A 133,387-nucleotide genomic window follows, 5' to 3' on the forward strand; every position below is an offset into this window, starting at 1 on the left:
GAATATAGATTGGTAAAAGTTTTTATTTTTCATTTCCTTTCGAAATTATCCCTAACTTTTGTGGTATGTAGTATTTTTGCTGCTATTTCTAGCGAGTAGATGTCCTATTATAGGCGTCTCTGCATTTCAAATGAATATATATATATATATATATATATATATATATATATATATATATACATACATATATGACGGGTTTCTTTCAGTTTCTGCCTACCAAATCCACTCACAAAGCTTTGGTCGGCCTGAGGCTATAGTAGAAGACACTTGCCCAAGGTGCCATGGAGTGAGACTGAACCCGGAACCATGTGGTTGGTAAGCAAGCTACTTACTACACAGCCACTCCTGCACCTATTATATATATATATATATATATATATATATAATGATATACACACATATATGTATATATGTATATATACATAGCTGTACATACACACACACATATATAAACATAGATGTAGTGCCCCTGGACTGGCTCATGTGCAGGCGACACATGATATCTTTCGTGCGAGATCGTTGCCAGTGCCCATGGTCTGGCTCTTGTGCGAGTGACACAGGAGGTTTTTCGAGCGAGATCGTTGCCAGTGCCCCTGGACTGGCTCATGTGCGGGTGACACATGAAATCGTTCAAGCGGGATCGTTGCCAGTGCCCCTGGACTGGCTCATGTGCGGGCGACACGTGATATCTTTCGAGCGAGACCGTTGCCAGTGCCCCTGGACTGGCTCTTGTGCGGGTGACACATGAAATGTTTCGAGCGGGATCGTTGCTAGTGCCCATAGACTGGCTCTTGTGTGGGAGACACATGAAATCTTTCGAGCGCGATCGTTTGGCAGTGCCCCCGGACTGGCTCATGTGCGGGCGACACATGATATCTTTCGTGCGAGATCGTTGCCAGTGCCCATGGACTGGCTTGTGCGGGTGGCACATAAAAGACACCATTTCGAGCGTGGCCGTTTTCGTGTGGGTGACACGTAAAAGCACCCACTACACTCTCTGAGTGGTTGGCGTTAGGAAGGGCATCCAGCTGTAGAAACTCTGCCAAATTAGATTGGAGCCTGGTGTTGCCATCCGGTTTCACCAGTCCTCAGTCAAATCGTCCAACCCATGCTAGCATGGAAGGCGGACGTTAAACGATGATGATGATGATATATACATATATAGTTGTGTATATATGTAAATGTATGCATATATCGATGTATATAGAATGCGTATATAGATGTATATATCTATATATATAAAAATGAGAATGTGTGTCTGTCTGTCTGTGTGAATCCCTAAAACTCGAGAACTACGCAACCAATTTCATTCAAATTTTACACATGCCTTACTTAGGGTTCCAGTTGTGTTTTAGTCAAAAAAAATTATTAACTTCTTGCAGAGTTCGAGCACACGGCAACATAATATCTCCTCCACTATTTAAGTATTACGTGTCAAAAGTGAAACAAAAACACTCATGTCAAATACTTTCACTTTAAAAATGAAACAATCACATTTCGATACTGTAGTGACAGATACTTTCAAAGAGAGAGAAAGAGAGAGAGAGAGATGTATATGTATACATATACATGTACACCATTTCGATACTGTAATGACAGATACTTCCAGAGAGAAAGAGAGAGATGTATATGTATACATATATATAGATCTATACATACATGTATATGTATACATATGTGTAGATGTATATATATATATATATATATATATATATATATGTACACGTATATGTATAGATCTATACATACATGTATATATATACATATGTATAGATGTATATATATATATATATATATATATATATATATAGATGTACATGTAATATGTACACATATATACATATATACATGCATACAGATATCTATACATATATACACCCATCACGCACACAAACACACGCATTAGTCATTTGTTTTCTTATCCAAAACTACGTCAAAAGTACTGAATGGATCTTTATGAAATTTGGAAATTATATTCTTTGCATAACTTCCATGAAAATTCATATATTTTTGATGTTGATGAAATTTTAACCCGAACTTAACAGATGAGCATTATTTAGAAAATGATGTCACACGTTATCGAGGCTACCATTCTTTCTGGATGTGCAAAAGGGGATGACGTCTTTATTCCAAGAATTCCTCTTACTCCATCAGGAGCAGACATTCCTTTTACATTCAGAAGACTACAATTCCCCCTTCGTGTGACTTTTGCCATGTCCATAAACAAATCTCAGGGTCAAACACTGTCTGTAGCTGGTCTTCTCTTGGAAGAGCCCTGCTTCTCACATGGACAACTGTATGTTGGCTGCTCAAGAGTGGGCAGCAAAAAAAAACCTATTTGTATATGCTCCACAAGGGAAAACAAGGAACATAGTTTAAAACGAGGTGTTATAATCACAACAGCAAGAAAGTATGTACATGATCACCTTCTTTTACGAAACTTCATTGACTTTCATATATTTATATTGATATACATATATATACATCTCTATATATAATGATGATGCGTAGTCTAGACAGCGTTTTTAGATTTCATTATTCTCTTTAACCCGGGCAACGCCGGGTATTTCTGCTAGTATATATATATATATATATATACACACATACATCTACGTTTATATATCAATATATATATATATATATATATATATACACATACATCTATGTATATATACATACATATATATAAATACATGCATAACCTCTCTCTTTCTCTCACAGACACACCAGCACCATTGCTCTCTCTGTCGCTCACATTGTTTTCATTACAAACTTTCCTGATTACCCGCTTCATAATCTAATCCAGAAAAACATCGTGACCATTGGTTCAGTCGTCTGGTCGTGAAGAGGGAACAGACAGACATCCGGACATAACGCCCATTATCGTAAGAAGGTATATCAACTACTAAGTGTATTAATCTACTCCTACTTTGAGTTATCTCCCTTGTAAACAATACAACTTGAGTCTTGTTTATTTCATTTCGTCTTTAAGATCTTGTTTTTCATGTGGATGGCGTCTTTGAATCATATTTTCTTAATAGGTAGTTATTTTTCTATACCGACCAATTTACAATCTGGAATATCTAATTAATGCTTTTTTCCTCATTGCATAATTATTCCTAATTAACTTTTCATTTTTTCCTGCATTTAATATATGAACATTTACTTAACCATTAGTTTCATATGGATGGCATCTGAATTATTCTATTTCAGCAATTTTGTAGCTTATTTTAACCACTTGAAAAACTTTGCTTCGAATAGCCAACCTCTATGCAATCACTAAACCTGCCAGTAATAGAATTTAAACTGGCTGTATCCAGCCCAATATTCTATTTGTTTTATGGTCAAACTGGCTACAATGTCATTCAAAAAATGTACAACCATAGCATTGAAATCTTAATGTTACAAAACAATGCTCAAGTAATTCAAAATAATATGAATAAATAAGCATTATAGTTTATAAAGTAATCTGAATGCTAAAGGGTTAAATGTAAATTAAAATATATATATATATGTAAATAAGATACACAGTTAACAAGTCAATAAAATTTTAATTTTCTTTTAATCAATAATAAGAAAGAAATGAAAAACATTTAAACACAGTTTAATTTTTCAAATTTAATTTATAAGAAAGAAAATACAGCCAATGTTAGTGTTCAGATATGTAAATATTTCCAGAATAAATTATTTTCTGGGAGTTTTGGTTTAAAACAAACCATTGTCAACATGATTTTAGTCTTTAGAAAGAATATCAACTTGAAATGTTCAGTGAACAGTGCAGGTAGGAATGGGAAAGTGAGACTTGTGTAATCACAGTTAGATTCTCCCCAAAATGGAAGAACAGAATAGGGAGGCAGGAAATGTAGGGAGTGGAAAGTGAGGGATGTTGCTGCATAGCTACAACTGCTGCAGCTTGCATCTTTGCCACTGCTCTTAGACATAGCAGTCAATAGGCAATTGGATATAGAAGTTCAAGTTTCAAGGACACCCATTTTGAGACTGAAATGTTACCTTGAACTGAGATCATTTTTCAAGTCCATTATTAATTAATGGTCATATTTCTGAAAAAAAAAAAAAATATATACATATATATGAGAAACAAGTAAAGAGGTCTGGAAAGTGTGTGTGTGAGACAGTAAGAGAGAGAGAGAGGAAGAGAAAAATAATTTCTTATATTTTATTACTTTACATTCTAAGTAAACATAAGTTTTGTAATTTTATATATTTACAAAATACTCAGCAACTAGATGAAAATTATTTCTGGCCCTAAAGGGCATATTAATTAATTTTTTATTGAGAATATGTTTCAAGCCTTACTCTAAAGCAATTTAAAGGGCCTACAAAAATGTGCAGGTCTGATAAGTGAATGGTCAGAGTCCCAGTTGCTTGGTTGGATTATATTCAGATATAGTGTGTCAGAAACACATGTTATCACTGGTTGACTGACTGTTTATATCATGAATTTCGAGTGGTATTGATTTGGCTGTTGGTGTTTGTTTAACTCTTTCAATACCAACCCAACTGAGACTGACCTGGGACCCATGTCATCAAGCTGCATGTACCAAGGTATATCTCAGATAGAGTCATGGTCTAAATTCTATTATCCATATGAAGAATAACACAAGATTTCTATAGCTAAAAGATGTATTATAGTCTTCTGTATGAACCATTTTTGTTTAGTAGTCTTCAAAAGACAGTAAGAAAAAGAAAAAACTTAAGATGCAAAATTTGATATTATACCAAAAATTAATAAAAGTAGTGTATTCTTGTTAGAAATATTGTAATGAAAAGGCTAATATGAATTTAACTTAATACAGAGAACTTTTTAGAGTCATGTTTGAAATGATAAAATTCCTATAATTATTTTCTAAAGTTTAATTATAAAGTCAACTTGTATACATTAGAAAAATTTAGTCAATAATATGTAGAACTATATCAAATCCACTGGTAGTTTGCTTCTATTTTAAAAGTTTCAATAATCACCTCATCTCTAAACCATAGAAGTAAACTAAAAAGCAAATAGCTAAGTGTGTAGATGGCTTCTTGAATCATTTTCTAAATAATTCTATTTTGCTATGCCAATAAATGTACAACCTTGAACATTTATTTAAACATTCATTCATTGCTACTTGAGCAATTAAACAGAAAATCTACACTTTGTTGAGGTCAGAATAAGACCAAAATGTTTTCAGTTGTCTCCTATAATAAGTAGAACTTGAAGAAAGAAAAAAATATATTAGTCAGAGACTAATGTTTTTGTTTTTCTCATTGTATATTTATTACTAACATTAAATACATGATGCATTAAAGGTTTACCTATTGAAGATGACAGATCTAAACTGTAGTTAGAGCAATGTCCCAGCCACAAGCTGGTAGAAAAGCTCTGTACCCTTCAAATATGTACTAACTGACTATAGTAATCCATCCAACCCATGTTAGCTGTAAAGTATATGTAAAATAATGGTAATTATTAAATGATAACACTAATTTACCTATTGTTTTTTTGATGCTGATGGTATCTCAGAATTATTTTCTAAAAAGCAAATAGTCTAGGGGAAACTATTCAGAACGTGACTGAGAAACAAAGATTTAACAATGAAGATACTATACAAAGTTATTTAAGATTGGTTTTTAAAACCAATGACATCAGACTAAAGAAGCAACATGATATTCTCTGAGCCAAATTATCTTTTTCATTGAGGTAAACTGTGCCAAATAGAGTAATCATGATAAAAGAATATTGATATCAATGATGATTATAATGATAATGTTAGTAATGATGTTTTCATTGTTGAATAGCTTCACTCATCCTGACCTGAACATATCCATGATATGGATATAGTTTAATGATAAGTTAGGTGCAACTCATATCAAGTTATAGTTTTGTCTGGGATTCTGTACACTGTCATAGTGTTTGTATGCATGCTGTCATGCAAGCTGGACACTGTTATAAAATAAAGTGCAGCATAATAGTTTTGGCTAGATGGTAAGTACAACTACCCGGTAGCTGTACTTGCTGTCTAACCAAACCTAAAAAATTCAAGGTAATCATTGCAATAAAAGTAGGCCAGGTGGACTTAGTTAATGATTGATTATTTCATTACCTTGGCATTTATGATAATGGACTGGCAACCAAGCCATAGCTTTTATGCTTTGAGGTGATGTCAATAATTCTTTTCTAATGATGTGGCATGTTTTGTACTTATATATCTATCTAAATGCTTTAAGAAAGAGTAAATGTGAAAGTGTTGACATAATTTTCTGGAGTGTTGTTAATGTATTTTTTGTCTGTGAATGTGGTTGCCAAGAATTACACTTCTCATAAACAGTAAGAGTGGAAATAGTTTTCAATGAAGAAAACTAAGCCAAACAGAAATATGTAATTTGAATATAAAGTTTAATCCTCTAGCATTTAAACTGACCATGTCTGGCCCAAATATTCTACTACTTTTATATTAAAGCTGACAAGAGCCAGCCTTTCACACCTACCTTAAAATGTTATTCTAAAAATAAATAATCACATTTTAAAAATCTTGGAGTTATGAGATAATGCATGATTAATTCAAAACAATGTGAACAATTAAGCATTACATTTGACAGAGTAATCTGAATGCTAAAGATGTAAAGTCATGATCCTTAATCTTTACAGTTGTTCTGCATATAAACTACATTGGTTTAAAATTTTGGCGTAAGGCTACCAATTTTAGGGGAGGGGGTAAGTTGATTATATTGACTTCAGTGCTTCATTGGCACTTATTTTATCAACCCCGAATGGGATGAAAGATAAAGTCAAGCTTGACAAAATTTGAACTCAGAATGTAAAGATGGATAAAATGCTGCATATAAACTACATTGTTAGTTATTTTAATTTTGTTCTGTATCTAATAAAAGGGTGTTATGTGTGTTCTAACCTGTTAAATAACAATAATACCTACTCATTTTTCTGCTTCTTTGAAAGAATTTGCTTTTACAAGTTCCTGTGCTTCTTTAACTGTCTTTGCCACAATTTTCTGAGCTAATTCTTCTGTATTTTCAGTTTGTTTGCTTTTATTTATTTTCCCCATGGTAACATGTGCCTCAGCAACTGTTGTTTCTCTAATTCTGTCAGCATGTAGTTTCTGTTCTTCCTTTGTGCTAACATCTGGACTGATTGTTTCTACATTAGTCTCAACAGACTCTTCTTCAATTCTTTCTAAGACACCTAATCCTCCAGAATCAGTCAGTGAACTTGGTGACACTGATAAGGGTCGTTTCTCCTTTGAAGTATTTGAACTGCCGAAAACAATAGGTGAAACTTCATGGGAAGTTTTGTAATAGACATTCTCCATCTGAATTTGGAGTTTTTCACATAAATCATTGACATCTGTTGATTTCAGACCAGTTGTTGGGGTTGGAGGTAGGATAGTAATGATAAATTTACCTATAGTTAACAAAAGGAAAAAAAAAAGAGAGAAGAATGAAAATAACACATTGAATTTGCTCATATATTTTCAAAATGAGGGGCATATTTAAAACAGTGTGTTTAAAAAGCATGAAATATTTCAAACTATATTAGACAACCAGTATTCTCTGCCATGTTACTAGATTAAAGTTAGAGAGAGAGAGGGATAATAAGAAACAAGTATAAATAAAAGAAAAAATAGAATAGATCCCACATTAGCTAAAATATTTATGCTGTTAAAGGTTAGAGTGCATCTAATTTTCTTTTATGAAGAAAGCAAAAGCTAGAATATATTCTGATTATTAAAAAAATAACCCCATTCCAGTTAAACTTCAAACATCTATTGAAGCTTTTTATTTTCTCTCATAATTCTCACTAATTAAGAAATTAATACAAATATTCTTCAAAACCTTCATGCTTCCTAAAATTTGCCTACAGTACACTTGATGCCCCTCACTCCATTTTTTTTTAATGACTTATTTACTGTTCACTTCCTGTGCATATTCTATGTACTGTTCATGCAGTTTTGCTCACTTCTTTTTTGATGAGTTGTAGTTCATTGTATACAGTAAGCTCATTATATAATATATATATATATATATATATAAACTATTGCATCATCTATTTGTTATCATAGTTGAAGTAAACTCTAATACTTGATAGTATATTTTATTACTTTCTTATCATTGTCTTTCAGAAGAAGATTAAGTTCCATTGTAGCCAGATTTGACATAACATCAGTTATGTAACCATACTAGAAGATTTTCTTGTTGCTTTCTCCAAATGAGCTTAAAGCCTACAGTTTGTATGAAAACATCAGACATTTTCAGGAGTATAAATGAGATAAGTGAAGTGAAATGGCTAAATCTGGCAATACAAACTAAATTTCAGATTCATACGTACTTATGGCATTTATTTGTATTACTACTAGCAGCAAATCTTTGTTAACCAGTAAAATGCTCAGCAATTATAAAATTTAAGTAGCTTACACAAATGAAACAAGGTTTTTTATGACAAGCCTATGAAAGAATGCTCAAAAATTATGAAGCAACACTAAGCTAAAAATCATTTCAACTTTGAAAGAACTCAAAATATAATTACCAGGCTCCAACTTTTTTTCGTTTTTGCTATAAAATGGTTGAAATGACGAAAAGATCACTGGTACAATTGGGACCTGAAAATAAAAGTCATCCATAAGTTAACTCTTTCAACAAATTCAACTTTTTAACAATTAATTATGGAACAAAAGGGTCTGTCTTAAAAACTAAATTCTTTCTTGGATCTTTTAAATCTTGTTACCATATGCCCCAAAACCCAATAAGTACTGCAACAGGTACCGATACCTTGTGTCAGCTTTGGTATGGCTTCTGCAGCTAGATGCCCTTCCTGATGCCAACCACTTCACAGTGTGTATTATATACTTTTCATTTTATTCTTTTATTTGTTTCAATCATTTGACTGTGGCCATGCTGGAGCACTGCCTTGAAGGATCTTAGTTAAACAAGTCAGCCCCAAGACTTATTTTTAAAGCTTAGTACTTATTCTATTGGTCTCTTTGCCAAACTGTTAAGTTACGGAGACGTAAACACACCAACACCAGTTGTCAAGCAGTGATGGGGCGGGGGACAAATACAGACACACACATAGGTATATACATATGCGTGCACACACACACACACACACACACACACACATGACAGGCTTCTTTCAGTTTCCATTTACCAAATCCACTCACAAGGCTTTAGTCAGCCCAAGACTATAGTAGAAGACATTTGCCCAAGGTGCCATGCAGTGGGACTGTACCTGGAATCATGTGTTTAGGAAGCAAACTTCTTACCACACAGCCACACCTTTTTTAGATACTTTTTATTCATGCCATTGGTAGAAGGGCAGTTGCCAAGTAATTTGCAAGACAAAAGAGAACAGAGGTGAGGGATATCTGAGAGGGAGAGGTGAATTTATGCCATGTGTTGAATGGCTAAAGTATGATAGAAGGACAAGTATAGGTGTCTCACTATAGAGGGGATACGTGACTACCACACATTATATAAGGGCGAGTGGGAGTAGTTAGGAAGGAGATAAAGACAGTAGTGATGGAGTGATTAAATGAGGTTGAAGTAGGATTTGTTCTTCCTAGTAAAACCCGCACCAGCAATGACTACCTAAACACATCCATGGGCTGTAGGGTTGTTGCCTGAGTGGTGCAAAGGTGTCATCAGCCAGGAGTAGTAGGGAGTCGCCAACACATGGTGGAAATGGTATTGCACTGTTACAGCTCATTCCCCCATACTACTACTACTACTACTATTGGGAAAATTCTGCATAATGATGAAGCCTTAAAAGTCAGCATTGTCCACCAGTATCTCAACTGTCCAGATTAATAACTTCTACATTTTAATTAATTAATGTTTCAAATCTTCATTGGTTTACTCCCCCTCCCCCCGTCTCTCTTTGCTAATCACTCTCATTACTATTATTATCCACCAGCACTCTTCTACTCAGTATCAAATTAACCATACATTTTGGATTAAAAGATTTTGTTTTTAAATAGATTTGAATAATTCTATGAGGAAAAACAATGAAGCTTTGTTAATATATAAAAATCACACAATGAATATTAGCTACAATGGATTATACATTAATTTTTAATTGAATTATTATCAATAGCTCAATTTATTAATGGAGAAATTTGTATTTCAGGCATAAAGGCTAATGAATTTATTAAGAATCAGTTCCGTGCTTATGTGGTATTCCAATGTAACAGATTTTAAAAAAATGACAATTTGAGTAAAATTATGTGTGTGTGTGTGTGTGTGAGTGAGTGAAAAGAATAAAACTCTTAATGAAATGGATACATTTACAGTGAAGTAATTCATTACAGCTACTTAATTTATCTAAAGCTTTTAAAGAGAGATAATTAAAAATGTTTTTAAGTGATAATAAAAATTTAAAAATATTAACAAAAATAAAGACTCATCAAATAGATTTTTTTTTAACACTTTACAGTATGCATTAGTTCATGACTCTAAATATCAGTATTTAGCATTTAAACTGGCCATATCCGGCACAAATACTCTATCAGTTTTATGTTCAAGGCAAGACAGATCTAACCTCTTGCATCTATTTTATAATGGCCTTCTAATAATAATAAAAAAACTAAAAGAAAACTCACATCATTGAAATATATAAGCATATAAGCATTCCGTTTAATAGTTATCTGAATACAAAAGGGTTAAAATTCACTGGTGAAAATTGCTAAGCTAATGTAGTTCAACTAAATGATATTATTACAGTTTACTGAAATAGAAAGTAAATCGGTTATTACTTTTGTAATAACCGATTTACTTTCTATTTCAGTAAAAACTATATTATCATTCAAGTTCAATATACTCAGTTTGCAATTTTCTCATCATATGATTCTGATTGGAATTTAAACTTGTTACCAAGAAGTCAATTTTAACTCCATTTTAAAAATCCAATGAGGCTTCATGCTGTTTTTTTATTTTCCATGTCTTTTCATAATTTTAATATACAAAGCACTTTAAAATTCTGGGTTTTTTTTCTTGACTATGGTGGACCAATGTTTTTGCAATAGCAATTGTGCATCAGTAATACATTCATCTAATTCATGATAGCATATAATAAATGGAGGGAAAAATAATTGATATATATATATAAATTAATATAAACAGCTAGGTGCAATGTAATACCATAAAGGAAAAATTTAATCGTCACTAAGTGTGACAAAGGGTGCTGAAGCACCTACTTTGCTAGAGATAAGAGTTAAAATACTCCTAAGAAGAATGCAACATATAGACATATACTGACAGGGGAGGTAACTGCCCAATGACCGTTGCTAGGATCACCAGACTAGCCCTAGTTTTGCCTATATATATATATAAATAATATATAAATGTAAGCATATATCCATACATATATGTACATACCTACATCTATATGTATACATGCATGCATATATGGGTACAGAACATCAAAAAAACGTTAAACACAATGAGAAACGAAAACATAGAAAATAAACATTTTTCGAACAACGAAAAAAACAGAGAAACGAGACATGCAACATAAAGAGTATACCCCTTCGTCAGTTGTCCCTGTTTCATCTACTCCGCATTTCGAAGGCAAAGACAAATATATATATGTGTGTGTGTGTGTGTGTGTGTGTGTGCGTGTGATCTATATTTAACATCTGTGTTCCATGCTGGCATGGGTTGGACAGTTTTACAGATTTGACAGGTCAGAGGACTGTCAATTTCTAATACCTGTTTTGGCATGGGTGTTATAGCTGGATGCCCTTCCTAATGCCAACCAATGTACAAATTGTACTGGGTGCTCTTTCCTGCCACTGGCACTAGTGAGGTCATGAAGCAGCTCACAGACAAGACCCCATGATTGAGAGGGAGTAGTATTGAGAGAGGTGTCTTATGCCAGGTGTTGAGAGGCAAGTATGATAGAGGATAGGAACAGGTGTCTTGCTGTAGAGGAGAGACATGACTATCCCAGCTGGAAAATGAGAAAAGATGGTGGTTATACACACATATACAACTACAGGGAAAGAGAAAACTTGGAGAAAAAATTAACTACTGAGGTATTGATGCATGTGTGAGAGTGAGTTCTATCTATGCAGATTATATTCATTTTAGTTATCATAGTTTGATTATAAAGCTGATTCAATCACTACTAGATAACGGAAGATGAGACATTCACCCTTTAGCATTCAGATTACTCGGTCAAATTTAAAAGTTATTAATTCACATAGTTTTGAATTAATCATATTGTAGCTCTGAGATTTCAATGATGTGATTGTATATTTTTAGAGTGATATTTGTAAGAGGCCAGAATGTGACAGTTTGAACATAAAAACAGGTGGAATATTTGAGCCAGATATGGCTGGTTTAAATTATCAAAAAGGCAAATTACATCAGCATACCTGGGACTGAACTGCCAAATGAAAAACACCCTTTTTGAAGGGTAACATGCGTCCATCACGATTTCGAGTACCTTCTGGGAATGTGAATAAGCGAATCTGAGAAAAAACAGATGAACAAATATAAAAGTCAATGCAATATTCAACAATACCAAGATTGACAGCAAATAGAAAAAAAAAAAAATTTAGTCTTAGAAATAAAATAATGTACCTGTTTTTTTGTAATAATTTCTGCTGTATCCACCAGCGTTTTTAGTGCTTTTTCATGATTTAAACGATCAATAAAGATTGTGCCACAAAGCCAGGCAGCTACACCAAATACACCAGTATATAAGAGTTCTTTTTTGGCTAAACTAGTGCAGTAATCTGGCCATATTTCCATCATACCTAGAATAAAATAAAATAAATAAATTAAAATCTGACAGAGTTATTGCTATTTAAACTATAATTAGACAGATGAAAATATGACAATCATTTTGTAACTTTTGTAAAATAGGTAAATTTATTGTAGCCTTTATTGAAATATGTGGTTTATTTTAGGAAATCTTAAAAAACGAAAACAAGAAGTAGGAAGGAGTTCAGAGTGACAAAAAGATAAAATTTTAACTCTTTAGCATTCGGATTACCCTTTCAAATGTATTGCTTATTTATACACATTGTTTTGAATTAATCATGCACTATCTTGTAACTTTGAGATTTTGACGAGGTAACTATTTCATCATCATCATCATCATCGTCGTCGTTTAACGTCCACTTTCCATGCTAGCATGGGTTGGACGATTTGACTGAGGACTGGTGAAACTAGATGGCTACACCAGGCACCAATCTGATTTGGCAGAGTTTCTACAGCTGGATGCCCTTCCTAACGCCAACCACTCAGAGAGTGTAGTGGGTGCTTTTTACGTGCCACCGGCACGAAGGCCAGTCAAGCGGTACTGGCAACGGCCACGCTCAAAATGGTGTATTTTATGTGCCACCCGCACATAAAATACATTTATTTTTAGAATATTGTTGGTTTGGTGTGAGATGCCATACCTGGCTGGTTTGAACCTAAAACAGGTAGAATATTTTGGCCGGACATGGCCAGTTTAAATGCTAAAGGGTTAAAGTAACATAACATCTTTTAAATGGAATTGTAACAATATGCTTTATAAGAGTATTTTGTTGACAAGAACATTTTTCAAATAGCAATTTTCCATTTATTTAGTCCAAAAATCTCAAGTTTCAAAATGTCATCCCTCATATACAAATCCAGCCTCTGTTTTGAAGTTATATATGGGCACTAATAGACGTCAGTAATACTTATCTAAATTGAAACAAGCAGAACAAGCTAGAAGAGATATGCAGATATATAATCAAATCACTTAAATCTATTACTTTGTTTCTGTTCTAGTAACCTAATTGAAGTGATAAAATCTTGAAAGAATGAAGCATAACACAGATATCGATAAATGATGAACTGAAGGACTTTGCTGATTTGATCATCACCATGTCCCTAACACACTTTAATATTGATTTATTTTCGAATCAAAGGTAAAATTAAAAAAAAAATCAAAAAATTAAAATACATAAAATATTAATTTCCACATAACACTTCCTTATTTGCTTTAACAAAGTAAAAAAAAAAAAAAAAAAAAAAAAAAATCAATAATCTGATACCTTTAAATTCAATTTGTGCAAATCAAAGACATTTCACATCAAACCTAACAGCAGTACATATGCAAAAAGTAAGGTGTTTATGTTAGAAAGCAAGCATTTATAATTTTATGTCAGAAAGCAAGCATTTATAAACCAATTACAATTCCACAGGGTATTTCTATTTTCATCTATTCTACATGTTAGTGTTATGAAGAATAACAATATTTATATAATTCATTTTTGTATCTGGTTTGCGAGATTCTTTATGTGAATTCGTGTGTTGAAACAAATTTTTTTTTGTGTCTGGGGAGTCATACTGCCTTAATAGTCAATGTCCATTGACAAGGTGGCAAAAACAATGAAAATTTTGGAAAGGAAAAAATATAAATAACAAGTGGATATTGAACTGGTAAGTGTGTTAGATATTAAGGCAGTATGACTCTCCCCAGACACAACAAAATATTTATATAATAATATCATAATGCATATCAATAATGATTTCTAACATTGGCACACAATCAGAAATTTTGAGGCAGGTTACAGTCAATTAACTCAATCCCCAGTATATATTTGTGCATCAACACTGGGGAGATGAAACGTAAAGCCAAGCACTGTAGAATTTGAATTCGGAACAAAGGGATGTAACTAAATATCACAAGATATTTTAGTTGTTACTTGACTGATGTATTATCTTTTATCTTTTACTTGTTTCAGTCATTAGTGTGTGGCCATCCTGGGGCACCACCTTGAAGAATTTTTAGATGAATGAATTGATGCCAGTACTTATTTTTTTTCTTTAAGCCTGGTACTTATTCTATTGGTTTCTTTGCCAAACTGCTAAGTTACAGAGACAAACATACCAATACCAGTTGTCAAGCAGGGGTGGGAGACAAACACACACACACACACACACACATATATATATATGTATACAGAGTTGTTCAAAAAGAATGAACTGATTTTATTATGCAATATTTTAATAAGGAAAAGCAATGGAAAACTCCAGCTAAGTCACAAGTATTAACTCACAATCAGCTTTATTTCCTATCTTACAAGTGTTCAATGTGGCCACCACCTGCAGCAAGGGCAACATCAATGCGATAAGAGCATTCCTCCTAGACGTGTATCAGCATATCACCACCCCAAGTTGATTGCTGTTGTTATTCATTTTTTTCTTGTGGAAATATGTAAAAGATCGTGTTTATGTTACACTGCTACCCACTAACCTCGATGACCGTAAACATTGAATACTTGTAAATAATTGTGACTTAGCTGGAGTTTTCTATTGCTTTTCTTTATTAAAATATTGTGTAATGAAATCGGTTTATTCTTATTGAATAATTCTGTATATATATATATATATATATATATATATATATGACATACTTCTTTCAGTTTCCACCTATAATAAATCCACTCACAAGGCTTTGGTCAGCCTGAGGCTACAATAGAAGACACTTGCCCAAGGTGCTATGCAGTAGGACTGAACCTGAAACCATCTGGTTGGGAAGCAAGCTTCTTACCACACAGCCAAGCCTGCATCTATAATGTATTGATACTTGAAAGATACATTTATTTTTGTTTCCATACCAATGAAAATTTTATACATTGTTTTTTCTTGTATCTAAATGATAGGAGCCATCACTTTAAGTCCACCTAACTTGACTGTAGTAAAAGAATAGCCAAGTTACCGATCATTTTTTTACTACAAAGAATGGAGTATTTAGGCAGTTTTCAGAAAATTGGAAAATCCAGGAATCCAGATTACTTCTGGTCCTAAGCTTGCTAGATATTTGGCCCAGTATTGTACTGTTAATATTTGCTGTCAACCTCTCAAGTAGGTTCAGTTATGAGTAAGTTTTAAATGACTTCACTCATGGTGCCAATGTGCCTTACAACATGAAGAGTAGCACTACTTTCCATTTCAACCCTAATATTTCCAAGATCCTCTACTTCAGAAGAAATGGCCCTATAATTAAATGAATGTGAAGATTAAAGAAGAGATTATGGCTTTTAACAATTTGCTAACATAAAATTCTTTCGATATCTGAGAATTAAAAAAAAAAAAAACAGAAGTCACACTGTCTCTTTCACAGACATCTCTGAAATAATAACATAGTGAGCATCTATGTATACAGAGAAAGGGGTTTTCTGACAGACGAAAATATTATCTTGTCTGCCAGTTGTATCACCACCAGATAAGATTTTCTCTTCATGTAAGGTGACATCAATGTACATATATCGACTGATCTCAATATTCAACATAAGAGCTTCTACATGGTCATTTGGACTGCTGGAAATAACAGCCAAGTCTACTACAAATCACATCCTATCAACTTAAATAAAGGATACATCAGACAATGTAGTTCCTGATATACAAAAGATGGGATGGTCACAACTAGAACATCTGCTTTCATAAATTTGATTGATTAGGGTTAATCTAGAGCTGAACATCAGTAACCGAGTTTACTTTGAGAGAATGAAGAAAGGTTTCTACACATTTGCTCAACATACAAAATACAGCAGAGAAATTTTTCTCAAATTATATACTGCTGTCTTAAAATAGGAAAAGAATTGACAATGTAGCCCCGTATACACAATAAGAGGAGATAATGTATGCAATTGATAATCTTTATCTGAAATAACTGGGACTGAAAATACTTCAGAATTAGGATTTTTTTGGAATGACTGCATATTTGTATCTCTAAAATGGGAGCCTTGTCTAACCTTTTAGCATACAGATTATTCTATCAAATGTAATGCTTATTTGTTCATATTGTTTTTAATTAATCATGCATTATCTCATAGCTTCAAGATTTCATTGATGGGATTGTTTATGTTTAGAATGGCATTGCAGGGTAGTTGTGAGATGTTGGATCTGGCTGGTATGAACATTAAACAGGTAGAATATTTGGGCCAAATATGGCTGGTTTAAATGCTAAAGGCTTAACATATAATTCATTTACATTTCATAATACAACTTATACATATACCAGGAAAGTAGTTTTATATAAATTTGATGACATTAGCCCAGTTTCAAATATGTAACAGTTTAACTTTTTACTAAAACAACTCTGCCTATTACTTTCATTTCATGTAGCCAACCATGTTAAAAAAAAAAAAAAAAGCTACATGTCAATTTTCTATTTTGAACTTTCAGTTTTAGCTAATATTCTTTTATTCTTTTACTTGTTTCAGTCACTTTGACTGTGGCCATGCTGGAGCATCGCCTTAAAGGGTTTTTAGTCGAACAAATCAACCCCTAGAATTTTATCCTTTGTAAGCTTAATATTTTATTGATCTCTTAAGCTGAACCGCTAAGTGACAGGGGCGTAAACCCACCAACATCAGTTATCAAGCAATGGTTGGGAGACAAACACAGACACAAAGACATGCACACACACACACACACACACACACACACACACACATACAATGGGCTTCTTTCAGTCTCTGTTTACCAAATCCACTCACAAGGCTTTGGTCAGTCTGAGGCTATAGAAGAAAACACTTGTCCACGGTGCCACACACTGGGACTGAACCAGGAACCATGTAGTTTGGAGGCAAGATTCTTACCACACAGCCACTCTTCAACCTATATGTACTTTTTTTTTAAACTCTTTCCAAGTGCTTTCATTTTCCATTACTTCTCTCACTCCTTACAAAAATTTTGAAAATGTGTAGGGTTTCATATTTTGTAATTTCAGATAAAGGATTATCAAGTGTATTACTTAAACTAAAAGAAACACAACACTCTAGGAGAAATTATTTGTAATATGATAAGGTGACACAAAGGCAACAATACCTTTGTTCAATGTAAATGTAAAAAAGTGGGCGTATTGAAAAAGACAAAATTGTATTTGATCAACATTCCAGTAAGTTAAGTTTGGCTTTTAGAACACAAAAAAGATATCTGATTAGCTTTTTGACCTACTTTTGATAAAAAATATATATGCAGTTCTATTTTCAATGCCTATTTGAAGAATTTACTAATTAATTACTATGAAAGTACAAAATAATGGTGTCAGACATTTATTCATTATTTACTCTAGCCTACTTAATTTCTATTGATTTACCATTACAAGGTAAAATATTTGTAACATTTGGTTTATTTTTCTTTGATATATTATCAATAAAGATGTTTCAAGTTAACTTTTCAACCACACACACACATATTACATTATTGTTTTAACATCCAGTTTTTCCATACTTCCACAGATCAGATAGAACTTGTTGAGACAGATTTTCTAGGGCTGGACAGCTTTCTTGTCATCAGCTCTCTCCTATTTTCAAGTAAGGTGATATTTCTCCATGGCCAGACATGCTTTTCACAGAAGATTGGAAACAAATACCATCACTTGTTTACAAGTATCACATGATGTTAACTGAAGGACACACACACATGTTCAGTTTTCGCCTATTAAATTCAATTAAAAACCTTTAGCTGGCCCCTGGGGCTATAATAAAAGGCACATGCTAAAGTTGCAGTGGGACACACACACATATATATGTCTCAAAATTGAAGCATTGTTGATCTTTGTCCTCCAATCAACTCTCCCATCACTATTTGTATAGCACACATATCCTTTTGTTTTGTCCTTTTATTACATCCAATTTCCAAACTTCATAGTGACATTTATTGAAGAAGAACTATTTAAAATCATTATTACTATTATTATTTTTCTTGTGACTATCGTGATATGTGATATTAAGGTCTTGATAATCTTGTCATACAGTTTTCAATTTTTTGTGACTGGATCATGAATTTCATTTATGTGAGTGAAAATGATATCTATTTCTATAATCCTTTATCCTTTTTACAAATAAATACTATTCACACATATGAAAAATGAATACAAATAAATACTATTCACACATATGAAAAATATCTTTATTGTGCTAACAGCTTTATAACCAACAAGCTGTGTGCATGCATCATGCACACATAAGGTTCTAAGCAAAATGTAATTCACAATTCTTATTCTCAATTGTGACCAGTCACTAACTACCTTTTGGGAAGGTAAGAACAACTATCTTCATTATAAATATTCTCCCTACTTTCTACTATATGTATAAGACCTGAAATTTTGGATGAGGGGTCTAGTTGATTCATCAATCCCAGTGCTCAACTGGTACTTATTTTATCAATCCTGAAAAGATGAAAACAATCTTGATAGATACGACTATTTCCAACACTACTGTCAATGCCTGCCAACTGCTAAAAGGAGACAAAATAAAATCTTGAACTTATGGTTCCAGTACAAGAAGTTTATGTAGCAGATAAAGAAAAAAAATGTTATGGTACACCATAGTAAACACAAGAACAATAACAACATGAATAGTTAAAGAGCTTATACTTCAGCCAGAAAGTAAGAAGTATATCAAGTGGTAGAAACCCAGCTAAGTGGAATTGAGATCACACCTATATGAAGAATAGAACAGGTAAAGTAATATAAAAGAAATGAATGAAGAAAGGGAGTAAACTCCTTTCAAAAATGAATAACTAGTGACTGTAAAAGTTCTCATCTAGGGGTCACACACCAAACTGATCAATGGATATTATATGTTGGATATATAAAAAAGATTTGCTGCATTAGTTGACTGTATCAGTTAGAGAACTGGCACATAAACGAAATTATACATTTCTGCAGGTTTTGGGAAATTCTCAGACATCATAAAATACAGACCACAGGAAAAGTATATCTTTATTTCTTCTTTTTACATGAAAAAAAGGAATATGTGAATCTGATAATGAAGTAGAGGAGAGTACAAGGATAAGTAATGTTTACTAAGAAATTCAGTCCTTTCCTTTGTCAATAACTAAATGTTAGACTTATCCCTTTGCCAAACCTAACACATTTTCAACACTTACAAGACAACAGGAAGAAAGTTACCCAATAGATTCCAGCCTAGCATACATTTTTTATTCTCTTCACATATTTGATTTATTTATTGACAAAAACATATTCAGATAAGACTTGCCAAAAGAATCTATTCAAATTTTTCAATTACATAAGAGAAAATGAAAACCAAATGAGCTCGTGTGAAATATGGTACCAACAAATCAATGTTTGTTCATACTTCACATTAAATGAAAGACGATATCATTTCTGGCATTAAATGACTTGTCCAATTACCTATAGTTTATTAGAAAAAGAATAGAAGAATAAACATCCTGATACACACAAGTTAAATGAATGTCTTATGAGTGTAAGTAGAGAAATGATTAAATCATAAGATAAAGTAGACTTGTTTAAAAAATAACAAAAAAAAAAAAAAAAGATAAAAAAAGAAGCCTAATGTACTCTTAGTTAAAAAACAGACGTCTATTCTAGAATGGTTAAATATTATTACAGCTAAAAAAAACATATCTTAAAGTGCAAGTCTAAACTAAAAGGAAAGATCTAACATTCAACAAATGTCTCTTTAATCTCACTTATATCTTGACAAAAACATTTCAACTTGACAACCTTTATTTATTGATAGCTTTTATCATTTCAGTTAGAAAAGGCCTATTGCCCATAATAACTAGAAGCCCTTTCACACTAGTGTGGTAAACACAATTGATATTTAACTTGAATGTATGTGTAACAAAGTTGTTGTTTAGCACCAAGTCAGTCCTGATTGATCAAAGCACTCTAGCTGTGACCATCCAGTCTTTTACCCAGGCATGTTATACAAGGACTTCATTATACAAAGTGTTCTTTTGTAGCCTGGAAGGATGTAATATGAATGAGAGTGAACCGAGTAATAATTCACAGAAGCTTCCACAGCTTGTAATTCAAAATATCTCATTGGATGAAGGTAGAAAGGATGTTCAGAAAGTTGTAGTTCTAAGGAGAAAGAACTGGTTAAGCTGTTTAGTATGGAGTCTTAGTAAGGCACAATAGGATTAACAAGAAGAGAAAGAGGTGCAATGTGTGATTTTGTGAGGGAGTAGTATGAAATTAGCAAGCTCAGATGAGCAGCAATAGAGGCGACAGAGACAACACACCATGTAGTAGGCAAGCAGTTGAATATACTGGTGTGTAAAGTCTTCTCTATAAGGCAAATGACATCATTTTGGATGCATGCCAGGTTATATGCATGACTGCACTGTTCCAAATAAGTAAGCAGTGACTGTTCAGTGCTGAAAGTATGATGTAGCCCAGAAGAGGAAACCAAATTTTTGAGGTGTAGTCTAAGTTAGGTTATAAAAGAGAGATTGACATGAAAGGTCATTGAATAATTGATTATCAGTCAGAAAAATGTATGAACAGTTTTATTTCCAAATCTGCATCAATGAAACAAAGTAGTGACTTTCAGTTCTGCACTTCGTAGATCTTATCACATTTTGGCAGAGTATATAATCAGAAGGCAGTGATCATATGTTTTATGCACAACAGAACTTACAACTTGTAGATTTCTCCATTTCCCCAAGTAAGTTAACACATGCATAATATGAGCTACTGTTCTTAATTTTCTCGAATTTATGTTTTTTTCTTTTTTTCCCATAGTTAACAGAGAAATAGAAGTTTCATGGTAATACAATGCTGCATATAAAATTTCATTTTATGTGTAAAATTCAAGACACAACCCAAAAATTACATTAAAATAAGTGTTTACATAACTCATCAAGGCATTTTAACTAATAAAATATATCCCCACCCATCATACAATCCAAATTTTCAAACAGGTTCTTTTGTTTAATTACCTCTTTTTTTTTTATTATTCAAAATACATCTGGAACAGATTTGGAAAAAAAGAAAAAGAAAAATTTTGTATTTGTAGATTTTTAGTCAAACCAGAAGCGATTTAAAGTTTGGCAATTTTTTAAAGAGATTTAATACAAAAAAGAAAAAAATGTAATGTTTGCATAAAAGCAAACGTTTGACTAAAACTAAATTGAAATAATAAATGCTGCATTCTGTTTTTCATGTTTTATATACAGCATTACATATAACAAGAATAACTACAAAGGTAAGATGCCTAGCTAAATATTGCAGAATGAATGTATGAGTTTATGTGTGCATGTATATAGAATACAGAAGATGGGGAAAATAAAAGTTGTGAGAGCAACTGTGCAATTTGAACCTCATGTCTGCTGTACATAATGTAACTGTGCTAACCACAACACCAAAAGGACATCACAACTTTTGACTGTCTAAGTTTGAAGATTCAAAGTAGTTACAATGACATATTAGTGGCCTGTCAATGGGGATCTCAATCTGCACAGTATTCAAGGTGTAGCATGTATATTTAATATAGACTATAGAAATAAGTTGTTATATTGCATGCTGTGTAGTTGTGCTAACTATTACACTTAAACAAACATACATACACACTATCTATTTTGTGCACAATAGATTATTAATCTGAAAAACTGCAATAAATTTAAACATTATAAACCTCTCACAGTTGGTTAAATATGGATATATGCTATTGATGTGAAGAAAAAAAGATGGAGGGAATCTCCTGAAAGACTGTTTCATGATTTGTTGATGGCTCCTCAAAGAAGATGTACCTGGCTTCCTTCCTCAATTAATTAAATATATCAGCTGTTATATAAAGCAGTCGAAAATTAAGTTAGCACCATGGTGGATGGTGCTAATTTACATACTTGTGCTATATAGTATTGTTAAGAAGTTTGTTTTGCAATAACGAGGCTCCAGTTTCAATTCTGCTGTGTAACATCTTGGGCAAATGGAATTTTCTACAGCCTCAAGTTAACCCATATTTTGTAAGTGAAATCAGATAGACAGGAGCTATATAGAAGCCTAATATGAGGATTGTACCTGTATCTCCCCTTCAGCAACACCCCTACTCCTGTCACTATCACACTTTCACTTCCCTTAACCCTTTAGGATTTAGATTTCTTTTTCTATTGTTTATTTATTCACAGTATTTTGAATTAATCAGGCAGTATCTCGTAACTTCAATATTGCAAAGTTGTGATAGTATACTCTTAGAATGACATTGTAGGGTAAATATGAGAAGTTAGATCTGGCTGGGTTAAATGCTAAAGGGTTAATACTATACCAACATTCAGTTGAGAGGAGTTCTTGTCTTGTGAGTTACTTCAGGACCTCACTAGTGCCAGTACATGTAAAAAGGATTCAGTCGCTCAATAAAGTGGTTGCCTTTAAGGACATCCAGTATTAAAAAACATGGCAAAGCAGACATAGGAGCTCTACACAGTTCTCTGGTTCAATAGTTGCTGTTGAACCATGGTGCTAACTTCCATGCCATCACAGAAATCAGGTATTAAATGATGATGATGATGATGGCATATCTCAAACATGTATAAAGAAACTAGTGTAAGATTATGATGGATGGAATTTTCAATAAACTTTTTGAGGTTGAGACAGATTCAGCATGCTGCACTGTCTCCCCTACATTTTGTGTTAAACAATTACGTGAGGAGAAAGTTTTTTCAAGAAAGAGTTTGTGAAATACAATGGATGGATAAGACGCTTGTTAATCTAGGTTATACTGACATTCTCATGACAATTACAAGAACAGAAGAAATATGATATCGAATAGTTTAATAAGAGAAGGAAGTAAAAGTGGCCCAGTTATTAAATATTCAAAGACAGAAGTGATGAATATATATTTGGTTAATCCATACAGTTATAATACAAAAGGAAAATTAGTAGAGTCACTTAGTTTAGAGTTTTTTTTCTTTTATTTGCTGGGTCTGGATGAAGGGGCAGTGTCTATGGCCTTCGTAAGACCTCTTAGATCAGTGAGGTTGATGCTATAATGTTTTTCTTGAATTTTTTAAGTCAACAACTGTCAAAAAGCTATGAGCAGGGAAGGAATTCCAGAGGGATGAAGATTTGGGGTGGGGGAAGTGAACACAACAAAAGGAATGGGAGGTAAAGAGACAAGCTGGATGGAAGTGCCTAAGTGGAGGTTTGAGAAAAGAATTAAGTAGAATTAAGAAAGAAATTAATAAAACAGAACAAGTAATCTATATGAAAGTTCAACTGTCTCTTGACACATACCAAGGTAAAAATTTATACAACCTTGGTAAGTTTACTATATATATGGACCCCAAATTTAGCACAGTACCACCACATCTCATGCTAAATTCCTAGCTTTTGAATAGAAGCCATACTTAGGATATTAGAATCAGGAGGCAAGATAATGTAACCAATGAGAAAGTGAGAGAAATGGTTAATGTAACACTTATTGATAAATTAATAACATTTTTTGAGTTGGAGATAGCTGGTCACATCTGTAGATGAGACGGTAGCTCTTTTGTGATGTATTCAGATGGATAGAGTGGAAAACAAACGTAACACTGGTGTGATGGAAAATGAAGGAAGAATATTGAGATGAACAGAAAAGAAATGGCACAAGATTGGTGCATTTGACAAACATCCACCAAAGCTATGTGCATCATGTGGACTAGAATACACACACACACAAATTTCACTAGTGTCACACTAATATTGCTTTCAATGTTCATTTTCTCAATGTTGGCATAGGTTACTTTATTCTACTAAGTAATCACTAAAATATCATTTTACCAGTAAGTTCTTAAGTGTCCAAAAACTGCTCTAGTTTTTTTTCCTTAGCATTAATTAAGAAGAGGGCAGTATCTATGACTGCTGAAAGCCATTGCAGAAGCTGGTGTTCAGTTTGAATGTCTAAGATCATGTCAATAGGAAAAATGTTGGTAAAGAAGGAGTTCTAGGGTGGAATGAGTGGAAGAAATGCTTAGGATTGCAGAAGTGAATGCTTACTCAGACAAATGGATGGCAAGTCAAGTGCTGATCATGTAAAGTGGAGGGAAGTTGTGGAAGAGGGAGACCCAGGAAGATATAGGGCAAAGTTTTGAAGACCAATCTCAAAATGCTGAACCTTATAAAGGAGATGACAGAGGACTGAGATATGTGGCACATTGTTGTACTTGAGAAGACCCGCTCATCCATCACAACAGACTTGAGATTCTAAAACCGAGATGCCATGTAAAAAGCACTGGTGTGAATGCTGGTGCCATGTAAAAAAAAAGCACTGGTGTTGGTGCCATTTAAAAAGCATCCAGTACACTCTGTGGAGTGGTTGGCATTAGGAAGGGCATCCAGCCATAGAAACCATGGCAAAACTATGAAACCTGGTGCAGACCCTGGCCTTACCAGTTCTTGTCAAGCCATCCAACCCATACCAGCATGGAAAATGGGCGTTAAATGATGATGATGAAGAGGATTGTTAGATCGGAGGTCTTTGTAGTTGTAATAGTATTAAAAAGAAGGAGGAGAAGAAACACTATGTTTGTGAACCAGAGACTGTGGCATGCTGGTAAGAGAAGCCGATAATTTATATAGTCTAAATAAGTAGTGCTCCAATGAGAGTCTTTCTTCAGCTTTGTAAAGTGTCAATTGATCAGGGTAGAAGTATTTCCTGGTTCTGTATTTTTAAGGGTGTCTACATTAGCTTAAAGTATCCTTTCCATTTTTAGATGGTTGGGTGTTATTTGAAGTTGATTTGGCTACTATTTCTAGCAGGTTGATTGGAAAAATACTTTAGATGGAAATTTGTATGCCTGTGTATGTGTGGGAGGGGGGAATGAAACAGGCAGCAAAAGTATTGCTAAGTCACATTTTGGTTGAGAAGTGAATGGTAGGAGGATTCTACAATGTTTGCAGAGGCAAGAAGATCAGCTGCAGTTGAGGAAGCGATAAAGTTGGCAATATACAAATTGTACAGTCTGTTATAATACCAGAAGAACCTTTTTACCAAGCATCTATTGTTTCTATATATTACATGCCTATATCTGTGTACTAACTTTATTTTTTTTAGCCTATTTGCACTTAATCTTTTGTGCCCATACCTACTTTTTACTGACACATTGATATAAGTAATAGTACATAATACTAAATTCCAGTTATTTGCAAATAATATCACGAGTCTGTAGTGTCAAGTTCTGTGCACTCAAATATTCTTTTCTTAATATACATGGAATAAAAGCTTCGACTGTTTGGAAAAATTGGGACACACTTCTGTATCATATACTAAAGGCATATCTGTTGTGAAAACTAACCACTTTTATTTTAAGTTGATGGAAATACATGTATTTATATTATTTACTGATTCATGAATCCTATTATTTACATTTCTGATATGTACACTTTATAAATGATGTCAACAACACTTAATTTTCTGCTGTCTTTCTACAAACTGAACTCCGAACCCAACCATTACCTTGAGATTATTTAATGCCTTGTAAGGTCAAACAGAAATATCAAACCAAACCATTTTGGTAATCTAATTCAGTTGACATCCATAAAGACTTTCAATTCTCAGTTCATAAAAGTACTTAAACAAGCACTCTTTGCTTAAAGGTGAAAAGTCCAATAAGTTATATTTTGCTTTGAGGTCCTTCAGATTTTCTTTAAACTCTTTATTCAATCCCTTATATTATTATGAAGTTAATATTTTGTTACACTTACATTACATAGTTTATTCTTTAGAAAATGTACATGTAAATGTTTTTGGTGAATAAGACACTATTCAGTTGTACTCAAATACTTTTTTGAGTAAAGATACAAGTAAAGATACACCTACCATAGATGGTGTACCATCCATAATTAAGTTTTATGTAGGGCAAATCAAAATAATTGTTACTGATTTGACCTCAAACATCTTCACCGATGATAATCCCATGCATCAGTTTTATAACAAGTGAAATGGTGTATCAAAGCTTGTCAAGATCCCACATACAAATATAGCTAACCGAGTTGCATTTACTATATCTGTTGTATTATCAACAACTATTGAATAAAAACACACATTCTGATGCTGCTTGTTTTAAGCTTACTTGGACAATATTAGCTATCCTTTTACATAGTCAGAAACTGAAATTCACAAACAATCTGCCTGTTCTGGAGTTAAAATTCATGCAGTAGCCTTCAATGCACAATTTCACTCTCTTTCCAGTTAGCTTAAACATTTCATAACTTGCAGAAGTATTTCTGATATATGTCTTTTAAAAAATAAACTGCTGTTTGCATAAAGATCCTTCTAAAAATGAGTTTGTCTAAACTTAGGATCTCTTTCTGTTTTCTAGGTTTTTTATGTTTGGTCAAATAGTAAGATTCAAGACAGAACTTTTTATAAAGTGTAACTGAAACTTTACAAATATGATACAAATTTTACTTCTTTATAAAAATAATAAACTATCCATTTATCATTAAATAAAACAGTATTGCTAGCAACTTTTATGTGTATTAGTCATGTTAGAAGAGTTATATGCACATCAATACTGATTTAATGAATTACCAAATGCTAAATGTTAATCGGCTGCAATAAAACTGACTATTACATCTTCAATTTGTACAAATTCCAACTCATGATTAATATCACAAGACAAGTGAAACAGCTAAAAGAATATTGTCGATGCTTTATTGGTTACTAAAAGGTACTTAAATTATTGCTTTGTTTCTTAAGGTTTAAACTTTGATTTTTTATGGGTCTTTAGAGAACTTTGTCAGTGGGTAGTTTTAAATTTGAATACATGAGAAATTTTTACTTGTGGGTGGGGATCTCACCAACTCTAATATAAATGATCAAAGATTATAATTTTTCTAGAATGAAACTTTGTCTTTATCTTTCTTAAATGAGCTTTTCAGAAGATGTTATGGATAAGGAATATGTAAATACAAAATAGTATTTAAAAGACTGTCACTTACCAATGAAATCAAGGGAACTCTGGTGGTTGCATGTAATTATATAAGGCCCTTTAACCACTTCGAGATTTTTCTTTCCTCTTGTTTCAACATCTATTCCCAAAATGTACTTCACACACCAAAATGTATATTTCAGAATCCTATAAAGAGATGAAAGCAAAATTAATAATAATAAAAATCCAAACAATGGGAAAAGGTCTCTCTCTCTCTCTCTCTCTCTCTCCCTCTCCCTCTCCCTCTCTCTCTCTATATATATATATATACACATACACACAATTGAAACAATATAAAGAAGAACAATTACAAAATATTTAAGGTGCTGAACTACTGCCCACCATAAGTTTAAACCTTAAGAGTACTTTATATGTAAGAGATGCACCAACAATATGCAAATATCTTTGTCCGTGAAAATAGTTCTATTTATACTGAAAAGTTAAATGGATATAAAAGCAAAAAAATAATAATATTTAGATTATGAAATTTTGATTTTGGTGATGGAAATAATGAAACTATTTTGACTTTATCTTTAATAAATACTGACGTGTTATAGACAATCAACATCTTTCTTTAATACTGATTTCTTACATAGGTACAAAACCCGTAATTTTAGGGAAAAAAAGAACAGGAGTAGTATGAACCCCAGGACTTGAATTGTACATTATCAACTTGGGAAAGATGAAAGGATGAAAAGTTGACATGGGTAATATTTGAACTCAGAATGTACAGAACCTGGACAAATGAAACAAAGCAATATTTTTGATTCTCTAATGATTCTCCCAACATTGATTAATTTCAAGTACCAATTGTTATTTGAATGAATCAACATTAAGATCCATGTCTTCTACATCCAAGAGCTTATAGGAAAACTTAGTCCAGATTTATTATATTTAATGGTCTCAAGGTGAAGGTGCATGGCTCAGTTGTTAAAGCATTGGGCACACAATAAGGTAGTGAGTTTGATTCCTGGATTGGGCTGTGTGTTGTGTTCTTGAGCAAGATACTTTATTCCACGTTGCTCCAGTTCACTCTGCTGTAGAAATGAGTTGAATATCACTGGTGCCAAACTGTAGCAGCCTTTGCCTTTCCCTTGGATATCAGTGGTATGGAGAGGGAAGGCTGGTATGCATGGGTGACTGCTCGTCTTCCTTAAACAACCTTGCCTGGACTTGTGCCATGGAGGATAACTTTCTAGGTGCAATTCCATGGTCATTCATGACCAAAGGGGGTTTTTACCCTTTACCCTTCTATGGTCTTAAGAAAGATAGAAAATAAAAAGGAAGATTTTGATGAATTTCATGTTCTTTGTTAAGTAGCTTGTTTATCAACCACATGGTTCCGGGTTTAGTCCCACTGCGTGGCACTTTGGGCAAGTGTCTTCTACTATAGCCTCGGACCGACCAAAGCCTTGTGAGTGGATTTGGTGGATGGAAACTGAAAGAAGCCTGTCGTATACATTACATTGTAGGGTAGGTATGAGAGGCTGGATCTGGCTGGTTTGAACATAAAACAAGGATAATATTTGGGCTGGATATGGAGGTTTTAAAATCTAAAGGGTTAAAATTATCTGAAATGAAACTTTGCTTTAAAATTTCATGTTAATTTATGTTTCACAGCTTAATAATGATTAAAGTTATATTTATGAAATTTTTAATTATTTTCCAAATTAATTGAAACAAAAACAATGTACTTCAACTGGTCTATTGAAAGAAAAGGATTAATTATATCTAACAAGAATTCTATTTTTTCATTCTTAACTTTGTAGTATTTTTATACATGAGAGGAAAACATTCATCAGCCTTTAATTAATTAAATCATGACTAGCAGCAGTTCTACCACAGGCATTTAATATTTTAGTTCTCATTATTAACTTTTTCTTACATCGGTTCATAATCTTAGTTAAGCCGATTACACAAAAAATAGCTGTGTTATCATTATTTGAGTTTAAGTCTAAATCATAAAAAGAAAATAAAGATAGCTTTTGTTCCCCTTCTAATGACGCCTTGAGATAGATCAGCTATAGTAGAAAAGAATTAAGATAATGCAACTTTTGAAATTATGTGAATTTCATTTACAGTACTATATATAGTCTAAAAAATCAAGAGTACAATGAGAGCATTGACATGGTCTCATTTCATTCAAATATGCTATTTTAGCTTCTTTTATTAAATATTAGAATATAGGTTCTACTCCCTCTCTCTTGTGTATATACATACATATATATATATAAATATATATATATGTATGTATGTATGTATGTATGTATACATATATACATACATACATATATACATATATAAATACATATACATACTTGTTGCCAGTGTCCTTGTAAATGGCTCGCACAGCTCTCACTAACCATTCATCTATCGCTAGTTTCCTCTTTGACCACTAGATAAGGGATTGGGCGACCCTGTCAAAGGCTTTCTCCTGCAGCTGTCTTACCAGAAATATAACATCAGTGGTGCTTTTTCCTGGCACGAACCCAAACTGCATCCCATCTAAACTATACACACATATATATATATATATATATATATATATATATATATATATATATATTATTGCTCTATGCTTATGTGTGAGCATATTTGTCTTTCTGTGTGTGAGGGGAGGGAAAGTGTTTATGTTAGTCACGTTTGTTTCCTTCCTCTCTGTCTGTCTGCCTGTCTCTCACCCTTTCTATTTGTATGTGTATATTTCTGCACATACATATATGCATGTGTGTTTGCCTCCACCATCAATGCAGGCCGAATGTCCATTCAGCTGTGCCAAATTGTTAGTGTCCATACAACTATACCCAATCATCTCATTCTGATTAATATTAATCAGTAACAATCTTAGTGCTAATGTTTAGTCGCTTCTAATTAGGGAATATGATTTAAGATCTTCGGCTAACTGGACTTACCCATGCAATTAATAGAAAAGTTATCTTTATTTATTTCATTATGACTGCTTTTATAGATAAACTTAAATATAAAAGGGTAATGAAACCAAAGAACATTGTCACAATCGAAATATTGCTTTCATATTATTCCATTAAAAGAATGCAGAAGTACAAGCAGACCAGTTCATAAGTTATACTTAAAATAACTTGATGCATTACTGAATCAATGAACAAGTATAACTATTTTCAAAGGTGAAAGAAAGCATAGAGGAATGATGCAACTTTGATTATTTGTCAATATTACGTCAATGCTGGAATAATGTCAAGAAGGACTCCATATATATATATATGTATGTGTGTGCATGTATCTATGTATGTACACAATCTATCTATATATATATATATATACATACATGCACACACACACACATATAAAAATACATACAAAATAAGAGAATGAGTAAAGGTGGTGAGAGGGTAAAAAATGATTAGGGGTGTTAGGAAAGGAGGAAATGGGAGGAGAAGAGAAGGAAAAGAGGTAAAAAGTGAGGTATTGAACAAAAAGGGAAGGAGTTCATTTAAGAGCTAAGAATATATATATTAGGCAATGAGTACAAAAAGAAAATCTAAGTGGGATAAGTTTTAACAAATGTATTAGTTTAACACTTAAAAAGAAGGGAAAGAGTCATGTGTGTGTGTGGTGTACCAATCTCTCCACCCTGAATACAGAGGCTGGATTTACTATGTCTATATGCATTCACTACACGTTGAATATTGTTAACTTTGAGTGAACTCCATTTATTACCATTATTATGTAATTTCGAGCCCCCAGAAACAGCTGTTGGACCTGTAATACCATACTTTCTCCCCTTAGTTTTTTGTGTCCTTGTACTGTGCATAAATCTGCTCTCTTAATATATAAATATCTATAGACTTTTAGATGACTGTTCATTATCTTAACATTTTAGTCTTTATTTGAATCTATATATGTATATTTTATATAAAGCCCAAGCTTGTTTATATGTTTATTTGCATCATTATCTCCATACAGACATTATATTACATACACATATACATGTACACATATATACACGCACATACATATGCACACACGTGAACTTAAGGAAATATTTAAGTCATATTTGATTGATTGGACCATATATGTTTTTATTAAAAATAACAAAATCATTTGGTTTATTTGATATTTTAGTAGATCAAAATAGTTTTCAGATACAAGAATGTATCATATATATCATTAAAAGTGTGTAGATAACTATGTAACTCTTTAACTAGTTCTGGGGCACCACCGTTGGCTTTGCCAAGTCTTCACTATTTGAAACTTCCTCTGATATGTGACATTTGGTGAATGAGGGAATTTGATGCTGCTGCCTTCATCTGTATTTCTAGCTGTGAGGACGGCTCACCTGGAATCCTTGACAGAAGGAGATCCAGTTTTGTTTTGAAGATACCTACATCCACACCATGCAGCTCTCTCAGGCTTTTTGAAAGGATACTGAAGAGCTGTGGGCTCTTGAAGCCCAAGCCATTTCAGTATCTGGCTTTGTATGTTGATGATGTTGGGATCTTTGGAACTATGCAGTGGTGCCTTGTTCTGCTGTTTGTGTAACTTTTAATGCTAAAGTTTAGTGTTATCATGATTTCATACAGGTATCTATATATGTATAAGTGATCACCAGTAGATGTGTAATAGAATCAAGGAACGAGATAAAAGGCATTTGACAGGACAGCAGGTCGCTACAACCAAACACAATCTGCATGAAGAAATAACATGCAGGAAGAGAGGAACATACTCTGGTTTAACTCACCTAACCTTTGTAATAAAGCAATTCCCCTTCTAATAAATGAATACTTATTGCAATATTATAATTACATCGGTCCTTTAACAAAAATCTCAAGATTTCTTATCGTGCAACTCCTTTGATGAAAAGTTATATATCAGTACATAACACCAAAGTATGGGCAATGTAACTGGCACTCCATTAATTATGAAGACGAGAGTTCCAGTTGATATGATCAATGGAACAGCCTGCTTGTGAAATTAATGTGCAAGTGGCTGAGCACTCCACAGACATGTGTACCCTTAACATAGTTCTCATGTGTACCCTTAACATATGACAAGGCTGACTCTTTGAATATAGATATAACTCATTTTTGCTAGCTGGGTGGATTGGAGCAATGTGAAATTGCTGCCAGGAAGCATACATGTAACCTTATGATTGTGAGCTGAATACCTTAAGCACTAAGCCTTAACATAGACAATGTAACCTAGGAACAATATTAGGATTATATTAGACAACTTGTACTTAGAAAAAGAAACATCAGCTGCTCCTGTACCACAAACTGATGACAACATATCATACATCAGTCTAACCTTGATCCTATAAAAAAAAAATTTTTGAAAACCCTTTATCAACACACTAGTTTTGTTAAAATAGGGGCACATCATGGGTAGAAATTTTTACTAGTCAAAGCATTGTTTTAAATTATCAATCACATTTTTAACTGATTCACTTTCTCTAGTATCAATAGATATATTTGTAAAACCATGGTATGGATTTAAACACACAGACACACATGCACACTAGTATGGATGTATGTAACAAGTAATACATACACATTTTGCTATAATGTGTTTGTTATTCAAAACGATTTAGCATCTTGTAAAATACATTTTTCAGCTGTCAAAATTAAAAACATATGTCCTAACTATACAAGCATAAAGAAAAAGAAAATTATGCGAGTGTAAAAGATCTGAGTATTTTTCTAAGTTTTGAATATGTAAAACCTGTTTGAGATAATGAACAAAAACATTAAAGAAAAGCCTTACAAAGAAATCCTTGCACTAAAAATAATGATTTAGATTTTCTATCACTGACACAAGATATAAAATAAACACTATATGTTTATCAAATGGAGTAGTAACTGGGCACAGGCATGCCTATGTGGTTAAGAAGGCTGCTTTGCAACCAAGTCATTTCTGATTCAATCCCATTAAATGGTAGCTTAGGCAAATGTCTTCTACAATACTCTTGGCTCAACCTATGTGATGTCTGTGAAATTTGATAGACAGAGACTGTGTAAAAACAGTGCACATTTTATATACATATGCGTGATCGCTAAATCCCAAAGTTTTTAAAATTTCTTTCTGTTTATTTTTTCTTATTCCTTTCTGTTGTAGAGCGTAGGCTCAAAAAGTAAGACTTTCTCACTTTCCTGAGCATCAAACTAATACACCTGTTTGTTGTTCATACACCTGTCTTCATCTTTTGTTTCTCTGTAAATTTCAACTATATATATATATATATATATACACACACACACACACACACACATAAATCTCTCTTGATTCACTAGAAGTGATAAATTACAGGACTCTAAAAATGCAGCTGATGATCAGAAACAAGTAACTCTTAAGTATTGGAGCCTTTCACTTATATTCGGTCCAGGTTTCCAGTTTGAAGATATATTCCTTCCACCACTCTTGGGGGCACTGTGAAGGATCATGAGCACTACTTTTCCTTCTGATTAAAATGTTATACATACATTGTTAAGAAAATTGTCAATAAACTTAGTGTTGGTGTCCAAAAATTACTTTGTGATATTTATTATGGCTAGGTTTCATAAACATCTCCTTATCGCTCTAGATGTAAAACTAGTGATTAGGTTTAATGTAAACATATAATCAATGGCACTATTTGTTCACAAAATGCTGTATTAGTTTCTTCAATAACTCTTTTGTTAGGTTTTCTGTTCAATGATTTTGTTGATATAAACAATTTTAATTCCCTAACAGTTAACAATATACACTACACAACTTAGCATATATGGAGCCCCAACATAGTCAATAATAAAAGTGTGGCTAAATCTTTTTGAAATTACACCCTATTAGGTAAAAAAAAAAAAAAATGAATCATATAGGCTTAAACATACCATGCTAGCAAAATAAATAAAGGTAGGAAGGTAGGTTGATCAGTGCTAGACTATTTTGGTAATATGCCTAATTTGTCCACCTTGACCTGAGACTAAACCACAACAAAGGTAAAAGTGACAACAAACCAAAATTGGAAACTAAAGAATAGTTTATTTATAGTGTTACTATTTGTATCTTATGTCCACTATATTAGTTAGTCATTTCTTGATGAATCACAATGATGGAGTAGTTCGTATTTATCCACTGGGACATCACTATACTGGCAAAAAGCTGAACAACAATCTTATATGTTTTATATGCCATCAATACAAGTAAAGAAACTGAGTGCTACCTTGTTATGGTGTTCTAAAGTGGAAACATTTATTTTTTGTGAATCAATAAAGGTGTAATCAATTAAATTTGAGTTCCAGGAATATTGATACAGAAGGCTGAGTCTCGAATATCAGGAAACACTTGACCAAAATTCAATTTTTAGTAGTCTTTCACAACAAAATCTTGTGTATAATAGTTGCCTACACCTGCAAAATGCATTGAATCCTATCCCATCTATATGGGCAGGAATAGCTAGACAAATATGACTAGACAGAGATAGTTAGACAGATATAGCTAGATAGATACAACTAAACATTATTCTACTCTGGATAAGAACTTCAGTCTTTATTGGCAATAGACTGGTTATATTTCTACAATACACAAAATATTTTAGCAAGTTTTTTTTTATACAATTCCTAATAATATTTAATTATAAAAATACAAAAGGATTTTTTAAACATCAAATGGCTGGATGGGTCCATTCAAGTAAAATTGGAATCGAAGGGGTCCATAGGTAAAAAATGGTTGAGAAACACTGGTCTACAGTAGTGAGTCATATGGATCTCCAACTACAACTAAATAGACCGGATAATAGACAGTTAGGAGTCACTATTAGGGAAGCAGTTACAGTGTCAGGCCAGGCGCTACTAACTGTTTAGCCAACATGCTGATACACTGTTGAGTCAGCTTGCAGTGTTATGACTAAGACTTGTCCAATGACAATAATGGAACCACCAGTATATAGTTTCACAAATCCCAATGATATTTATGGGATAATGTAAATTTATGATTTCTAACAGACACAAGTTCTCAAGTTTTAGAGGAGAGTTTAGTGAAGTTAGAATTGACTGATATTATTTTATCAACTCTTTCAAGATGGAAAACAAGACTGGCCTTGGAGAGGGATTTAAACTCAGAATGGGATGTAACTAAATACTGCAAGATATTTTGTCTATGACTCAACTGATTCTGCCAGCCATATTCTATTGCCTGTAAATATATATATATTTCGTTTCATTTTTATATTATGCTTGTTTTTTTTCCATACTTGCATGAGTTAGTGATATGTAATCAAAGCACTGGTGTTGCAACTGAATGCCCTTCCTGAGGATATCCCTTACCTGTTGTTCAAGTAAGGGATCTCTTATTCCACGTGGCTTTGAAAGTACAAAGTGAGTGGTTGATTTGTTGACAGGAGTGCTAACAACAACAACAGCATTGTCCGTATGTTGCAACTTTCAGAGAAACAAGTGAGATGTAAATAAACACAGTCTTGCACACAAACACAAAATGGTCTTTTAGTTTTTGTCAACCAAATCCACCCACAAGTCTATGGTCTACCTAGAGCTATAGTAGAAGACATTTGCCCAAGGTGCTGAACAGTGGAACTGAACCAGAAATTACAGGAACTACCTGGTTGAGAAACAAACTTCTTAACCACACAAGACAATGTTGTTGACATTGCCTGGCATTTCTGCCCTTTCAAAGATGAATGAAATCAAAACTCCATTGAAAAACAGGCATAGGTTAGCCATAGGAAGAGAAGCAGGCTTTAAAAACAATAGCTCAGTAAAATGTATTTATCTAACTCATGCTACCAGGCAAAAGCAGGCATAAAGATGAATACATATATATATATATAATACAAAGAATATATATACATGTATACACACATATATGTACATACATCTACATGTGCATATATATGCATATCAGGGTACAGGACGTTAGAACAATGAACTACAGACAACGGAACGAACACATAGGAAAACGGAAAGCCACTTGGAATATTCCTTCATCAGCTGTCTCTATTCTAACTAGACGTTTCGAAGATATACACACACACACACACACACACACACACACACACACACACACACACACACACACACACACACACACACACACACACACACACACACAGAGAGACACGCAGGAAGTAAATAGACACCTTTAATTTTCAAAATCTTTTATTTAATATGCAAAGTGAGCAACTGAAATGTAATCAATAGGTAGGACTACACAGTTTAGTATTTAGTTGACATTCCCTTTGCAGTTTTTAATTCAGAAACTCTTTTGGGCATTGAACCGATGAGCTTTGTGGAATTTCTGCCCACTTTTCATGTAACAATTGAAACAATTCATATTTAGATTTAGGTTTCTGTCGAGTTTTTTTGTATCGATCTATCTAGTATGCTCCAAACATTTTCAATTGGGTTCATGTCAGGCGATTGGCTCGGCCAAGGAAGCTTTTTGATCCCATTTTCAGCCAGCCGTTGTTGATTCCTATTTGCTGCGTGGCATGGAGCCCCATCTTCCATGAATAAAAACTAATTTTTTGCTATGTTATAGAGTGAATACATCGGGAGTAGTCCTTGCTGAAGTATTTTGATGTATAATTCAGAGTTTATGGTTCCAACACATTCGATCAGCTCAGAACGATCATTGCTAGTGACAGTCCCCATATCATTACAGAGACACGCCATGTTTCACAGGTGGTTGGAGTCGTTTCAAATCAAATTCTTGATTGGGAAGCCTCCAGACCCAAACACGTTCACTGTCTGAAAATAATGTAAATCTGGATTCATCTGAGAAAATCACTCTATCCCAAAATGAACTGGATTTTTCTGACATCTCCTTAGCCCATTTCTTTCTTTCCATGATATTAATTGGTTGAAGGAAAGGTTTTCTTCTAGCTGCTCATCCATAATACCCAAGATTATGCAGATATGTAACACACATTCTTGGACTAACTTCTAGCTATTTTGCAATGTCAAAAGCCTTCGAACGGGGTTTGTTTTCTACAATTCTCTTCAAACAGTGAAGCTTCATTCCCGAGGGCCCAGGTCGGTTGGGACAAGAATCTGTTGATTCTTTTCCTTGGCTTTTGAATTGCACTATAATTCTATTAACAGTAGCAAGAGAAATTTGAAGGATTTCGGCAATTTTTCGCTGGCTAAGACCAGACTCAGATTGCCCAACAAAACAACCTCTTTGAAAACCTGATAGTTCTACTGAATTTTTTGTGCGTGGCATGGTTACTCTTCGCAAATGTTTAATATAATGGTAACTGGAACGAAAAAGAATAATTACATTGTAAATTCTATACCACTGAAAACATTAAGATGTTTAGATCAGAAATTTTGAAAATTAAAGGTGTCTATTTACTTCCTTCATGTGTGTGTGTGTGTGTGTGTGTGTGTGTGTGTGTGTGTGACTGTGTGTGTGTGTGTGTGTGTGTGTGTGTGTGTGTATATATATATATATATATGTCCCATTTTTTTTTGTATTCCTTTATATATATATATATATATATATATATATATATGCACAAGCCAAAGTGGGAACCTCTAAGCAGTTGCAGAGCCTACAAAACAGTCTCAATTTTTCCACTACATATTACTTTAAAATCTACCTCAAATCACATGTTAAAAGGAATTAATGGATATTGTAGTTCTATATACATTACATCAGGAACATCATACCGAAATAGTTTTTATCATAGGTTTGTTGGATCAGGACTAACCCAGGTTAAACAACATATAAATGTAGGAGGAAATTTAAGCTCTGAGTTATAAACAAATTCATAGATACACAGTGTCATCATGAAAATAATATTTATTTTGGTAAAATTGCTACACAATATTTCTATTTGGTCTCTTCACATGCATATCATTAACTGTAAAAGATACTGTTATTAAATTGTGTAGGTGTGCATGACATTAGCACAGCTGTTGTGCGTGATTATGTATGCTGATACAGGAACATGCCTACAGATTACTGCTTATGAAAAATATCTGCACACAGAAGAAAAAAAAAACTAAATGTGCATTAGCCCGGAAAAGAAAATATGTACATGTCTAAGAGAACAGTTGTTCATGGGTGAATAGAGGCATATGCATAAAATAGTGTGTTCATGCATATGTATATAGTATATACATAAGAGTATGTAACTACTCATATGCAGGCTAGGGTATGTTTGTATGTATGTGCAAAGAAATATGAATATATGTGCGTGATTGTGTCTCAGAAGCTGTCATATGAATGCACCTATTTGTGCATTTTATTGTATCCAGGCATGTGCGTATGCATGTGTGTGTGTATGTGTGTGTGAGAGTGAGAGCATATGCATTTGTATATGTTTGTATCAGTGTCCTAATTATGCTTTTATGTAATACTGAAAAAACTAATACCAATCAGTTTATGATTGAATACATTACCTAAAACTGGCCACTCTAAGACTGAAAGGAGCTTTGGTTTGTTTCCAGTATGAAATTATCTTGACAGATGACATCCAACAGAGATTCAATGCATCAGATTTCATTTCTGATTTAATTTTAGTTAGAAGAGGCTAAACCCCACCCATTTGTTTATCTGTATTTATGGTCGTTAGAAACTTGAGAATAGCTATTGATTTTCATTTGCTTGAAAACTTACATTTACAGAAGTGAATTAGTTTTCATGTGAATACTGCAAGTAAAACTGCATGGAAACACAAATAAAAAGTGTAACCAATGATTCAAAGATAAACAAACAAAGCTGTTCATGTCTTCCACACTTTCTCTCATCCCATCACCAATAAAAACAAAAGCTTATTTTGTGTATAGAAAAAAAAAGATAATTCAGATATTAGAATGGCAAAAAAAAAAAAAAATTACAAAGATCAAACTCAAAATGATTATTTATCTCTCGTGTATGTATATTGTTAATATATTAAAAATTGCTGATATTCCTACCCAATACACCTTGTACACTAAACTTTTGAAACAGCAGCATCCAGAATAATGGAAACTCACGCTAATGGTACTTTTAAAAATTGTTATAGTAAAAGAAAACAGTTAGGCACCTGCTGCTGTCATTTATATAATGAATACTATGCAGATAACAAGCGAAGCCTGTAGTACTGTATTTTAAACAAGTCATTCTTTTGTTATACATACAATTGCAGTGCTTAAAGTTATTGAGAAGAAGAAACAAAGATGAACAACATTAACATTTAGTGACAAACTAAACATTAAGAAAATGAAATGAAGCTTAATAAAAGTGTGTTAACAATTTAACATTGGATTGCTAACTATACAACATTAAGAACACAAACTTTTAAATTCGACAGCATTTTCTTAAACAGCAAATTGGAAAAGCCTGCATATTAAACTTTAGATAAAATATTGCACATAGGATTTTTTTTAATTGAAATTTTCAGATGGCATGGCTATACTGGGGCCAATGATTTTAGGCAAAGCAAAATATTTTTAAAGAAAAAAAAAAAAAGATTTGGGGATCATAAAAATGTCAAAGAATAAGAAAAAATTTGTCATAAAATAATCAGCATACTCTGAAGCAGCTTATGTATATACTCTTTTACTTGTTTCAGTCATTTGACTGCGGCCATGCTGGAGCACCGCCTTTAGTCGAGCAAATAGACCCCAGGACTTATTCTTTGTTAGCCTAGTACTTATTCTATCGGTCTCTTTTGCCGAACCGCTAAGTTACGGGGACGTAAACACACCAGCATCGGTTGTCAAGCGATGTTGGGGGGGACAAACACAGACACACATATATATATACATATACATACGACGGGCTTCTTTTCAGTTTCCGTCTACCAAATCCACTCACAAGGCTTTGGTTGCTATAGTAGAAGACACTTGCCCAAGGTACCACGCAGTGGGACTGAACCCAGAACCATGTGGTTGGTAAGCAAGCTACTTACCACACAGCCACTCCTGCGCCTGAGGCTTTTGACGAACTTGTCAAAGAACATAATTTTACAACTTATTGATTATAAACAATAAAACTAGTCTTTGCTATAAATATTTACCAATGAAAACATTGGCAAGTTCTCATCAAGAAATGAGTCTTAAATTTCAGATTATGAAAGTATTTTTTAATGTCCATCACCCAATATTACCTTCTATACACTCAACAGACCAAAGAATCAACAATGAAGTTTCTATGCTTAAATTTCAATGCTAATTTACAATTAAGATTACATTATTTTCACTTGCTGTGGCTTGGATTTCTACTGAGCTTCTCTTTTCAGAGTATAGTGAAAATTTGTCCTATTTTCATGTTTAAGTGTCTGATGCAGACGAAGACGATTTTGGTGGTTTTAATGTTTAACTGAACACAAAAGAAATAATGCAGAGAGTTCAGACATCAATAGAAAATCCATTACATAATCTCAAAGATATTGATTGGAATGCAGTTGATAATGATATTAAATCAAACTTGTATGAACTGGAAGATTATTGACTTTATGGTTAATCCTCAAAATCAAGATGTAGCAATTTTTCCAAGTGAAGTTAATGCTCAATTGCACATGGGATACAATTCTTTCCTATTCTGAAGAGAATCAGTTTTTCTGTGCCAGAGTTTCTTGAATTTTTTATACTTATGAAACTCCTTAGATCAGGATAATTTTCAGAATACCAAATTTATTTGAAAGGAAGAGGTTAAAAAGCAGAGTCATGCTGCAAAGGAGCATTAAAATAACATTGTGTTAGTATAACTTAGTTACTTTTCTTACTTTAGTGGTTTGAAAAATTCAACTTCAATAATTAAGACATTAAAGGTTAGTTACTTGGATGAATCTACTTCTGGCCACAGAAATACTTATAAATATGGATGTTATTTCTAGTGGTGAGTTAGCTTCTGTACTCAACCTTTGTTGTTTCCTTTGTTACTGAATAAAGTGTAAAAGTTCTTTCACATAAATATGTAGTTAGAAATCACATTAACACTTTTAGTTTTTGGATTCATAGCAGGCTGAATCTCAAATTTTACCAGTTTCTTTTGGCATTTTGATTTTAAGATAAAATCTGTCACAAAGTTTCATGAGTCTATACATGGGTTTTCATTTTCAACAAGAATTTACTGTCATTAATTTACACATCTCAGATAAATGTTGCAAAATTAATATTTTGGATCTTGACTTAGTTCTACTATCAAAATTTCTCTAAGGATTTCGAAATACTCAACATCATTCTTACTTATAGAGACAACCTTGAGTTTTAGTTAACACTTAAATACATCCAGTTGAAACAAGTTATTTTGATTCCCTGCATTGGTTAACTTCATTTAACTAAGTGAATATATTAGAAAGACATATGGCTTTTCCCCCCCATTTAAATCTGATCCTTTAGTTTGGCTAAAAATTCAAAAGAATATTCAAAGAGAAATAATTAAAGTTCTTCATGTGATTCAAAAAACTATGCCACCTGAATATACGGCACTCCCATATTGAAAATTTATAGCATCTAATAGTCTTGATTTAATAAAATTGATTAGTTAGTTTTGCAGCATTGCTTACTACTAATTTCAGATCTTGTGGCTTAGATTTCTTTGCTAGTGTTTGATAATGAAGACAATAGTGAATGCTTTTAACTTTCTGATTTATACATTTTTTTTATTTTTTGCCATATTTCCCCAAGCAAAGCTGTAGTTTCAGCAGGCAAAATACTTGAATAAAGTTTCCATGAAATGTCATTTTTTTTTTCATTATTAGATTAAATATTGCTTCTTCTGTAACTTGACTTTCCAAAGGTTTGCAGGTAAACCCTTTTTTCTTTTACCATATTTCTGGAGAAATGCACTGCTTTTGTTTCAATTAATTTTGAAAATATAGAATTTCATAAAATAACTTATTATTAATTTGGTATGAAATTCTGAAGGAAAATTTTATCATGAAACCAGTAGCAATGTCAGGCAGGTGGGTATCAAAAGGGTTAGTAAGTCTTTTACAAGTCTTTTACAATACTACCTTTATAAACATAGCATGCAAACACAAAGCCAGCAATGTCTGTTTACTCATCCATTTAAGAAGACAATGTTGAACTCATTTTAATCTTATTAGCTTTGTTTCATATTTCATGAATATGCCTTGAAACTGAGTCATTAGAAAGTGATATATTATAAAAACCTTTACGCATGCAATCCACCAAATCTTTTGTATGGAAAACCAAGTTTTCTGCAAGTGTATGTACTTCATCTGTTTTTACCAGCTGATAACCAATGCAATATGAAGCAAGTAAGACATTTTCTATGTTTTTGACTTGTCAAAAATGTAGCTTTCCTAGATTCAATTTTAAAATATTCTTCACCTGAATTTTTAAAATTGGAAGTCAATCTCATTAGATTAAATGTTTAGTTGAATTTGAGCTGTTATTATTTAAGACCTTTTCACACCCAATATAGTCCACTTATCCAGTTTTATCCCATTTTCTTTTCACATTTTTATTTTGTTCATCTTATTCTGATGTTGCTTTTTGTAGATAAACTTTTAACAGGCTCAAACTGAATAAACATTTATTCACATTGTTAGAATTTGATTATTAGCATTTGATTTATTATCTTTAATCATTTATCCATTAAAGACATAGAATGTAATTTTTTTTTTTTATTGAAGAAAATATTTTTATTTTCATTATGCATGCATTAGAAAAGTCACTAAACTATTTCATACCAACAATGTGCACTATTTTTAGCAACCAGTTCATATCTATTGTAGCCTAAATTGAAAGCGATTGGAAATTATCGGGTAATATTAGATGAGTTGCCAAATTTCACTAGTTCAGTAGACTACATCCATAATTAACATTTTTACATGAAAACCACTTATTATTCAAGCAGAAGTTACATTGCAAATTCTGCATCAATTTGCATTAAGTCTTTGCTCTGCCCTCGGAAGTCTATACCAATGACTGCATTGCTTTCCACCACCTGAATATATGATCATGTGTATGTGTGGCAACTCACTAATTGCAGGATGAGTGTAAAACATTGGATATGGTGGATGAGAGAGAGAGAGGTGAGAGTTGCTGGATGAAAAAGGACATGTCCTTTGCTTGCATATATTGTATTTGTGTATGTATTGTTTTAAAAGCAGTATTTTTATATCTTTATGTATATAACATTGTTACAGCTATGTATATATCATTACCCTGATTTTATATATCTACTTTTTTGTGATAGCATGAGTTGGATGGTTCCTCACAGTCCAAATCAGTTCTTGTTGAGAATGACTGCATTCCTTGATGAAACAGAGACTACATCCTATTCATGCATTTCATTTTTAGCCTAACCGCTTTACAAAATGTATTGAGTGTATGTTATCATTGCACCAGTACTAAAAAGGTCTTATCCCCAATAAGACTGAAAATTACTTTCTACATTATCACTGTCTGCCTATTCTGTAACCAGAGAAGTTTAATCATAGACCTAACCCTATTGGTCAGGGACTAAGCAACACCATCTTAGGGTGTGTGTATGTATGTATATATATATGTATATATATATATATATATATATATATATATATATATATATTTATATATAGTTCACTGTTCCATTCAGTGAGAGATAAATATCATTTTATGAAAGTGATCAGAGCCTGAAGGTTGCTTGGAGACACAAGGCATATCGTACAAACCTGCCTAGTGGCATTATGCCTGCCTGTATGTTCTCAGTTAAAATGTCGCTAAGGTCAACTTTACTTTTCATCCTTTTGAAGCCAATAAAATAAGTACCAGGCTTCAAAAGGATGAAAAGTAAAGTTGACCTCAGCGACATTTTAACTGAGAACATACAGGCAGGCATAATGCCACTAGGCAGGTTTGTACGATATGCCTTGTACCAGTTGAACACTAGGGTCAATGTAATCAACTTACCCCTCTGCCAAATTGCTAGCCTTATTATTATTGGCAAGCTGGCAGAAGCATTTCTATCGACTCTTTACATCTTGAGTTCAAATGCTGCCAGGGTTGACTTTGATTTTCATCCTTTTGGAGTCAATAAATTAAATACCAGTTGAGTACTGGGGTCAATGTAATTGACTATCCCCCTCCCCCAAATTTGTGCCTATAGTAGAAAGGATTATATATGCACAAATGGAATCTATACTATTACTGGAAACATTTTGGGGGTGCGTTGGTACAAGCAAAGACATTTCAAATGCAGATCACTATAATGTTAGACATTTTTGATCAAGAATGATAATTGTATTATTTTAAAAATGAAAGAGAGAAAAAGAAGAAAAAGCATAGTTTAATTATATATTATGGAAAAAAAACCCAACAATAACAAAAATACATCAGAAGCTTATGCATATGTATAAATAAACTCTTAGCCTTCAACCAAGTCTCATGCTTTTGAGCTTTGATTAATTACGAAAACACATGATCATGTCTCCTTATATAGTTTACTGTAGTTCTGCATTTATTTTAATGGAAACCAGTAGGGCAACATACTATACATCTAAAACATATTTTGAATAGTAAAACGAGCCTATCATACCTTACAATATAAATTTAATAAAATTCATTTGTTGCCTAGGGATATGTACGTGTCTTTTTCACATTTATATTATTGAAGCTGACTAGAATGTTCTTATAAAGCGTGACCTGAGAGTTCTGCATAGCGTATGTTCAGCAACTCTGGCATGACATTTATCGTATTTGACAACTCTGGTATTGTTGTATTTATTTATAAGCTACCAAATCAAATCAAACCAAACCAAACCAAACTGCAGAGTAAATTAGTTCCAAAAATAATTCAACCATTTAAAAGAAAAAACGAAAAACCTATTTTGCATTAATATATACAAAATTTTAGATATGAAATCTATGGAAAACTGTAAATATATTAAATGCAAAGTAGCGTAATTTTTGTATTTTCATAAGTTATTTTAATATCAGTTTGTTGTTGTTGGTCCTTGTAATAGATTGTCTTTGTGCCCAGAATTGTTGACTGACCCTTAGCAACATAGTAAGAAAATGCAATGGTAATGGAATTTTATGTTTTTATCAATCTCAAATCTTGTCATTCATAACTCCATGGTAAACCTTGTTTTTATTGCTTATTCTGATTAAATTATTGATTACAATGTTTTATCTTTAATTTGTTTTAGTCATTGAACTGTAGCCATGCTGGGGCACCACTCTATTGGTCTCCTTTGCTGAACTGCTAATTTACAGAGATGTAAACAAACCATTACCAATTGCCAAGCAGTGGGATGGGGGAAAATAAACAAAGACACACTCACAAACATAAATGTACATTCATGATGGGCTTCCACGTTGGTCCTGTCTAGTAAGTGACTCACAAGGCATTGGTCAACCAAGGGCTATAGTAGAAGACACTAGGTGAAGGTACAGTACACTGAGACTGAATTCAAAAGCTTGTGGTTGCAAAATGATTCATGCCTGTGCCTATACAACCATTTTTTAATAAACAATATTTTATTACAATTATCTGTGTACATCTTTCAAAATACTGGTATGTCACTGGTTTATTTCCTTAAAAGTCAGAGAACTAGTAACAGCTGATGCAGACCTCAGCTTGAGAAACCCTTTTCTATGCAAGAACTAATACAGGGGTATTTACTAAGAACTCAATGATCTCAACAAAACAAAAGTCAACAAAGCAAAACAACAATAAGAAATTTTTAAAGAAATTCATTGATGAAAGGGTAAAACACTGGAGAATTTGAAATAATTTTATATATATCTTTTTAATGTTAAAATGTTTTTCTTCTAATTAAAAATGTTCATTTATCATTCAAATTCTTATTTCCTGACAGAACAGTTGCTTTATAAACAAACATGACGTAAGATCTAATTTATTTTTTGTCATATTTTGACAATATATCTCTATATAGACATTTAACACCTAGAATGCAGTGAGGCTGGCATGGGACCACCAGTGATGGAGAGCACTGGTGGACCTGGTTGATTTTATGCATGACGATGTCTCTGGGATCACTAACTTGGGATGACCCCGGTCTCATCAAGCAAGAGCATGAGACAAGAAGCATTCTATTGGGTTGGCAGCTAAGTTCCCGCCGTTTTTTAAAATTTTGGAATCTATTTTTGAATCATTTTGGAATCTATTTTGTTTTTTTCTAGTTAATTTTTATTTTCAGATCATTAAAATGGAATGTTAAGTTAAGAAAAACAAGCATTTTCAACACCTCCTTCTTTTTGTTTTTAATCAAGGTTTTAAGGTCGCAAAAGCTGCTCGCGACATTTGTGCTGTGTGTGGAGAGGGTGCCATAGCTGAAAGAACTGCTCATGATTCGTATGCCAAGTTAAAAAATGGAAATTTGACTTCCAAGACGCACCTCGTTCTGAACGTCCAGTTGAGTTCAATGAAGAGTGATTAAACCAACTTTTGCACGAAAATTCTCGTCAAACAACAAGGGAACTGGCAGAGAAAATGGAATGCTCCCACACTGCTATACAGAAGCATCTTCACTCAATGGGAAAGGTTCAGAAGTATGGAGCATGGATTCCACATGCTTTGAGTGACAACAACAAAAATCAACAAGCCACAATCTCTGCTGGTTTGCTTGCTCGTCACCGCTCAACTCATGGACACAAGCATTGATTTCTTTACCGAATCATTATTGTTACTGGCGAAGAAAAATGGTGCCTGTACATCAATATGAGGCAGCGTAAGGAATGGCTTAGCCCCGGTAAACAAGCGACACTGCGCGTGAAACAAGATCTTCATCCGTGTGTAAAACGATATGGTGGGACTGGGAAAGGATTATCCATTATGAATTGCTTGAATGGAACCAAATGGTCAATGTGGAACACTATGTTCAACAGATGGAACGACTGAACATGGCTATTCAAGAGAAAAGACCTAATCGGCAGCATGGAGTTCTTCTACTGCACGACAACGATCGCCCTCATTTCACCAATATGACCAAGGAAGCCATTCGAACGCATGGCTGGGAAGTGCTGCCACACCCGCTGTACTCTCCTGATTTGGCACCAATGGATTGCCACCTCTTTCGATCTCTTTCAAATGCTATGTGTGGAGTTTCATTCAATACTGATGCAGAATTGAGAGCTTGGTTGGATCAATTTTTCAAGTTGAAATCATGTGATTTCTACCAATGAGGTATTGAAAATCTTGTTGAAGATTGGGAAGAAGTTGTAAACAACAAGAATGAATACATTATTGATTAATTATTTGTTATTTTTTATTAAACCTTTGAAAAAATTTGAATTTAAAAATATGGCAACCCAATACATCCAAAAGCACTTTATTTTCCGGCAAACAGGTCGAATTTTTCATACCAAAAGCAGTTCTTTCAGCTATGGTACCCTCTCCAAAATTTACACCCGAAAAATAAGTTGACATATATACCAAGACAACTTTTGAGGACCAAAAGTTCTATGTAAAATGCAGCAGGATTTGGAAAGATAGTGATGGTGTTTGAATATCTACACTACATTGACTTGTATGATGAAAAATGCAGTTTTTTTTTTTTGTTTTTCCATATTTTGAAAATGCATCTTTAATCCTTTTCATTCCAAACTGCCTAAGGCCACCACTGGTTCTATGATACAAACTTGCTTTTTTTTAAAGTGATCTAAAAACCTTCCATCAAACTTTCATGTTAGTTTAGGTTCCAAACATCAGCTTAATAATGACAAAATTATTTTCCTAACAGGCAGTGAGTTTCAATAGAAATATGGTAACAAGAAGATTAATTTTAAAATGCCCCACATCCAATTATTTCACACTTAAAATTCTTATTCCTTATACTATATTTCTATTTCTTATTTACTGTAAAAAAAAAAAAAAAAAAACAACCCCAGATAGCAGAAAATTCTTAAGTGTCACAAATCTCTAAGGATTTTGTTATTTGAGTATTTTACTACACCAAATCAAAAGAAAGCAACACACATGTTCCTTAAGGTGGGGTAATGGTTTTCTTTGCCTAGAACATGGAAAATAAAAAGAAAATACACATCTACTACCTTTTTTTGGCTTTCCTTTATTAAATCAATTGGAACTAAGAATATTTCTATCCTTAGAAGAATTATTTGAATTTATTTTCCAAACCTTCTAAATTGAATTGAAATCTTTTGAAAAGTGCCAATTACACATAATGAATGAAATAAATGTAATCAAATAACAAAAAGAAAATGTTAAAAATAGCAATTTTGGCACTTTCTTTTCAAGTAAGAAGTTAAACGAATCTTAGTCTAATAGGTTTGTGGAGAAAATCCAAATTTTACAATCAGTAATTCTACATTCTCCACCCACTGTACACGCACATTCACACACAGATATGTATATATAGACATACACACACGTATAGATATATAGACATACACACATGTATAGATATATAGACATACACACATGTATAGATATATAGACATACATACACATGAATATATAGACACACACACACACACATGTGTGTGTATGTTTTTAAAAATTAGTGTTTTTAAATGCATAAAAACAATGAATAAACATATAGAGTTTAAAATTTATAAATTTTCATGATTGAAGATTCACTGGTAGTGGACACACATGAATGCGTGCATGTGTGTGTCTGTATGCCATTCATTTGTACACCTGTTTTTCCATGCTAGATGAATATACTATTGAGCATTGTTTTACAGCTGGATGCCCTTCTTGATGCTAACACTCGTTTTTCAAATAAAGGATCTCTTGTTCCATACATTTTCAAAAGTACAAAGCTAGTAGATGGGGGGAAATGATAACAATATCGTTGCTTGCAATTTTCAGAGAAATGCAAGCATAAACAAACACACACATGCAAAATGGGCTTATTTCACTTTCTGCCCACTGAAACCATATGCAAAGCCTTGTTTCACCTGGAGCCACAATAGAAGACACTTGCCCAAGGTGACACACAGTGGGACTGAACCTAAAGCCATATGATTGGGAAATGAAATTTCTAACCACATAACCATGGCAATGTGTGTATGTGTAAATATTATATACATATAAGTCATCATCATCCTTTAATGTCCCTTTTCCATGCTGGCAACCTGCACCAGGTTCCAGTCTGAATTGCCTTGGTTTCTATGGTTTTACAGTGGGTGCTGGGTGCGTCTATCAATCCACCAGCATGTGTGCCTCTATGTGTGGCACCAGCATGAGTGCTTTTAATATGGCATTGCACAGGCATATTCGTACATGTACATGTATACACATAATACACACACACTGTGTATGTGTGTGTGTATGTTACGGACCGAGACCTTTGGAAATGGGCTGTGCGTGAGAAGACCCGGCAAGCCAAGTAAGATCGTTGCCAGTGCCCCTGGACTGGTTCTTGTGCGGGTGGCACATGAGATGCACCATTTTGAGCGTGGCCGTTGCCAGTACCGCCTGACTGGCTCCTGTAGGATTTTCGAGCGAGATCGTTGCCAGTGCCCCTGGACTGGCTTGTGCGGGTGGCACATAAAAGACACCATTTCGAGCGTGGCCGTTTTCGTGCGGGTGACACGTAAAAGCACCCACTACACTCTCTGAGTGGTTGGCGTTAGGAAGGGCATCCAGCTGTAGAAACTCTGCCAAATCAGACTGGAGCCTGGTGTTGCCATCCGGTTTCACCAGTCCTCAGTCAAATCGTCCAACCCATGCTAGCATGGAAAGCGGACGTTAAACGATGATGATGATGATGATGATGATCATTGCTATTGTGTTAAACTGTCGTATGTCCAAATTTGGCCGAATGTGTTTTTCCAAGTATCTATTTTTACTTGCAATAGCCAGTTCTTTTGGTCAAACTATCGTCTCTCCAGCTGCTTCAGATGCCAAGATATCAAAAATTGTCAAAATGTAGTAAAATAGTTTTGCTATGGAATGGTGAAACTACTTTTTCATTTTTGGAAAAGCAACGTTTTGGACTTACAAGGCTTTGTTCAACCTTAGACTATAATAGAAGACACTCGCAAAAGTGGCGGCACAGTAGGAATGAAACTTAAACCACATGGTAGAGAAGGGAACTTAACTATACAGCCATACCTAAACACAAACATACACACATGTATGTGAACTTATGTGTATGTGTATATGCATATATATGTATGTGTATGTATACGTGTGTATTTAAAAAAGGTGTGCGTGAAGGTATAGATGTGTGCACAAGTATGTGTATATGTGTGCATTTATATATATATTTGGATGGAATATACACACATACAGACACAAAAGGCTTAGACTCAAACACTAGATGAAAGTATCTAAATGGAAACCAAAGAAAGATTTTCATTAAATAACCAAACGAGAGGAAATGCCAAGTATAATTTCAAAAGTTCAGATTTGACAACCGCAATTACCAATCAAAATTTTTAAATTTCATTAAAATACACCCCCCCCCCCCTCCCCAGAAAATGTGTATGATTTCCAACAACCAAATGTTTATGTACTGGTATAGAAATTTTGAGTTCAAACATCAATAGTGGTACTGTATTATTGCCTTTTAGAAAAGCATGTTGAAATGGATAATAATGTGGTGTCATTCACTTTATGCAAGTTTGTTTCTTAGAAAAGGATGTGATTTGAAGGAGAGTTGGTTAGTATTACTAGCAGAACCATGTAGAGGCAGGGTGCCTAGAAAAACATGTTAATAAGAGAAGATAACAAATGTGGCATCATTTATTTGATGCAAGTTTCATCATCATTATTACTTTTAATGTCCACTTTTCCATGTTTACATGGATTGGATGGAATTTGTTGAAGCAGATTTTCTAAGGCTGGATGTCCTTCCTGCCACCAACTCTCACTTCTTTTCAAGTATGGTAATATTTCCACCTTTACCAGATGTGTTTTCATGGAAAATTGTAAATGAAGGATACTGATTGCATAATGGTGGCACTTGTTTTACAACTATCACATGAAATCAAGGCAAATAGATAATAACACACACACAAATATACATATAGCAGGTGTCTGTCATTTTCCCCCTGGTTGGCCTGGGGCTATAGCAGAAAAAAATTTGCCCAAGGTGCCACACAGCAGAACTGAACCTGAAACTATGTGGTTGGGAAGCAAGCTTCTTATCACACAGCCATGCTTGCACCTATAAGTTTGTTTCTGACTATAGGATGTAATCTGAAAGAGACTTGGTTGTTATCAGTAGCAGAGCCATGTAGACGCAGGGTGCTTGGAAAAAAACATGTTCAAGTAGATAAAAGATGATGCAAATGCAGCATCATTCACTTGATATAAGTGTGTTTCTTACAATAAACAGGGTGTGATTTGAAGGAGATTTGACTGTTATTACATGTACAGGCAAGGTGCCATATTACAAAAGTGTTATGCAAACAATTTTATTTTTATTACTGCTTTGCATTCATGTTGTTTTTTCGTCTCATTCTAGCACTGTAAAGGAGGAGTACTTGTTTTTACAATTTTGGACAATTCCCAGCTGCTAAATACTCAACTGTAGACAAGTTGTGCAAACAAAGGAGTTGTTTTGTTGTCACTTGACCTGCTAGAAATAGTGAAATCTTCCTTAAATTGCAACTTAGGGTCATAAAGAAAAGGAAGGTTACAATAGATAATATAGTCAAGGATGCACAACACATGAAGAAAAAAAAATTGTTATAAGAATTTATAACCTTTTTTATAGGGGGTGAAATTCTTTTTTGGAACAGCAGATTTTGAAGTATATAAAGCTATATATAAATAATAGCATGTAAATATTGGGTTTGGCTTACTTTTACTATCCAAAAGGAGTTTCCAGCCAAATATTTACAAGCTATTACTTACAACTTTATATGCTTTGAGGTTCACTGTTCAAAAAAAAAAAAAAAAAAAAAAAGAGAGAGAGAGAGAAAGAGAGAGATGGTTACAACTGGAATGCTCTGGCAGAGCTGTGTTCTTTGTTCAGATGTAAATGGTTTAAGAGAGAGAGAAAGAAGGGAACAGAAGAGACACAAAATAGGATGAAATCATGAGAACAATAGTAGTTTGTAAAACATTTCCTCTTTTCATTCTTATGATTGAAGAGATTCCTATAAATTTAATGCAATTACAGAGAAATATCAGAATGGAGAAACTGGTTTTAATCAATTTTAAGACTGACAGTGAAATTGCTTCTCTCTGACCTAAAAAAATGCAAATGAATCTACACTAACCACCACAAATGTACTGCACTGCTCGGAGATAATTGATTACATAGAATATCATCAAGCAAATTTGTTTAATATATTTAATAAATTTTATTATAGAATTTTTCCTCTTTAATAAACATATCTGAAAGAAATCTTCCACCCAACAAACTATTTAAACATTCTCACAAGGAATGCAATTCAACCATATAAACTGTATTTAATCATAAAATTAGAAAAGTCTTCTGCTATTTTTCCATTCTACTATGATCCCAAACATTCTAGCATGCTTCATAAAATATTAAATTAACCCTGAAATTTGATTGCTATTACATTTTATTGACCCTGGAAAGATGAAAGGACCACAAATAAACACTGTTGGCATACCATTTCATACTCTAATGATTGCACCAATTTAATGCCACTGTAGAAAAGTATTGAATTATTAAAATATATAGTAACATAGCAATTTCAATAGTGCAGGTAGCATGAAAAAAAAGCAGCCACTCCATGCTGTAAAGTAGTTGGTATTGAGAAAGGCATCCAGCCATAGAAACCAAGCTAAATCAGACATTGCAGCATGATGCAGTTCTTTAACAAATCTGATCCTCTCAAACTATCCAACTCATGCCAACATGGAACAAGATGTTAAATGATGATAACAAAAGATCCTACTCAAAATGTTAGTTTCTTTTTCTCATAGCATATCAATTTCCTTTATTTTTTAGTAACCTAATTTTGCCAGCACAAACTACTTACATGCCTGTATATTCTAGGGATTATCCTTGAACAATGGTAAGTTGGACGCATGATATATTTAACTCTTGTAAGTGTTTACACAGATTAATGGGTCTAATAAGGCAATAATAAAATAGTTGGAAAAAGAAAATAACTCCAGTTGAAGTTAATGCCTTATTCAACCACAGACATTATACTTAATTCTTAATTTTTACAAACGAATACAAAAACAAATTCTACCCACTTCCTTATCTTTGCATCAAACCTAGCCGGCAGCACAAGTGCTGACCTGCATGACCAACATGGTACTAATTGTCTAGCGGTGTGGGAGAGAGGTCTCAGGAAGTATATATTGTCTAAATAATGACACTGTAACCATAGCAACTTATAAGAAGTAAAGGGTGGAGAAGATCAGTAACAGATCATACATGGAATCTGGACAAGCAAGTAGGTAGGCTACATTTCTAATGTAACATTGTGCATAAGCATATGCATACACATGCATATAAAGATTTCTGTCAACAATATCTATATTCATAATTGTACAGTTATGAAGTACTTGTTAGCAATTCAGCAAAGACAGCTGCTTTGCTCTCTACTAGGCCAAACTCAATTGTAGAAGAGGTACTTCCATACAGAGAGCTGCAACTAAAAAATATCTCACTAAACAAAACAAATACACTGAAGTATGTGAAGGGTTTCTAGGAGAGTATTCTTATTTCTCTATTGGCAGATAAAAACAAAACCAAACACTCAGAAATGGAATTTATTACTTTCATTTTGTTGCTGGAAACAAAAACTCTTCTGAAGCAAAATGAATGTAAATAATAAATTTACATCTTAATGAGACAACAAAGGCTACAAAAATAATTGTGGGTGAAAAAACACAAAACAAACAAAAACAAAGCAAGCAATACCCCCAATACCCATACAAGCAATACCCCCACCAAAAAAAAAAAAAAAAAAAATGAGCAATCCCTTTGGCTACTGAAGCATGTATAAAAAACACATTTCATATGAAGTAACAATTTTTTATATTATATAAGAAATGGTAAGAGTAAAATGCTCATCCGAAGAACCTATCTAGCTAGCTTTAATATAACCAATCACCATAAGACTAAAATAAGTGTTAATGAATTATTAAACATAAAAAAAAGCATATAGCAGAATAGTTGTAAAATTTATTTAGTTTTAATGGTTTCGTTACATCTACATAAAAGTGAATAGTGAGTAAATATTCCCAAGAGCCTGTTTAGTATTATTAATACAGCAACTGGAATTTCCATACAACAAATGTCTGATAGCTTAAATCAGTACAGCCACATACATGTCTCATTCTTAAGAGAGAATCTTCAACAAAGATGAATGATGCAATTGAAACAAAGATAGTGCATTTCAACAGAAATATAGTAATACAAGGGTTAAAGACTGGCTGTCCATCAATATAATCTATACAACATGTAACTGACAGGGTGATATGGTGGGAAACCAGTCTGGACTGCATTATTAATAAATGATTTAATATCTTACAAATCTGTGTTAATTTTCTTTCCAGGTTGATAGCCTTTTATCTGTTTGATGTTGATAAAATAAATACTAGTAGCGTATTGAGAAAAAAATGTTAAAAAGTAGAATGAGGGATATTATATTTGTGAGTCACAGATAAGCATTATAATGATGTGTTGAACAAGGTTGACAAAGAAAAAATAAATAACTGGGAATATAATTAAATCAAATATAATCTTAAGACACCCGTCTCTTTAGGTATCAAGGTTCAGTTAAGGATTTGTTTAGTTACACAACTAGGATTAAGTGTAAGAGCCTAAAATTGAGAATTTAATCCATGAAACATAGGACAGAGTACAGAACATTGACTATTATATAGAAGTTAACTGAACAAAATTGTTATAAACTATACATCACGAACAGTGTATACCATCTTCTAACACTGGTTCTTGACTGGGGTTCATATAAGATTTTGTTGGTAAAATTTATTCACAATAAACTAGTTACGTTTCTACAATACACAAAATATTTAAACATTTTTATACAATTCTTAGAGTAGTGAATCATAAAAATATAGTAGGAGTTTTAGATATGAAATGACAATGAGGCTCTTCCCCTGAAGAAAATGGGAATCAAAGGGGTCCATAGGCAAAAAATGCTTGAGAACTACTGCTCTATTGGAGACTATGTGGTCACTGAACTTGTGACCTAATCAGATCTTAAAAACTATACCCTACTACAATAGTAAAATAATCTTCAGTTGTCTACTTTTATTAACCCATTCAATACCAACTCACCTGAGATCACCTTACGTTCTATGATACAAACTTCTTGTTTTAAAGTGACCTAAATTAAAACCTACCGTCAAAATTTCATGTTAATGTTCCAAAGGTTAGCTTAATAAGGTCAAAGTTATTTTACCAAATTCTTCATTATTTTAAGCAATTGAAACAAAGATAGTGCATTTCAACAGAAATATGGTAATAAAAGGGTTAAAGCAAAGAAAAAACAACAAACAACACAAATTGTGAGTCCAGTTATAATTTTCCTCAGTTTATATTCACAAAAGAATTTAAACGACTGGGGCACATTATCAAAGATAATTCACACACACAAGCACACGTACTTTGTACTTGATAAAAAAAATGCTTTCTTAATGTACTGGCCATTATATGAAAGTATCTCAAAAAAATTGTTATATAAAAAAATTATGCTCATGTTAATGGACCAAGTAAAATCAATATATTTCAATTTTTTCTTGTTCTTCATGAAGTTACTCCAGAAACATAACAGCATTTAATATAACAGACTGCTCTAATACTGAATGGTGGGAATAAAAGTTGCTAAAATATCAGTTGATATTATTAACACAAAAACCCACAGATAAAGAATAAGTCTGAAAAAGAATACTCATAGATAATCCTTTTTGAACCCACATGAATAATATTATAAATGATTACCATCATAGGTGCAGGTGTGGTTTTGTGGATAGGTGCAGGTGTGGCAGTGTGAATAGGTGAAGGTGTGGTTATGTCATAGGTGCAGGTGTGGCTGTGTGGTAAGAAGCTTGCTTCCCAACCACATGATTCCAGGTTCAGACTCACTGCATGGCACTTTGGGCAAGTGTCTTCTACTATAGCCTCAGGCTGACCACAGCTTTGTAAGTGGATTTGGTAGATGGAAACTGAAAGAAACCCATCATATATATCATCATCATCGTTTAACGTCCGTTTTCCATGCTGGTATGGGTTGGACAGTTCAACTGGGGTCTGGGAAGCCAGGAGGCTGCACCAGGCTCCAGTTTGGTCTGGCAGTGTTTCTACAGCTGGATGCCCTTCCTAATGCCAACCACTCCGAGAGTGTAGTGGGTGCTTTTTATGTGCCACCGGCACAGTGGCCAGAGGGTGCTGGCATCGACCACATTCAGATGGTGTTTTTACATGCCACCGGTACAGGAGCCAATCGGGGCAAGGGGGCTAGCATCAACAACGTTTGGATGGTGCTTTTTACATGCCACCAACATGGGGAGCCTGTCAGGAGGCGCTGGCAGCAGCCACAACTACAATTTCCATTTGATTGTGGTCTGATTTGATTTTGATGTACTTAACACAATAGGTCTCCTCAAGCACAGCATGTCGCCCTATGATCCAAAGGTACTTTTTGAATGGGCTGGTTATGCGACACTCGTGTAGGCTACAACTATGATCTCACTGCATTTGCCGGATCTTCTTAGTCACAGCATATCTCCAGAGGTCTCGGTCTTTTGTCATTGCCTCTGTGAGGCCCAATGTTTGAAGGTCATGCTTTACCACCTCATCCTATATCTTCCTGGGTCTCCCTCTACCATGGGTTCCTTCCACTGTTTGGGAGTGACACTTCTTCACACAGCTCTCCTCAACCATCCGTAGTACATGACCATACCAGTACAGACGTCTCTCTTGCATGCTACATCCAATGCTTCTTATGTCCATTTCTCTCAGGGCGCTTACACTGTCGTGTGTGCACACTGACAATACACGTCTAGTGGATCATGCTAGCTTCATTTCTTTTGAGCCTATGCATGTCTTCAGCAGTCAAAGCCCATGTTTCACTGCTGTGAAGCATGGCAGTTCGCACACATGCATCGTACAATCTACTTTTCACTCTGAGCGAGAGGCCCTTTGTCACCAGCAAGGATAGAAGCTTTCTGAACTTTGCCGAGGCAATTCTTATTCTAGTGGTAATGCTCTCTGAACATCCACCCCCACTACAGACTTGGTCCCCTAGGTAGCAGAAGCTATCAACTACTTATTGCCACTGTGCATCTACCACACACGAAAGCTATCTTCCCAGTTAATCTTCTTTGATGTTGCTGCACCTCTTATGCATCCATAGCTTACACTGGGTACATCTTACGGAGTTTCTACCTACACCTTTTCTACAGATCGAGCAGGGCCCATTTACCTGAAGTGGGGGGGGGGGGGTGATGTGTTCACCTTCCTACTTACTAGGATTTTGGTTTTTGCAACATTGACTCTAAGGCCCTTCGATTCTAAACCTTGCTTCCACACTGAAATTTCTTCTCTAGTTCTGATAGTGATTCTGCTATGAGGGCTAGATCATCAGCATAGAGGAGCTCTCAGGAGCAATTCCTCTGTTATTGCTTGGAGGACTATGATGAATAAGAGGGGGCTGAGGGCTGATCCTTGGTGGACCCCTACTTCTACCTGGAATTCTTCACTATACTCATTGCCAAAGCCTAATCTTACTAACGGCATCTCTGTATAGGGCCTGTACAGCTCTTATTAACCATTTGTCAATCCCTAGTTTCTGTATCGCCCACCAGATAAGGGATTGAGGGACTCTGTCAAAGGCTTTCTCCAAGTCCACAAAAGCCAAGTATAAGGATTTATCTTTGGCTAGGTATTTCTCCTGCAGTTGCCGTACCAGGAATATAGCATCAGTGGTGCTTCTACCTGGCACAAAACTGAACTGCATCTCATCTAAGCAGACTCTCTCTCTAATTAGTTGGGCTATGACCCTCTCCGTGACTTTCATCACCTGATCCAGCAGTTTGATACCCATATATATATATATATATATATATATATATATATATGTATATATATATATATATATGTATATATATATATCCATGTATGTGTGTCTGTGTTTGTCCCCACCACCGTTTGACAACTGGTGTCCCCATAACTTAGCAATTTGGCAAAAGAGATCAATAGAGTAAGTACCAGGCTTAAAAAAAAAAAGTACTGGGGTCAATACATCCAACTATAAATTCTTCAAGGCGGTATCCCAGCATGGCCATTGTCTAATGACTGAAACAAGATCATATCAAAGTAATATCTAATTTCAGTCAAAACAATGACAAAATGTGCCAACTTATTGTTGTTATTGTGGTAAACATATATGCATGTAATTAAATGCCCTTGACATTTGGTTATATTATTTGAACCAATAATAAACAAACTTGTTCGAATAAACAATGTTTTCACTGTTTAACAAGTTCCAGTTTTCCTTTGCTGAACATATTTAGTACATCCATACAATCTAAATAAGTGAAGTAAGTTATAAATAAAAGCTATAATAGATCATTGAATCATAAAATATCACTTCTAAATCTTTTAGATTTGTGGAAAATTTGATTTATGCAATGGCTTTTAGAACATAACTCCAAAATAAACATCCATCTTATACAAGATTGGAAGTTAACTTGGAATAATCTAAATGTAAAAAAATTGTCTTGAAACAAAAAAAACAAAAAAACCCTGAGGTATTTAAGTACTTTTATCATTATTATCTTCCTGTCGAGATGTATTTTTAATACTTTGTACGTGCCATCATCATCACACACACACACACACACACACATATCAAAGACAGTACTTTTAAAAGGGTGATAGAAGTCAGAATAAAGGATGAAGTTTGACACAATTCTCATCCTGTTGAGGTTCTTTCCAGGGACAATAATGCAGCTACCAATAATGTACAAAATATCTTTATGCCAAGTCAAAAGAATTAATAGGATCTAGTAAATTTCAAACTCTTCTTAAATTTTCCGACCTTCTACATAATTTGTAACTTGGTAAATTAATTGTTTCTTGAACATTATGACCTTATTGTAGGCTAATATGCAATATTTGTAATACAAGTTTTAAAAAATAAAGTAGGAAAGCAATGTTAGTCTAGAGCAGTGGTTCTCAACTGGGGTTCATGATTTTGGGAACCCATTTTAAGATTATGCTGTTAAAACTTATATGTAATAAATTGGTTATAATTCTACAATACACCAAATATTTTTTATACAGTTCCTAATAGTATCTAATTAAAAAAATATAATTTGATATTTTAAACATGGAATGGCTACAATGGTCCATCCAATTAAAGGAGGGATCAAAGGGGTCCACAAATAAAAAAATGGTTCAGAACCATTGTTCTAGAGCTAGGAGCAATTCTACTGGATTCTCCACAGAAACAGGGGAAAGAAATAAAATAATGCATATGATGGTTATTTGATCAACTATACTCTTTCCTTGCAAATTTGCAATCTTGAGCCAATGTAAAGTTAGCAATTAAGAAACCTCTGTGCAGTGGTTCAATTTGTTAGAATTAGCAGCCAAATCTCATTTAAAGTTCATCAAACCATCCTAAGGAAAACGTGGACAGATATACTAGATAAATCAGTCCTGAATATAATATGCCACAAAAGAAGACAGCATGATCTTGGTTTGAATATTGAGTGAATGATGAAAATTTGGCACACAAAAACATCAGTTCCAACTTCTCATGTGGACCAGCTTGGAAAGGATGACTGCATGAAATAAACATTAAAACTTCTAAAAAGCTAAATGTTCTATTAAGTGCAGAGAAACAGCAAAATAACTTCAGATTCTTCAGCTGTAGCTACACCAGAACCTATAGGATAAAGTAAAAGAACGTGTACATAACTAGAATGTCACACAGCACCCTTTGTAGTTCATTACTGCATGTGAGAGTGTGCAGTATAGTCCTTAACTTATTGGAGGCACAACATATCTGGAACAATAAATCTGTGGGTCTTGCTTAGTTGTTTGGTTCAGCAAACTGTTAGAATACTATAGGACTGCTTCATCAGAACAGACCTGGGACTACACAGCAACATTTTAGGCTAGCAAGAATGTCTATAATTGTTTCAAAAACACAGACCCACCCAAACTATAGGATTACAAAGAAGTAACAGTATAAAAAGTTACCAATTGTCATAAGTGAGAAAATAAAAGGCAAAAAGTAAAAACAATATATAACCTTGTCATAGAAATTGCATTCATAAAGAGCTATTTGCATGTCAAAAGCTGGTATATTGATTTTCCTCACACATTAATTACTATAATTATAAATAGGGTGGCTTACAAAAACATGACGGAAATGAAAACAACAACTAAATACAATAAAAATTTCAGTTGAAATTAATTAGAAGCAGTGATTTAGTCAGGTAGTCATGGTAATGTGGGCTGCAATACTCAAGATGATGCTGATGGAATTGCACAACACTTTTAGATTTGATGAACACTGTGATATAAAATATCAGGATAAAACTGAAATCTAATTTAAAATATTTATCTATTTAAATGTGTTAAAGTTATTCCTGAAAGTGTGTGTGTGTGTGTGTGTGTGTGGGTGTGTGTGTGTGTGTGTGTGTGTGCGTGTGTAACAGAAATCTTCAAAATAGTAAATCACTAGGTACATTTCTATGTACTGATTCAAGAGAGTAAAGTTTTTCTCTTGCTTTCTCAAAAGACACATGTTGATTTGAACCTAATGAAATAAGTTCATGAAATAATCACCAACCACGGATATTTCAACTGTTTATAGTGAATAGCACATCCTCATTTTCAACCAGGTATACTGGATCATTAAAAATTACATTTGCATGAGGCAAATATTTAAAGCTTGTCAACTTTTTGGAGCTCAGATAAAATCTTCATATCATGTTACATATCCATCAAATTAATTCTGTATTCTTCAAGGATTGCCAAGTAACTTAAAAACTAACTCAGAGAATACTTTTAAAAAATGGCAAACAATCCTCAGAAAATATCTGATTAAATCTCAGAAGTTTGCATGATTAAACAGACCATCAAAGCAAAAACATGAAAATAGCTAATCATTTCTTTTAAAACCTTTGGAACACCAAAACCCAATGAAAATAATTGATCATAATTAAAAAAATAAATAAAATTCTAATCAGTTCAGATCAACTGAAAAGAACATAAACAAAAGGTGCAGTGGAATAATGGCAGACTGATAGAGAACCAGGACTTCAGTTTGGTACATGCACTCCTTCCTTTAGTATCAAAGCATAAAATGAAGTCCATGAACTGCTTGAATATCTCTCTGGATGTAGCTGATAGTTTATCTCGGTGATTTAATTAACTTTTATAACTGTATGAAGCATATGCCAATCGAAGACTGTTGAGCCTCACAGATGAGATGATGAAAAATCAAAACAAATGGCAATACGCTGTGTTGCTGTACATTACACACATGACAGTATGGAAGATGTATGTTAAAAACATTTTTATGTGAGTGTATATTTCTTGATATGAAAATATAACAATGATGGAAATGTTAGTGTCAGGTTATTCTTGATTAAGAAGATCTGTGATTAAAAGCATTCCAGACATGATCATATCAATTCTTACTTTTTCAAGCAAAGTGCACCCCAGACTTCTTTGTTCAATGTTTCATTTTTTAAAAGACAGTGAGGTTTAAGGCATGTTTGAATTATTTCTTACAAGTTAATCAACCATGCAGAGGCTTTCTCATTGGTTTCAGAAATATGTTTTTATGTATAGCAACTAGAATGTTATGCTTGATGCCTTTGTTACTGTACATACACTTTAAAGGCATGTATACATTTCAAATAATGAAAGATTGACAAGAGAAGAAAGCTTGATTTAGTAAATAAAATCTAACCTAGATAACTCCAAATAGATCAAAATATCAGATAACAATTTTTCTCTAGAACTTCAGAAACTGATTAGCTCCACAAATGCAATTATATACTTAAGCTTTTATTTAGCGAGGACACACACACGACAATAACAAAACTTAACTGAGAAACAGAACAGTAATAATTTTTGATAGCAGTGATTAAGTGATTGATGAAAGGTGTAAGTTAAAAGAAAAGTATCGGAAAAAAAAAAAAAAGATAGAGAAAAATGTTATTTCAATATGTAAGAGAAAGTTTGTGATGAAGGACACCATATTGAATATGAATATCAATAGATTTTGTTTCAGAGTAGAAAAAAAAAAAAAGATCAAGTTGCTGCTTGGCAACAAGTTTCTGAATTTTCCAATAATGGGAAAAATTAAGACAATAAGAAAAAGAGAATGGAAGGGTGGTGGAAATCAATAAATCTTTTAAACCTAAAATCTCAAATAATATGATTTAAAAAAAAAAAAAAAAAAAAGAATATACTTGCTGACTGGGTTTATCACTCCACCACTCAGGCAGCCCTGACCCACTCATCTCTCTTGTATTGTTCACTCACCCCTCCCCAGGCCTGCACTAATTCTTAATCTCAGTCCTTCTTCCTCAGGATATCAGCCCTTTGCAATTTTCCCTGCTCATGTCTTTGCTGCAAGTATTGACCTGCAACAGTTTAAGTGGATCATTAACTGTATCATGTTTACTGGTCTCAGAGGGCTTGAGCATTACCACTTACCCAAGACTCATCTTGAAAAAAAAAGAAACATTAACATTGGTAACTAAACCTGGTCATTTATGCTGGCATTGTTGTTTAAGTATGGTTACCCATACTGATAGTGGAAGCACAATGGCCCAGTGGTTAGGGCAGCTGACTCGCAGTCATAGGATCATGGTTTCGATTCCCAGACCTGGCGTTGTGAGTGTTTATTGAGCGAAAACACCTAAGGCTCCACGAGGCTCCGGCAGGGGATGGTGGCGAACCCTGCTGTACTCTTTCACCACAACTTTCTCTCACTCTTACTTCCTGTTTCTGTTGTGCCTGTAATTCAAAGGGTCAGCCTTGTCACACTGCGTCACGCTGAATCTCCCCGAGAACTATGTTAAGGGTACACGTGTCTGTGGAGTGCTCAACCACTTGCACGTTAATTTCACGAGCAGGCTGTTCCGTTGATCGGATCTACTGAAACCCTCGACGTCGTAAGCGATGGAGTGCCAACCCATACTGATAACACCAACTTAGATCAGTCCTATCCAATCTGAAAACACTTCTGTTAATGTAGCACCTCGGACCTCAACATTATGTATCTTTCAGCTTGGATACTTAACCAACAATAAATCAGCCAGCACTATTATTTGCTAACAGTTAGAGAATTAAATATCATTTTAACTTTAACTCTTACTTCAAACTGGAGTCAATTTATCATACTCCTTCCAACTAATACTTCTACAGAAGAAAAAGTTAATATTTTTTGCTTTTTTCAGTTACACCAAAACCTTCCTAAGTAATCTTCTGATCCAGTTCTCCTCTGTTAGTATTAAATGTATTATGCATTTAACTTCTCAGAAATGCAGCAGTTTATTACTTGTAACAGTATTTAAAAAAATGTAATTTGTTAATTTTAATTATCAATAATTTGTTCAATTTTCAAGAAAAAATGTAACAATTTCAAGAACACTTTTTTAAAAGCAACAAATGTTAACTTTTCTTCCATAGAAGATTAGGTTTAATTTAACTAAGCCTAATCAACAATTTAAAATAATTAGCTTATTAAAATGCTTCTTAAGGAATCCCGTTTTCACCCAGATTATTCTTTTCAAAACCTGCTTCTTACCAAGCTAGAAATATAACCTTTAAACAATTTCATATAAAAGTCAAACATTTCAAATATAACCAGTTCGTTTATATAAACTGCAGGAATACAATACAGTGCTGCTTCAAGAAATATCAAATAAACAACGAGATTTATTGAATTGAGAAAAATCTGAGCTATATAGCCAAAGGTAATATCAGCCATAGTTTAGCTATTTCAATTGTAGTTGCTATAAAGTAGGCATTTTTTTCAAAGCAAAACTAAAATACACTGATATATGCTTTAAATATAGAAGTTAATATACTTTAATGCTTCCTGCATAGGATTTATAGTGATGGAGAAATGAAGAAAGAAAATTGAAATGATAATAACAATAGTAATGCACAACCTCATAATCATGAATGAGAAACTAATATTAAGTAGGATAGTTATTACAGAAGTAATATAGACTAATGTAAGAGGCATTCCAAAAGAGTCAATATAAATGTAAAAAATATATTCAATTAGTTGAATGTACTTTTAAGATTTTAAGCGCTGTACCCAAGATATCCCATGAAAAGTAATTGTGAAAGTCTTAGGAATTAAAAGGTTAAACAAATTTTTTATAGTATAGACTTGTAGGATTCCAATCATTGGTTCATTTTCAGTAGAAAGATTTAAATCATAAAAGAAAAAAAAAAAAGACTGGTAATTTCTATTAAAATTCTTTATCTGAGGATGTGGGACAGCATATGGCCCTTTTAAGTTCTACTAAAATGGAGAAAGATCAATGGGAGGTTGGTACAATTTGTTTATTTTGAATTATTGTAGGGTAGTTGACAGAAGGAAACCAAGTGCAAGGTTCCAGATAAGAGAGAGAGAGAGGTTGGGTGTGAAAACGGATATACATTATGAAGGGATAGATGAATGGAAGGGAGGTTGATATAAAGTTAGAAAATCCAGAAAAGCAGAGGCAAGGGAGAACTGAGTTTAATATGAGACCAGTGGATGTTTCCTTGTAGATTGTGTTTGAGGAGCAGATATTGTTTGAGGCAGGCAAGCAATAATGTTAGTGTATTGGTACCCAGTAAATAGTTATCAGCCATACAGGGTTATTTGTTGGTGTTGAAGAAGTAACCAACATTACATCACAATTTTTGTGATATGTTGGTTACTGGGTCAAAATGAATACCCATGAGAAGTCGTAGGAAATAGTTAAACTTAAATATGCATCTGTGGAAAATATGATTTTAGGTGTAAATTTTTTCTTAAAGAAATGTACAGTGTCTGTAATGGTAATTTTTTTTAGAGCTTCAATCCTTAAGAGATATATATGAGAGTTCTACTGAAAGTAATGTAAAAGTGGGCATTGTTCAACTTGCACATATTGGCAGAGTAATCTTTCTTTAGAGTAACTCTTCTTCTTCGGAGGGATGCAGGCTGTCCAACATCCACAGAAGGCTACAGGTTGTCTATAGAGACGACTCCATTGACAAGAGCAATGTGCACAGATGGATGAAAAAGTTTAAAAAAATAGAAACCAGCATTTACTCTATACTGTGAGAGCCCATCAATAGTGACCACAGGCATGAATCATCAGTGGACAAAATGATTTGCATGGACAGACAAGTCATACTCTGTGAGCTTGCTGCATAACTGGACGGTAGTCACAATGCATTACAGAAGATGGCAGAAAACTTTGGTTATCACGAAATACAAAGTGGATACCTTGGCAGCTGACACCCAATTGGAAGGAGAGAAGAGTGGAAGGGTAGAAGTCTGCTCTGATCAGTTGATAGCATTTGAAGCCAATGAAGACATTTTGTTTTTGATCTGGTTGTCACCAGGTAAAATTTGGCTGTAGCTTTATGATCTGGAAACAAAGGCTCAGTCCATGAAATGGTGTTACTTCTCTTCTTTAAGGCCTAAAAAAATCAAGAGTTAGTGATTGGCATAGAAAGTCATGGTGCCTAGGATGACAAAGGCATTGTTCTTCTTGATTTTCTGCAACATTGCTGTACAATGAACAGCATGTAGTACATCGAGACACTCAAAAAGTTTAGAGAGGTCATTAGGAGGAAGGTAACAAGTTGGAATCTAAACACATCTTTGACAACAAATCAGGCAACTGGCAAATTATGGCTGATTGGTGGTCCTGTACAGCCTGGATTTGGTACTCTCTGACTCTTATCTGTTTGATCCAATGAAAGATAGTCTTCAAGAACAACAATTTGATGATACAGCTGCGAAGAAGTCAGTACAACATTGCACACCTGAATATTTGCAAAGAAGATTGGAGAGCTGGGCTAAATGATGGCATTAATGCATTGCTGGTGATAGAGACTATGTTGAGTTAGTATCTTTGTATAGAAGGAGGATTACTTCACCGATAAATGTGATTTGAATGACCTACATCAATTAATAAAAAATAATGCCCACTTTTGTATTATTTTTGGTAAGAACCATTGTACTTAATCCATAACAAATGAAGAATACTTTCAAAAGAGTTATCTGTGGGAAGCTTTTTCTGGACAGCTGTTTATGAAATGTGAATAATTTGCTGCTGCAAGATAAAATATTTTCTATTTCCTTATCTCAACTCTAACACCAAATAAATTATTGAGATTCAATGATTCATTAGAGTTATTAACGTCATTCTATTCACACTTTCTAATTGAGATAAAAATGATAAATGAAACCTTACTAAGATAAAACAGAAAATGAGAACTGTTACAATAAGTGAATATCCTATCTAGACATATTAGGAAAGAATGTCAAACCAACAATTTAAGATTTGAAAGTCATTAAGAAGCAATTTGAAAAAGTGTCAATGAGGTTAAGTTGGGAATTAGTCAACAATAAAAATACAATCCATGTAAATTAAACTAGATAACAAAATCTAGACCTGTACCTAGTCAGAAGACATCATTATTATTAATGTATGGTTGATGTTCTAAAGTTGGTTTAAGCAATGTTCAATAATAAACAACATGAAATTGTTTTAAAAAATGTGTTAAGACCCTTTTCCCTTTGCAGCTGTGGTGTTTTATAAAGTTAATTCTATTTTTTGTTACAGTACACAACTTATTTTCCATAATTAGTCAAGCCTGTCACTTGAAATAGAACAAATGAGTAGAGTTAACACAGAGGGTACATACGTAAAGATTGTATTGGTTCCAAACTGAAAAAGTATCACTGTGATACCTGCCAAAAAACGATAGTAGATAGAAAAAGGAAAAGATTTCTCTTATGGAATTAAACTTGTGCCTAGTTCGGAGGTATCAGTCTTTCCTCTCAAGAATTTCCTCCCAGCTCATGTCTTTCTTGTAAGGTATCAATTTGCAAATGAGAGCATTAAAGGCATAAGTTTCATCTGTTTCAGAGGGCCTACAAAGTCATGAGCATTGTCCCTTCAACAAGAACCAAGAAAGAAAAAGATGTGGAAAGCTTCTGTGTGGAAAACTCAACTTTCACAAGAGAAATTAGGAGTGTAAAAGTTAAAAATGGACATGATGATGACAGCAATGATGTTCAGAAATGTAAAAAGTGGTTTAGATACTGGAGCACATAAGCTCAAAAGCATTTTTTTAAAATTATACAATAAACAATGTATTATAAAACCTTAAAGCAAAGAATAATTCTCTAATGGCTTCAGAAATCTGCTTAATTGAAAAGTAAGAAGTTTTCTAGCCTCACATATAAAAGATTACTGTAAAAAGGGGTAAAAAAACATTTGCTCCAACAATTTGCATAAAATGTTCAAGTTTGCAAAACCTTGCTAAGAGGGGGGGGGGGGGGGAAATCATAACAGAAAATATGTAAATTTATAGATAGAATTCATCATCATCGTTTAACGTCCGCTTTCCATGCTAGCATGGGTTGGACGATTTGACTGAGGACTGGTGAAACCGGATGGCAACACCAGGCTCCAGTCTGATTTGGCAGAGTTTCTACAGCTGGATGCCCTTCCTAACGCCAACCACTCAGAGAGTGTAGTGGGTGCTTTTACGTGTCACCCGCACGAAAACGGCCACGCTCGAAATGGTGTCTTTTATGTGCCACCCGCACAAGCCAGTCCAGGGGCACTGGCAACGATCTCGCTCGAAAATCCTACAGGAGCCAGTCAGGCGGTACTGGCAACGGCCACGCTCAAAATGGTGCATCTCATGTGCCACCCGCACAAGAACCAGTCCAGGGGCACTGGCAACGATCTTACTTGGCTTGCCGGGTCTTCTCACGCACAGCCCATTTCCAAAGGTCTCGGTCCGTAGTCATCGCCTCGGTGAGGCCCAATGTACGAAGGTCTTGCCTCACCACCTCAGCCCAGGTCTTCCTGGGCCTACCTCTTCCACGGGTTCCCTCAACTGTTAGGGTGTGGCACTTTATCAAACAATTTATTAAAACGTGAAAGTGCAAAAGAAAACTAAGTGGTCTGTTTAGATTTATTTCCATGCCATATTTTTTTGCTATATCTTATAAATTAAGGCCTTTATTAATTTTTGATTTAATGCCATAGTGTGATGATAAGAATTAAGTGATATTGATGGATTTTAGATCATTTCTCCAGTATTCATTGTGATATAAGTCTTATTCTAATCAGCTTATGAAAATATAGACAACAGGAATTATTTGTCAAAAGGCCTCAAGCTACAGTGTTCTATAATCAAATACAACAGTTTGTAGTCATATAAATGATTTGGTCTTGGCATTTCATTCAGAAATTTTGAAAACATCTGCACAAACAACCATAAATCAAAACTAGGACAAATGTTAACAAATATTTAAGATTACTGATAAGAGCAAACAAAATTTCATTGATATAAACAAACAGTCTACTTTACAAATAACTTAAGTGGTATAATGAATTCAGACAAAAACATTTTTACTAAAGGGAGACAGGTACTGAAATTGAGAGAGTACTTGTCTGCCCAGTGGTTCCCAGAGAGGTGGAAAAAATTATGCAGAGAGTAGTGAACAATGCATTTATTTTAGGTCTATTATATAATGGTAAAAGTTATGGACAATAAGTATTAAAGTGTTTTAGGTGAATGTTCAGCAAAAAGGGTTAGTCTAGCCAATAACTAAATAAATTTGATCAGTAAAAGAGAATTACAACAACCAAAATATTAATTTCTTAGAGCACTGTAAGACTTGCAAGGCAGAAAATTGACAGATTCATTAGAGCATCAGATAAAATGGCTTGCAATATCTGTTTTGGCTCTTTGTGGCCTGAGATCAAACCTGGCTGTGGTCAACTTTGTATTTCATTGCACTGGATATTGATAAACTGAGATCAGTGGATTGGCAGAATTGTTAGAGCATTGAACAAGATATCTTTACAGTATCTATTCCGCTAATTTTTTTTTTTTTTTTTTTGAGTTCAAATTCTACGTAGAAGCCAGCATTAATCACCCAACCACAAGAGCATCCCATCCAACCCACAATTGGCCAACATAGACAGGCACATCTACAACCAGCATAGCTGAGAACAAGTGATGGCATGTTGAAACTTTCATCCAGCAACACACTGACAAAAGTTGAATGGAACTGACCTGCCACACAAATAATATAGAAAAGATAAACAAAACACCAGATAGAAAATATGAATCACTATAGTTAAGCATGGGAAAATATTCCAAAACCTTTTTAAATGATAATTAAGCTGCAGGAAATGAAATTCGTTCTTCAGTATATTAATACACACAAACACAAATTTACTTTATCATCTCTCTTTTCACTAGAGATTACACTCAGCAACCAATTATCTCTATATTTCCCCATTTTACATAACTCTTTCAATTTTAAGCCACCGAGGGAGCTTCAACACAACTAGTTCTGAAACAATGCACAGGTATCCAGGTGCACTACCAATTTTTATAATTTAAAGCTTTAAAAATCCACTCTAATATATGAACACTTTGAAAACTATTGTTCATAATTTTGTTATATACAAGTATGATTAACAAAAGAAAGCAAACAATCAGTTTTTAAATATATTTTTAAAAAATGTAACTTTAAAATAATTTTTGAAACTTTCCAAACAATATGTGATCTTCAGTTCAACACAAACTCAAAAGGATTGAGAACTGCTGCTCTGTAGTCTTTCTACCTGCTTGAAATATTGATAAAATCTTTTTTATACCACACCTTACCTTTCTTAAAGTTAGGTGACATAGGATAATATGGAAGATACATGATGGAACATATTTGATTATCTGTCTGCTGGATCAAGATTAATTTGGGGCTATACAAAACAACTTTTAAACATTCCAAACTCAAAAGTGTGCCAATAGTTGTTTCTGACTATTGCAAGATAATAAAACAATGTTGTTGGGTTGAGAACCAAACATGTCCTTTGTTTGTGATGTCACAAATTTCAAAATCTACTTCAGACACTGAAGACTCCAAAATTTAGTCTACTGCAAATTCTTTTTAAAACTATAAAATGATTCAACAACAACAGGTTGCATAGGACTTGTGCCTCTTATCAGATGGAGAAGAAGCTATCAATAAATTTCATATTTAATTTCAATGATAGGGCATGATCCCAAAATCAACAGCATATAGTAAACTTTTTATACTTAAAAATCAATTTTCTTATTTCATGCGAGTGTCATGTAAAAATATCCATGCCAGTGCAAAAAAAAAAAAAAAAAAAAAAAAAAAATGCACCCAGCACACTCTGTAAAGTGGCTGGTGTTAGAAAGGGTATTCAGTCATAAAAACCATGCCAAAGCAGACTGGTACCTGGTGCAGCCCTCCAGCTTTCCAGCCCTGGTCAAACTGTTCAACCCATGCCAGCACGGAAAACTGACATTAAATGACGATGAAGACTTAAAATCTTATGATATCACATACAAAAGGCATATTTGGTCCTCATAAAGCTGGAATGTTTCCCAGCACTCATAGCTTCAAAGGGACAACGTACATAAACTCATCTCAGAGACAGTATGATTATATACAGATTTTTGACTAAGATGCAGCTCTGGCAGAATTCCTGTTTCAGGACATGAATCATTGAACTACATTAGTTCAACAAGGTGAACCTATGTTGTTTCTTCTATTTTATGGATCTGGAGTTAATTTATTAATCCATAAACATAACACACTCAGATGACATTTCATAGTGATCATTATTTACGATGGAGTGAAAATAGTACCTCCAACACTAGGTTTCCTATTCAGGACCAGAAGCTAATTTAGATTTGAACAATTGTTGATACCCACTTTCCTCTTACAACACTGTCAGATGTGTCATATATCTGGACACCACACAAGATCATTTATCTGATAACTAAACTAACTCTAACCAATTGCTATTCAAGACACACAACACTAACTTATTGATATGTCTTTTCTTCTATCACAATTACAATGACTTCTGGTGCTTGTGCACCTTCCCCATTCCAAACACATCCAATGTATCAATTCCTCTTCCACTTGACAGCCTCTGGACAAGATCTCAACTAAATCCTTATCCCTGAGAACATTCGCCCTGCAAGGATCGTAAGTACTGATCCTCATCTTCAGACTAACTAATAAAAAAAAGTCCAAGTCAATCAAGGCAGAATTTATGTTTATATGACTATAGGCTCCAGTGTGTTACTAACAAGTACACACCAAAGATAAAAAACAGCCTTTTATGAGAATACAGAATATAACCTCCAGCAGGTTTTTTTTTCTCAGAATGAAGGCTGATTTTCTGTCCAGATTGATGTTCATTATTAAGCAATTTTAACATGAAATAACCACGATTTCAATTTTTAAAAGGGATCATCTTCTCCAAAAGATGCATCCCTGCTTTCTATCCGAAATGCAAAATACTGTTTAACCTACATTTGACAAATTTCTTTATGGAAATAAACTGTTCCTGAGAACTATTTACCTTACTTTAAAAGTATAGCAGTTATGAAGCTGCTTCAATTAGTTATAAAAGACTAAATGTTTCTCATGATTAAAAGGTGTTGAAACTGACGGAGACATTAGAAAGTTAGGTAAGATGATTTAAATATCTAGTTCACTGAATCATGTTAATCAGTTCAAGGTCGTTTCAGGAAGCGATCCTAAAATATCAAATTAAAGGATTTCCTTTTAAATGCTAAGTTCAGTAGTTCTCAAGCTGACAACTACTACACTCTCGTCATTCCCACCTCCCCCTATTAATGAGGAACAAAAAGAAAATTTATTAAACACGACGATTTGTCTGCTCCCTTTACAATCCGTCCATCCCCAACAACGAAAAACACTGGAGTAGTTAGCTGTACAGTACAGCACAATATTTCTTTTTCTAATCCTCTCTTTCAATTTCCAAACTTTTCCCGCCTAGTGTTTCATTCTTTACTAGTAGTTTCCATTCGATTTCTACTTTCTTTTTCGTTATCTAGAAACCATACGGTTTTTTTTCTCGTAACCAGAGCATGTGCTTATTTCATTCTTTCTCAGTCTTTACCAATATTCAAAATTACTTGAATTTAGAAAACCATTATACAGTAGATGAAAAATTATAAATCCGAACATACAAAAAGCACGTTACTTTCTTGAGGTACCATGACGTTAACTTGTATATTAAAAAAACAGGATACTGTTTGAAGTACACGTATCGATGAACAGGTCATAGTTGCACGGAACAAAGTGAATTTAGTACATTAATAATTGATCATCACAGCGTAAAAAACAAAAAACAAAAAAAACTCATACAGATAGATATAGAGATTGGCAAGGTAAGTAATGTCTTTTCTGAAAGACGAAACACCTTCAAATGAGCTATGAAAAATCTTGAATTTTTACAACAGCAACAATAATAAGGAACCGATGTAGTTATAATTGTGTAAGACAAAATAGGAGATCGACAATTTAAAATCCTTTATTCGCATTGTGGATTCCCTAATATCTCAACAGAAACGTCTACCTACAGATTACAAGAAAACCCCTATTTTCCCCTAAAGTTTTGCAACTAAGGAAGTATATCTTAAATGAACGAATGATAATAAAACATTTACAGTTATTTTCAACATTGGAATAATCCCCCCCCCCACCCGCAGAAAAAACCTGAAAGACAGAAGCAATAGCTTCGAAGTACAAGAGTGAAGGAGTAATAGCCATTGAATGGCACGTTGGCTAAGGTATTTGAATATAAATTTACTCATGCCAACTATCATACTATACCCTATATTGATATGCATGTAGTTGACGATTTTAACTTTCACGCATATTTACAGATGGTGTCACGCGAGTCTTTAAATTCTTAATTACTGGAGCTTTCTATATAAGTGCTTAAAGCTTAAGTATATATTTTTATAATTACGCTGCTTTTCTCTCGTTTTAAGAAACGATATATATAAGCAATTAATTATCTTATGTGAACTTACAGAATGTTACACAAATTAGAAAATAATTTCATACAAATCGAGCATGATTATCGAATTTCAGAAACAAATGAAGCAAGTTGAAACATGTAATTTACTAATTTAGCCGTAGGCCTATCCTGATCAAGTAAACTTTTGATCAAAGATATTCCAACCGTGGCCATCCATTCTTTTTGTGTATCGCGGACTATGTCCTTGAAGGTCGGATGTAATTTGAGGGTAATTTGGCTGCTATTTCTAGCAAGTCGAGAGACTGCAGAGAGGATCGTAGTTTCTAAGTCTTCAAAAAAGGAGTGTAAAAGACAAGTGAATCTAAAATAACAGGAAATTTGTTAAGAATTCAAATTTCTGCAATACTATGATATTTTACAAAGACACAAAGTCTCCGATTAATAAGGAAACTAAATATGACATTGTGGTATTGATATACTTAGGAGTTTACAGAATTATAGAGTTATTCCAGCAGGGAATAGAAACGGAATAACTGTACGGGCGAACTTTCACTTACATTACGATAACCTCAGAGATTTTTCACATAACGTTATATAATAAAAAGGATAGTAAAAAAATTGCTCTATTTTTGCTTATATTATTAAATAGGCAACCGAGAGAATGAGGAAGTGATCTAATAGATATCAGAAATTTGAATAGCCTTTTGCTTAATTGTGAAAAAGTGCGAGTGAATGAACAAAGCCGACAGAAAGTTAAAGTTAGCTTACTAAACATATATCGTCTGCATTAAAGTGAAACTGAACGAATGAATGAAACCCGAAACGTGATTTTATAGGGTTAGATTACAAAATTATGCATAATGTTTCAACATGTTCAATTAAGAAGAAGCAATGTGCATATTTCAGTTTTATTAAGAACCTCTAGAAACTCGCTTCAACATGAAATAATCTAATAAGAATTAGATATTCATAGACACGTGTAGTTAGGTTTAGTTATAAGTACAGTAGACAGAGAGAGGTAGAGATTAAAAAAAAAAGCACGAAAAACTGAAATTATGAGAAATGATAAATAAAATTGATTTTAAGGAAGTGTTAATGCGAATGGATAGAAAGAAAATTGCAGAGTACAACGGAAGAATAAAATGAAAGTAGATATAAAAATAAGAGTGCCTTACTTGTGGTTGTTGACATGAAAAGGCCGGACCCAGGCAACCAAACAAACAACTGTGGCCAGAAACAGAACGATGAAGTAATAAATACCTATCTTGACATAATACCTGAAGTGTCCACTAAATGAATACAGAACCGGTATGGTCAGTAAAACGAGAAGGAAAATCCAGAATATTATGTCCCAGAAACCCATATTTGTTGGGGTTTTAACAGAAACGTATAGAGAAAAATATCGAAGTTTATATCAGTTTTTTCTTGGTGTATATAATTTGTGGTAATTAAGTGTCCGTGTAAATACAGAAGGCCAAAGTGAGTTTTAACGACGTCACCGATTAATGGCTATAATAACAAACGTGTGGAGCTTAATAGTATTATCGAGCTGGTGGTGCATTGAATCGAAGGTAGTAGATTAAAATAGCTGGAGAAACAAGGTCAGGTCTGAAAAAGAAAAGCACAGCGAAACCGAGAGTAAGAAAGGACGACTTCGATTGAAGATAGTTCTTCAGGGTCTAGCGATTTGTCATACTTCTGTCGGAAGTATTCGGCAGTTTCCGCCTACCACTTCACGAACATAATTACAACAGCTGACGTTATCTCATTTCGCACTCGCGGTTTATATCGAAAGTATCTCGTATTTCTAAATCTCTCTTTTTGTTTTCTTCTAATTTAAATCTCTTCCATGTAATAATTAAAAGTTTAACTATTATTAAAATACAGTATTTTAGATGAGTACAATTTATTTTACAGATTTGAGGGATCTGCATTCGAGTTAAACAGCGGAATGTGTATGTGAAAGTAGCGGATTGGTTACTCATTCATTCTGAAAACTTGAGCACGAGGAAATGCATTTAAAAATTTCTCTGTGTCATTGGTTGTCACGAAAATTGAAGTGGAGTCAAGAGTAAAAAAAAGACAAATGTATATGTATATATATAGAGAGAGAACAACAATAAACATGAGTACATAATATATCATCAAGGAAACGAAATTCATGCACCAGGACACGAAAGATATTCCCTGCGTTATGAAAGTGTTGCGTCCCTGAAAATCTTGCCGGAGCGCGAATTGTGTAATGCGAAACCTATTTGTTCTTTAATGACCTGTGTTATAAACTGAGAGACGTTCCCATAGAATTTTCTTTTAGAAAGAAACAATACAGCCACTTTGATGCAGGAAACTATCGATTTCTAAACTTGGTATAAGTGTTCATAAATACATTTGAAGAGAAATACAATAATGAATAATACTGTTATATCATAGTACAGTACAAACTCACTGCGTATGATATTGAGGGCTGTGGGATGACAGATGGGAGATGGGGGAAGAGAAGTATTATCTTCTGCCCTGTAGATCATCAGTATCAGATGCAGGGTGAAGAACTTGTCCAAAGTTGTCTAAGACTAAAGGTATACTTTCTCTGTCTGCAATTCAATGTAAGAATAGTTCATCATAAACTCCTATCAATTTTCTATGTTCAAAATTAGGATCATTATCAACAAAGATTTGCAGACTTTCCTTCAATAAGTGCCAACCCTTTAGCCACATCTTTGCAATCAACTGGAGTGGGTGGAATTTGTCTTTTCTCCTTGTCCCACAGTTCACTCTTGTTCTTGCCTCATTAGTTCCTTTGTACACAAGCTTTTTTCCTAAGGGACTCTAGCAAATCAATCATCTATGACTACCAATTTATTATTTGTTAGTGTCACAAAATCTTACTGAACTTGATGTAAACTTTCTGCGAGTAAAAATCTTATATAGTTATAGATAATCTCGTTATGTTTTACAAACACAGTAAATAGCTAAGAGTTCCACATCATTTGTTGACATTATCCAGTGCAACTACAATGTTTAACTTTCCCTAAAGGTCCCTAACTATAAGTTTGTCCTCCCAATCAGCTACATTTTTTGAATGATTTGAAAGTTCTCAAATGATATGCCATAAAGTTAGAGCAAAGAAGTTGTACTATATTCTCAAGAATACATGCCACATACGCTTTATTAGAAATATAATTTAAGTTTACTGGGTGGTTTGGAACAGTGTCTGAAAGGGGCAATGCTTTGTTGGAAACATACCAGGACAAAGAGAAAGAGAGAGAGAGAGAGAGAGAGAGAAAAAAAAAACGTTTTGAAACCAGTTTTGGAAAATGCTTGTAGCCATCCAAACCCTCTTAACTGGACGCCTTCTCATAGGCAGATTAAACCTATCAGTACTTGAACACTCCTGGATTTTCATAGTAGGGATTTTAATTTCATGTAATAAACAGCATTTTCTCTTACATGAATATCAAATAATCTTTTGAGAACTTTAAAGCCTAGTACTAATTTTTATTCACTTGAAATAAAAATACTAGTTGGTATGAACTTCCAGAAGAAGCCAGTCTCATCAACAGTGCATATTTGTTCTGGCATGTAACCTCCTCTCGTATATTTTTCAATTTAGTAGGATAATTAGTTGCAGCTTCTGTATCAGTAATGATAGCTTCACCAGTCATTTTAATGTTGGGCAAATCAAGGAGCTGGCTAGCCTTTACTACATTAAAAAAATTTAAAAAGTCTTGTATCAGAAGTTGCACTTTCCTCTTTCTGCAAATCTTCATACAATCTTTTCAGTTCCACTTGAATGACAATCGTATTTATCAGCACATTATATCCTTTCTTATTATTGATTTGCATACTCAAGAGCAGTTCCAGTTTTAGCATCACTTCTGATCTATGAAAAGCCAATGTCTGGTATTTACTAAAGTAGCTGCTTAGACGAACTAATTTTATCTTTTTTTGTCTTGAAGTCACATAATGTTCCCACTATAGACATTGCAAGCGTCAATGTTTTTGCAATGTGGCTGCTTTTTTTTTTCATCTGCGTCAAACCTTTGAAACGCATCAAGTTTAATATCTAGTGTGACCCCTTTACACATTTTTCTCACACAAATGCCTTCACTTCCACTTGATTTCTGCTCTTTCCACTCAACTTGGGTAAGAGTAAGAGTATCTTACAAAATCCAACAAGAGTGATGACAGACATAAAAAAAAAAAATCCCCACAAATATTAAAATAAAAGAATCTGAGAAAAATCGTGATGTTGTGCATCGGAGAAGCAATAGAGAAATGCATTGTTATTGGCAGGCCATTGAAGTATGTTGACATGTTTATAACATCAAACCTAAACAATCTGTGTCAGTAGCGAAATGACTTACAAAGTCATTATGGATTTCCTTTTTGAACTATTCAAGTTATGTTGTTCTTATATCTGATGATTCTCTTCTAACCAAAGTTTTTTGTCATTCTGTAGGGACCTTTAGGTGTCATTCCATCTTTTCTTTTTAAAATCTTCTGCAAATGCACCAGATCTTAAGTTAATTCACCCTTTGAGAAAGTCTTAGGTAGGAGAATTTTTTTTTACTTTTGTTTACAAAACATTTTCTGTTTATGTTATAGGTTTTTGATTTTTTTGCATCACAGTGATATTTATAGAAAATATTTTGTGAAAGCAGAGTCACTCTTGGTTTGGAGTACATGTATTGCATTACATTGTTTATCATTGCTTTAGTATATTATATAATACTAGTTATAATTATTTTCTTTGAAGCATATTGACTAGAATTAAGTATAGAAGTCATATGATCAAACAAAATTTTGATATACTCCTGATAATACCAAATAATAAATATATCATCTGCATCTATTCATTGAGCTACTGAAAGTACTCCTGCTATTTTCAGAGATGAGTGAAGACCCAAGAAGACATGGGATGAAGTACTGAAGGATGATTTCAGGACACAGAACCTTATGACAAAGGACTGAGATATCTGGTGCTTTGTTGTATTCAAGAAGACCCATCCTCCTCAGCAGAAGTGTAAATGCAGCTCCCCCTGCTGAAGAGGATTAGTCTGTAAAAGCCCAGAACCAATGCCATGTAAAAAGCATCTATACCAGCATCATGTAAAAAGCACCCATGCCAGCGCCATGTAATAACACACCCTCTGGCACTATGTAAAAGTGCCTGAGCCAGTGTCATGTAAAAGGCACCCTGCACACTCTGTAAAGTGTTTGGTGTTAGGAAGGGCATCCAGCCATAGAAACTGAGTCAAATCAGACTGGAACCTGGTGCAGCTCTCTAGCTTGCCAGCTCTGGTCAATCTGTCTAACCCATGCCGGCATGGAAAATGAACGTTAAAGGATGATGAGTGATGATATATATATATATATGTATTCCATAAATATGTTGGCCACTATTTGCAGTACTAAGTAAGCCATTGCTATCTTTTCTTACTTATGGGTCTATCTTGTTTTCCATTCAGAAATTAAATATTATCCAGTGTCAAAATTATATAATCTGGCAGAATTTTTGTTCTTGAAGACTTCAATTTTCTTTCCATTCAGATATTTTTTCTATAGGAATAGGGTACCTGAAGATATGAATTGATGCAAGAAACAAAAGATTAACAATCTAGTAAGATGTGGCAGTGTGGTAAGAATTTTGCTTTCTAAGCACATATTACAGGTTCATTCCCACTGCATGGCACCTTGGGCAAGTGTCTTTTACTATAGCCTCAAGCTGACCAAAGCCTTGTGAGTTGATTTTGTTGATAGAAACTGAAAGAAGCCTGTTGTGTGTGTGTGTGTAAATATATATATACATACATACATACATACATATATATATGTATATATATATATATATATATATATATATATATATATATATATATATATATATATATATATATATATATATATATAGTGTGTGTGTGTGTATAGGTATATATACATATATATGTATATATACATGTATATATATATATATATATATATATATATATATATATATATATGTATATATATATATATATATATATATATATATATATATATATATATGTATATAATATATATATATATATATATATATATATATATATATATATATATATATATATATATATATATATATATGTATATATATGCATGTATACACACACACACACACACACACACATGTACATCCATATATGTGTATGTGTGTGTCTTTGTATTTGTGCTTGTTTCTCAATACTACTTGATAACCAGTGTTGGTGTGTTTATGTCCCTATAAATTAGTGGTTTGACAAAAGAGAATGACAAAATAAGTACCAGGCTTAAAAGTAAGAAAAGTACAGGGTTCAATTTGCTCAACCAAAATTCTTCAAGATGTCCCTCTATGGCCAGTTTAATGAGTGAAAGAAATAAAGGATAATAAACAAGGAAAAAAATCAGATTTATAACTACTATGGACTGGAATCTTACAAACTGTGGGTGCAATATAAAAAAAATATCAAAACTTTGCCAGAACAACTGAGTCTCTTTTGCTGCTGCTAAGCAGAAGTCAGAACTTTGCAATCACCATGAGACAAATCTCTTACTTAATCATCAAAGCCTCTTTGAAAGAGTTGATTTATAGAACAGAGAAATATGGAAGCAGGTAGGATAATTTGAAAAATTCAATGTATTATAGAATTCAGATGAGGATAATAATGTTTTAAGCATAGCACTGAAGGAACTGAAAGGTTTTATTAAAGAGAAGTTTTGCTCATTATATAGAAAGCTTTCTTCTGAATGTTGTCTTGGATGAGAATAATAAAAAGTTCTTCACCCCAAGATATAAGTAATATTCCTGCAAGAGGTTATAATTTGACTGTGTAAGTCCAAATGTAACTGTTATTCAATAGTTATTCAATACAAAAGCAGTGAGGTGGCAGAATTGTTAGCATGCTGGGCAAGATGCTTTGTGGCGTTTCATCTGTCTCTATATTGTCAGTTCAAATTCTACCAAGGTTGACTTTGCCTTTCATCCTTTTGGGGGTTGATAAAATAAGTACTAGTTGAGTACTGGAGTTGATGTAATTGATTTTAAGGCGGCAAACTGGCAGAAATATCAGCATGCCGGGCAAAATGCTTAGCGGTATTTCGTCTGCCATTACGTTCTGAGTTCAAATTCCGCCAAGGTCAACATTGCCTTTCATCCTTTCGGGTTCGATAAATTAAGTACCAGTTACACACTGGGGTCGATATAATCGGCTTAATCCCTTTGTCTGTCCTTGTTTTTCCACTCTATGTTTAGCCCCTTGTGGGCAATAAAGAAATAAGTAATTGATTTGGCCTCTCCTCACCAAAACTGCTACCTTGACCCAAAATTTGAAATTAATATTTTATTCAATACAAAAAAAGCTATTGGTTCTGAAGTAGCTCACCAGTTGTTCATAACTATTTCAAATTTATTTATTTATTTTTTTTTTTTACTTCAACATACAATGGGCAGAGAAGATAGAAATAAGTTGAAAGAAAGAAATATTTCGTTTTTGATATTTGAGCTGACTTTTGAGTTACCAGAGAAGCATGTTTTCTCCTATGCTTGCTTCAAGTTCATTAACTGTTCTTACAATGAAATTATTTGTTATAAACTTTATCTAGATACGTGTTGGTTTAAAATCATAATCACACCTTTCTTGCATATAGATTATCTATATATCTATTTATATTAAAATCTACTTTAACATTCTAGTCTAATTGAAAAAGAAAGAAAATGGATGTTGGGAACTGGATGTGGGAAAAACGGTTGTGTGATAAATGTTTGCAGTGAATTGAAAATAATTATGTTCATATTCTCACTGTTGTTGAATGGGCCATCATATTTGCAATAAAATAGGTGAGAGATAAATTGAAATAACCAATCAATAAGAAGCCAAAAATAGTACAATTCTGGTTTTTACAAACGGCTAATTAGTGATCAAATTGAAATTATAATTTGTGATAAGAAAGATGGAAGCCTACCGTGATAGATAACTGTAGGTCTTGTGTTGAATTACAGTATCTGAGTAGGAAACAAGAGAGCAGACATTATATACTTTAATACAGAAAAAGGAAAAATATTATGTGCTGAAGTTGCTTTTAAAGTTTTAAAAAAAGGTTACTTTTATATTGAGTTAGACAGTTGTATTTTGCTTAATTGTATGAGTTGTGCTTGTAGAATAATGATTGAAAGACATTTTTGAAAAAGTATGATATACCTTTAGAGAGTTTTATCTTTCATCTTTTTTTTACAATTATTTGAGAACTAGAGGGTACTTGTGAAAAATCCATTTATGATAATATTCAGTTTTATAGTTAGTTACTTGAAGCAAACTTGGATAAATACACATGAATACGCACACACACACATACACACACACACACATGTGCACACATACATGCACACACATATATACATGCATTCATTAACTTTATGGAGAGAGCTGTTGCGAGCTAAGGCAACTGGGTTCTAGCACTGCACTCTGTTTAGGATGGAGGCACTTTACTCTTATAGGAAACAATATAGAGATGTTTTCTGCACAAAAAAAAAACAAAGAAAAACAAGTTAAGTATGTGTAAACATACTTAATGTAGTGAGCCTAAGTAATTTTAATTAATTGCCAAATATCCCATATATTGCAGAAGAGAATTTAGCTCTCTTTAAAATGCATGAACCGATGCATATATTATTGAAGTTTAGTAGATTGGAACATTAAAACTCTTCATTTAGAATTAAAGCTTCTCAGTTTAATTCCAGTATATGTATCTAATTAGAAATAGAACTTTTGATAATGTTTGGAGCTTGAAACTGAGAAAAATAGTTTCTAAATGAAAATATGAAAAATGAAGTTAATAATCTGGAAAACTGTAATTATTGTTGTTTACTAATCATTACATTATTTATATTACATCTTACTAAAAGATACTATATTTATGATTAAAGCAGAATCTCTTTCAGTATTCTACAATCATATCCATATGATGTCATTTTGACATTAAGAACAACATAAAAGAAAATAAGAAGTGTTATTAATGTAAGAAACTAATTATTAGAAACGTTTATTGCTTGTACAGTTGTTAATACCAACATCCTAAATAATATAATTGTTTACAATTCATTTATATTTCATCATATATTTATTGAAAATAATTTATTTTTGCTTTTGCCCATTAAATCAATTATAATGTCAGACAATGAAGCCTTAACAACGAAAGGAAATGTAATATCTGGACAGAAATGAGATGTATATGTTTCACTGATTTTGATGTATTGAAGTGAATATAAATGAGCAAAAAAAAACAACTGATTAAAAACAAAAGCCTCAAGCATTGGCTGAAAGAAGGAAGTCTGTAGGATAACAATGGGCTGGTGAGAGTTGGAAGAAGAAATATATATTTCACTGGTTGTGGAGGGGTTACTATATGTGAACTGTGCAAAAAAAAAAAAAAAAAAAGAAAAATGAGATTAATACTTTAAAGAAAAATATGATAAAAAAAAAAGTAAGTGAAAAAAGGGGAGAAAGCAAATATATAACCATTATGTAAATTTATTGTCACTGTATTGATCAGAACAGCAGATGTTGTTATACACTCCTGGTCACAATGTGCTTCTTTGCATTGTTGTAAGCTTTTAAAGGATGCCACCCGATTGGCTAGGCAAGCAGGCCAACATTCTCCCTAAACAGAATGACAGTGTAGTGGGTGCTTTTATGTGCCACCGGCATGAGGGCCAGTCAGGCAGTACTTGCAACAGCCACGCACAAATGGTGTTTTTATATGCCACCTGCACAGGAGCCAGTCCAGCGACACTGGCAACGACCTTGCTTGAATATTTTTTTACATGCCACCAGCACAAGTGCCAGTAAGGTGATGCTGGTAACGATCATGCTTGAATGGTGCTTTTTACATGCCACCGGCATGGAAGCCATCGGATGGTGCTCTTAGCGCTCCACTAGCACAGATGCCAATTATTGAATTTGATTTCAATTTCAATTTCATACATAGCACATGACCATACCAGTGCAGTTGTATCTCTTGCACACCACATCTGATGCTTCTTATGTCCAACATTTCTCTTGGGGCCCTTACACTCTGTCGTGTGTGCACACTGACATTACACATCCAGCGGATCGTATGTGTGTATGTGTATTTGTGTTTGTCTCTTACCACTACTTGGCAACCAGCATTGATTTGTTTACATCCCCATAACTTAATGGTTCTGCAGAAGAGACTGATTGAATAAATACCAGGCTTAAGAAAAAAAGAAAACAAATCCTGGGGTGGTGGTGATGGTAGTGATTCATTTGGTTAAAACCCTTCAAGGCAATGCTCCAGCATGGCTGCAGTCCAATGACTGAAGCAAATAAAAGATAGAAGATAACTGTAATTTATTTCTTAGTTGAAAAACAAAAGCAAAACCTTGCAGCAATTATCTGCAACTCTGAAAGAAAAGGAAAATAACTTCAATAAATTAAGAAATAATTTCTGAAAGTTAACTTCTTTTTTTTAATCTTGTACAAACAAGATCTTTGAATGAGAAACTATGCATTTTTGCCATTCTAGCTCACATGGTTTTGTTTTCTTTCTAGTTCACAACATAAAAACAAGTTAATTCCTCAATTTAATTATTCCCTTAGATGAAACTTTCATGAGAATAACACATATATTAAAGAATTATTAATTTTTTTCTATGAGGTTGAGTCATTTTTTTGAGTTTATTGTGCAAGTTTATTGAAATGGCATTCATACCTTGCTGGTTATTAATTTACTAACACTAGGAGAATAAAAGGTATTGTTAACATCTGAAAAATTTGAATCCAGTAAATGAAAGCACAAACCATGTTAATATAAGGCATCCAGCCCCAGTCTCAACTCTGTTATCCTCACATTAAATTAATAATGAATTATTTTCCCTTGGTACAAAGTCCATATTTTGTATGAAGGGGAAGTACAGTTAATTGAGACAAGTCTAATTTATTATTGGTGCTTATTTTATTTATCATGTGGGGTGAAAAATCAAATTTGATTTGAAGTAAATTTGAATCTGTGAGACAGATATAATGTATCAAATCCACTATTGCTTGCTACTAAAATATAGTTCTACAAAATATAAAAAATTGTTATTATTATTATTATTATTATTATTATTATTATTGTTGTTGTTGTTATCATCATCATCATCATCATCATCATCATCATTATCATTATTATTATTATTATTATCATTTTTTTTTTAAGGTGGTGAGCTGGCTGAATTACTAGCATTCCAGAGAAAATGCCTAGTGGTATTTCATCTGCCTTTATGTTCTGAGTTCAAGTTCTGTTGAAGTCAACATTGCCTTTCATCCTTTTGGGGTCAATAAAATAAGTACCAGTTGAGTACTGGGGTTGATGTAATCAACTTACCTCCTCTCCTGAAAGAATTGAATTGCTTCCAACTTTGGAGTGAGAGCTTTGATTTGTAAAGAAATATCTTCTTCCACACACAAACTACTAACATGCATAAATGTTCCCAAAAACTCAAATAGAAAGAAACAAGTTTTGGGGACATTAAATGGAGGTAAAAAAAAAAAGAACCTATTTAACTTCTCTAAAAACTTAACACACGGACACATAGACACACACACACACATATGTACATACAAAACAGTATTTCGAGCAATTTAAATGACACAATAAATGATAACAGTAGCAACAATAACACGTTTTTATTTTTGTTTTAACTAATAAAGCTTAAACTAATGTTGGGAAAATATTTCCAGCTTTCTTTTGTTCTCTGGTATGTAATCTAATAAGACAGAATTTAAATAGGAATTAAGTGGTAAAGAAAATGTTTGCTTGGCAGAGCCATGTTACCAGCAGCACCAGCAACAACACCACCACCAGTACCAGTACCAGCACCAGCATCACCAGCAGCAGCAGCAGCAGCAGCACCACCACCACCGCTGCTGCCATCGTCATCGTCGTCGTCGTCGTCATTATCACCATCATCATCATCATCATCATCATTATTATCAACATCATCTCCTTTGATGTGGTTGAACAGCCAATCCCAACCAGTTGGGATTCATGGTATAAGGTTGTTCTATCTATCCTTTCAATCACTGAATAAAAAACATGGCTTGTGAGACCTCCATTCAGGTCATTTTCCTGAATCACCATCTTACCCTTGTACACCAATCCATCACAAGGTTACACGTTTATAGTTGAGGAAACTGGAGCAATGTGAAATGAAGTGCTTTGCTCAAGAACACAATGCATAGTTGGTCTAGAAATTGAAACCACAATCTCATGATATAGAGTGCAACACCCTAACCACTAGGTCATGTACCTTCACTATGTTACAAAGGAAACTATATCTCTACTTCAGTTCCTTTTGAACAGTGAGGATGAAAGACAGTATATCTCTGGATCTTGAAAGTTACAGAGACTTTTCTCATTCCTGTGAAAGAGCAGGCAGCTCTAGTATGGGACAATTGACAAAGATAGAGCCTAAAAGCCCCTATGATAGTATTCAAAAGCTGAGGATGAGAAGAAAAAGCAGGCCAAGATGTTCCATTACAGACTTACCCAGAAGCTTGTGCAACAATATTTGGGGCAGTGTAACAGATGAGATGCAGTAAAGGTTGTGGCTGATTAAGTTGACTCTATTCTTTAGAGGTGGTTATTGAAAATTCCCTGCCATTAAATTGTGTAAAACAGAATTAATGTTTACTTATACATAGACATTAGTGAAGGCACATGATTCAGTGGTTAGACCGTTGGGCTCACAATCACGAGGTAGTGAGTTTGATTCCTGAACTGAGCTGTGTATTGTGTTCTTGAGCAAGACACTTTATTTCATGTTGCCTCAGTTCACTCAGCTGTAGAAATGAGTTGCAACATCACTGGTGCCAAGGTGTATCAACCTTTGCCTTTCCCTTGGATAACATCGGTGCTGTAAAGAGGGGAGGTTAATATGCATTGGCAATTGCCATCAACAAACTTGCATGGACTTGTGCCTTGGAGGGGAACTTTCTAGGTGCAATGCCATGGTCATTCATGACTGAAGGGGTTCTTTACACTTTTTTTTTACCCCAGACATTTGACAAGAGAGTTGCAAGAGGAAGAAAATAACATTGAGTGAAGCTCATACTTTCCTCAAGTGCATGAGCAGCTGATATAAGTGAGGCAAAGTGATTACTATGATTTAGAATGAAAATTAGAGTATGAAACTTGCCACTGGTTTACTGCTACCCAACAACAACACCACCACGATTTTTAATGAGCCAACATTAAATTACTAATGAAGCTCATCACCACCATCATTATCTTTATCACTGTCATTTCTGATTCCTCACTTATCTTCACTGGTTATATTTTGCATTTCTATACTGTTACATTTCTGACAGCGTATATAGAAAGAGTTGTGAAATGTAAAGGGGTTTTTAAGGGTCTTGATTTCATGCAGTTGAGAAAATATATATTGGACCCTAGATATGATGCCTCTCTGTCATAGAGAGTAACATTTTAAGTGAGCCCAACAAAATACCTTCAACAAATTTGATAAAAGTATTTGTTGTTGGCTGTTTCTTATGTACAAGAATCTTAGTTTGCTCCTGATTGAATTGTTCCTCCATCTGATGGCATCGATGATTGAGAAGACCATTTGTGTGAAGCAGGGAAGAACAGAGATGGCAAAGAAGAGTTGAAAGAAGGCATGATTGTTGTTGCTGCATACCCATATAAAAGTATTTGTTGCATTACAACTGTGTATTTTCTCTGCAAACCTGTTGAGAGATACTTTTTTCATAGTCACATTTTACAATTTTTAATAAATTGACTACTAGCCTCTACACTATTTAGTTTTGTTTTTCTTCATCCTGAGTGAAAATCTTGCCAGTATCAACTATACTTTTTATTGACCATTGCTCAATAAAATAAACTCCGGTAATTCACTAGAGTTAATTTAAATATCTATGCTTCTACTAAAGATTAGATCTTGTACCTTATCAAAAAGATTTAGATGTGAATGTTGATTTACTGTATAAAACTGATAAAAAATGGGCTGGAAGTTTATAATCTCACCATTTTATTGCTCTGGATTAGTGAAGTGTGGAGAAAATTATTCAATTTAAGTGTCATTTATGGTTATATGAGATAATGTGGATCTTGTTGAAATATAAAGGCGCACAAATAAGTCCCACATAAAGTGTCTCACCAGTTTTGATAGATTTGTAGGTACCTTGCCTAGTTCCCAAGCAAGGAAATACTTACCAGAATGATTACAATTAGAGATGGTTGAACTTTAAATTTGATAGTCTGCATTGGTTGGTGTTGTGGTAAAACACTAGAATGCTTTGTTGAAGGTCAAAGTGTCACAGAACTGCCAAAACTGCTGTTTAACTGCTCTTCTGCAAAAGAAACAGGTTTTTTTTTTTTCCTTTTTTTATGATGAAATATTTATTTTCTGCTACAAGTGGAAATCAAAGCAACTGACTGTACTGTCTGTAAACACTGGTCAACAACTCTTTGATGTTGTCTTTCAATAAGACAATAGCACAACCTTTTAGACTGTAGTGGAAGTGAGAGCAGCAGAGGTTAACAGCTCATTGTTGTTGTTTTAGATGCCAGTAATGTAATAAAATCCCTTATTTCTCCTCTAACTATTTTTGTCCTTGCTAGTGTTGTCAGGCAAATATACATACACACACACACACACACACACACACACACACACACACACACACACACACACACACACACACACACACACACACACACACACACATATATATATATATATATATATATATATATATATATGTATATATATTGTTATTGCTGGTTTCATAATGGTTGATAATGTTGGTGCCATTAATGTAAACACTTCTGTATTCATGTTTTTGTCACAGTTTTTACCTTTGTTGTTTCTAATGTTAGTGGTGTTACATAACTGATACTCCTTGCTTTGTGCTAAAAGAATCAATCCTGGTGGAAAGTGCCAAAATCATTATGGTTTCATATATATACTAATGATAAGGATGTGTATGATCAATAGCTGCGTTCATTCACACACAAGCACACATGTATTTATATATATATATATATATATTGCTGAAAAAAATAAACTTCACTTGGTTTTTGTTAACATGGAGAAAACTTTTGAGAGGGTTCCCCACTCCCTTACCTGGTAGTCAATGTGGAAGCTTGGGATAGATAAGTGGCTGGTGAGAGTTGTACAAGTCATGTACAAGGATGCAGTCAGTAAGGTGAAAGGCAGTGACGAGCATAGCGATGAATTTAGTGTACAGGTAGGAGTTCATCAAGGAACAGTTCTCACCTACCTTTTGTTTATCATATTTCTGTAGGTCATAACAGGGGAATTTAAGACTGTTGCCCTTCAGGGTTCCTCTATGCTAATGATTTTGTTTTTATAGCAGAATCACCACCAGAATTAGAGAAGAAACTTCAGGTGTAGAAGCTAGGTCTGGAATCAAAGGGTTTTAAAGTTAAATTACCAAAGACTAAAGTCCTAGTAAGTAGGAAAGCAGACAAATTGTTAATCCCTTCAGGAAGATGGCACTGCTTGATATATAGAAAAGGTGTTGATAGAAATTCCATAATGTGTACCCAGTGAAAGTTACAGACATGTAAAAGGTGCAGCAGTATCAGAAGAAAGTTAACAGAGAAAGTAGTCTTTGTGGATGGCAGATGTGCAGGTACAATAAATAGTAGATAACTTCCATTACCTTGAGGACCAAGTTAGCAAGGGAAGAGGATGCTCTGGCAGTATAATTGGAAAATAATATTAACTTAAGGAATAATCAATCTAGAGCTATAAGCGTATGAATTAACTAAAACACATAAACAAATACACATTGCTAGCAACACCAATAAAACTTACATAAACATGAAAACATAATTAAAATGAAGCAAACATAAACTAACAGAATAACATACCACTTTAACTATCCGGTTTCAGTCATCTTGAAATGAGTCAACTTGGGAATAAACCAATGCATATCAATATCTATTAAATATAAACCGCAATTACAGAAATTACATTTAAACCAATATTTCCACCTAAAAAAAACATAATAATAGAAATGAAAGCAGTATTTATACTGAGAAGTAATGCTTATAACTACTTAAACGTGGGTGTTTTATAAGAACAGACAATACTGCTATTTCAACACTAGGAGGATGCCTCCTCGAGTTGGTTATTCAGTGTGCTTCACAATGCAAAAAAGGGTAGTGTAAGATATGCTTTCAGAGAAACATTGGCTATCACAAACTTTTACAGACTCAGCTATCAGCCCATACAGTAATCACTTACAAGAAGTAATATAAAGTGTCCATGTAATTGAAAGTACAGAAAATCCAAATGATAAATTATACTGTGAGGAGTATATGAAGCATAAGGAGATGTGAGAGGTGAATATAGATTTATTTAACCATGTGGCTTCTATAGGATTATGGCTGTTTTGCAACCTTCTTCATGTAGTATTAATTTCAGTCTGCAAGAACTTATATATACATATTTGCAATTATATGTAAGTTCAGCATTATACAATACAATTAATACAAATAAAGAAAGCTAGTTCATCTGATCACCAGAACATATGCCTTCTCATCTTCCAAATTTTAAGTAATTATAATACAAATTTGGGTAGCATATACTTTACTATCTAAAAAACCCCAAATTTTTCAAAATGGAAAATAAAGTATTTGATTCACTAGCACATTTGGATGCACATGTTTGAATGCACATACATGGGTGTGTGAAGACGTATTTTACTAAATGTCTGTTTTTTTCCCCATAAGTACATCAAACATGCATTCCACTGTGTGTGAGTCTGTGCGTTGTGTGCGTGCATGTGTGTGTGTGTGTGAGTGCATGTGCGTGCATGCATACATGTGTGTGAATATTTACACATAGATACATATGTTTACAAATGCATACTTGCAATTTTATTTGGTCTGTTGATTGTATGTGTCAACAGCTTGAAAAGTAATAAAGTGACTCTAGATTGTGTCAGCAATATAGATTGATGGTTATCATCTTGTCATTCACATGATACTGTTGAGATTGCAAGATGACATGGACCATTACAAACCACCCAACCTATAAGCATATGGAAGAATATATGCATGATGATAATGGTGAGGACACACACACACACACACGAGCACATGCACACACACACATGTATATACATACATACACACATACATACATACATACATACATACATACATACATACATACATGCATATACATATATATATGTATGTTTGTATGTATGTATATATATATATATATATGTATATATATATATATATATATATATATATATATATATATATATACATACATATATACATATATATATATATATATATATATATATATATATATAGAATTTTATCATTATTAATAATTAATAAATTATAGGGTGGCAAAGAAAATTTTAGAAATTTTATTTACCACCAGTGGCCTAGCGAGAGTAAAAACAGTCAATAGACTATGTATTATTCATTAGAAATGCAGAGACGCCTATAATAGGACATCTACTCGCTAGAAATAGCAGCAAAAATACTACATACCACAAAAGTTAGGGATAATTTCACTGAAATATGTTCTAATGAATATATATATATATATATATATATATATATATATATATATTTATCTCTCTCTCTCATTAAAGCATTAAAAAGAAATAGCATAAATTGCTGTTGTGGCTATTCATTGAGCTACTGGATCATGCTTTCTCTGCCTGCCTTCAACACAGTGCAGACTCCTGGGGCTTTGTAGTTGTTGAGTTTCTTCAGGGTGGCACTGACTTCATCTTTCACTAGATTCAGTGCAGCAGCTGTGGGCTAGAAGAGGTATTATAGCAGGCCCTGCTTGCATCAGATGGCTGGACATGATTTAGGAAGTTCTCTAGAGGCTTGATGTCACCTTGGAAGATGCAGAGGGGCTGGCATGGGACTGCCAGCGATGAAGAGCACTGGTGAACCTGGTTGGCTCTATTGTATGATGATGCCTCTGGGACTACTAACTTGGAATGACCCCAGCCCCACCAAGCAAGAGAACATGAAACCAAGCCAGGCTATTGATTAAAGCAACATATTTCAGTGAAAAATATCCTTTAATTATTTAATACTTATGCAGTAAAGAGATAAATGAAATTTAAATTGCACTAAGTGAATCTGTTGATTCAATTAGAAATAACTTTAAAGATACACTTGAATTGCATTTAAGAGTGAACTGCAATATGATGTATACAAGATTTGGCTGTGGTGGAAAAGAATGTAAATTTAAAGAAATATTTGAAAAGAATGTTAATTAATGTCAGTATTGAAAGCACATTGTTTAATGGTTACCTACAATTCCATATCAAACAGAACAGTGATATTTGTTTCTGACATTCTTTATTTTCAGGTAAAGCCAGATTAAGTAGACTTGTGATTAAAATGATTTCACCTGTGACCATTCCCTCATTTTGTACATCTAGGACAGGAATGGGTAACCCTTTTCAAGAAGCAGGTTACATGAGATATGACTCAGTAGCAGGTGGCTAACATGACTAAAATACTTCCAGATAATTTTTTGTTAGACTTGCCATTCAGAAAGTCCTGCAGGCTGCAACTTGCTCATCACTAATCTAGGACTTCATTGCTCAATGATTGGATTTGATTTGAATGAATTTAGTTGCTATCTTTTACAAGACTAATGACCATGTCGCGGCTCATTTGTTGGCATGTATTGATATTTGTTGATATTAACTGTGGAAAGAAGGTGTCAAGCTGGCGGAATTGTTAGCATGCTAGGCAAAATGCACAGCAGCATTTTATCCATCCTTACACTCTGTGTTCAAATTCCACTGAGGTCATTTTAACTTCCATCTCTTTCAGGGTTGATAAAGCAAGTACCATTGTAACACTGGAGTCGATGTAATTGACTTACCCCACTACCCTAAATTTGCTGGCCTTGAGCCAAAATTTGAGATGGATATTAACTGCAGAAAGTTATTTCAAAGCAAAGTTAGATGGGCTATTGCTTCTTGGAACTCTAAGACAGCTATGAAATGTTAATAGCTTTGAAATATTGCTTTCTCATATGAATTCCATCACTTCAATAATTATGAATTTGTTTAAAACTAGGAATGAATACAATAAATCAATGCAGCCTGTTTTCTTTTAAGTGCGAATTGTCTGCAGCGGAAAGTATTGATGTAAAGCTTAGCCCATAAGAAAACACATTTTATATAATTGAATCAAGAGTATTCAAATTAAAAGTGAGTTCATCTAATAAAATGTTGGAAGTTGAATAGTCAAACTATGGGTGTTGAGTAGTTATAAGTTGGATTCAAGCGTGCTGAATGTTTTTTTTCAGGTTATGGATGATGAGTGACTGAGTGAGTGATTGACAGCTGGCTATTTATCTTCTGGTCATTGGTAATTGGCATCTTAACTGATAAACTAGTTGATAGGTTGAATCTTGAATCTAAGAAAAATAATAATGATTTGTGTTGGCAGCAATTCGTCTGTGGGAGAATGAAGATTAAATGCTAAAAACCTTCACACTTGACAGCTCACCGAGGCGATGACTACGGACCGAGACCTTTGGAAATGGGCTGTGCGTGAGAAGACCCGGCAAGCCAAGTAAGATCGTTGCCAGTGCCCCTGGACTGGTTCTTGTGCGGGTGGCACATGAGATGCACCATTTTGAGCGTGGCCGTTGCCAGTACCGCCTGACTGGCTCCTGTAGGATTTTCGAGCGAGATCGTTGCCAGTGCCCCTGGACTGGCTTGTGCGGGTGGCACATAAAAGACACCATTTCGAGCGTGGCCGTTTTCGTGCGGGTGACAAGTAAAAGCACCCACTACACTCTCTGAGTGGTTGGCGTTAGGAAGGGCATCCAGCTGTAGAAACTCTGCCAAATCAGACTGGAGCCTGGTGTTGCCATCCGATTTCACCAGTCCTCAGTCAAATCGTCCAACCCATGCTAGCATGGAAAGCGGACGTTAAACGATGATGATGATGATGATGATGTTATGTTTTTCTTTATTTTACTATTTGGTGGATTGGAATTTGCCTTCTTGCTCTCTTGAATGCCATGCAGAAACAAACAGACTAGTTAGGCGTTACTTGACTTTTTATAATCTGCATGAATGTGTATGTACAGGTTTGTGTGTATGGTGAATATTTTTTTGAAGTATTGTGGACTGGTAAGCAAATTTGTAGAAAAATTTGATCTTTTTGAGAAATTCTATTCAAAGAGGACTTCCATTCACTTTATTCAAAAGATAGATTGAGCATTGCTAAATGATTGTGAGGTACCTTTGAAAAGCTTGGCAGTAATAGATTATGCTAAGTTCAGAAATGTTTGAGAGATGTTTTACATTAATGAGCTTTCTAAACTTATTCATTGTCGTTGATCTTAATGCAAGAGGATTTGTTAAATTTAAAGGTAACTTATTGACTGAACTGCTACGAATTTTCTCCAAACTGAAAAAAAATTAAAATTAATTTTCTTTATGTTACATTTCAAAATGCTATTGAGTAGCACAATATATTTTATTAAATTATCCAAAAGAAAGCAGCAGGCTAGCAGAATTGTTAACACAGCAGACATAATGCTTAGCAGCACTTCTTTCGGCTTTACATTCTGAGTTCAAATGCTACTGAGATCGATTTTACCTTTCATCATTTTGGGATTGATAAAATAAGTACCAGTTGCATTATGGGATCAATGTAATCAACTTATTCCTACCCCTGATCATGACAGTCTCCTGTCATTGCCTCTGTGAGGCAATGACAGGAGACTGAGACCTCTGGAGACATGCTGTGATTGAGAAGACCCAGAAACTAAAGTGAGATCGTAGCCATGCATGTCTGGCCCAGTTAAGAGTACCCCTGATACATCAGGCAATATGATATGCTTGAGAAGACCTGTTGAGTCAACTAAAGCCAATTTCGTAGCTGTGGCTAGTGCCCCCTTGCTGGCTCCTGTGCTGGTAGCACGTAAAAAGCACCATCCGAACATGGCCGATGCCAGTATCCCCTGACTGGCTCCCATGCCGGTAGCATGTAAAAAGCACCATCTGAATGTGAGCAATGCCAGGTCTGCCTGAGTGGCTCCTGTACCAGTGGCATGTAAAAAGCACCCACTACATTCTCAGAGTGGTTGGCATTAGGAAGGGTATCCAGCTGTGGAAACATTGCCAGATCAGATTGGAACCTGGTGCGGCCGCTGGCTCTCCAGACCTCAGTCAAACCGTCCAACCCATGCCAACATGGAAAACGAACGTTAAACGATGACGATGATGATGATGATGATGATGATGTTGTAAGCATTTCAGAGGAGTTTATGATAGTTATATTTACAGCCTTCTTGTTCTTTTGGTTTTAAAACTCAGATAAAAGAAATGAATGATGACTTTGCTAGAGGAAATTTACATGTAATTATTATAACAGGTTGATTAATAACAGTGTTAGAAAAATAACAGTATATATTGAAAATCAAAAACGTCCTTCATACCATCTTTGATGGATGAAGTGCTTATCATTTCATACCCTTGCAAATAAAAGCCCTCTGGTTCAGATTCATAGGAGGAATGAGTAAAGTATTTGACAAAATCATGTAGAGCAGTTGCATATAGTATTTAAAAAAAGATGATTAAGCTCTTGGAGGTCTCCTCTTACTTTTATTAAAATGCATCCAAAGGAATCTAACATGTAAACATTTCCTTGATCATGTTAATTAACCAAGAAAAGTTAGAAGAGATTATGATTAACAATTTTTCTCAGCCTAAAAAGCTGGTAGAGAAATTTGTAAACACTTTTCAAGAAGATCAGATATTTAAAAAAAAAATCTAAAACAATTATTGAATGTCGCTAATAAGAATTGTTGTTCCAGTTTGCTGTACCTCATAAGGCAGAGGAGGATATCATTTCCACTTCTAAGGCTAAGATAAAGAGAAAATGACTTCTCTATTAAGACTTTGAAAGGCGTTCTGGTGGTGTTGCAAAACTTCAGAGTTTGTAAAGGTTTCCATTACTTAGATTGATTAGTCACTGCTGAAAAAAATCTGATCTACAGTGAAATGTAAAAGGATCTATCGGAGTAAAAAAAAAAATCATAATTCCAGAAAACTTAGGAGATAAACCTCAGAAAATATTGTGACAATTATATCTCAAGTTGCATACTGATATTTAACAAAATTTATGATCAGATGCATGTAATGATTTTGTATGTATTCTTTAGATAAAGATTTATCAATGATCGTAAAATATTCAGAAAATGTCTTTCTTCACCATTGATAAGACAATGCTTATAATATGAAACTTTTTCTATGTTACAGTGAAAGCTACCTGACTGATATCCTTTCAAAATTTCAAATATTTCCCCAAAAAGAATAAAAGAAAAGCTAAATTGAATCCACTTATCGAATCACTCATTTTCCTTGTCATAAATTATGTATTTAGAACATGTTGGTTTAGAAATCCATTTTAGCAACCTGAGGGTGATAAGTCAGTGCAGAAAAAGAAAAATTGTCCTACAGATAAATATAAATGAGCATATCACAGTTGGAGGGAAAAAATTCCAGAAAAGTAATGAGGTAAATCTGAGGAAAAAATCTTCGTAATTATATTGTTAGTAACATAAAGATAAACACACACTGATTTACAGAGTAATGATTTACACGTGACAGGTGCAATAATGTATTTGCAAAAGCTATATAAATGATTAATGAGAACAGAGATAACAGGTATTATATGATTCAGTGAAGGAATTGATAGTCTATTTGGAAGTGAAATACTATATTTATTGTGTTACACTGACAGATTTCTTTTTATTTATTAGATTATTGAAAATATTAGGGATGTCTTTTTTAGATAAGTTTATCCTATTAGGAATAATTTTTGAAAGGGGATTTCAAATATATTGAGTTTTGTGAACACACAAGACACAGACAATTCATATCAAATCCAACAAGCCATGAAGAACTACACAAAGCATAAAACAACACACTTCCTATCCATAGACAACCTAATTAGGAAACAAAAATACTTGAAATGAAAGGCCACATAAATATACAAGGAACACAATTTATTACTAATCAAGATCCTACTACTAGATGTACAATCAGTCCTGAACACCCAGGAACATCTGTAAAATCCAGAATACTACTTCATCAACATGCTAAAAACATCAATTCTCTCATTCAGCCAACAAATAAAAAAATATAAAAATGGCTATGTGGTTAAGAAGCTTGTGTGGCACTTGGGGCAAGTATCTTCTACTATAGCCCTGAGTTGATAAATGCCTTGTGAGTGAATTTGTTATATGGAAACTGCGTGAATTTTATGGCTATGTATGGTACTTGTTTTTAGTTGTATCATCATCATTCTTTAATATCCACTTTTCCATGCTTGCATGGGTTAGACAGAATCTGTTGAGGCAGATTTTCTACAGCCAGATACCCTTCCTGTTGTCAATCCTCACCTGTTTCCAAGTAAAGTAATATTCCTCATGAAGAGAATGTTTTTCATGGAAGATTGGAAATGAGATACCACTTGCATGTTGGTGAATATTGGTGACATTCTTTTACAACTATCACATGAAGTAATGAGACAGTAATATGCAACACACACATGCACACATACATGCGTACATGTATATACATGTATATATATATATATATATATATATATATATATATATATATATATATATATATATATATATATATATATATATATATATATATGTATTTATATGTATAAGAAGGGATGACCACTAAGCGGACATCCAATATGCTAGAAAGAGGTCATCAACGACACAACCACAAAGAAAAATAATGTTTTCCAGAAAAAAATTTCGCAAAACACCAGAGCAAGAGAAAATGAGAAATATATAGAATAAAGAATTAATTGTGTACTGGTTTTGAACATTAATGTTTTACTTATGTAACAACGTCCGTGTTCTCATCAGCACAATCGTTTTAGAATCAATATAATTTGCAGAACTATATATACAATAGCACCTGTAACATCACAACTTATAAAATCTCTTTGGTTTGAATACTTTTCACTTATATTTTCACTTTGCTGTGTTTTATGACGTTGGAAAGGTCATTTACATAGATTATAAAGAGGAGTGGGCCCAAGACAGTCCCCTGAGGGACACCACTGGTGACTTTTGCTGGGCTTATATATATATATATATATATATATATAACACAGACACATATATATATATATTAATATACAGATATATACATGAATATATAAGTGTATATATATGTATACATATATATATATGTGTGTATGTATATACATATATATATGTGTATATATATGTATATATCATCATCATCATCATCATCGTTTAACGTCCGCTTTCCATGCTAGCATGGGTTGGACGATTTGACTGAGGACTGGTGAAACCGGATGGCAACACCAGGCTCCAGTCTAATTTGGCAGAGTTTCTACAGCCGGATGCCCTTCCTAACGCCAACCACTCAGAGAGTGTAGTGGGTGCTTTTACGTGTCACCCGCACGAAAACGGCCACGCTCGAAATGGTGTCTTTTATGTGCCACCCGCACAAGCCAGTCCAGGGGCACTGGCAACGATCTCGCTCGAAAATCCTACAGGAGCCAGTCAGGCGGTACTGGCAACGGCCACGCTCAAAATGGTGCATCTCATGTGCCACCCGCACAAGAACCAGTCCAGGGGCACTGGCAACGATCTTACTTGGCTTGCCGGGTCTTCTCACGCACAGCACATATATATATATATATATATATATATATATATATATGCATATATATATATATGTATATATGTGTGTATGTATATATATATATTTATATATGGATGCATATACATGTGTGTGTGTATATACATATTTATATATGTGTGTGCATATGCATATACATCTATGTCTTTGTGTATCATATATATAAAAACAAAAAGAAAATGCTTTGAGAACATACACACACATTAGTGTGTGTGTGTATCTTAATGTGAGTGTGTGTCTGAATGTGAGAGTGTGTGTGTGTGTGTGTGTGTGTGTGCCTGTGCATATGTGCATGTATGTGTGTGTGTGTGTGTGTGTGCCTGTGCATACGTGCATGTATGTGTGTGTGTGTGTGTGTGTGTGTGTGCCTGTGCATACATGCATGTATGTGTGTGTGTGTGTGTGTGTGCGTGCGCGCGTGCGTGCGTGTGTGTTCATGTGTTATACAATTTAATGAGAGAATTTCTGATATGTCTGTTCCTTGTACAAAATCACCTTGCACTATCTGAAATGCAATGAACCAGGGACTGGTCTGCTGGAAACCAATAATAACTTATAACATTATAATTCACCAAACGCATGTATTAAAAATCTTTTGCATTGTCTCCCTGACACTGTTTTTATTGTCACAGGCTGTTACTATTATTGATTTTATTTGTGTTAGTTAAACAATAGAGTTTAGCAAATTTGATAGTCAGCAAATCAGTAAATATCAGTTCAATAAATTTTACAATGTTTGAGGTGGTGAGCTGGCAGACTTGTAAGTCAAACTGGCACTTCATCAGTTACAACTGCAAAGGTTCTAGTTGATCCAATTAATAGAACAGCATGCTTGTGAAATTTATGTGCAAGTGGCTGAATACTCCACAGAGACATGTACCCATAACCTAGTTTTCAGGGAGATTCAGCACGACACAAAATGTGACAAGGTTGGCCCTTTGGATTACAGGTACAATTCATTTTTGCCAGCTGAGTGGACTGGAGCAGAGTGAAATAAAAATGTCTTGCTCAAGGATACAACGTGTCGGATATCAAACTCATGAACTCATGAACTGAATACCCTAACCACTAAGCCATGCACCTCTGTAAGCACATCAGAAAATACATGCTTTGCAGTATTACTGCTGACTCATTATGTTCTGAGTTTAGATTCCACCTAGGTTGACTGCCTTTTATCTTTTCGGGTTTGATAAAATAAGTACCGGTTGAGCACTGAGGTTGGTGTAACCAACTAACCCACTTCCCTAAAATTGCTGCTGTTGTGCTAAAAAAAATTAGAAATAAATAAATTTTATAACATTGAATGATTTTAGCCAGTGAATTTTGTGGGAAAGGCTCTTCAGCTTTCTTTATTAACATTCTCTTCATAACACAAACTGATTTCATTTTGTAACAATTATTTGTTATAGTTTAAACACTTCACCTACTCTTAACATTCTTGTGTTGTTGACCCCCATTCATCTGTCTGTTCTGACATGTGATTGCTAGGCATTTTAAGATAATCAAGTTCATAAAAGAGGACTAGTCGTCTTGCAAAATTCATTCAATCAGGAATATAATAAAATAGAAATGACTAATGATGAATAACCAAAACCATAAAAAATTATTAGTAATATTTATTTGTGTTATGTAGAAAATAAGATTGATCAATAAAAATACCAAAAGAAAAAGAAAACTGCATTCTATAAGTGAGTATGAGTTAAATTTTTATGAAATAATTCTTCTTTTGCAACAGTGGATCTTGAAGTACATAAAACTATAAATATTGGTTTCAAATTTTGGCACAACGTCAGCAATTTTGGGGGAGAGGTGAAGTTGATTATATCAACCCCATTGCTCAACTGGTACTTATTTTATCGACCCTGAAAGGATGAAAGACAACATTGACCTCAGCAGAATTTGAACTCAGAATGTAAAGACAGATGAAATGCTGCTAAGCAATTTTCCTGGTGTGCTATACATAAAACTGTAAATATTATTTGAAATTTTGGCACAAGGCCAGTATTTTTGGAGAGAGGGTAAGTTGATTACATCGACCCCAGTGATTAACTGTTACTTATTTTATCAACCCTGAAAGGATCAAAGGCAAAGTTGGACCTCAGTGGAATTTGAACTTAGAACATAGAGATGTATGACTACCGCTAAACATTTTCCCACTGTACTAAGCATAAATCTATATTGAGTTGAAAATTCTCTTTGGAGTGACAATGTTGAAAGGCTGCCTGTAGGACTTAAACCTCCATCTCTTGTGGACATGACAAGCATTCAGTCATTGGAAAAAGTAATCTTTTGAAATTCTCTATCCATTTCAGAAATTTTTTTTCTTATCAGCAAGAACTATATGTTGTTGATGACAAAAGAATTTATAAACTTTTGAGAGAACTTGAAATAATTCTTTCTTGAAACAGTGGATATCAAAGCAAGTGAATACTGAGTCAAAAAAACATTTTGGATACAATAACACAAAGGTAACCTGAGATTATATTTTAACCCTTTTGATACCAACTTGTCTGGAGCCGTCTTTGGTTCTGTTACAAATTTCCTGTTTTAAAGCCATCTAAATTAATATCTTCCATCAAAATTTTATGGTAATTTATGTTCCAAATGTCAGCTTACTAAATTATTCATTATTTTCAAAATTAACTGAAACAAAGGCTGCTTATTTCAACAAAAATAGGGTAACAAAAGGATTGAAGTCTTTTAAAAATATTTTTGATACGTCTAAAACTAACTCAAACAAAATGACTTTAAGTGAGCTAAATAATATTTGACGTGGAAAAATTCTGTCTTACTACGACAAAACATCAAAGGACTTATAATTCACTACTTCATAATAAACTCTTATGTTCCCTGTCATCAAGTGAGGAGGATATTAAGTGATTAAATAGCCAAGCAATAACCTGTTCAAATTCTTGCTTTCTATAGGCACAGGCATGGCTGTGTGGTTAAAATGTTCGCTTCCCAACCACATGATTTCAGTTTCAGCCCCACTGTGGCACCTTGGGCATGTGTGTCTTCCACCACAGCCCCAGGTCAATCAAAGTTTGTGATCATCATCATTTAACATCTGTCTTCCATGCTGGTATGGGTTGGATTGTTTGACAGGAGTTGGTGATCCAGAGGACTGCACCAAGCACAACTGTCTATTTTGACAAGGCTTTTACAGTTGGATGTCCTTCCTAATCCCAACCACTTTATATAGTGGCTGGGTGCTTTTTACATGGTATCAGCACCAGTAAGGTCACCTAATAACTTGCAAGACAAAGATCTTTGAGAGGGGAGGTGGTATTGAGGGAACACACACATACACACATATTTGGCAATGACAACAATGACAACGATAACGACAATGTTGATGACAACGATGACAACAATGACAACGATGACAATGATGATGATGATGACGATGACGATAATAATGATGATGATGATGATGAAGGTGATCATTCCTAACGGAGAATTAGTGAAAGCCATAATTTGTACTGAATCCATATAACTATTTAAATTGTAAAAAGAACAATAGGGTAAGTACCAGACTTGAGAAAAATAAATACTGGTGTCGATTTGTCCAACTAAACCCTTGAAGGTAGTGCTCCAGCATGGCTGTAAGTTTAATGATTGAAACACTTAAAAGATAAAAGATAAAAGATAAAAAAAAAAAGACACTGGTTGGCTAAAAACTTTTAAGAACTTTAAGTAGAGAACTGTCAGACTGGAGATATACCAAAATATCTTGAAACAAAATGCAACTTGACCTTACAGATTGAATGACAACAAAGATAGTTGGAAACTATCATATTATCCTGTCTGCGTTTATCAGTCCCTATGACAGCATAGAAAACTTTAGCAGTAACTATTTACTGAAAATAGTGGAGGCATTCATAGTAATAGATATTGGTGATAAGGAATAATAGCAGTGATAGGGTAGTCTTAGTGAATTAATGGATCATATAATTTAAATTTGAGAAATTGGTTCAGTTATCTTTTCAAGAAGCTACATTGATCAGAAAATAATCAGGATAGGCATAGATGTGGCTGTGTGGTAAGAAGCTTGCTTCCCAACCATATGGTTCTGGGTTCAGTCTCACGGCATGGCACCTTAGATAAGCGTCTTCTATTATAGCCTCAGACTGACCAAGCAAAGCTTTGTGAGTGGATTTGGTAGACAGAAACTGAAGGAAGCTTGTCGTATATATATATATATATATATATATATATATATATATATATATATGTATACATCTATGTGTGCATGTCTTTGTGTCTGTGTTTGTCCTGCACCACTGCTTGATGACTGGTGGTGGTGTGTTTACATCCTTGTAACTTAGTGGTTTAGCAAAAGATACCAATAAAATAAGTATTAGCTTAAAAAAAAGCCCTGTGATTTATTTGTTTGACTTAAATCCCTTCAAGGCAGTGCCCCAGCATGACCACAGTCAAATGACTGAAACAAGTAAAAGATAAAAGATAAAGGATAGAGATAAAATTCCCAAATGAAATATTCTAACAATAATGGATGAATCCCATTGCTTGTTGTATATTAAATAAATATGTAAATTTTATCTCACTATGTGATCTTGATTCTAAACAATTGCTTTTATCTTTAAACAAATTCAATTGTTATCTTCATTCTACCACAAGTCTTTCACCTTCACTCGTTATAGCCATGTCATCCCCATCTCTAAACATCTCCCCTCATACTATTATGGAACATATCCCTGTATCCCCTCTACACTACTTATACTCACTCCATTGTTCCCTATAGAAAGGCTCCATTACAACTAAAACACCATCTATTTTTCTTTCTTTCACTCATCATCATTGTTATTGTCATCATCATCATGATCATCATTGTCATCATCACTGTTATCATCATCGTCATCATCATCATCATCATCATCACATCATCATCATCATCATCATCATCATCATCATAGTCATCATCATCATCATTATTGTCATAGTCATCATCATCATTGTTGTTGTCATTATTGTCGTCATGTTCATCATCATGATCATCATCACCACTACCACTATCATGTTTTAAGGACTGTTTTCTGAAGCTTGTTTTCTAAACGAGGACATATCTAAAACTGTAGCCTCATTATTGTATTATATATTGAAAGTTATGACATGTAATATAAATATGTGTGAACTGAATGTTTTAGAAATTAAAATCCGTGACTGAATAGTTACTAGAAAACATAATTTTTAAAGTTATTTTCTAATTGTTTTTCATATAAACAAGTGTGAAAAATTGCTTACAAATTCAAATGGGATTGTATATAAACAGATGAAAGCTGTATGACTGTAGATTGATGAGTGATGTTATTTAAGATGACATCAGATATGGTTTGTTATATAACAGCGTGGGTTTCTGAAACATTATATTCTTATCAGTTTCTTAATGTAGATATTTTCTGGTTAAAAGAAAAAAAGTTTGAAGATAAAAAAAAAGAATAAATGTATAAATAAAAACAAAAATTCAAGGAATACAATGTAGGTTGATTGTAGCCAGAAATAACCCCTTTCTTTCAGCAACAAGGCATACAGATGAAATGCAAGAATTCTTGAATTATATATATATATATATTTTTTTATATATTAGCAATACTTTTTTGTTTATTAACTCAACTCTTCAGAGAGTTATAGTATTGTATTGCATCATACTGCAATATCGTATAACATTCTTCTATAGTATCATATACTGGTTACTGTCATAAGTTATAGTGTACTGTGATTTCTTATATCAATACAACATCACAGGTTTACAGTTCAGACAGAATGTGATGTTGTGATGTTCATATCATCTTCTAGTAACATTAGATGGGCTGAAATAATTTCATCCAAGAATAAAGTCTCTTAGAAGATTACTATTGCCTTATGGTTTTTTGCAATTTGTTTTGACAAGACTCAGAAGTAAATTTTGGTGGAGGATACAAATGAAAAAATTAAATTGGATGGAATAAAATAGTATACGGTGCAGATATAGCAGCGTGGTAAAAAGTTTGCTTCCTAATCACATGGTTATGGGTTTAGTCTCACAGCATAGCACCAAGGACAAATGTCTTCTACCATAGCCCCTAGCAGACCAAAACTATGAGTGGATTTGGTAGGCAAAAACAGAAAAGAAGCCTGTTTCAGCCACTCCATCTTCTTTCACCATCATGTCATCCCCATCTCAGTTATGTCTTCCTCATCTACAGTCATGTCTTCCCCATCTCATTCATGTCTTCCTCATTTACAGTCATGTCTTCCCCATCTCTAAACTTGTCCCCCTCACAGACTTATGGAATATCCCCCTGTATCCTCTCTATATTACTTATACTCACCCCTCTGTTCCCTGTAGATAGGCCCAAATACATCTCCAACACCATCTATTTTTCTCTCTCTCACTTTGATTGTCTCTCTATCTTTGTCTGACTCTTTGTCACTTTCCCCTCCTGGGGTAGCAAGTATCCCTTCTACAGTAAGACAACTATTTCTGTCCCTCTATTACAATCTAACTTCTCTCCTGGATCACAGTCATTTCCTTCTGTTCCACATCCTCTCTCAGCAAGATATGTGGTGACCCCACTGGTGTTACATAAAAAAATACTTGTGCAGGTGCCACATAAAGAGTACTTGCACTGGAACCATGTAAAAAACACCTCTGCTGGTGCTATGTAAAAAACACCCAGTACACTGTAAAGTAGTTGGAATTAGGAAAGGCATCCAGCTATAGAAACCATGTCAAAGCAGACAAATGGAGCCTGGTGTAGCTCTCTAGCTTGCCAGCTCCCGCTGAATCATCAGCCCATGTCAACATGGAAAACAGGCATTAAATGATGATGAAGATGACGATGATTCTATGCATCTGTGTGTGTTACTGTCTCCTTGTCTCGACACCATCTGATAGTTTAAATGAGTGTCAACATCATGCAAGCAATGCCCCCCATTTCTAATCTTCTGTGAAAACATGTATGGTCATGGGAAAATAAAACACAGGAAAGACGTTTGGCTGTAGAAAATCCGCCTCAAAAATTTCCATCAGATCCATGTGTGTAAAAGTGAATGTTAAATGATGATGATGATGACAACAACAACAATGCTGATAATGAAGATGATGGCAATGACAACGATGTGATGATGATGAGGATAATGATGATGATGATGAATGTGAGGATGATGATGATGATAACAGCATTTCGTTTAATGCTCTTCTGTTTTAATCAATTTCACTGCCTTTTTTTTCTTCTGAATAGTAAATGAATATTTTAACCTGTTTTTGAATCCAGATGGTACTCTTTCCTCTTATAATATATAGCTATTATAATATTGGATTATTTGATTATTTGATTAGAAAAATTGAAGTAATCTCCATTTAAATTCACAGTTTTTGAGATTTTTAGTTATGTTGTTCTTGTAAAATTTGCTTGTATCAACATGAGCAATATGAATATAAAAATGAATATTGATTTCTCAGAGAAGGAAAAGACTTTAGACTTACTGGGAAAAGAAAATTAGATTATGTGAAACCTTTCCTTTCACAAGAGTATTAACGACATAAATGAAGTGACATGACTCAACTAAGAATTGAAATGGTGTCACAGATTTGTCTCACCAGGAGATATTCAGTGAGTTGTTTCCACCACATAATGAATATAACATTTTATCATCATTATAAAATAATATAGCTGTTGTGGTTTTGGTAGTTGTATTGGTTACTGTTATTTTGCTTCTCTTTGATTTATATGTATGCATGCATGTATGTATGTATGTATGTATGTATGTATGTATGTATGTATGTATGTATGTATGTATGTGTGTGTGTGTGTATGCATGTGTGTGCATGTGTATGCATGTGTTTATGTATATATGTATGTATCTATTTATCTATCTATCTACATATTTTGATATCCATCCATCCATCCATCCATCCATCCATCCATCCATCCATACATACATACATGTATACATACACACACACACACACACACACACACATATATATATGTATATATACAGATATATACATATATATGTATATATATATATGTATATATATATATATATGTATATGTATATATATATATATATATATATATATATATATATATATATGCATACACATACACACACAGAGTTCTGCTTAAGATTTCCTTATCTACAAGAAGGTAATCTGAGACTTAAACAACAAGGACAAGAAGAACAGGGAAAGAAAGAAAATAATAATTGGAGAAAAACAGAGTCTTAAATTTCATGTCTTGGAACCACAGACAGTGTAATTCAATTAAGTGAATTCACAGGGTCTTGTATTTTGGCAGAAATGCTGAGTGAAATGGTTGGAGAGAGTACAAAGTCCTTCAGTAAACATTTGTGTTTCCCAAATTCTTGAAATTTTCTCAGTAAAAATCCTTAAACAGATCAAATAAACATATATATACCAAGAAGGAATAATGTATAAACAATATGAATGAAAGCTTAATAATACACTTTTTCTTGTTTCAGTCCTTGAACTATGCCCATGCTAGAGCCTTGTAAGGTTAGTCAATCAAACTGACTCCAATACTTATTTTTATTTGATACTTATTCTATCAGTCTCTTTTGCTGAGCTGCTAGGTTACAGGGATATAGACAAACCAACACTGTCAAGCGATGGGATACAAAGATACACACACACTCTCTCTTTCTCTTACACACACACACACACACACACACACACACACACACACACACACACACAGTGGGCTTCCTCACAGTTTCTGTCTACCAAATTCACTCAAAAAACATTGGTCAAGTCAGGGCTATAATAGTATAAGATACCTAAAGTTCCAAACAGAGAGACTGAATCTGAAAGCATGTAGTTGCTCCATGCCTGCATTTATATAATATAATAATGGTTTCAAATTTTGGTACAAGGCCAGCAATTTCTGGGGAGTGGGTAAATTGATTTCATTGACTCCAGCGTTCAATTGGTATTTATTTTATTGACCTTGAAAGGATGAAAGACAAAGCTGATCACAGCAGAATTTGAACTCAGAATATAAGGGTGGATGAAATGTCACAGTTTTGCTCCGCATGATAATGATTCTGCAAGCTCACTGCTATTTTAATAATATAATAATATTTTCAAATTTTAGCTCAAGTTCAAGCAATTTTGGGAGTTGGGTTAAGTCGATTACATTGACCCCAGTCCTCAACAGGTATTTATGCTATCTTTTTTAAAAGGATGAAAGGCAAAGCTGACCTTGGCAGAATTTGAACTCAGAACATGAAAATGAATGAAATACCACTAAGCATTTTGCAGCCTTTCTCTCTCTCTCTCTCTCTCTCTCTCTCTCTCTCTCTCTCTCTCTCTCTCTCTCACTCACTCTCTCTCTCTCTCTCTCTCTCTCTCTCTCTCTCTCTCTCTATATATATATATATATATATATATATATATATATATAATAAAAGTATAATAATAAAAGTATAAAAACTATCATCACCATCATCATCCTTTTTTATGTTGGCACGAGTTGGACAATTTATCAAAGGACTGAGTCAGATCTTATTTAGAATTACTGCTTTCCTGAATGAATTGGGGACCACATCTAGCCAGTATGTATAATTTCAGCCTGTTTTCTATTGAGAGATGCCCTTTGTATCATCATCCACTTAATAAAGTGTATAGGGCACACTTTATAAAGTAGATGACATACATTAAGCTATTAATCACATGTGCTACCAAGCCTGCATCATATATGCATATTGTATATACAGATAATGTGCACCAGCACTAGAAAGGTTGTTATGCTCTTAGCATAACTAACAAGTTCTCTCTACTTTACCCCTAAAGTTATGCTCGAGATAATTTTCTTATCTACAAGAATGTAATCTGAGATTTAAAAAAGTATGAGAAGAAGAGAGAAAGAAGGAAAAATAATAATTGTAAAAAAATTAAAGCATTAGATTTGATGTCTTAGCACCACAGATAGTACAACTCATCATCATCATCATTATCATCATCATACTGTACTACAAACTATATCTATGAGGGGCTGCTGAAAAGTTCCTGGTTTTCAGTAAAAGAAAATACAAGAGGATCAGTTAATTATGATTTTATTCAACATATCCCCTCTCAGATTCACACATTTATTGTAGTGGTCCTTAAATTTTTCTATGCCCGGTAAAAGAACTTGGAGGGTTGGGCCTCCAGCCAAGCCTTTCATGAAACCCTTAAAGCCAGGAATTTTTCAGTGCCCTCTTATGCAGATATTTAGCCAATAAGTTCCATACAGACAGATACAAACATGTTGCTTTTAACTTCCTGCAGAAACATTGGTTATATACCATGAATGTTAAGAAAGCATTATATGTGCAAATTTGTCAATCCAATTTACTTAAATGTTTAGTAATCATATGTTTATAAACGTTCCTTCCATTGGTATTAAATTAATGTATTCAGTTGCTAATGATATCCCAGGACAGGACTGAAACCAGCTGATCCCTCTTTTTATGAAGATATAACATGAAAATATAGTATGGAAAGAGAAGATATCCACATCTACCATTTATATAAAGTGTTGGCTTAAAATCTCTATGTATTTATCGAGTTAACTTAAAATACACACAGTATTGGCTTAAAATCTCTCTCTGTATATTTTATAGTACAATATAGTATTGAAACAAAACATTGTTAATATATTTGTAATGTATTAATCACACAAGCTGCCAAACCTGCATCATATATGGATATTGTATACACAGACAATATGCTTAAATCTATCTAAAGACACACAGTGTTAGCTAAAAATCTCTGTGTGTATGTTCTATATTACAGTATTGCATTAAAATATTATGTTGAAGTTGGAAGCCTGGTGGGTTAACATGACATTAATTTGCTAGATTGGAATCTGTTTTATCAAAATATGAGTTGGTAGAACTCAGTGAATGTCTTGTTCTTTCAGATATATCCCAGGGCTCAGTAATTTATGTTCTCTGTTAATGATCTAAGAGCTGTTGCTTTTGATGACATTAATTGCTATGCTGATGGCGTTAACCTACATCTTACTCACATTTTTCCATCCATCCATCCATCCATCCAACCATCCAACCAACCATCCAACCATCCATCCAACCATCCCTCTCCCCTCCTCCTCCCCTCCTCCTCCCCTCCTCCTCCCTCTCCTCCTCCCTCTCCCCTCCTCCTCCCTCTCCCCTCCTCCTCCCTCTCCCCTCCTCCTCCCTCTCCCCTCCTCCTCCCTCTCCCCTCCTCCTCCCTCTCCCCTCCTCCTCCCTCTCCCCTCCTCCTCCCTCTCCCCTCCTCCTCCCTCTCCCCTCCTCCTCCCTCTCCCCTCCTCCTCCCTCTCCCCTCCTCCTCCCTCTCCCCTCCTCCTCCCTCTCCCCTCCTCCTCCCTCTCCCCTCCTCCTCCCTCTCCCCTCCTCCTCCCTCTCCCCTCCTCCTCCCTCTCCCCTCCTCCTCCCTCTCCCCTCCTCCTCCCTCTCCCCTCCTCCTCCCTCTCCCCATCTCCTCCCTCTCCCCATCTCCTCCCTCTCCCCTCCTCCTCCCTCTCCCCTCCTCCTCCCTCTCCCCTCCCCCTCCCCCTCCCCCACCCCCTCTCCCCTCTCCCCTCCCCCTCCTCCTAAGCATGCACACACGTGTGCATCCCTCACAACCCCCTCCCCTCACAAACTTAGTTATCTGGTATACAATAAACGCATGGTTTGAGCTTTGTGAGACGATTCATTCACTCATTTCTACCGTAGATTGTGTTTATAAATGTGTTATATATAATTTTATATGTGAAAAAGAAAATTATTATTTATATTATAGTTGATGACTGTTCATATGAGATAGGGCTTTGTTCTATGTTATAAAAATAGAAGAATTTCAAAATGACACTGGACTGTTTTACACAGTAGTCAGGTGAACTATTGCTGACATTTGACTGATATCTTGTGAGTATCTCAGAATATCTTAAGAGTAACTAAATGATGGCTGATAATAATAGAAATTTATTCAATAAAACGTTTGTGTTTTTTTTTTTAGAGTGTTTATTTTGTTCAACATTTCTTAGGTAGTTGTCATAATGGTTGTTGGCTTAATGGCATATGTTAGATTGATAGTTCAACTATCATGAGAAGATCTGGTCATTTTTATTTCAGCTGGATTTTAAAATATGTTATATATAATTTTATAGATATGTAAAAATGCATAAAGAATTGCTGATCACTTAAAGTGGAAGAAAGTTGTAGAAGAGAGAGACTCAAGAACACATGAGACAAAGTACTGAGGGCCAGTCTCAAATTACTGAACCTTACAAAGGAGCTGACAGAGGATTGAGATGTGTGGTGCATTGCCTGTACTTCAGAAGACCCACCCACCACAACAGAATTGAGAGCCTAAAACCAAAGTGCCATGTAAAAAGCATTGGTGCTGGTGCCACTTAAAAAGCACCTGTGATGGTGCCACATAAAAAAAAAACATCCAGTACATTCTGTGGAGTGGTTGGTATTTGGAAGGGATCCTGTTGTAGAAACCAAGCCAAAACAGACTATGGAACCTGGTGCAGCCAGTTCCAGTCAAGCCATCCAACCCATGGAAGATGGATGTTAAATGATGATGATATTTAACTTTATGTATGTATACAACATGTGTGTATGTGTATGTGTGTGTCTTTAGTGCCTTTAATTATTTCTGTATTATGGTTTCATGTGAGCATTTAAACACATTGAAAACTTCATTGAGCTTTTGCTAGAATTGGTTTCAACTATTGTGAGAGCCCACTGCAGATTGCTGATTCCAAATTTCTGAGAACATGTAGGAAACTATGAAATGCAAATAAATGAAGACATGATCATATCTATTGGTGTTCTACAGTAGTTTTCACAAGTGTATATTGACCATATTGATGCTTTACTCAGAACACATGCACACACATGCATGCAGAGACATACACACACACACACACACACACACACACACACACACACACACAAACACACACATGCACATATTGTCATCATTATATATATATATGTATGTATGTATGTATGTATGTATGTATGTATGTATGTATGTATGTATATAATCATCAACTTACTTTAATGTCCATCTTCCATACTGGCATGTGTCAGATGATCTGACAAGTTCTGATAGGTCAGACAATTGCAGTGTGCTCCAAAGTCTTCATCATGCTCTACAGCAGTGCAGTGATGTCATCATTATGCCATATTCTTGCAGAGCTGAATAGAGGAAAGTGGGTGAGCGAATGAATGACAAGCAAACACTGAGGCCGTTTAAAGAATTTAACATATCGGAAGGGCCTCCTTTGACAGTTGACATGCCTTCTCCTTGATGTAGTGATTCAGCTGTACCTTACAAATCGAGTTGACTGGCATAAGTTACGATTAATACATTATACTCTATTTGTTCATATTTATTCTGTTATTTTGTTTGGGAAATACTTTTAGTTTACCACATTTATGCTGTTATCCAGAGGCCTTAGCACTAGTGTAGCTAGAGTGTGTGCTGCTTGGGGTGGCCCTTCTGTTTGCAGCTCCCAGACCTCACAAAAAACACATATTGCCTACAGCAATAGCTTACAACAGGATGGAAAGTGTCCCTTTAAAAGTGCCACCTAGGGCGGACTGCCCCTACTGCTCTCCCCACCCAGCTATGCCAGTGGACCTCAGTGGCATATTCAGAGGGGCCCATTGGCATAGTTTTATTATATCTTGTGACTTGTGTAACTGTAGGTTTGATTGATACTAATCTTGTGTGACAACAGGTTTGATTATGCTGCCTATATGTGTGTAAAACATGTTCCATAGTATGTGTATCCAGTCAGATTAGAAATCCTTGTAAGAATAGATAGGTTTTCTAGATTTTTTCTTTCTAATAAAGATCCAATCTATATATTAAGCGTAAGTTGAATAGTATACTTACCTTCATGCAGTTCTTCCCTGATTTCCTATCATGTTATTTGTTATGACTTATGAATACAGTAAATATACTTGCACAGCTTGTATACAATAATATCACAACTTTTTTGACAATTTCTAATAAATAATCCAGTACTGAATTGTAATTTTTTGTTACACAGATCATTTGATGTCTAGCAATGTTCAAGTGACTAAATCGTATTTAGAGGGCTGCGGGGTGATGCTGCTAAATTCAGCCCGCATGCAGGTCTGGGTACAGTTAGTTGACTGTGGTAATGTTTTCATTGTAGTTGTTATGTGTACATTGTGCATATAGAGTACATGTATTGCATGCATATAAGATTATGCATACACCAGATTGTTACCCCAAATTTGAACTCTTGCATATATCATTGCTTCTTGAAATAACTTAATGTAAGCATCAAATTATTTGTGGCCATAAAATTTCATGATTTGTTGCATGCTTTGTCTTTTCTTTGCTGATCTTTGTGCCACACCCATCCTACCATTTTGCAGGAATAGCAAACTATTTTTATTTACCTTAATTAAAAGACTAATAAAAAGTAAAGTGGTTTGATCAAACTTTTTTTTCTGCCCTTTATACATTGTGTGGAATGTCAGGACCAGTAGTTAAGGAATGATGTCATTCAACTGAAGGGGTTATTAGAGAGCTTCAAAAATATTAGACTGAAAAGTTTGGTATGATTAAGAAAAACAATAAAGCATTATGTATTTTCTGTTCCAAAACTATTGTTTGTAGAGGCATTTTGAGAGTGTTCATAAGAACTTAAGCAATAAAACTGAAGAGGAACAAAGAGAATTAATTTCTTGTGAACTTAGCAAAACAAAAAAAAAAACAGGCTGATACTTTTATAAGCTTTATCTTGGGCAAGCCCAGTTCCAACTTAGTTGCTGCTAGTTTGGAGGATTCAAAAGTTATTGGACAACATAGAAAGCCACTCAGTGATGGGGATTATATTAAAGAAGCTTGGCTAGAATGTGCACCTTTCCTTTTTGACAATTTTTCAGAAAAGGAAAAGATTATTCAGCACATTAAAGAATTGTCTGTGAGTGGGAAAACAGTTAAGGATAGAATACTTAAGTTGGAGAAGAATACTTCTGAACAATTGACAAAAGATTTGTCTTCATGTAAGTTTTTTTTTCTATTTGTATTGATGAAAGTACGGACATTACACCATCAGCTAGGTTAGCCATTTTTCTTGATTTTGTAAAGGTGATGAAATATGTGAAAAGTGGTTGCCCTTCTAACACTGCCTGAGCATACTACTGGGGCTGAAATATGTAAAGCAGCTGTGAACGAATTCTCTTCTCAACAAATTGACATTTCAAAAGTAATATCTGTCACAACAGATGGTGCCCTCAGCATGACTGGTGAGAAAGCAGGATTTGTAAATCTGTTTGCAAAAGAAGTTGGTCATACACTGATAGGTTTTCATTGAATCATACATAAGGAGGTTTTATGAGCAAAAGCTGGCCTGAAGGAACTTCAGGAAGTGATGTAAACTGTTACTAAGGGTGTTAATTACATTACTGTTCAGGCTTTAAGAAAGAGACAACTTCAAGTTTTACTGAATGTTTTACTGTGTATAAAGGACTGAAAATGTACAACATTTGATGGCTTAGCTGAGGTTTGAAATGATTTGTTGAATGCTTAAATGAGATAAAGCTCTTTTTGAATGACCAACATGTTTCTTATCAAGAATTGTCTGACATCATGTGGATTTGTAAACTGGTGTTTTTTGCAGATTTTTGTGAATGTTTAAATGACTTGAACATTAAATTACAGGGCTCTGCTAAGATACTTGATGTTATGTTTGGTTACAAAAAGGCTTTTCAAATGAAACTAGAGGTTTTAAAGAGGGATGTGGACAATGTGAGATTCAGATACTTCCCAAACCTAAAGAGGTACATTAATGATCTCTCAAAAGATGACAGAACAGAGCGCCAATGTCTTCAAAAGCTGTTTATAAACATTATCGAGTCAATTGTTGAGCAGTTTTTTTACAAGGTTAGCTAAATTCAGGGAAATGGAAGAGACAGCAAAATTCATGAAGTTTCCAGACATTATCAAACTGGAAGAACTAAACTTACAAATGTTTTCATGGATATACATGGTTGATTGATTTTGAAATGCAGTTGATTGAATTTCAAAGTAGCTCAATTTGGAAGCAAGAATTTATTAACCTTAGAGTTGACTTAGAAAATGCTGAAAAAAAGTGATTAGAGACAGGTATACCAGGAGTGTAGAAAACAAATTATTAAGGACTTGAAATGCCATTCCAGAAAATTTTTCCACTTTAAAAAAATTTGCAACAGCACTAATATGCATGTTTTCGTCAACATTTGCCTGTGAATCCTTGTTCTTAGTGATGAACTTTGTTAAGTTTTGTAATAGTAGTAACTTGATGGATGAAACTAGTAGTGCATGCATATCTCTGAAGGTTACAAAATATAAACCCAATACAAAATCTGTGTCATCAGTGATGCAGCAGCAGAAGTCCCACTGATAATACTGTGTATACATGTATGTCGAAAGGAGTCAGCAAGTTTTCTGTCAAACTGATATTTCATCTGACTGATCTTTTCTTTTGAAAGTGGCAAAGGTTTATTGTTGTTTAGATGTAACTTTGAAGGTGAATAAATACATTTTCCATCATTATATACTGTGCTTTTTATCATTTATTAAAAAAGTTATTAACATACACTTTCTTAAGAGATATCAAGTAGCCTAATATTTTCTCAAAAACTTTGGTTGGCATATGGAAGAATTTTGTGTCAGAGATTTTGCCAGTTTTGGCATGCACTCTCAAAAAGGTTGTCCATACCTGGCCTAGTGCATGGAGAAAGTGAGAAATGTTTGATGGTGGAAAAGGAGAGATAATTTGGTGGCAGAGAAGAGTGATCGATGTAAAATGTGAGTGGAGAGAGATAGCTGGATAACAAGTAAAACAGTTCCTAGTAGTGAGAAAGATGAGTGGTATTTGGGGAAAAACGGTTAAGTATACAGTTCTGTAAACATTTAATTACAACATCAGAATACTGCAGTTTGGCAGGTGATGGAGGTGTCAGTGATAGAGAGATGCACTTTGTTGTCCATGCACACTCACAGTGTACATCTAGTGGAGCATGCTAGCTTCATTTCTTTCCAATCTTCTGAAGTCCACTGCATTCAAGGATCATGTATCAGTATCACTACCATGCAACATTACAGTTCTAAAACAAGCCTCATACAATCTACTCTTCACTCTGAAGTAAAAGACCTTTGTTGTCAGCAACAGTAGAATCTTTCTGAACTTTTCCCAATCAGCATCTTAACACTTGTTGTGGTCCTTTGTCATCCAACAAACACAGCTACAGGAAAAACTGTCCCTCTCTCATGCTGTGTATGTCTTGCTTATTATGGCTTGGCCCTTACATCTGAATGCCCTTCTTATACTCAGTTACTTTACAACATTGACTGGGTACATTTCATCATGCCACTAATGCAAAAGAAGTTGTCTGTGTATCTCTCTACTTGGCATTAGCTTTTTATTCAGAGTTACTGCTTTCCCAGATGGGATGCCTATGTGTAGCTTGTGAAGCTCATATCTCATATTTTCATTCCTTAATTTTGTTTTTCTGCTTGGGTTTTACAACCAGATCACTTCTTTTCCTTTAAGGCTGATACATACATATGCACACCATATTTATGTGTGTACTATGCGATTGTGTAAATAATATGATTTCCAACCATTTAAATGTTGGAGAAGTAGGTGAAAGAATGTTACCCTCATGCATAAAATGTCCCTTGATTTGTTGTGTTTGTTTTAGACCTGGAAGTGGTTCCTTTTTTAATAGCATTGAATACATCTATCTGTTTTACTTGTACTGGCCTAGTTTTGTTGTATTAATTAATAGAAGTCAGATACCCATAAATTTACAGAACAAATATCTAATTCCAAGAAAATGATAACCAATAGTAGCATATAGGTTCCAATTCAAATGGTAAATAAAACTTTATTAAAATAAATTAATATGTATTTTAAAAAATTATTATTGATCTATTTGAGCATTTAAGCAGCAGAGCAGTTTAATCTGGAAAATATCAAAGATCATTAATGCTGGTCAAACAAAATTTGCAAATATCAAACTCATGTATAATGCAATACACCCAGCTTTGATCTTTAATTCTGGAATAAAATTGTTCACACTTTATACTGAACTACAACAGTCACTTGAAATCAAGGATGATTTGGTATCAGTATGAACCATGCTTTTCCTAATGTAGCAGCAAACAAACACATGCATGTCATTGACTCTTTCACCTTTGACATTGTGGAACATTCAAAATGTGACAGCTGGAATGAGAGATGAATGTGCCAACATCAGGCTGATACTTTACTGACCTCAGAAGGATGGAAGGCAAAGTTGATTTTCTAATAAGATCAAAACACAAACAACTAGAACAATTTCTTTTACAATTGCAGGTTGCCACCCCATTCTCTCATTACCTTCACCTCATACAATCTTGAAAACCCCACCACCACTCGCTTCTATTCACCTTGTGCCTTGAGGGGCAATCTGGACATCTCACTGCAGCTCCTAAGCCATACAGCCTTTCTACAAGACGTTGCTCTGTCTCCATCCTTCTCTCACACTTTATGTAACAACAGTAAAAATCAACGAGCCACAATCTCCGCTGGTTTGCTTGCTCATCACCGCTCAGCTCATGGACGCAAGCAATGATTTCTTTACCGAATCATTACTTGTGACGAAAAATAGTGCTTGTACATCAATATGAAGCAGTGTAAGGAATGGCTTAGCCCTGGTAAACAAGCGACACCGCGCATGAAACAAGATCTTCATTCACGTAAAACGATGTTGTGCGTATGATGGGACTAGGAAAGGGTTATCCATTACGAATTGCTTGAACGGAACCAAGAGGTCAATGTGGAACTCTATGTTAAACAGATGGAACGACTCAACATCAAAAGATCTAATCGGCAGCATGGAGTTCTTCTGCTGCACGACAACACACGCCCTCATATCATCGATATGACCAAGGAAGCCATTCAAACGCATGACTGGGAAGTGCTGCAACACCCGCCGTACTCTCCTCATTTGGCACTCACGGATTTCCACCTCTTTCAATCTCTTTCAAATGCTATGAGCGGAATTGAGAGCTTGGTTGGATCAATTTTTCGAGTCGAAATCGGATGATTTCTACCAATGAGGTATTGAAAATCTTGTTGAACATTGGGAAGAATTGTAAACAACAAGGGTGAATACATTATTGATTAATTAATTGTTATTTTTTATTAAACCTTTTAAAATTTAAAATTTAAAAAAACGGCAGGAACTTAGTTGCCAACTCAATATATATATGACATTTACCACGTGAACTATGATGAAAAAAATATGAGAAAGATAGGGTATATCATTTTTTTGAACATGGGTTCCTTGAGATATGTAATTTATCTTAAGGGTTCCGCAAGGGTAGAAAGGTTGAGAAACTGATCTAGACTAATACTTTGAACACAATGATATCCCTGAAGATAATTCCCCTGAAAATGGCATCCAAAGCAGCTGACATTTTTGTTAATTTGAGTGTGCAACATGAATTCAACTTTTGTACTCAAAACAGAATCTCAAAGAAAATACTTCATACATTTCCATAATCAAGTAGAAGAAAGTGTTGGAAATATAACAAAATCCTTGCTACAAACATGAGGTAATTTTTGAACATGAGAATGGCATATATGAAAAAAGTAGGTCAAATGGTAAACTGTAGTGAATTGAAGAGAATATCTGCAATATTTCATTTGGTTAAAATGAAATTTTAACCAAATTAAATTACTGTAACAAAAGAGGAAGAAGACAGAAAAAAAAAAACTGACTTTCAAAATTGATTTAAAACATTACTTTTGTCTGATTATAACTACAGGGTTAGTTTCTGCAGAAGAGAAATAGAATTTTACAAGAGAATATTCAAATATCTCAAATATTGTAACATTGAAACAAACCATTCTCTTTATAATTAATTTTTCTTGCAACATGTTATAAACTCAAATATGAATTAGAAGCAGTGCTAGTGTTATTGAGTATGTATGTTTGATAATGTTATAAGCAAAATAAATAATTTTACAGCTTGTAACATTTATGAAAAAAAGCACCATGGCTTAAATTCTATTCAGAACACTATAACATACCATAAGGTTAAGCTGAACATTGTTTTACAAAATTAATGCACTTGTTTAAGTGACAGGTGATAATAAAAATTGTTATGAACAGAGCAGTAAATATTAAACAGAGAAACATATTAAAAATATTTATTTATAGCACAAAATGTTAGAAACCTAGTATTTTATGCACACATTCTCACACACACACATTCACTCTTTCACACACATTCACTCTCTCACACATACACATTTCATTAAAGACATGACTATGTTCCACTTATATCTTTTGTTACAGATTTTTCATATTTTTGCACATGAAAGATGTGGCTGTGTGATAAGAAGCTTGCTTCCCCTCTCTGATGTTTGTCCCCTCTCTGTAACGCCTCCAATGGCGAATTTTAAGGAAATAAAGAAGCTTGCTTCCCAACTACATGGTTCCAGGTTCAGTTCCACAGTATAGCATCTTGGGCAAGCGCTTTCTACTATAGTCTTGGGCTGACTAAAGCCTTGTGAATGGATCTAGTAGACGAAAACTGAAAGAAGCCTGTCATATATATGTGTGTATATATATATATATATATATATATATATATATATATATATATGTATGTATGTATGTATGTATGTATGTATATATGTATATACTTATTCTAAATATATATATATATATATTCTCTCTCTCTCTCTCTCTCTCTCTCTCTATATATATATATATATATATATATATATATATATATGCATGTATGTATGTATGTATGTATGTATGTATGTATGTATTTATGTGTGTGTGTGTGTATTTGTGTCTGTGTTTGTCTTTGTGTCTGCTTTATAACTGGTGACGGCATCTTTACATTCCAATATTTTAGTGGTTTGGCAAAAGTGACCAATAGAATAAGTACCAGGCTTAATGAATAAGTATCGTGATTGATTCATTCAGCAAAAAATTCTCCAAGGTGGTGCCCCAACATATCTGCAGTCTAATGATTAAAACAAGCAAAAGCTAAAACAAAAAAATTAGTTTCTTGCAGTTAGAGTGGAACAATAAAGTTCCTAAATTCATATTTAGCATTTCCAGACCTCCACACTTTTATTTTCAAGAATTGAAATAAATTTGGCATTTGTATTGTTTCTTATGTGCTGTAGACTTTTCCATCAAAAGTGTTTTCTTTTTGACTGTTGGGCTTCCATATGTTAAATTATTTTGTTGTAGTTAAAAGCCTACAATAATTCAACCAGTAATATAAGAAGCAATGCAGATGCCAAATCTATTTTAATTTTTGAAAATGAGATGATATTGTCTGGAAATGTTGAATATGGATTTAGGGATTGTATTATTCCAAAGTGAATGCAAGAAACTCATATGAAAAATCTGTTACAGATAAAATATAACTGGAAAGTAGTTGTTACTTTAATATATAAATACACACACACACACACACACATGCACATATTGTCAGTAGTTCATATAGCTGAAAAAAAAAAGCACATTCTAAAGCATTAGAGCAGTAATATATTTTAAGAAGTCAAAAGTTATGCCTGATCACAGAATGACCATTGGTTTTGCATCTTTAAAGCACTCACCAGGATATGCAACTCATCAGACTCAAATGTATATGCGAGAATTTACGAAAAAACAACAGATGAAGACAGGTGGTGTAAACAGATGAAGACAGGTGGATGTATTAGTTTAACGCTCGGGAATAGAGAATGTCTTTGACGTTTCCAGCCTACGCTCTTCAACTGAAAGGAACACAAAAAGAAATAAGGAGAGAAACAAGGAGAAAAAAAATATAAATGTAGTAGTCAGCGATCTATCATGGCAAAATATATATATATATATATATATATATATATATATATATATATATATATATATATATATATATATATATATATTGGGTCATCTCATGAATAATGCTGTTTTTTTCAATTGCATGAAATTAAAGTCAGAGGGGGAGGGTTTAAGTTACCTGCATCAACTTGCTAAAGAAGCAGGTAGTAATTTTACCTTGTACTTATTATTAGTGCAAGATTTGAAGAGTGCAGTTTGATTTTAACAGTTATTTTTTTCAAAACTATTGTGGAAGTGACAAAGGAGCATATTCGGCATATTTTGTTTTATGAGTTCAATAAAGGCAACAATTCAATGGAAAGTGCGAGGAATATTAATGCAGTATATGGAGATCAGACAATAAGTGTAAGCCAGTGTCAACAGTGGTTCCAGAAATTCCAAGCCAGAAACTACAGCCTAGACGATGAGCCTCATCCTGGAAGATCTGTAGAGCTCAATGAGGATGTCTTGCAAACCCTGGTGGAACAAAATACCATCGTAGCTGTTGAGGAACTAGCAGAGAAGCTTGGATTTGGTCATTTAACCATTCATCAACATCTGCATGCCATGAGAAAAATCAGCAAATTGGGTCAATGATTTCCTCACAAACTTTCCAAGTCTAATATTTGGCCACATACAATGAGAATGACATTCCAAAGGCTGGAGTAGTTTGAATGGGAAACGATGTCACCCACCACCATATTTGCTGGACATTGTCCCATCTGATTATCATTTATTCTGCAATCTTCAAAATCATTTGGACAGAAAAAATATGAATTCTGTAGACAAGGTGAGAACAATACTGGAGGAGTATTTTTTTGTCACGGGCAAGTGAATTTTGGATAGGGTCCGTGCAAGTCTACCAGATAGATGGAAGAGCATTGTAGAAAAGGAAGGAGAGTATATTTTAGATTAAAAAAGAACTTTGTTTATCTCAATTTTGAAAAATGAAAAAATTATAAAAAACAGCATTATTCATGGGATGACCCAATATATATATATATATATATATATATATATATATATATATATATCATCATCATCATCATCATCGTCATTTAACGTCCGCCTACCATGCTAGCATGGGTTGGACAATTTCACTGAGGACTGGCGAACCAGAAGGCTGCACCAGGCTCCAATCTGATCTGGCAGAGTTTCTACAGCTGGATGCCCTTCCTAACGCCAACCACTCCGAGAGTGTAGTGGTTGCTTTTATGTGCCACTGGCACGAGAGCCAGTCAGGCGGTACTGGCAACGGCCATGTACATATACATACATATATATACATACATACATACATACATACATACATAACATTCATACATATATAACAAATGATGGAGATGGAAAATGGAATATATGAAAAACTTTATTGCTTACAACAATTGTTTTGACCCATCCTGCAGTGATCTCTTGTGGTGCATCACTTGGTGTAGAAGTGTCTTATCAGGTGATGTTATGAGGGACATCTCATTAAATAAATCTTGTTTGTATGTGTATATGTGGGAGAAGGTGTATATGTGTGAATCATCATCATCATCATCATCGTTTAACGTCCGCTTTCCATGCTAGCATGGGTTGGACGATTTGACTGAGGACTGGTGAAACCGGATGGCAACACCAGGCTCCAGTCTGATTTGGCAGAGTTTCTACAGCTGGATGCCCTTCCTAACGCCAACCACTCAGAGAGTGTAGTGGGTGCTTTTACGTGTCACCCGCACGAAAACGGCCACGCTCGAAATGGTGTCTTTTATGTGCCACCCGCACAAGCCAGTCCAGGGGCACTGGCAACGATCTCGCTCGAAAATCCTACAGGAGCCAGTCAGGCGGTACTGGCAACGGCCACGCTCAAAATGGTGCATCTCATGTGCCACCCGCACAAGAACCAGTCCAGGGGCACTGGCAACGATCTTACTTGGCTTGCCGGGTCTTCTCACGCACAGCACATTTCCAAAGGTCTCGGTCAGTAGTCATCGCCTCGGTGAGGCCCAATGTACGAAGGTCTTGCCTCACCACCTCAGCCCAGGTCTTCCTGGGCCTACCTCTTCCACGGGTTCCCTCAACTGTTAGGGTGTGGCACTTTTTCACGCAGCTATCCTCCTCCATTCTCACCACATGTCAATACCAGCGCAATCGTCTCTCTTGCACGCCACAACTGATGCTTCTAATGTTCAGCTTTTCTCTCAAGATGTATATATAAATGCATGTTGTGATATATATGTGTGTATACATATAGATATATATGTGGGAACAGGTGAATACGTGTGTATGCGTATGTATATATATATATATATATATATATATATGTATATATATATATATATATATATCCTAACTCTTTGAAACGCTTAGTTTTAGAATGCTGGCAGCTGATGAAGGAAATGTTCTCTATGTGGCCTGTGCGTTTTCTGTACTCTGTTTATTATTTTGTCCACGTTTTTTTTGCAATGTCCTGTAGCCAGATATGCATCTATATATACATGTAGATGTAGGTATGTACATACATGTACGTATATATGCATATACTCATTATTATTTGTATTATATATATATATATCTATTTATATATATATATATATCTATATCTATATCTATATCTATCTATCTATCTATATATATATATATATATATATATATATATATATATATATATATATATATATATATATATATGTGTGTGTACCATTTTTGGGGCTGTAAATTTTTCTCTGAAAATTTTGATTTGTATGTTGGAAAATATGGTAAGCAGTCTGTCAATGAAGACAGTTCAAGCTGAAGTTTCTTTATTGAAAGATAAGCTAAAATTAATTTTTTTTCTCAATCTGAAAGAAACCAAAGAATTTTAAGAAATGTTTTAGCAGAGAACTTTTTAGTTCATCTGGTAGAATAGTGTGGATACAATATGCATTTTTTATCAATCAAAATAAGTAGATCATTAATTTGGGTTGTTGATACCTAAAAAAAAGTAACTGTCTGTTTAATTAAAAAGAACAAGGTAGAGTATTTTTGACATTTTCATGAATTCCTCATGCAAGGGGAATAAATAAATAAATAAATAAATAAATAAATAAATAAATAAATAAATGAACTTTCAGTCTTCTAATGGAATATTTAGAAACACTGAAAAATAACATCACACACTACTACTTTCTATCATTGATTTTAGAGAGTTTCTTCTCAATAAAAATCTCTTTTATGTTTTTTTTATTCTGATTTGGATTTTATAATAATCATAGAAGAATGTCTAGAAACTATTTCAAGTGATTATAGTCTGATGATGAAACATGCTGAAGTACCATGTTAAATTTGGAATTTCTGTTAAAGATGAGTTTTTTCTGAAATCTGTAATCATGCTTTAGCAGTTTGAAAGTAGTTTTCTGCAACTTATTGTGAGTTACAGCATTTCCTAACATTGATTGCAAAATAATGGAATATATTTCTCTGTGTTGAAGAGGGAATGAAAGTAATTTTGTCTCATATATCCCAGTCTTGATTACAACTGATATATCATAATGAAGTAGGTTCATTTGAAAAAAATAATTATGAATGAAACATTTCTTAAATTCCAATTAACTGTATTTTTAAAGTAATAACATTTTTCATCATATATCATGTTTCAAATATAAAAAAAACACTGTCCCTATTATGGCTGTCAAACAAGTATGTTGTAATTTCAACATGATTTGAACTTTATCATGGGAGTACAAAACGTTTGGCAACCATTGGTGCATGTATAGTACATACTTGGCACACCCAAAGATATACATCCAAGAATTGATTGAACTTAAATTTAGAAAATATTCCATAATAGATTCCTATATATGTTGCATGCCTTTAACAAGTATTTTGTGTATTAGGGAAGATAGGTTAGAAATTATCTCAAATTTCTTTTCATTCCCCTTTTGATATCAGACTTTCTCTGGTTATATGAAAAAAAACTGCCTGTTTTAAAGTGGTCTAAATTAAAATCTTCCATCAAAAATTCATGTTAATTTATGTTCCAGCCACCAGCTTAATAACAACAAAGTTAATTTCCTAAATTTGTTCTTATTTTCAAAATTAATTGAAACAAAGGCATTGTATTTCAACAGAAATATAACAAACTGTGAATAAACAGCTACTTTATTGGATAAGAAACTCAATTAGCCATAAATATTGGCCATGGTGTATATTTAAACTTTACTGTAAATTACTATAAATATATATCATTTTCTTCAAAAGTTAATCCTTTATAATCCCAATAATTCTTGGGGATTGTGGCCTATTTGCTCAGTTCCATAATCAAAGCAGGCAGAAGCAAGCATGGTTGGTGGTAAGAAGTTTGTTTCCCAACCACATGGTTCCAGGATCAGACCCACCACATGGCACCTCACCAGATTAACCTAAGGCTTGCGAATAGATTTGGTAGATGGAAACTGAAAGAAGCCCATTGCATGTGTTTCTATGTTTGTGTGAGTGTGTGTGTGTTTGTGTGAGTGTGCATATGCTTGTGTATATTTGTCTTGATATCACATGAATGCTATAAATGAGCATCACTGTCATACAAGCAATGTCATTCATTCCAATATTCTGTGAGAACATGTCTAGCCACGGGAATTATAACCTTACTTGGGAACAGATGAAGATTGGCAACAGGAAGGGCATCCAGCTGTAGAAAATATGCCTCAAATAAACTCCATCTAATTCACGTAATTAGTGGATGTTAAATAATGTTGATGATAAGGGTGAGATTCAGTTCCATATGATTGAGATACAGATTTACTGACAAACCAACAATATTCTTGTCAATTCAATACTGTTGCTACTGCAGAGGCAAATTTATTATACTACCTTGGTGTCTATCTGTTTAGTGTTTGGTGGACTTGGCTATTAAGAACTATATGTCTTAATAGCCAAGTCTACCGAAAAGCACAGTGAAGTGTTGATGATAGGGTAAAAACGACTGATTTCTTGGCTTGTTGTCCAGTAATCAGTTAATTAATTAGCTGACTATTGGACAACCAATCAAGAAGTCAGTAGTTTTTAGTCTATCACCAGCACTCCATTATGTTCTTAAATAAGATATATAGCTCATAATGGCCAAGCACACCACACACCAAACTCTTTTAATCATAGATAACACAGCAATCAGTGTGTGTGTGTGTGTGTGTGTGTGTGTGTGTGTGTGTGTGTGTGTGTGTGTGTTATGTTTGTCAATTGATAAATTTGTGTACTAAGCTCATGGTTACTCTTCTGTCCCAGTAATTAATAACTGAAGTAAAACTTTTGAATCATCAGTGTATGTGTGAAAATGTGAGTATATGAGTGCATGTGTGTGTGTGTGTGTGCGTGCGTGTGTGTGAATGTATATATGTGTGTGTGTGTATGTATGTGTGCATGTGTATAAGTTAGTACACTATTTTGTTTCCAGATAGAAGAGTATGTAACTTAGAGCTCTTGCGGACATTAAACTGTTTTTTGTTGCCGGAGTAAGATTACATTCCCTTATTTCTATAAACTTATAAGTTCACGCAGATCAGTATGTTGACACACACACATACACACACATGTAAAGCATCTGAACAAATACTGTAAGACATTTTGTCCAATGCTGCAACAACAACAACAACAACAACAACAGCAAGACGGTTACATTACCAGTGATTGTAGGAGCACTTGGAATGATCAAAAAAGGAACTGAAAATTATTTAAGAATGATCCCTGGCTTACCATCCATACAGGAAGTGCAAAAGATTGTATTAACTGACATGTCACATGTACTGAGAAGAGCATTGTCGCTATGAATTTTCTTTCCTTTTTTGCCCTTTATTTTCTTTGTTTACTTTTATATTTTATATTTTTTCTTTTTCTCTGTTTTTCTTCCCCTTTTTACAATCACATGACTTAGAAAATAAACAATCTGGTGTGATTATTTTAATAGCCTACAAATGTATACAGTGTGTTTCTCTGCTCTAGGTGTCAGGAAGGCACTCGACAATAGAAGGAAACAAAATTGAAAGAAGATGACAATGAAAGTGATGATGATGATGATGATGATGATGATAATAATAATAATGATGATGATAATGATGATGATAATAATAATAATCCTTTCTGCTGTAGGCACAAGGCCTGAAATTTTGGGGGAGGAGACTAGTCGATTACATCAACCCCCAGCATTTCACTGATACTTAATTTATTGACCCCAAAAGGATGAAAGGCAAAGTTGATGTTGGCAGAATTTGAACTGAGAATGTAGCAACGGAAGAAATACCACTAAGCATTTTGCCCATTGTGCTAATGATTCTGCCAGTTCACTGTCTTCATAATAATAATAATAATAGTAATGTATGAAATTTTCCAATTACAAAGCAATTTTCAACACATTTTTCCATTTATATTAAATAAAAAACATGTATCAGAATTTTTGTTTGTTTGTTTTTCAAGCTTATACTGTAAATTCATCTGACAAAGCATTTAATGAAAAGTATAACAGATGGATGACATTTTCACACAAATAGAAGTTCTTTAAATGATGCAACAGTTTTCACTGATGCTGTGACATAGAGAGAGTATTAATAGCTATTATGTGACAAGTAATATTACATGAACATTGGTAAATGATTCTAAAAATAATCAAGATAATATAAAGTATCGAGCAAAAATAGAATTTACCATTTCTTTGAAACTAGACAATTGGGATCTTCATGCATCTATAATTAACCTCAATATATGTTGAATGCATATTGGGTGCTCTAAACACAGAGATCTATTTATGTTAAGGATGAAATGTACACAGCTGTAGAAAGTTGGATTGGTGTCCATAAAGTAATAGCATATAAAAGAAAGCTGAAGTATTGTATGATAGTGTTGGTATTTTATTACAAACACGTGTATTATGATAGAGTTTATATTTTGTTTTGCAATATTATTATAATTAATTTGGGATGGAAGTAAGGAGAAGGGAAATTATTTTGACCACTATATCAAGGCAGTAATTATTTTATTTACCTTAGAAGGGTGTAAGGTAAAGCTGACCTCTGTGAGATTTGATCTCAGAAGGAAAGAGCTATAATTAAATATCACAAAGCATTTTGTCTATTCTAATGATCATGCCAATTTGCTGCCCCATTTGGAGACAATACACATAATATAAATGTACTTGGGTGAGTTAATGACTGAATGGTTTTTTTATGTCATGACTGACAAAGAAGTGAATATTGTACTCAATAGACCTTCTAGAGTATCTAGAACATCTCCACAAAAATACAAAGGTCAGCTTCTAAAAAACTATCTTTCTACTAAATATAAAATTAAATCTTGCATCATCTATTGTGTTTAGTTAGATATTGAGTGCTCCTACAAGTTCCACTCTGTGCTATTCTCAGCATTTACTGGCAAAACTTCACTAACTTTGAAGTTCTAGAAAAATTATAGATTATAAACATGAAAAATCACCTGAGTGATTGGCATGAAGTTGCTTACTAACACATTCCAACTTTTGGCTCACAGACATGTTTTCTCTTCTCTCTGACTTTTCAGTCTTTGTATAATGGCCTTCTTTGGCTGGTTGGGCTTGTATTACCTCCACTCAGGCACTCCTGATTCACTCATCTATTCTTCTCCTCTTGTCACCCATACACTAATAGTGGTCAATGTAAGATTTCCTATGTACACCTTACATTAACCACTATTCCAACTTTCTCTCTAGAACATCAGTTCTTAGAAATACTGCCTTCTCCCTGGCTATGTTTTTCCAGTACACATGAACATATAACTATTCAAAAGGAACATTAGCCTTATTAATTCCTTTAGACCAAACCAATAACAAAAAACAAAACAAAAAGAAAACACTTAAGATTCAGTTATGGTGGGCATATTGTATCTCTCAAATGTGAAACTGTAATCTGCTGATGTTCCTGCTGTATAGTAAAGTTCCCATTTACTAATATGGTAGAAGTACACACCAAGAAAGTCTCATTCAATGAAACTATAAAATAAAGTCTCTCAAATAGTATCATACTGATAAATACTTAGAGGTCAACATTCACTGCCAACTGAGCCATGGTACCACATGAGTCACTGTTATTCAAAACACTCTCAGGACCAGCATTGAAGACCACACACTTCCTTCTTCTACCCACCAAATGTTTACTCACAACAAAGCTGTGACAGGAAATGCCTAAACTTCATAGATCACACCAATCATCAGTATGAGTTTAGAAAATTTATTGATTACACAAGTCTGCATAATTTTTGATGTTTAAATATTTACATAACTTTTTAAAGCAATTTTTAATGCTGATTTCAGATCCGTTACTAATTTTTCTCTATCACATCTAGTTTTTCTGTAATAAAGCTTTGTTTTTTTTTCTGTATTATGGTATCAGGGGATCAGATGACAGTGATTTTCTGATTTATTTTGCTCAACAAAATAGATTGCCATGAACCAATGCTGACCTAATATTAGTAGAAGTAAAATAACAGCCAATGTAAAGTTTATTAAACAGTTGTTGGCAACTCTGACAGACAACATGACCTTGAAAAGCTGTGTGCATGATTGCTAACTGATGCTTTAGTGTTGTTTTAGTAGTTCCAGAGTTCATTCATTGGTGATATTTACTTATAAATCCATTTAAAATGAGTACATATAGACGTAAGTGCATGAACAATCCAGACATATTCTGCTACATTTGTGACAGATATGTTGTCATTAAGCAGAGACAAAATATAACTGATCTTATAAAAAAATCTATACTTTGTTTATTTTGGTGTTAAACTTGGTGATAAAGACAAACCTTGGCTTCCACACAAAGTATGTCACATTTGTGTGGAAGGACAGAGACTCTGGAAAGCCAGTAAGGAAAAAGAAATGCCTTTTGGAATACCAATGGTGTGGTGAGAGCCAAGTAACCACACTGGCAATTGTTATTTCTGTATTACTAAAGTTGATGGGTATAGTGCAAAAAATAAATATAAGATAGTGTATCATAGCATTCCCTCAGTTACATGGCCTATCGCACATGGGGTTGATGTTCAAGTTCCTCTCCTCACCCCTTGCTTTGAAGAATGTTACATCAGATAGTGATGAAGAAAACAAATGTGAAGAAGAAGGTGATGACTACACACCTGACAAAATATTCCAAATCTGTTAAAGTATTTTGAGATTGAGGGCAATCCCTTAGAACAGAAGTTATTCATTGATTCCTCCAACAGGAGTTTGAAGGCTGTCTTGCTACAAAGTGACACATTCTGTACAACTAAAGGAGACGTATGAAAATGTAAAAAAACTTTTGTTAAATATAAAGTATGCAGAATACCATTGGCAAGTGTGTGGAGATTTCAAAATTATAGGCATGCTTTTAGGCCAGCAGGCAGGCTACACAAAAATACCAGAGCTAAAGAAAAGCATTGGATGGTTAAAAACTGGCCACAAAGGAGAAGTTTGTTACCTGGATCCAAAAACATGCTGTACGAGCCCATGATCGAACCTATAAATGTACTGCTACTACCTTTCACACATCAAACTGGGTTTGATGAAACAGTTTGTTAAACCTTTGCCTTCAGATGGACCATGTTTGCAGTATCACTCAAAAAAAAAAAAAAAAAAAAATTCAAATATCACCAGTGAGAAAATTAAAGCAGGAATATTTGTTGGTCCAGATTATGAGAAATCCATGAATGAATCTCAAAAACAGGCCTGGGTGAGCTTCAATAATTTTTTGGGAAACAATAAGTGTTCAAATTACAAAGTCATAGTTGATACCATGTTGCAAAACTTCAAAAAGCTTGGGAGCAACATGAATGCTAAAATGCACTTTCTTCACTCAACCTCGACTATTTCCTGGAATACCTTGGCAATCTAAGTGAAGAGCATGGTAAGAGATTTCACTAGGACATTAAAGAAATGGAGGGTGGAATGTAAGCATGATGGCAGATTACTGCTGGACCTTAAATAGAAATTGCAAACAACTACCAAAGCTGGAAGGAAATCAAAGTAAAGGATGTTTGAAAAGGAGTAAAATTACTTAAAAGCCATGGTAAGTGCATTAAAAATATATATTTAGTCAATATGTAGGCCTACATACAACTCATATCTTTTTTATTATTATTCTAGTCATTTGTTTTTAATTTCGTCATACTTTTATCTAAAAGTCAGCTACAAAAGGGAATGAATGATAAGAAAAACCATCATATCTTTGGTAACCATTTGTGCAAAATCTGTATGCAATAGGCAAAAACTAAAAACATATTTGAAATCACCATTAAAAATGGTTCAGAATCACTTATAAGTAGACAATCATCATTTACTTCATTTAGAAACATAGACCTTTATTATCTTTTCTATATCTTTCAATGGGATATTTTAACTCCTTTAAAGGTAATTAACTATAAAAGCAATTGTTTGTCTTTCTATTACATCCCAATATTTATCATGTAATATATATTGTCAAATGTGGTCGAATAGCTATGTAAGAGGGTGTTTATGATATGTAAACTGATTTCAGTTGAGTTAGGAAAATAGCTGGGTATAAGATGGAATGAATGTTACTTAATAAGAGTAAAAATTCTGGTTGTATAGACAAAACAGGATATGCTATTAGAAGTGAGTGAAAATTTGCTGCGTGTTAGTATCTGCATAACAGATAGATTAAGAAAATTCTAGAACAACCTTGCTTGAATTGACTATCTGTATTGAGAGGAAATGACTAGTGATAACTAGAAATAACCAGAGGGAAATTTTGCTTTCAGATTTACTACATAAATTTAGCTTATTAAATCTGTCTCAAGTATAATGCTTAATTTAGTCTGAAATCATTCATTTTGTGATTATCACTTCAGTTAAGTATTAATCTACTCAGCTTTAGAAGGTTATTGAGAATTATCTATCTCTGTCAGAGCTAACCTTTGTTTAAATCAAGTTAATATGTATTACATTTAATATGATCAACTTAGAAAACTTAATAAAACGATTAAACACACCATGTTTGATCACATTAAATATAGCACATTTGTTGCTAAGGGATGAATAATTACATTATATGATTTATGACATATTTTAAAAATCTAAAATATTCAAGAACCTCTTTAATAACTATGAATCTTTAATTAAATAATATGCATTATAATCCAGAAGTATATCATAACAATTGCTTTCTAGTTCATTTACCCTGTAATCTAAAAAAAAAACTATAACTCATATAATAATTCTCTCTTTCTTTCTCTCTCTCTCTCTCTCTCTCTCTCTCTCTCTTTCTCTCTTGAAATCTGTGTGTGTATGTGTGTACATACATATACATACATACATACATATATATATATATATATATATATATATATATATATATATATATATATATATATATATATATATATATATATATATATATATATATATATACATATATATACATATATATATATATTAGTTTGTCCAGAAAGTCCTGAGCATTTTTAAGCTAAATCTTTTAACACTTCATTTAACACACCTGAAACGTAACACAGTTAAAACTTTGGCATTGCTTGAAGTGGTTAGTGCATCTCTTCTTTGTTCCTGACTAAAAATAAATTTATCTTTCATTCCAGTTATCCTTTATTGACATTTGAAATGGATAACCAAAAATTTCATATTTGCATTGTAATGTTTTTTCTTTCTTAAAAAAGGATAAAATGCTGCAAAGACTTGCAAAATCACTTGTGAAATTTATGGTGATGATGCTGTTGGTGAATCAACTGTTTGAAGGTGGTTTGCAAAATTTAAAGCTGGAGAGTTTAGCTTGGAAGATGACATTTGCAGTAGAAGACTTTCAAAATTGGATGAAGATGTTTTGAAGGCAAAAATCGAAGAAAACTCAAATATCACGACTAGAGAACTTGCAGAAGAGTTGGAAATTTCTAAAAGTACAGCCCATGAATACCTTGTGAAGCTAGGATACATTTCTCACTATTATGTATGGGTCTCTCTACTAGCATAGCTAGGGGGCAGTGGTAGGGGCAGCACTTTTGGGTCTGCTGTAGGCAACATGTCTTTTTTGTGGGGTCCGGGTGCAGCAAATGGAAGGGCTGCACCGAGCGGCAACACACTCTAGCGACGCTAGTGGATCCCTCACAAGCTCTCAGAAAAGAATTGCTTGGACTGGTATTCCATTTGTGATATGCTTTTCAAATGGAATGAAAGCATGGCTTTTTTTAAACAACTTGTGACTGGAGTTAAAAAATGGATTGTGTACGAAAATATAGTGTGTAAAAGATCCTGGAGTTTGTGTAAGGATTCCCCAAAACAGCAACCAAAGACAAATATCCATGCCAAAAAAGTTATGCTTTGTGTTTGGTGGGATCATAAAAGCATTATTTATTATGAGCTTCTCCCACAAAACCAGACCATTAATTCTGATGTGTACTGCCGTCAGCTGGCTAATTTGAACCAAAAAATTCAAAGAATTGAGGCTGGACATTGCCAACAGGAAAGGGGTAGTGTTCCAACAAGACAATGCTTGACCACTTGTCTTTGGCTACCTGAACAAAGTTACATGAACTTGGCTGGGATCTCTTACCCCATCCACCATATTCTCCTCATATTCTGCCATCTGACTACCACTTGTTTTTGTCTCTACAGAGCTCATTGCAAAGAAAATCATTTAACGATTTCCATCTTCAAAACCAATCAAATTTCATGCTGATGGAATATTTAAATTGCCTGATAGATGGGCAAAAGTCATTACTAATAATGGAAATTATTTCATTGAATAAGATTTATTGAAAGGTCAATTATCAATATTCCTTTTTGCATATTAAAAAATGCTCAGAACTTTCTGGACAACCTAATATTTCATCACTTTCTGTCTTCTTTCTATGCTGTCATGGGTTGCATGGTTTGACAATAATCCAATGAGTGGAAGAACCATGCTGCACTTCGATATTTCTGTTTTGTCATGGTTTCTAAAGCTGAATGCCAACCTCTAATTTCACAACGATTTTTCTTTTTCTTATCAGTGTTGATCATATTGACTAGTATGTTATTGTATATGACTTACATGCAGTGGCATGAAAATGATACTTTGCAAGTAATAAACTGAAAAAATGACAATACAGCTTACTTATTTGATTTATAGGGTGTCATCAGTGCTGTGTCTTCATGATGC

At 34.0% G+C, this 133,387-nt stretch overlaps 1 protein-coding gene across 1 annotated transcript; it reads right to left on the minus strand.

Moving 5' to 3' along the window:
* Positions 1–3,603: 3,603 nt before the first annotated feature.
* LOC106878776 (1-acyl-sn-glycerol-3-phosphate acyltransferase alpha) lies at positions 3,604–75,235 on the minus strand. The gene is made up of 7 exons (XM_014928105.3): positions 74,730–75,235; positions 27,701–27,837; positions 12,598–12,773; positions 12,390–12,485; positions 8,543–8,615; positions 6,936–7,420; positions 3,604–4,061 (listed from the first exon to the last, which is right to left on the minus strand). The coding sequence occupies exons 1-6, from the start codon at positions 74,915–74,917 to the stop codon at positions 6,936–6,938; spliced, it is 1,155 nt and encodes a 384-aa protein (XP_014783591.1). The 5' UTR covers positions 74,918–75,235; the 3' UTR covers positions 3,604–4,061.
* Between the last annotated feature and the right edge of the window lie 58,152 nt (positions 75,236–133,387).

Source organism: Octopus bimaculoides, chromosome 2, assembly GCF_046866305.1.
Source record: "Octopus bimaculoides isolate indiv1 chromosome 2, ASM4686630v1, whole genome shotgun sequence".
In the NCBI taxonomy this organism is placed as follows: Eukaryota; Metazoa; Mollusca; class Cephalopoda; order Octopoda; family Octopodidae; genus Octopus; species Octopus bimaculoides.

Excerpts from the sequence above, each read along its gene's own strand:
- LOC106878776 (XM_014928105.3), bottom strand. The coding sequence starts at position 74,917 with ATGGGTTTCTGGGACATAATATTCTGGATTTTCCTTCTCGTTTTACTG. Across the intron at positions 27,838-74,729 it reads TTTCATGTCAACAACCACAA|GATTCTGAAATATACATTTT; the intron begins GTAAGGCACTCT and ends ATCTCTTTATAG. Across the intron at positions 12,774-27,700 it reads GAGTTCCCTTGATTTCATTG|GTATGATGGAAATATGGCCA; the intron begins GTAAGTGACAGT and ends ATTTTATTCTAG.